We start from the raw sequence: 144,179 nt of genomic DNA, 5'->3' as shown, positions 1-144,179 counted from the left end.
CCCCGCCGGGGGGCCGTTGCGGCCGTTGGCGGCGGGGTGCGACGCGCGCGCCGCGAGGCCTCTGGCGCCACCCAGCGGCCCACCGCCGCGACCCAGGCGGCCCCCGGCGGGGGCTGGGGGGTTCCTCGGGGCTGGGGGGTTCCTCAGGGCCGGGCGGCGCCGAGGGAAACGCCGCGCCTCGGCGCAGGGTAGAGCCGCCATCTGCCCTCGGAGGCTGCAGGGGGGAGAAGGCAGCTTTCCTGTCCCCTTCCCCTAGACCAGGGTTTTGCTTGCTGAATAACACCTCACAGCTTAAAGGCAGCAGTAGCTCCCTGGGGAAGCAGATGAGACATGATTTCTTCAGGATTTATACAAGCAAACTGGGGCGTGCAGGGCCAGAGCTTGGCCGCAGCCTCACCCACCCCAGGTGGGCTGCAGAGGCTGCCTCTTCCTTACTGGGGCTTGTTTCCACAGGCCCCCTCAGAAGCCCCCATTGCTGGGAGGAGAAGTCCCCGTTTCTGAGAACACCGCTTTCCCACCGCATTTGGCAGACACCAGCAGCCCAGCTCTGGCAAGGCGAACACAGCACATGAGCAGACATACCTCACGAGGGGAGACCGTGACACTGAAGTGCCAAGGGTCGCTCACATCTGGCGCTCAGACACCAAGGAAGGGTCTCTGCTGCCTGCACCCTTCCTTAACTAAACCTTCCCCAGGGTCTCCTGTCCCATCAACAAGCAGAAGGAGAAAAAGCATTCAGGTGCTTTCCCAAGAGCTCAGCAAATGTAATTTGCTAATGAGAGGCAATGCAAAACAGCTTCTTCAGTCAGCTTTTTGTGACCTTTCTTACTACCAAGGCAGGAGTCATTTATTTTGCGGGGCAGGCACCATCTCCCCCTCTGCGCCTGGGCAGCAATTAGCACAGCTGCTTTCCAGTCCTCATCAAGCCATCTTCCACCACTACTGCAGCCAAAACACCCACAACAGGTTTAACTAATCCTCCCCTCCCTCAGTATAGAGCTCTTCTATACAACAGACAGCTGTGGTGGGCTGAAGATAGCTCCAACCTTAATGGACCCATATGGAGAAGGAGCAGATAATGATGTATGTGCATGGTGCACATTTTTAATAGAGTTTTTGTTTTTAGTATTTTTTTTGCATAAGAAAAAATTGCCCACTTTGATGCTGAATTATATTTATGCAGGAGGCAAGTTCCAAAGTCTGACCGTTGCTGACTATGACTATTGCCAATTTGCGTTTTCACAGATTTTTCCCTTCTGTCAAATCAATCCATAGAGTGAAAATTCACTTAGGGCAAACATTTTTAGTTCTAGCACCCAACCCAAATTTGACAAAAAAGGCAAAGGCAGCCCCTCCTCTGCCCCCAGCTGTGAGATCTAGGCCTGCAAATTTGCTATATAATTTAAAAAAAAAAAAGCAATTTTATTCCAAGAATTGCTGCCAAAGCTTAGTGGTAGGACCACACTGAAGTGGGCACAACAAAGATAAAGTAATCTCTTCAGATGTCCTTGGATGCATTGCCTCCTTCAACCATTTAACTGATATAATGAGCTAAATGAAAGCATATTTTAATATCACAGACCTACTGCTTATAATAGTTGAATTAACACAATTTTAATGTAAACAATAAGTCTTTCAACCCCTCACCTTGACTCTCAGCATCTGCAGGAACTAACCTATAAAAATCCAAAGATAGCCAATGTGCAGACTACAAATTTAGTCTGAATTGACTCCTATTTTCTACCTTTTCCACCCAAAAAGTACACTCCTTCCCCAGTTTGTTCCTGAAGTATCCAGGATCCTAGTGCTGCTTTTCCACCTGCACCACCAGGCATCCAAACTTTTTGTCCCTGTCCTTATTTCTTCCACGCCACTGTAGTCTTCTGTCGTCTTATGCTGCAGGCTGTCTTTGGGACAGCTTTACTTATGTCTTGCTCCGGTAGCAATGAGCTGATTATTATTCACAGAGGAGACAGCATCTCAGTGTTTCCCTGTTGTTTTGCTTCATACAGCCTGTCATTTTTATGCTGACAGGGTCTTTCTGATACCTGCAAAGTGATCTGATAAGCTACTTGTACTCTTGGTTTCCTCAGACCTTCTCAATGACTTTTGCTTTTTATAATCCTCTTTCCAAAGCCCAGAAATGGCATTTTTCTTAGCCTTGCTGTTTGACACTTACTTCTTGAACTTTGCAAGCATCTTCCCCCTAAAGAGAGGAATGCAAGTAAATATTACAGAGCAGCCTGCCCTTCTACATTTGAAATTCAGATCCAAACTTGATCTTTTCCAAGGCTCAGAGGTTCTAATTTAGGAGAGAATCCAGGCACAGTCCTCACTTTTGGTTTGTCTACCAATACCTGCCCCACCTGGGGTATCTAAAAAGCTGTTTTTCTATTAGCTTATTGTATCAATGATGCATCGGTAAGGACAGCTGTTGAAGGAGCTGTTTCTCAGGTCTGTCCTTTGCAAATTGCTCTCCATGGGCACATACACCTTATAACCACACAAAACCTTGCTTGGTTGGGCTCAGTGTGGGTGGACCCAGGCCTGCATTCCTGCAAATATTTGTGGCCACAACCTAATTAATCTTACCGTTAAATGTTTTCCTAAGAAACAGTTAAGATAAGTGTACTTTTAAGATTATTTTTGCCTCAGTTTTACACTCTCACTCTTGCCTTAGTTTTATACTCTCTTTGCCTCAGTTTTACACTCTGGTAAGGACCATCTTTCCATCTCTGCTTGTTCAGTGCTTTCCACTTCAGTGTCACAGTCTACTGGAAGGCCTGCCAGATACTCTGCCCTTACAAATAACTAACAATAAGTAATAAACATGTGCAAGTATGGAATCCTTCCTTACTTGTAAGACTTTTCTAAAAGTAGGACACAAAATATCGTATGTGCTGCGTAAATAAGAGAAGGGTTTGAAGGTTTTCCAATTATGATTACTCTGGAAAAACACAGGTAGGTTTGGGTTTTATACATGTCTGTTTTCAGAGTTGTTGAGCATGTGCAATCCCCTCAATAGCTAGAGGGAGCTGAGTCTCCTCTACACATCTGCAAGCCCATCCACAAGAGGAATAGTAGCACTGTATGCCAGTGCTGAACTCATTGCTCATAACACTGTTTTAGAGATGGAAATCAGGACCTTGATTTCTCCTAATACATGGCTGACAATGCCATTTTAGCAGCAAAATCCTTCATCCACACATTTTTAAGGAGTGAGGAGCCAGAGCCTGTCAGGTGGATTAGCCATATACCAACTCCCCAGTGCACTACAGCAGAGCCATAGTTAATCTGAAACCTTGATCACAAGCCAAAGGGAACAATTATATAACTTAGAAATCTGAAAGGCGAATAGAACAAAAACAAACAAGAAAGAACAATCACCCTTACTTACACACGTGCACATTTTACTACGACTCTTAGCCAATCAAGACTGTCATATAATTGGCTTTTTTAAAATTACAAAAATGATGGAAAGATTGCAGTAATTAAAAAGTGCAGGCAAGACGTTGAAAGATGATAAATTACATAAAGCCAAAGTGTAAATGAGGCAAAATCTTCACAAGTTTTTATTCACTTCCACAGAGTTTACAGAGTTTGTGGATTCACTGTTTGTCTCTTCCTGACTGCTAGGGACAAGCCAGTGTCATACTGGTCCAGAGGGCCAGACAGCCCTCAGATGGTATGGAGTCACCCAGCTCTTAGACAAGACCAGAAGATGACTTTTAAAATATGGTATCAAGCCTCAGAAAAGATATCAGCCATTGAAGTGCGGCTTTTTGGCTTTTCACCACAACAGATTGTACGGACAAGTTATGTGGCACGTGCCTGAATTGTCATGAATCTTTGAAGCAAACTTTGGAAAGCTGACAACAGAGGAAGGTCAACTAGCAATATTCCTCCCACGTGGTTAAAGGAGATGGTCATGCAAATGCATTAATTGACCATATTTATTAGGACAGTGCCTAGCACCCCTCAGGGTGGGGCCCTATTACATTAGGCATGTAAAAATAGAACAAGTCTCTGCCCCCCAAAATCTTACATTCTCTCTATACGAGGTAGGAGAAAGGAAGCAAAATATAAGCTGAATGATCTAGCCATGGAAGTGTTAAGATACTACTCTGTCAGTGTCAAATGCCACAGGAAGGCACTGTCTGTAGCAAACTCCTAGGACCTACCTGATCCTAACGGCTGATTTTCAGGAAGCTAATGGTTCCCCTGCACCAACAGGCCTGACAGTTTGTCTCCAAATGAGAGCTTCACTTCAGCCCAAACCTGGCATGCAGTTAATCCCAGATATCTGGACATACACTCTTATAACTATTGTCTCCTGAGATCCTGTTTGCAACACAAGGGGTGCAACCAACTTGTTTGTATTCACAGCTAACTTGGGTTTTCTTTTCTTTTTTCAAAGATGTCCCAGGTTGCATAACCCCTAGCCCTTTACGTACACATTTCTGAAGCCACTGTGACTGTGCGGCACTGCTCCTCACTGGCATGGGCAGCAAATTTTTTATATTTAATACTGCTAATAATGATAATACTTATTACTTTTATGGTTCTTTGTATCTTTACAGCACTGAAAAAACTAACTAACTAAGCTACTAGAAAAGCTATTCTGGCAGCATTTCATATTTAACAAACCTATACATTTGCTTCCTGCCCAAGCTCTCAAGACACTGCAATGAAGGTGCAAGAGTAAGCTATCACTGATGAAATGTCAAACCTGGTGTCACCTCCACTTCAGCACATATGTATGCATACAAAAGCCAACAAGCTAGACAGTAGACACTATACTTTTTTTTTTTTTTTACACACAACGTGTAAAGAATGGTTCAAGTGCGAATAACCTTAATTTGGATTAAGGGAGCAGGCAAGGAAGCAGCCAAAGCAAACCCACTTGTGAGAGGGTAGGTAACGTGTGCAGTTTTGTCTATATCGGCCTGCTCTGAATTGGAGACAAAATGGCTGGCAGGCCTTCTTGCCAACTGAGACGTTAGCAGGAGGCAGTGAAGCCAAAGGATCGCGTGCTGGCCTTGAATGCAGACTTAGTGCTCTGTCTGCGCTCTGCAAACAGCCGTGACATACAGCGTACTTCACTTCCCCGTGCCTCTCTTCCCTTTCCCACCCATTGCTAGTTTTGTAGATCACAAACTCATCTGGATAGAAGCTGGGGGCGGGGGGGGAGGGGGGGTTATTCCAGCTATGCACAACAGAGCCCTGATCTTAGTTGGGCCTCTAGGCACCAGGTTAATATATATAATAATAGTGTGGTACAAAAAAACAAAGGCTTAACAGTTTCATGACGGAATGCATCTCAGCTGAGTTCATGTGCGAAGCACTTTGAAGTTGAAAGGCATTGCAGCATGTGAAAAGCTAAGCCTTGCTTTCATATGGATTTGTTGATCTTCGGGACTCGAAAAGCTGCTCCAAACATGCCTCTGCTCAGCAAAGTGCAGCATGCGAATCCCTAGTACACACTCCAGTCCTCAGCTTGAATAGTATGTCCAAGAAATTCCTATCCAAGAATGTCATTAATAAAATCCATGTCATTATAAGCAAGTATCCTTACTCTTAGCACCTCTGTATATTAAGAATGAGCATCCCTGGGGAAAAATGCAAACAGACTTTTCACAGTGGTGATGATTTTGGCATTATCTTCTCTGTGGCTTTGAGTAACTCACTTTCTGGTTCTCCTGTGTAAGCTGCCATCTGAAATACAAAAATTCAAAGAAATGTGTTACAGCATGCAAACGGGTTGACATGATTCTTCTCCGTTCCGAGTCCTGGAGTTAAACTGACTTTCCAAGGTTCATTTAAGACAAACTGAGTCCCAGCCAGGAATACACTGCAACTTGTGACTCTGTATCCAGGCTTATTGGCTGGGTCCTTCCATGGGCCTGGACTGAAACGCAGCCTAAACACTCCCCAGGCAGATACTAGACCCAAGCTGCTGCTTGGGGCCATGCTTACTCTAACCGTTCTCACACTTGACCGCTTCTTGCTGCTGTTTTGACTATTATTTTCCATGTTTCAGAAGCACGGAGCACCCTGGCTCGGGATTCAGGACCTCCCTTGCGAAGCGTGGCCCACGCACACCCAGAGGCCCTGGAGCTCACCTTCTGGTTAAGACAAGATGCAGCAACTGGGCAAATCCTCCCCAGAAGGAAAGGACAAGCGCTACCGCAGAACAAGGGGTCACACGGAGCAGCTTTGTGCCTAATTCAGCGCTTCTGCATCGTTTCAACATTTCTATACGGTTTTGTGTACATACACTACATAGAGAGCAGCACTAGTGTACACACGTACACACGCATCTATCCCAAAGGAGAAAAGCTGTAATTAAATAACGCCGCAGGACACCCGCAGACCCTCCCACCGCCGCGGCAGTCTCCAAAGACGATGCCACTAGGTGGAGCTGAGTAACAAAATTACGTGCACAGCTGCAGCATCAGCGGCCTGACCTAAGAGGCAGGTTTAGACACGTTTCTTGCTTACCGGGCACTAATGTTGTTTCCCTGGCCAGTTGATACAGGGACAAGCCGCGGCGAATTGTCATTAGGAGATTGCAGAACCAGGCTCCCCAGCCGCGCTGATTCACCCTTAGCGGAGGATGATGTCAGGCTGGGTAGATTTGGCAGTCAGCAGCGAATTTGGGAAACAAAAGGAGAGGCTTCTGCATGCCTCGCAGCTTACAGCGGGGGAAAGTCTCATCCATCGTAGCTTCTCTTGGTTACCCGGGAACAGGGAGTCTGCCGTCTTTGGGCGCTTAAGTGAAACACTTTATTCATTGGCGGCCTCCCAGGAGCCTGGCAGACGCACGAGAAGCTCCCCCGTGGCTCCTTCTCCGGCCGCCTCGCCGTGGCTGCTCAAGCAGGACTCACGGGGCCTCGGGATCTGACACATTTCACGTGATCCAGCAACAGCAAACTGCATACCAAGTTGCCCGTCTTCTTGGCGAGGGGCCCAGCAGTGGAGAGAAGCGCAGCGAAAAGCCGCAGTAAAATAAAAACTCATGGCGCAGACAGGGATGAATGTCCAGGGAAACAGTCGAAGGGCAGGCACCTGTGGCAGCAAAAATACAGTCTGTGCGGCACCGTAATCTTACACGTGCAGTGGTGACAAAAGGCTGAAGACCGGCGCACCAAGCAAAGCGCTGCGGAAACATGCACTCCTGAGACTCCCCACCTTAAAGAAGTGACACTGCCAGGTCTTGTTTACACACACAGAGTTTGCACTGGTTTGTCTCCGTCTCTCTGGAGGCAGGCAGCGTAAAGCGTGCTCAGCTCCCCACAATGGATGGGATTATCCCACTGTGAAGGTGGTTAAAACCATCCGGTTTATTTTGTAAACTCGTTTGCCTATAGCCACTTCTGTATCTAAACAAGTAAGTTGGGGGAAAATCTGTTTTTAACTTCTTAAAAGTATTATAAGCCGAGTAGATAAACATATGTGGAGACGGAAGGGGGGAAGGTAAAAGAAAAAAAGATATTAGCAAATAAACAAATGACAACATCTAAAAACTGTTTAGGATGCAGATTGCCAGGCTCAATTTGAATTGTATCTATCAACAAATACAGTGGACTGCAGCAAGCAAGGAGCAGAATGCAAATGTAGCCACAGCTTGTAACATTTAAAGTTATTCTGACCATGCGTTGTGATGGGAATAGGGATTAGCTGAATTTGCACTACAGTGAGAGCTGTGCTATACAAACAGTACGGCCCCAATACGAACTTCAGAGAAACTTGTGTGAAAACAGGATCAGATCTTAAACTTTGCAATGCACTTATACAAACTACATGTTCAGGTAAAAAAAAACATTATAAATCATTAGGTGAATCTGCAGATAATCATTTTTGTCCAATCCTAAATGCATTATCCAAAATAAGCCTCTTTTTTATATCTGCTTTGTTAAGTACATGTATCTACAGAGATGCAGGATATCATTTCTCAGTGTCTTTATTCCACATGCGTATCATATTGTGGCAACCTTGGTTTTAGATTGCTATAAAATAAATGCTTCTGCATCCCAGCCCTTTGAGCAGCAAATGTGTACAGGCAAACACCATTAACATGTTTTTAACGGTACATTATTCCAAGTGGGTTGTACACTCACAGGTTTACATAACAGTAGCCAAGTGGCTAAACCCACAGCGGACCACTTTTGCCAGCCAACAGCGCGGAGATGCTTTTCAGCGGAGGTGTATTAAGGGCTGCACGAAAGGGTGTGGAGCGTGCACAGAAGTGTGTCTATGGCCAAGGTGTTCCCAGGAATGCGGCTGAGTCATTAATGTCACATTGCTTAGGTACCCGTGACAGGTGACGGCTGGTAGCCACGTTATTACTAAATAAAAGTATTAGTGAGCTGTGTGGCATGCGGGCAGTACAGTGTGGCATGACCATGCTGTGCTTTACAGGAGGTTTCAAGGAGCACAGCTGGATTAATCGACAGGGTTGAAACCGTAGGACTGCAGCCTGAGAGAGGCTGCACCAGCCGCATCATCCTTCCCAGGGACGGCAGTCTGGTTACCTTCAGGAGTCCGGCCATTCGTTACCACTGTAGTGAACAGAAGTAGCTTGTTACCGCTTTCTAATCTCATTTCTTGATTAAATGTAAAAATAAAAGGAAGCACATGGCTTTTATCTTCAGAAAGCAAGTTGGTATTTACCCTCGTTTTAATTTGACCTCAGAAACCTGGGGGGGGGGGGTGGAGGGAGCTCTTTTTTCTCCGCGTTGCTGAGCTTTAGGCAAACTTAGATAATGCTCTCGGGGGTGGCACGGCGGCAGGGGGCCAGCGAGGCGCGGGGGCCTCTCCACCAGGTTCCCCCGCAAGCTGCTGCCCTCGCCGGTGTCGCTCCAAAACGCGCGTTGGGCTGGGGCTGCTGCCGGCGCCGTCGGCCTGTGCGCAGCAGGGAAGCGCCGGCGCTTCGAGGCGCTGCATCCCACCTGCTTCCCAGCACCGGGGACCCCTCCTGCCTTTTCACATAAATCTGAGCTGAATATCGCCCCGGGCTTTGGCTCAGGTTAATGCTGCTACAAGTTCGCACAGCACGGGGTGGGCAAGGGGCTGGGGCAGGACAGGGGATTGGGGGAGAGGGACGGGGACTGGAACCAGGGGTCTGGGGCACGGGACAGGGCTGGGAGCAGCCAGAGGATTTCTGGCTGCTGGTTGCAGATCACCTTTGATTTAAAGGGGAAGCCTGCCTGTGAGCTGCAATGCTCAGCATAAATCATTTTTGCTGTTTAGGGGTTTTGCCTTGCCCCTCTGGTGTGGCCTCAGACAGGAGAGGCCTGGTGAGTCGCGGCATGCACCGAGACCCCGCGCTGGCTGAGCCATCGCAGCGCCGCCGCGCCTGGTTGTTCCCCGGTGAGGCCGGCCTGCAGGCACCCCGTGCCGGCAGGTCCCCAGCCGCCCGCCTTCGCCCTCGGGGCCACCTTCCTCGCGGCGGGAGGCTGTATTTGCCCGCTGGCTGATGAGGGGGGAGAAAAGAGCAATAAACTCCTGGTCCTCTGACACGTTTAACGTGGGTCCAGCCGGAGACTTGGACTTGGACTCTGTTGCTTGGACTCTGCTTGGCGGCAAGTGTCCTCTGTCCAAAATCATCCTGAAGTTTCAAAATGAGTGTGAGGAGAGTTAACTAACCTGGAGACAGAACAACACCTTGCTTTTGGGGTCTGCCAGAAGTAAAATTTTGTGTTTCAGGTTTTCTCTTTGGCCGCCAAACTCTTCGAATCAATCGTTCAGCCAGTGCTAATGCAGAATTTGACGGCTAGCCAACAAAAATATAAGGTGATGTTTACATAGCTTCTTCTCTGTGTGTATGTGCATACACGTCTGTTGACACTGTTCACTACAGTTTCAGCACTGAACATGGTGGTACCGTACTTTCCCGCTTCCTCCTCTCCCTCTCGGTTTTGTTACCATAAAGGCTGGTTCTGGTGCTGACAAAGACGTTTTGTTGCCTCTTGGGACATAAGAGAGCTTGTTCTTAAGTCCAGCATCTGTTATTTATTGTTTTCACTGAAAGCTTCAGCTCTGTCCTGAGATCAACGCAATTGCTCTAGGTGTTGGAGAAAGCGTGCAATTACCACAGATCTTTGCGATATGTCGCTTGTTCATATCCCTCTGCCATGCGCTTGGGCTCTGGGCCGCAAGCTCCAGCAGCCTGAGACGTGAAAGAGAGAGACACACACACACGCGCGCGCGCACACACACGCGCACACACACGCGCACACACACACACGAATTTCCTAAATTTCCTATGCCTCGAAATTGCCCTTCTTGCCTCCCCTGAGATGTCTGTCGTGGTCACATGCAAAGACCCCAGATCAAGATCGGAGTGGCACTGTGATAGATGCTTTGGAGAGGTACCTTGCTGCAGGCAGTCGCACATCCTGCCGGAAAGGATTTCCACCCCGGTTTGCAACAAGGCCGGGGAACAGAGCCGGGCCGGGCACACCGCCATGCTCCTCCGTCGCCCGCCGCAAAGCGCGGGCCGAGTCTGCTAGCACTGCCCGGGCGGGCCATGGCCCCTTCTACCCTCCCTAAGTCTGCCCCTGCCAAAAACTGGGCAGGGGGGCCAGCCGGATGCTCCCAGCAGAGGGGACAGCTGCAAGGCAGTTACGATGGGAACATGAATTAAAGCCACCCCTTTATGTAAACTACCTCAAAGTGCTGAATACAAAAGCAGATGTTTAGAAACAGAACTGCAATACCAGTTTCAGTCGGGATGCACTGGCGTACAAGATTAATTATACATATATAGAATTTCAAAGGGGATCATTAGGACAGGCTGAGTTCTGCCCACATCTTAATGACCTGAATAGATTATCCTCTGCCTCCTCGCTGCCTCATGCTATCTGGCAGGGAATTGCAAATGCAGAGATTTTTGCTTCGCTTCATGCCTTGAAGTGCAGCTTCAGCTTTAGGAAGAGGGCAGGGGGGCTGCTGGGGTGGGTGCTGCATTGCAAGGAGCACCAGTCGCCCTGCCAAGGCTGGCTGGTTTGCAGAGACAAGCTCTGGGGTCACCCTCAAAACAGAAAACAGGAGTGGGGGAAGAGGAGGGAGCCTTGCTGAGTGCGCTGGGAGCAAGCAAGGAACAATAAGAGGGGCTCGAGTGCTGGAATAAGAGCATTGCAAGCAGCACTAGAGAGAAGGTAATGCAAAAAAGAGAATAAATGGAGAAATAAGGATGCATGGAGAGTTTCAACTCCCCAAAAAGCAAGGGATGAATAAGGTGCAAAGAGGATGCTCCTGCAGCTTGCAAATCCTTCCACTATTTCCTTACAATAACTTGTCTCTGTTCTGTGAAATACATGCCATTGCCTCGTGGGGGAAAGGCTGAGCACTGCAGCCTGCACGGGATGGCTCTGCAAAGCACTCAGCACCCACCCCGGCATGGGTCGGGCACCCTGGGCACTCGCCTGCCCTTCTGGAGCACTGCTAAATAATCTCACGCTTGCACACGTTGAGGCAAGTACATTTTTCATGGGTGAATACAAATTTTCCAACTAATCAAGATAGGATAAGTGGGCGTAGGAGACCTGATTATAGGAGACCTGATTATACAGCAGGGCTCATGAATTTCCGTGGAGGCCCAGGAGTGCTGGCTCGCAGGCAGGCACGGCTGTCGCCCGTGTTATTCCCCCAGACCGATTTCCAAAGGCAGTTGTTGGCTAGCAATAAACAGCCTCGCCGCAGCTCTGCTCTGAAGTCATGCTCGGCCAAAAAGGTTGGAGTCAGACAGAAACCCATCTGCTTGGGAAGAAACTGCCTGTTTGCTGAATCTCAACAAGCAGAGGCAAATCTAGTTTGTATCTATTCACAGTCCGTAGATCACGTCTACTGACTGTCCCCTAATAAAGCGCCCAAGAGGGCTCACCCCGACAGCCACCCCATCAGACTTGCCCTGTCCCACGCGCAGTGCTGCTGTCCCGCACGGCCACGTAGCTTTTGGGCCACATGGCCCCAGAGTGAGACTTCTCACAAAGCGCCAGGAGACCCCTGGGCAGGGCGGTCCTAGGCCAACGTTACGGTCACTTCCACCCCAGGGAGGTGCAGAAAAGGCAACCTGACCCCATCAACGTCCTACCTCTCTCTGCCGGGCGAAAAATGCTGCTGCCTGAATTCCCATGCTGTTTATTTTATCCCCTTTTATCCTAAAGCTCTGGCTGTGTTCTTTAATATACTAAACACATCACAGGTCTTATTTTACATATCGCCTCACATGAAATCGCTTTCCAGCACTTGTCTAGAAAGTGCCCCAGCAAACTGCTGCATTAGACAGAAATGCAGTTGAACTTGGGGCTCCCTACCCAGAGCCCTGCGGTTTCACAGAGCCTTCTTTGTACAGCTTCTCTTTCTGTCTGATTAAGCTGTCTAATTCCCCAAGATTAAGCTATCAAAACTGACTGAGCGTTTAAAACGTAAATGCAAACGTTGGCACGCACCGCTGCGGGTCCCGGTGCCTCGGCTCTGCCAGTTTAGGCTCCTCGAGAAACACACCTTGAGGGGCGAGAGCTGCCGAGACCTGCTCCCCCTCTGCACTAGCTCACTGTGGTACTCAGAAGCCAGTCCTTTGCTTTTTTTTCACATTTGAGGGGGGAAAAAAAAAAAAAATCTTTGCAAAGGGAGCGTTTCAGCTGGGGCGTGGAGAGCCTCGGGAGGAGCCGTGGGCTACCGCCCGCGTTGGCCCGGCCACCCTGCAGCTCTGGCTGGTAGCGGGTCCCCAGGGAAAGCGGGGCCGGAGCAGCCCTGCAAGCCCCGGCGGCCTGCAGCTCCCCAGCTTGCCGAGCTGGAGGCGGCATCCGCATCGGCAGCTCTAGCAGGCTCCACGCGCTGCTCTCCCATTAATTTGTCTAATTGCTTCTTCAACCAATTCATAGTTTCAGCATCCAGCACATCCCGTGGTGATGAGCTGCTCCAATTAATTATGGTCGGGTGAGAAGCGGCTTCCTCCTCTATGCCTTAAAAATTTCTGCCTGATGACTTCATTTGCTGTCCCTTGGCTCTTGTCTAATGAACAGCCATTCCCGTTCCTCCTGCGCTTCGTGATTTTAGAGATGTCTGCTGGACCCCAAAGTCATCTCTTTTCTAAGCTGAAGCTGATTGATTTGGTCTCTCCTCACAGAGATGGCTGATCACTCCTGTCCTGCCTCGCTCTGCCTTTTCCCATCCAAGTACGGCCTGATTTTCAGGAGCGCAGCACCACCACCACAGCCCCCAGCTCTTTCAATAGGAACTGACGGCATGGGGCACCCTTTCCTTGGAAAAATTCACAATTTGCTGCGTTGGATTGAGCAGCAAAAATGGCTCCGGGCACCTGGGCAGATGTCCCTGAGAGACATGTCTTCCTGCTGCAAGGATCATCCCCCCAGTAAGAGCCGGGGTAGCGTTTGCTTATTGGTGCCTCAGCCGCTCAGCCGCAAAGCCGAGGTGACGGCCACAGCGCTGGGCTTTAGATCACGGGGACAAGAGAGGTAACGTGTTCATTGAGCAATCTGAACTGTTACATTAATTAAACAGCTATAGGCATTTGCAATGGGAATGTTACAGATAGGAAAAGAAATGACCTCGGACGGGATCGAATACGCGGCGCTCACTGCGGCTGCGGGCTTCTCCCACAAGACAAACAAGCGGCTCGGCCCCGGCGAGACCGCGGCCGCGGGGAACCCCTGCGCGCTACCGCCCTGCCGGCGCTGCGGGCCCGGGCTGTGGGCTCCGCTCCTCCCTGCCGCAGAAGGGACCCGGCAGAGGGGCGAGCGCTTCGCTGCCCCGGGGCCACCGCCGAGCCCCGCGCGCCGCTTTAAAGCAGTTGCTTTGAAACAAAGCAAAACAGAGAGGTAGGCGACAGCTTGTGCTTGTTGCCGAGGTGCAGGAGCAAGCCCAGCTTTCGCCCCGCCGGAGACGGCGACGCAGAGGAAAGGCGAAGTGCAGCGCAGGGGACAAGTCGTGCTTCAACGCGCTGCATCCGCCTGCCCCGTCTCTCGGCCGCGGGGCCCGAAATAACGTGCTGCGCGGCAGCCCCCGCTGCCCGGCCCCGTGCCGTCCCCCTGCATTTTCCTAGCTCGGCGTACAAGCCATCCTCCTCTAAGCACCGTGTTTTTCTTAAGCGGCGTTGCCATCCCCTCCAAACGTAGTTGTTAGTTACGAACAAGGCGGGTGAGCACAGGGTTGGCATCGCACCACGCCGGGCCGCCCCGCGCGGCTGCTGGGTGGCGCTTGACAGCGCCGCGCGCCAGGTGACAACTCCTTCTGCGAGCAGGTGAAGCTAGTAAGTGCCAGAAGGGCTATGCCCAAAACAAACCAGCACGGATCTGTTGGGGCAGAGGCTTTTCCTGCGGTCGCCAGCATGAATTTCAGCCTGGACCTTCCCTTTCTCTAGCAGGAAGCGCTCACAGAAAGTCCCACTCTTCCTCCTCTTCGGTTATTCTGCAAAAGCTGAGCAAAACAAGGCACTTGTTGGCTTCGCAGGAGTTAGACAGCTCTCCTGCCAAACAGGGGATTTGGATCTCGCCCTGTTATTTCATCTCTTTAGAATATTCACTAGACAAAGTAATTTTCCTGTCTCTAAGCGGTGCTAAGCTGTCAGACTGCTTTTCTCTGAGCAAAAGGTAGTGCAGTATCTTCCCCCCACACAAGTGCTTTTTTGGGAAAAGAAGGAAGAGGGGGAAAAAAAAAAAGGCCCCCCTCCCCCTCCAGGCCCCTTAGTGGCATATGGTTTTCCAGAGATAACGAGAAAATTGTGACCGTGCACTTAAAACCCAGCCGCCAGGAGCTGCTGCTAGCGGCACCGCTGCCCCAGAGAGCCAGCCCCCCGCAGCGCGGGCTCCGGAGGCTCCCGCAGCACTGAAGAAAATCCCACCCTGCGAGTTACCCTGCCGTTTGGACCGAGGCAGCGGTGGGGACGAAATTCAGTCCCCAGCGGGGCGGCGGGGGTCGAAGGAGGGGGCAGGGTAGGAAGCGCCTGCCCCGACCCCCCCGGCAGCCCCCCGGACACTGCGGGGGTTGTTGCCTTGCTCGCGGGAACAATGTGCCCTTTCACGGGCTGCAGGTGGCTGGGGGCATCGCAGAAAAGGGACATTATGGCTTTCCACGATAGCCCGGTTGAAAGGTTTGGAGCCGAGCGCACAAAAAAGCCTTTGCTGAGGGTATTGCTGCTGCATCGAGTATCAATGAAAGCTGCATATCTGCTGTTATGAATCCGATCGCCGCAGAAAATGAATGGAGAGCATTAAGAGCGGCAAACAGTATTTCGAGCTGCAATGAACAGCATCCAATTCATCAGCGAACAGCAGGCTCGGGTCACCGAAATAATAGCTCTGTTTGAAAGAAATATGGAAGAGCCTTGAGCAATCTGCAGGAGCAGATGTGCAAAAAAAGTCACCAAAAATGCAAGCTCTTCGGAAACCTAATGAAACGCCAGCTTCGAGCAGGGCAGCCCGGCTGGCCAGGAGCATGAAGGTCTGCATATGGTCTGCAGTGCCCTGCGCGAATGGTTTATGGGGCCTTTCGCACAACTCCACTCGCATATCTTTGGAAAGAAGTTTTACTGAGGAAGAAAAGCAACCTATATGTGCATGAGCACTACAGCTCGGCTTAGCCTGCCTCCAAGTATCGAGGACCAACGCTGCAGAAATCCAGCCGGCATGAGAAATATGAAAGCCTTGTCAGCATTGTTACGGACAGGGACAGTAAGCCTCTCCCCCTGCCCCCGGCCCGCGCTGCGTCTGGCTGCACACTGGGCTTTTGCTGGGAGATTTCTCTGCCTGAAGCCTCAGCGCCAGGTGCCGACCTCAAGGGCTGGGGACACAGGAATAGCAAGCCGGAGCGGATGAGGTTTGATGGCTCTTTACTTCGGGGAAATCCCCTTGGCTATTGCCCCGGGAGCAACAGCCAAACGAGGCTCAGAGGCCCGAATTCCCAGAGGAGGCACCGATGTGCCGGATCAAAGCCTGCTGCCCGGCCGCCGCGGCAGAGGCATCACCTCCAGCCAGCACAGAGGTTATAAAAACAAGCTGTCTCCCTGACACATCCCAGAAAGAAAGCTGGCTCCAGAGGAGGGAAGGAGAGTGGGAGCTGCCTGCAAGCGTGCCAGAGACAGGGTCCAAGTGATGGCACGTGCTCCCCAAAGCGCAGCAGCCCTGGCTCGGGGACGTGCCGGGCTGCGAGGACGTCTTACCACCGCTGGCACCTCTGCGGCAATGCATGGTGTAAGGAGCCTGGCTGCAGGCAGGCACAAGCTACCACCCCTGCTTTTAGTAGCTGCCACGGGGCTTATCTGAGGGGTGTTACGTGCCCTCCTGACCGGCTGCCACAGCTGCTTCACGCAGATGGGGCTGAGCTGGCGTCAGGGACGGCGATCGGGGCACAGAAAGCTTCCCCGGTGCAGAAGAGGCAAAGAGTTGAACAGCGTTAGTTTATGTTGCTTTGATAATTTATATCACATTTTATAGCTGTTGACGTTACAGCTTCTTCAAGGTACTTGGACATAAAAGACGGCAAGGTCCCTGCCTTGCACAGCTTACAGTCTAGTACAGACAGGTAAACACAACAAGTAGAAACATTAAACCTTAGGCAGGGAGTGGGGACAGGTTGAGGGAGTATGTAGAGAAATTATCTCTGGCACATCAAAGAGCTGGAAGAGGGCCATCAGAGGCACCTTTAGGCTATTTATGTATTTCAGGTAGAGAGATAAAATCATGACCAATGAGTTCCTGCAACCTCTTTGCAGAGCCAGCGCTGAAGCAATGCTTACAGAGGCACTCCTCTGCTAACATACGTCCCGCACGGGGGGACGCACAGTCCTCCCCACGTTTGCATCCCTGACTTCTAACCAGGCATGAGAAAACAAATGTCCTTCAGAAGAAAATCTACAGATGAGCAGCACACGCACAGCCAGCAGCCTTCCCGGTTTTGGGCCCTCTCCATGACTGCCTGATCACAGGGTGTTTCTGTCCAGCACCATCCTCAGCACCTTGCTCTTCTCTTTTCTTCTCTACTCATTTTCTCGGCTGCTTATTCTGGACTCCCAAACTACTCCCCAAAGTCTCCTGTTCTGAAGTAGAAGATCCAGAGCCTTAACCCCCTTCTCCCCTCTGGCCATACCCATCCAGGTTGCCTTCAATAAAACAGAGTGGAGCAGGGAAAGCCACGCGCTGAAGAGCTGAGCTGGGCCCGGCGCCGACGGTGCCGGGTGTGGGCTGGGCTCCCGCGGTCGGAGCTGCTGCGGGTGCCGGTGCCCCGGCACAGGCCAGCCTGGGGCAGCTGTTGCTGCACGGGTGGGAAACACGCGGCCCGCTAAAACACATAGCCGTCAGTTTAAAGGCTGGTCGAGCTCCATCCTTAATCTGGCCCTGGGCGACCGGCTTACAGCTCTTCTGTTGCGTGGCAGACTAAGCAAGTCATCGCAAGAGAAAAAAACAGGGAATCTACAGTTGCCTTTCTGTTCTTGCTATTTCAACCTGCGGTTGTTAGTCGCAGCCTCTCTGGTGGCTCCTGGCAGATGGAGGTGCTTGGTGGCCTCCCAGGGGTTTTGACCGCAGGAGGCTCTGCTCGAACAGCTCGCGCTGCTTCTGTGCACCCCTGCTTCAGCGTACACAGAGAAACACGGGAAAATGCACCACCCAGGGCAGATACAGCCCCGTGTGGGCTGGGTAATGAAGGGGCTGGCGGGCTCTTCCCCTTCGTGCGACTGGGGCACACTGGGCTGGCCAGGGGCCGCCTTTACGGCAGCTGCTCTGCGACAGCCCGCAGGTTTCTTTCTGCCTCCTTCCCGCCGTTGGCACCGCTCGCCCTCTGCCCGCGGGAAGGTGCCCTCCCCGACCAGCCGCTCGGGCAGAGCTCGCGCCTCCTCTCCCCGCCGCGGTGCCACCTCTCCTTTTGCAAGCAGGGCTGCACCTCCTTCCCCGTCCCGGCCCCTCACCTGCGGCAAAGGCCCTGTGTTTCCCTGCTGTTTTGACGACCCTATCGGATCGCTATGGAAAATGACAGCCACGCTGCCAGTGCTTCCTCCCCGGGCTGCTGGGTGAACAGGGACATGGAGGCGGAGAGGAAGCACAGTCTCGTTCAACCCCTGCGGTCAACCACTTGTATCTGTAGCACGTGTACGGGTTTCAAGACATAAAATACTCCAGGACTTCAGGGTATCACACGAGAAGGTACAAAAGGCTTGTTAAACCACCACACGTCCCTTTTCCCATTGATTCAGCAGTGGATGCTGTAAATCCAAGGTGGACTGCAAACGCTCCGGTAAAGGGGTCGTCTGCTTGCCCTGCTGGACACAGAGCCATCCCCATGCCTCCTGCACTCCCCCGAGACAAAATCAAAGTAACTAAGCCAGCACCAGTGGCAGCAGTGTGCAGAAAAAGCACCACCTGAGTGACCCATTGCTTAAAAGCAAAGTAAGCAACTGGAGGAAAAAAATGGTTTTAAGTGGACTAACTTAATCCATGCCAAAAGAAAAGGATGTTTGTTGTACAAATAAAGTGAGTGGGAGCAAGATTTTCCTGCCTGACTGGTGGAAAAGTCCATAGATCAAGACTGGAGCTCCTTGCCATGTATATGAACCAATTAAAGCACTCAATGAATCATTTATTTTCAACATAGGCAATCAGCAACCATGGTTTGATGTCCAATTGATTTCTCATTTGTCTTGCTTTCCTGAGTAACGCCGAACAGCTTACCACTTACGTGGTGCAAGTCTCAACCCGACTGCTCCCGGAGCAGCTTCTTCTGCAAGGAATCACACGGGGCACCTGCTCCTGCCTGCTGACATTTTACACCTCTTGGTCACTGCAGTTCGGTGCCTTCGGCCATGCTCGGCCACTGATCTCTCACCTCATTATGTTCTCCCTGGATTCATTTTTCTTTCTTTCTTAAAAAAAAAAAAAAAAAAAAAAAAAAAAGCTTCCTTTTCAGGACTTGGCAGCACACCCATCAGTGTCCTACTTCTGAAAAGGTCTGAGAAAAAAATATCAAAAAAAGCCAGAGAAACCAGCAGAGCTCTGTACGCAGCAGATGATATGAAATACTCTAACGAAAGGAGAAGTCTTTAGAGTATTTTGTATTACATACCATATAGTTCATTTTGTTCCACCAAATAGGTTGGTAAAGTGCTTTGTATAAACCTTGAATTCAGATTTTTGGATGCCTCATGATTCATTTCGCTAGTTAAAATCAGGACTGTACCAAAAACGACGGCCTCAGTTCAGATACTCGGCTACAGCGAAGCTGCCCGACAACCAGGAGGTTCCCTGCAGTGAAATGGTTAAACTCCAGGGTGGGCAACCCGCATCTCACCACATCTCTGTCCTGCAGTGCAAACACTTGGCTGTTGCTGTGGGCTGTTCCTAGCTGATACAAGGCGCTGGGATGGGGCCAAGATGAACATCAACATAATCCCATTGTGAAGAATAAATTACTAAAAAACACAGAAGAAGGGGAAGGCACATGCTGAGTTTTTCCATTCGTGCAGGCCAGGTGCCTGCGTGCAGCCTGCAGGGCAGGTGCTCCTCTGGGGCACTGGAGCCAGGTGCCCCTGAGGCGGCCGAGACCCCAAACCCGCTCGCCGGCATGCTCCTGCTTTCCAGGAAATAGAGTCGCAAGCGATGGGTGCCGTACACCTCCGGCAGGACCGCGGCCCCGAGGCTACCAGCCGCTGCTGACCCAAACCAACACTCAGCATCACAACAAACCACCCAGGCCCAGCAACGACAGGTGATGCTCAGGTGTCGGTGAAAGACTAAGGCAAAGCTCTTTTGGCTTAAATATGGTGAATATCATGATACACAAACTCAGCTTCACCTCCAGCCACCACGGTCCCTCTGGGAGCATCTGCTTCCCAGCACTAGGCCCCAGGGCTTCATTCCCCCCCTCCCTTTTTTTTTTTTGCATGGACAACTTATTCAACATCGCTGCCCAACAACGGCCCTCTGCCTTTGGCAGCCTAGTTTGCCCAGGATTGCCCCAGAGCCCCCACGTTTCTGTCTCCCAGATGCCCCCCTGTCCGGTGAGTTTGTGCTTCCTCTGGGGCTGCTCATCTCTAAAGCGTCCAGGCAGCGACGGCCTTCGTGGCACCACGGGCACGTGCTGCGCTCTGAGCCCCACCGGGAGCCTGACTGGGAGAGCAGCTACCGCCCCGCATCCCGCCTCTTATTCACGCGCATGCTCTGACCTTTCAAAACCTGATCTATAGAAAAATGCATGTTTCTAAGATTACCCAACGTGCTGTACTAACATCTGTTGAGCCACCTCTCGTGAAAAGCAAGGATGGCGTCACCTGCCTCATCTGGGCAGCCCTGTGCAGGCTGCGGTTATGACTCAAGCGAGTGTGCTGGGAAGCTGAGGAAAGTCCTGTCAGAAGAGGTTGGATTTGCCTCCGAGGAGCGAGCGCGCTCGCAGTTCGTCTCGCCTGACCCGAGCGCCAGCTGCCTGATGTCATCGCGATTGCGGTTCGCTTCCTTAGATACGTGCAAGCCAGAACAGAGCTGGTATTCACACACCGGCAAGGCAAATAATACGCTTAATGTTCCCTATATGGCTGTGATGTGCTCAGGTGCACGCTGACATTAGCGAAGTAACTATCCTGAAAAGGCAAAGAACGTTTTATTTGGTGTTTCCTATATTACCTGCAAAATCATCAGAGAGCTACTCGGCACGCGGTGCACCAGGCACGTTGAGAGCGGTGTCGCTCCCCGTTGTGCCAGCCAGAGACCAGAACGTCCGGCACTTATACGAGTTAAACAATCTGCCACTGAGACAGACAAATGTTACGGCCAGACTGGGAAGCTGAAAGAAAGGAGGAAAATACAACAGGCTGGTTTCCACAAGTACTTCTAATTAGGGGCTTGATCCCTTTGGTCCAGTGTTCAGTGCCGCTGAGAACTGCCGTTCCTCCTCGGGTTAGACTTTCACCGAGCGTTTCTGAGGCTCCTGCTAGCGGCAGCTCAGGCCTCGGGAAGGAAAATTGATGGGCTGAAGTGGGGCTGGCCTGGGCGATGCGGTCGGATGGTCTATGGTGAGGAAATCCCATCTGGGATTGGTTTCCTCAGTCCTGTCAGTGTTTAGCCTAGCAATTTCATTATCTAACCCACACTTTTAAATGCGGTGAGTCACCAACATACATGTAACAGAACCAAGGGACGGAGAGGTAACGTAGCATGCGTAATATTTTTTGGGGGATTGTCAGAGCACAAAATCAGCACCTGGGCTTGGGGATCAAGTGCCCCTTACGCCTAGCACTACGCAAACAATAAAAAGGGTCAGTATCTATTTTAAAGCCTTAGGCCACCAGCCCTCTGAGGACCCAGTGCTGCCAAGCTGCCCCGCGGCGCTCAGCCTCGCTGCCCTGCTCACACCGTGGCGCAGCTTCTTCGCTTCCCCGCAAGCAGCCAGACAAGGCACGGCTCGTCGCAGCCCGCGTGAACTCCCGCGGCCAGGCCCGTGCTGCAGAGCCGACACGAGCGGCGCTTCAGGACGCCCCAGCTCCCTGCGACGAGGTTCCCTCCTCGCTCTTCTGCGGCCTGAGCTCTCGCTGCTCGCCCCCGCGCGAGAGACGACGAGCAGCTTTGAACTGCTGCGCTGTCGCTGACACAAATGCCTGCTTCTGCAAAAGCCACCCCTGCCAGCCTTTCATGACAAAACATTAGTTGATTTTTCATTTCTGTAAAATTGCTCCGGCTTGTACAATTTCGAGACAATTTTAATTCTGCACTTCTTTTGAAATTAAAAGCCAACACATCTTAAAAAAAATAACTAGCACTTCTCAGGGGTTCCACACTTAGAGACTTGTCTTAGGGGTAGGAAAACCGGGTTCTTACTTATTATATTCGAAATCAGAAAAGACCACTTGATGCTTGTTCAGAAGTTGCCAAGCTCTTTTGAAGTAGTGATAAATCCAATGGAAAGGTGTAACTGCCACGACTTAATTTTTTAGAAGAAGCAAAAGCACTTGCTTTCGGCCAAGATGAAACTGGAGCAATTCTTCTGCTGGGTGCAGTGAGTCAATCCGAACCAGTGTCACCGTAATGCCGATCCAGTAACAGGATACGTGTACAAAGCTTACGTCATCAGACTTCAAATGGGCTGATCTGGCGTTGCTTGGAGAATCATAAAAGTAAATGAAAACAGGAAATATAAAAAGAAGTTCTAAAAATTAACTCCTTTATGACCCTGTGCCATATTATTCCTCCTTTCCTCACAGTTTTTGTTTCGAAAAGCCACCTAGAATTATTTGTCTGCATCTTGCAGTCTCCTACTTGCTTTTCCTGGAAGAAGGATCTTTGTGCTACTTGGTCCCGCAATGCTGAATCACGTGCCCAGTTAGCTCATTTGCAAGCTCTGTGCCGGGATACCGTTTCCCCTGGCTCCTGGAGCAACGCTCCATGTGACTTTACCCTTATTACTCTTGGCAGGCAATTATATCACCTGTGCAGTGGCCCAGGAAATACTGCAAGCCTTCCGAGGCAGCGGCGATTGCGGCCACATGACGTGGCGCTGGTGGAGCACGCTGCCCGTGACTCACCGCCGCACCACAGAAACGCCCGGCTCGCAGCGCCGCTGGCGGGGCACTGGGCCGGGGCCCGCTGCGGGTGCCAAAACAGCAATTTCAGAGTCCCTCCTCCTTCTGCCGACACCCAGCTCCTCCGAGGACTGCAACGGCTTGTTGCCATAGCACAGGGCTCTGCAATAACAACAATAAAGAAAATGACCCGGGATGAGGCCATCGGTTTAATAGTCCCCTTGAGGCACGGCAGCGGAGGTGTTGCACTAGACCAAGGTAGGTCGCGCTTCTGCGGCGCTGAGCACAGCGAACGGGAATGGTCACGAAGTAATACAGCTCACGTAGGCTTGAAAAAAGAAAAAGATGGGGAAAGCAGAAAAGAGCCCAATCCTTTTCCTAAAAGGTGGCCTTAAACTAGAGAAAACGGTCAACACATTGATGTAGAAGCAGCTGGCCTATCTCTGTTTTATCTGCCCATGCATCAGAGCAGCTCCAGGCTCCCTGTAAGCCCTAGCGTAAGGCAAGGAGGAAAGAAAAGGAAACCTGAGAGAGGGAACGGAGTCAGAACTCCCTTTTTAAAGGATGTCAGTAAATTAATCATTAGATGTTATCACTGTCTCCTTAATTACAGGACACTCGACAGGAATCCCAAGGGGGAGAGAAAGAGGTTTACAAAAAAAAAGCATATTCCTGACTGAAGGGACAGCAGGAAAATGAAAGCAAGTTGCAGGACAGCTGCAAAATACAGAAGAGGGTGAAGAGGCAAGTCAATAGGGTTTATCAGTGTAAACCTTGTCCCCATCAGAGAGAAAGGCACATAGCTGCCAGAACAGGTCTGACAAAAAGGTAGCTCTGGTGATTTCCGGTAGCATTCAAGCTCCGTAAGTGGTCATAGAGTGAATGCCTAGTTAAAAACTAATGTTTAAACACAACTATCATTAAATTTTGAAACAAGTCTCTTTTGTTAGTCACATTTTTAATGTGATAGAGACCAAACTGTGTTTACTGAGAGTGGCTTGGGAAACCAGCCCAGCAAATACAGGTTGGGCCTTTGAGAGCTTCCATCCCGTGTCAAAACAAACTACTTAAAAACCTGTTCAGCAGAGTTACTTCAGGTCTTTCCCGACTTTAGGACAAAGACAGAAGCCCCCTGTCCAGATCTGCCCTCCTAAGGCAACCTCAGGCCATGTGCAGCAATGGGGGGACCCACTAGAGGCTGGGAGCCAGCACGAGCAGTAAAACATCTGTCGATGCCAAAAGGCACCGTGTCCTGCTGAGAGCAAGGATGGTGTCAGACCCCCAGCGCACCGCGGGAGCGCCCTGGGACTCCCTCTATTCCAGCAGCTGGCACTACCCCGCTCAGCCCTGAACTCCTTGCCCCCTCCGTGCACGTGGAGCTGGACCCCAAACCCACGAAGGGTCTTCACTGCGGGAAATCGCAGCTTCTTGCTTACAAAGATTCATCTGAGAAACAGAAACCCAATAACAAGGGCTTGCCAGTTTGGCACACAGCATTGTAACAGATCCAGTTACCAGCAATTAGACACTCCACCCCCAATTAATTTGTGTTAGAAACGCTATGACAGTTTTAAACAGAGAGCTTGATTATCTGTTATAACTGTTTACCAAAGGTTGGGATGGCTTCTGTGTCACTGAAAATGTTGTATATTAAGGCTGGACATTTCATTCAGAGATATTTACTGTAGTTTAAATGGGAATGATTCAGAGAAGTGTTTTCATTAAACAAGAAATTACACTTGGTCAGTACAATGGACCTCTGTGATTACTCACGCACCCGCTTTGCCAATTTGTGCTAAATTTTGAAGTTACACGTTCTGGCAAACCTCTGTTTTTGAGTCTTGTATAATACTGTCGCTTGCTGTAACAATTACAAAATGCCTCCTGTGGTACTCCCAACATGCCTTTCTCCTATGGGCGACTTATGCTGCATTTCACACTCTTGCAAACACTGCTTGGTCCAGGCTGGTGATGCTGCAGCCCCTGGGACCCCAGCAATGTCTGGTTGCTTCATTTAGTGGGACCAAGCGGTCCTTAAGAATTGCTTAAGCTCCTGTTGCAAGGTACACATGGGCAGGGCAGGAGTTAAGATTTGGCTTCAGACAAATGTTTTCACTTTAGCCATCTTCTTGCTGTCTTACTCAGTATAAGGTTCATTCACAGTCTGAACTCTGCTCTTGGACCATCTCTACTGCTGTGTGAATTGGTCGCACAAATTGGAGAGGTCACTAAAAGCACCAGCAGGAGCTGCCACGTGATCCAGCCCACGCTCCATCCGGCTGAGTTACAAGTCTCTGGTAAGAGATTGTATCCAGTTCTCCTGAGGAACAAAGGCAGTATTTTCCTGCAGCGAAAAAATATTAGATAGATTTCTAGGCTTACCAATTAGCTGCTGCTTTACACCCTAAACATGATCATTTATAGTACTTGGGATGAACACAGTGATTACATTGTAAGCAGCAGTATGCTAATTTTATTAGACAAGCCACATTACAAGAAAGGACATGTTGCTATCTGAAGTGTCAAATTTATCAGGAGACTTACTGCTGAGCTCTATAGTCATAAACATATAACCCGTCCTGGAGGACACAAATTTGTCACTGGGAATCTTTATTGCAACTTACTATTCTTCTTGGCCCTTAGGTCCTTTAAGAACAGGTTCAGCAAACATCTGCCAGGAATGGTTTAGCTATAGCTACTATCGCCTTGGGGCAGAGGGACAGGCTCCCTGAGCTGCCTCGGTTCCTTCCACCTCCGTTTGCTCTGGATTGATTACAGCACTGTCACCAGCTGGCCACATTAACCCACACTGAGGTTAGCAGCGCTGGTGCCTCTCTTTTGGAGCCAGTTCTTAGCTTGGTTACTGGAGATCCCTCACTGCTCTCCCTCTCTATTCGCCCCAACCACAAATGTTCACCCTTTCCCACAAGCCTCTGCAACTTCCAGCGCTTTTTTTCCCCTCCCCTCTAATTTCTCCTTAGTCACAAACTTGTTTCATTCTTGCATCCAGTAGGTTCCCTTCTGCTTTCAGGTTTTTCCCAGATCTTTCTTCACTCCTGCCTCTACCTGCTGACTTCACATCACCATCAGCCACCTAAGGGAGACTAGTGTTAAAGTTGCAAAACATTCACTGGACTAGGTGGCAATCATATTTCAAGCCTTAGCCTACAGAAGACCAGCATTTCACTTTGTGTTTTGCCACCTTCAACATCCTTGTTTCAGTAACACTTTCGCCATGACTACCATATGCCTCCCTCTTATAATCATTTGGTACTAACAACAACACCCTGAGCCCTCAGCCAACTGACTGAAGTGAGCCCTACTTGGAGCAGGAGGTTGGGCTAGATGACCTCCAGAGGTGCCTTCTAAGCTAAATTATTCTATGGCTTAGACTGCAACCTCTTGGGAGGAAAGACTCTCTTAAACAGGATTCAGTTATTTTTAGAAAGAACACATGTGAGTACCAAGTACTCACAGCAGAAAGAAGTGCATACACTATATAAATATGCTATGCATACATTTGAAGTGCTCTCCACTTTATGCAGTGATTGGTCACTTCCTTGCGGGGGGGGGAGAAAGATATTCTCCAGGAGGTATCCTTGGGCTTCTGAGTGCTGGCTTTTGCTGTAGAAAGGTCTTAGTCCTTACCACATGGGAGAAAACCAAAATTAGCAGCCTCAAAAAATCCAACCCAAAAATCTATCAGAGCCTTAACCCACACCACGAAAAGCTACATGGTACTTCAAAAAGTAATAATATAATTATTTTGCTTAGGTGCACAGGTAAGCAGTACCAAACCATTTATAGGAATCTATTAGCTTGTGGCACCAAGATTATGGGTGGAGTTGAGTAATCACTTAGCAGAACTGCGATTTAAACTTAGTCGTTGACATTCTTTCATTAAAGCTTCTCGGACTTGAACCACGAAGCCAAATCACACTTTTGTTTGAAGAGACTTTCCTCATAAACCTCCAGAAGATCACCCCATGCACTCATCTCCTCAGCCTCTGCCCCCTTCCAAGCTGCTCACTGTAGGGGGTGAGCGATGTTAATATATAAAAGATTTAGAGACGCACTTCTGACTATTCCTCTGCTCTTACAACTTCCTCCGACTACTCACACACAGTGACGAGGCTACAAAATACAAGCAGGTAAACCTTCAAAATACAGTCCGTTTTTGTTGTTCTATTCCCACATCCTACGGGAAGCTGTCAGAGAAAAATCTCAGCTTGCAGATGATACAGGCAGGTGTTGGGGAAAGACCACTGGCAGAAAGAACAGGAAGAAGTGAAACAGCCATTGAAGAATTAAGAAAAAAAGAACAGAATGAAGTGAGCAAAAGAGTACAAAAATAGTGGAATGTGAAAGGAAGATAAACTAAAGACAGGGGATGAGTTGTTAGTGGAGGAAGGAAAATTTAATACAAGAGGATGGAAAATTATAGCAGAGGAAATAGGAGTGGGAGGAAACAGTTGTGAGATGTAAAGGGGCAAATACAGCTGTAAAAGGGTGGGGGAAAAAATCAAAAACACATTTGTGCCCATTTTTCATCCTAAAATGGGAGATCAGAGATTTACATAGGGAATATGTCGGAATCAGTTTTGAACACTGCATGAAAAATACCAGAAACAAAACCCGAGCTAGCAACATGTCGTATTTTCAGCATCAGAACTCAAGCGACTCAAATAGTACTCAATCAAATATTTTCTATGATGATTCAAAGGAGTCAGGCACAAGAGATTCTCAATTTCTACCGGAGACTGTGGTTTATACCTGGATTTGCTAGAAGCAACAAATCACGCAGAAAAATATGAGGATGCTAATGATACAGAGGAAAGTATCCACTGTGGTTTTGAAAACTTGTCTCCAGTTATGCCCATTCATTTGTCATTACCACATTTTCATTACATACAAATCCATTTCCATAGTTTACACGCCAATTACTTAACTGCAGTAATTTCTAATTACCAGTCACATGTGTCCAGTTTAGCAACAGAAATATTCTCAAGTCTCAGAACTTGTGGTAGTCCACTGAAAAGACATAAAATCTTACTTTTTTGAAGAAACTATCAGAAGTGCATCTAGACAGTCCATTCATTTCCCTAAACCTACAGAAAAGGAGCATCCAGTGTAAGCACCAAACAACTGTTCTGTTTAAAAAACAAACTGAAAAAACTATGCGGGTATGGATGACTGTTTTACACCCATCAGCCCTGCTATACTGCTCTCAGTTGCGCTTTAGGTAGCTTTTTTATTTGTAATGACAATGAAATGGAAGAGTAACGTGAAGTAAAATCCATTGTAAACCATTATTTAGAAGTGGAATCAAAGCATTGCTAGCCAGCTCCTTTTGGGTGCCCAAATGAAGGTTGTCTTTGTTCCATTGCTAGGATTTGTATTTCAGAATAAAGAGGAAACAGTCACTTGGATGTGCTCTGCGGCTAAACAGAGATTCTGCTTTTATGCCTATTTTGCTGCTCAATCACTACATCCATTGAAAATATCTGGTGCCCCTGTGCAGAAGTGAGCTGTTTGAAGCTGCCAGCTCTATTTAATGGTCAAAGTCTCATTGTTTAAAAGAAAAAAAAAGTAGGTAGAGTTCATATCTTTCCTCCACTTGGCCTAAGATGAGGCCTCAAAGTATTTTTTTTTTTTTTAAAGTAAGGACGGAATAGGAAAGAAAAGGAACTATTGTTCAGACATGATCAAAAGCAGGAGAGAGATACATCACTGTTCAAAGGGAGTCTTGTCATAGTCTCTGCTTCAGATGGGACAAATGCTCCCAGAAATGCTTGTGGCTCTCTCTCTTCTTTCCAGACAAGGTCACCCAATGCCAAGCATTTGCTCAGCAACTACGAACCTCACCCAAAACACCATCGCTAAAATCAATATGGTAATGTGGCCTCTGTGCTCCCCATCAGTCTAGTGCAAAAAGGAAGGACATCAGCAGTTGGAGATAATGAGCTTTTTTTTCCTTTTCAAGAGGAGCAAGCTGCTACCTGAGATAGTTCACTTTCCGCAATCTCAGCTTTCAGTCTGAACAGGCACAGAAACCAGCAATACGGCAAGGAACAACTGCAGGCTGGAAGCAACTTGTCTAAGTGCAAGTAGTTGATGCTGGTGGTGAGTGGGTCTCTTCCAGTACGCATTCTTGCAACAGGAGGGCTTCACACAGTCTTTGCTTCAGTGTCACTTTCCTTCCCAATTGCGAGGTTATTTGCTCAGACGCCAGCTTTAAGAGTATGCAAGATTTCCAGAATGCATCTTTCAGCCAAGAGCACAACACAGATTTTTATATTAGCTTACTGGTAATAAAAAAGTAATGTATTTCTGGCTATTTAGATAGTGACGTGGCTAAAACAGACTCCTTTGTTTCAGGCAGCTGTTAACAATACCTGTAGGGAACTGTTCCCAAGGCAGCTATCTCTGGCACTGGCGGCAGTAGGATGTAAACAGCATGTATCAAGTTAATGGAAAACATTGAGCAGCCAAATCTGAAAGGAAACATGTTTAGCTGGGCCTCTTTCACAGGGATTACATTCTCGCGTGTAGCGGCAGAAACGATTTTCAGCGGGCAGCTCTTCCTGGGCGCGGACAGCCACGTCGCTGCTGCAGCACTGCCGAAGCCCTGTCCGTGCGGCAGGGCCGGAGGCAGCGAGCAGGCAACAGCGGAGTCACGGTGCAGGAGCCCGGGGTCAGCGCTGAGCTCACGCGCCGTTCAGCTTCCAGCCCTGAGCTGGCTCGTGTCTGATTAGGTCAGAACAAACGTGTGACTGTCTGCATCCGTCCGCACAGACGTACCCTAAGATTAGAAAGATACCAATGGGTTATTTTGAATGACATAGTCTGGACTTGTACACTGTGGGAGGTGTGATGGGAACTCTTCTGTCTTTCCTGATAATTTAATGAGCTGTTGTAATGAGGGATGCACTGAGCCCCTGGATTTGTGTGCAGTTCCCACATGAAACGTGAATATTAAATTCCTCGAAGGGTGAATCAGCACCTTTTTCTCACTCCCACAGCTCTTTCCCCTATGTCTCAATCTTTACCTGTTCTGCAGCTCCAGATCCCCTCATGGCCCCCTGGTCTCCCCCACTTAACTGTCGTCTCATCCCACCCCCTCATGCCTCAAGAGCCATCAAAGGAGACAGATTCAGCTTTGATCACGATCAAGAGCATCAGCCATTTGGCAAAACAAAGCTGTGAAAAGGTCTCGTTTCTTCAAAACTGACTGCAATCCAGCTAGCCCCGTGGCCTGTGAGCATTTGGGAAAATTTCATGACATGGGAAATTAAACCTACAGAGCATCACTGTCTCTGACAGCTGGTAGTTTAAATAATGAATTGGTAATTATAAACCTTTTGAAATAAAAATGAAGTCTAAAAAAGCAAACTTTTTAGACACACCTTTTGATGGCAAAGGGCTTTCCCACGTAGATCACATCAACAGCCATCACTCAGCAGTGGCAGACAGCAGGTGCTTGCCACCCCGTCTGGGGAGAGAAACACTCACCAAACGAGAAAAGTCAGGGCCCAAACAAGTTTGCAAATAGCAGCAATTCCAGTCCAGAAATCATTTCCATAGCAGAGGGGAGGAAGTGCTCCCTGAGGACAAGGAGGCTGGCTGGGTTTTGGGTTTTCTGCTGTATAGATGTTTTTTCATAGAGTAAAAAAATAATGGGACAATGGGATAAAAATGTAAAAACTCAGAACTGCAGTACGAAAGTCACCACCTGCTCCTGCAAAACAGGCTATTCTTTATTTTCAAAGACCTGGGAGTTGTAAACCAGGATTTCTCAATAAAGTGTGCTAAGCTAAAAGGCACGAAGATAGTGACAGATCCAGACTTGTCAGTGCCATGAACGTTTGTCTTGGCCATAACATACGATGCATACAGAAAGGGCTGCATCCGCCATCTAATGCCTCTCACATTAGACCCAAACCTGTGCAGGAAGTCCTGCCTCAGGAACACTCAGAGGCTGAACTGCATGTCTTAGGATAAGAACAAACCCAGCATTTTAACTGCCAAAATTACTGCTGCAAAGACCTTCATTTGGGGGCTTTCCCATAGTCACCTAGACCCAGACTCCAGCTGCTCAAGACCTCCAGGACCAAAGCCAAAACTACAACAGGAAAGAGAAGAATAAACCTCATACCCAGTAAATGGGAAGTTTATTAAACTACCAAGTTACTCCGAAATGTATAAATGTTCCATTAAATACATTCAGTTTTCTTTTACACAGATTTATAGAAATTTATTTACATATTCCAAACACATTTAAATTATTTTTCAAGCTTGCTACCAATAAAAGTTTTTTTTTTAAAAAGGAAAAAAGTCAATCACCTGCTCTTGCAGGTGTGCATACACACAGATACAAATAGGGAGAAGGGAGATGCTTTTGTATTTAACCCACAAGGGAGGCAGTATCCAAAAGCTTGTAAGATTTAAAGCAAAAATTCACCCTTGCCTGGCAGTGGGCCATAAAAATTCTCCCTGTGAGACAGACTCAAACAAGAGGCCCTATGTAATACTTTATGGTGTTTGGGTATGATGTCTGCATCAAGATTTGCTGGTACGTAGGAAGAGCGAAGGGCCCATTGCCAAATTCAAGACACGAAGCTGGCTGTCCCTGATACTAGCCCATGAGAAGCATGTGAGCAATTAAGTGGCTCATTCTCATTGAATTACGCACTCCTAGCACTGAGGGATAGAGCAGACAAGCAGATCTGTTACTGGTAAGTCAATATCACTTGTCCAAATAGATTTTCCTTTTATTTTTTTATTTTATTCTTAAATGAGGCTTCATTCATAAGTGAATAAAAAGGCAACTCTTTAAATAAGATGTTTAGGAGAACAGTGATCAGTTTCCCCCACCTACATCCATTTCTCTTGGAAAGGTGCATAGCATGCTGAACAAGTTTTCCCTCATTCCCTGTGCCTTAGTCTGACAGGATGTTAAAATTTGTATCTGCAGGAAAAAGAAGTGTTTTTATTTTGTAAAAAGCTTATCAAATACTAGTTCAATTCATTCTTTAGAGTCTTTAAACATTAAAAACCACATCTGAAGCAACCAAGGAAGTCCACAAAAACATTGCCATGCGTAAGCTATGTGTTTCATGCTAAATATTCGTGTTGACGAGGAGAGGAGGAGGAGGAGGCAGGGAAACCGATGGCTTGCTCACAGACATTGCAACATTCAAGTAATCTGGTAGTAGATAAACCATTGGAAACATAGAATGGTAAGAAAGTGCTCTACACTACACTGCAGCCTTCAAGAGCTGAACTGCAAACATCCTTGATATGTATCATAAATATATGGCACTTCTGTATAACAAAAAGCTGATAAGCTTGCTTGTGACTGAAACAAGTCAGATTAGGAGTAGTCATCATCCCAATGGTTACCGACAGCCCTTCCAACAGGCACAGCCTCCAGCTGTGCTACTCGATGCAGCACCAGTTGTGACTACTTGTGCATGCAAGACAATGCTGCCACATTCTTGGAAAAGAAACTTCCTGCCCAGCAGAAAATTTTCTCCAGACACACATACATTCATTAAACATGCTATAAATTCTTCAGTAAGGTTAAAGACAGCCACAAACAGCAAATGTCCCATTTCACTATTTTTTGGCCAGCAGTTCCCATTCTGTCCAATTGCCAGCAATGGACTTTGCAACAGGCAAAAAGAGTTCCTGAATCTGAGGAATTAAGAGCAACAAAAAGCACAACCACCTAAGTTCATTTTTGATGTTGTTCCACAGGATTCACTTTGACATCAAGAAAGGAACCAACCAGCATAAACACTTGAGTCTTAGGAAGAATTTTATATACAAAAAAAACTGGCCTTAACCCACGTTTTCTGTCACAAAGCATTTCATCTTGCAGTTTAACTTCCTTAAAGTTTTTGGCTTTTGGTGACCTACCACATCACAAATGCGCAAAGATGTGTTGCTACACTTGTATTCCATCGCAGTAGCTGAAAATACATTCAAATTTATACAAAAGGATTTAGACCAGAACACAATTAGTTGCCCTTTTCCAGTGGTGTGTGGTACTTTGATGAACACATGATGATGCTTATCAGCAATATTACTGTTTTAAGTTATTTCATGATACAGACAGCCAGTGCTTAAACAAATGTTCACATTCCAAGACAAAAAACTCCTCTTCCAAACTCTTATTTCAGTAATGGCTTCAGTATTTTACCTATTGTGGTCCGGTTTGCATCTTTGAGTTTAAGAGAAGACTTCTCCACTGTACCCTGTTCCTGTGACGCAGGCTCCACTTTAGCGCTGACAGTATGCTGAAGGATGCCTCTTCCAACAACCCTGGCACTACTTGCTCTCTTTAATGTACTCCCACTGTTTTCCTTTGGATTCGGATCATCCGAAGTCACTGCTGGCTTTGTTTTTGGCAGCCTCTGGGACACAGACCGTGTGATGGGTGGAGGTTTGGATGAGCTGCATAGATCCACTTTTGCACGCTTTGAAGAAGAAGCCACTGTGTTCCTCGCAAAATTTGGGACAGAGGATGGTGCCTTGGGAGCACTGACTGTGGCAACCTTGGTGTCATCTGTAGGGGTCTGGGGTTTTACAGTGGAGCGACACATCTTTGTTTCATCTGTCTTTGATTTGACAGTACTTCTGACAGGTTTAGAGCTTGGCTTCTTGAGAGAGACTCTGTCCCTCTCAAAATGGGCACTGCTTGAGGTGAAAGTCCCCCTTTGCAACTTTGGCTCTTCTACTGATACGCTATGCCTGTAAGGGCTTCTTGGCAGTGTATCTGTTGTGCCTCGGACAGAGCTGCGCCGTGACAGTCGAGTTTCCACAGTACTAGTTTCACGGAGTGCCGGTTTGGCTTCCGGCTTTTTCATGCTGCTTGGTGCTTTGTTTGACCGGGAAATAGGCACCACTTTCCTCATACTTTCATTCTCAGAGGCATTCAAAGTTCTTACGGGTCTAGAAGGAGCTGTGTGGCTAGGGCGAGTGCCACTAGATTTTGAGGAACTTGGAGATCTATCTTTTAGAGAGTTTCTCTTTGGTCCTGCTGCATCTTTACTTTTTAAGGGCTTTTCTTTAGAGAGGGTGTGCTTGCTATTGGTATCATCCTTATCATTTGCAGAAGTGTGAAGAGACAGATCCTTCACAGAAGCAGAATTCAGGTTTGAGAAGACTGTTCTAGCACCACACTGAGCATCATTTGTAGAAGAACGTGCTTTGCCAGTCTTGTTCTTTATTTCATTGCCTGCTGATTTAAAATCATTTCCTTCTGAAGAGTCCAATGTCAAAGAACAGTCAGTGGTAGTATCTGACACATAGAACATTGGCCCATCTTCTCTACTTCCGGAAACACTTGTATCCATAGACATGGGACTGCTGCTGCTGGGCTCTGAAGCTTCACTCTTGCAACCCACTGCTTTGGCTTTATGGTTGTGGGCCTCTTTGGAACTTCTGCAAGCTGGAGGCAGGTCGTCATCCGCTGTGCTGAGGGAATGCAGGCTTAGATCATCGAGGGTCTCCAGGTCTGTTCCACCAGCATCCTCTAAATAAATTAAAGGTGCGTCTTCTGCAGGCTTAGTGCCTTGAATATCAAACTTACGTAATCCTTTAACAAGTTCGTGCTCCTCAATTGCAAGGGCCAAAGCATTTATATCTGGAGACTCCTCGCAAGACACATTGGAAGCACGTGTGCTATAGTCAGTGCTCCTCTGTGAATAACGGGCACCAGTACCAGTTGAGCCACCAAAGTGACTGGATTGAGCTGGAGGCAACTGCAGTAGGTCACCACTTTTCATTTTGGTTTCAGACTGTTGGAGTAAGTGCAAGGTATTTAAATTGAGATCTCTACTTTCTTTGGATTCAGTCCAGGCTACGCTGGGTCTTGCTTGTCGGGTGTTTGCACGGGGAAGGCTGTTAAATTTGTTTGAATCCTCATCCTTTGAGATCTCCAGGAAACTCTGCAGTTCCCTGTCTGCAGTAATTCCTAGAGAATGTCTAGACCGTCTGGAATTGGGGTTTCTGTAAGAAGGACTTTGAGGTCTCTGCTGCAAGAAGGGAAGAAATTCTTCAAGTCCTTTTTTGGCCAACATCTCTACATCATTTTCACTGCTGCTTCGCCCAAAGCTCCCAAGCTCTCCAGCTGCCCAGGATCGACGCTTCTCCTCCAGCTCCTTTCGTCTTTGCAGATGATGAAGCTCCTGGATCTCTCGTTCCCTATTTTCCTGATGAGGAAAAGCGTAAATACATGTTTCAGAGGACAGTGTCCTATGCATGAAAGTGATCTTACATAAATCTTTCTTTCCCATTTTTCCTACCAAGGTTAGTTCCCTCCACCATCCCTCCCCACAATATACATACATGCAGAATCACCATGGCAACTAGATATTCTGCAATCATTAACCATATGGAAAGCAGTTCCCCGCATAACTAATACAGCAGGCACATAAATCTGGTCAGCATAAAAAGCACTGAAAAATATGCACGAGTCCAAGAACATGACCTGTCAAACAGGACTAAATTTCAAGTTTACTCAAAGAACTCCTGCAATAAGATGGAGAGTTTCAAGTCTCCTCCCAAAAAGTTTAAAATGAGTTTTATCTGGTGAGTAAACTTCTACTGAGCATTACAATCATCCTTCAAGACAAAGCTGCTCAATGAGCATACAGCCAACGTGACCACTCCATCCTCCATTACTGCAAAAATTACAACTGTTCCTCAGCAATTTGAGCTTCTACAGGGAGCTACTTACCTCCAACTCAAGCATAATAGATGGGAAATTTTAGGAAAAAGACATTATTTAATTGGATATGAAAGCAAATAACAAAAGTTTGCACAATGCCTCATAAACAGTTTGACAGCAACTGACACCTCTCAAGGACCATTAATCGATACCTCATTCGAGTTTTGGATCTCTTATTCGTTGTTGGCTTCAAAAATTGGCAACTACTCCATAGAAGTTGCCCAGCGCAGGCTGAGATTTTGGCAGCTGGGCTGAGGGGTTTTGATTCAGGAAGCCATAGAAAGAGATAGTTTGTGTTTGAAAACAACACAGTAACACATTTCTACTAAAATTATTGGCAGCGAATTACTAAGAACATCAACATTTTAACTGTCACCTCTAGGCTTCAGATTTAATCTGGCTGAACCTTCAGTTGAACTTTCCAGGTTATTTTCTGAAATGCAGAAACTGGTTTTCTAGAATCAGTACAGCTGCAGCAAAAGAAAGAAGGGGAGGGGCTAGTCTTGACAGAGGATTCAGAAATGACATAATTTTCCTACAGGGTTGTTAAATCTGTTCTCAGCAAGCCTATATGACACACTGTTAAAAAAAAAAAAAGAAAAGAAAAGAAAAAACACCACACACCCACATTTGTCTGAAGCTTTGTGTAGTTTGATCTTTCCATTGTTGTGACAACAGAAGAGCTGCACAACTAGAAGTAGTCTCCTGAAAGCTTTCAGTAAACAAAACAGCCTAATGCCAATGCTCTTTTTGATGAGTGAGTTAATCTATACCTCTTAGAGTAGATTTCAGACTACATTGGGCTGTGAAAGATAAGACGCATTAGAGACCTCTGGAACTTGAACGGCTAGGAAAAAAGAACAAAAATCTCACATTTCAAGAAAATATTCTGTGGTATGGAGTTTTTTTCTTTTTTTCCCCACAAGAATGGAACTACAGAATGTATTCTTGCCAAATGCTGAAGCTCAACTTTAAATATTGCTCTGTAAAAGGAACTGGTTAAAAATAGTTGTAGATATTACTGATCACCATATTAGAGAGTGAACATAACCTCACCCAAAACATGTTTCTGGAGATTTTATTCAAAGGAAAAAATCTACTTTAAATACACATAGACATGCTCAAAAATTGCAAAAAATAATGTTTAAATATTTGAATTATATGCAAATCGCCATTGTGGTATAGTAGTCATCTTTTTAGACTGCTGGTTGTTGACATGTTACACTGATTTGTCACAATTGGAATCTTTATTTTGAATTGTTCTGTTAATTTTGTGGCGACAGAGGTTAACCCATAAGAAGCATGTAGTAAGAAAAAGCCTTTAATATTAGCAAATGAGAGACTAATCTGTGATTTTTAGAGTGTGACAACTTACTACAGACAGAGGAAGGAAGATGTCCACATACAAAGTCACCTCTCATTACAATATTTGCAATAGTTATCACCATTTGGTTTCATATGTTTACATAACATTCACATACATGCATACCAACATGCTGTCTTGGGTGGAAAAGGCTAGGTAAGCTAATGGCACAAAGAGTGTGCTAGCTGAATATCCTGTTAGCCTGCTACAAATCAATATTGTTCTTTCCTCTTTTCTGAGCTAAAGTTTTTATAGAAAAGTGCTGTCAAATGCAGAAGGCAGAAAACAAAGAAATTACTGGGTCCATCTAATTCATACTATTTATAAAGGCCTTAAAATTATTTGTAATGATAGGCGGTTTCCTGAACCTAAATTGTAGCTGATGCTGAAAGCATTCCTTGTCTACACTCATCTCCGACACCACACTTTTCGAAATATTTGGGGCCAATTCAGGATACGTGGTAAAAGAGTGGTCACACTAGTGATGAAGTAACTTTGTACTGTAGGTCTGTTATCTTTTGTGAGCTTTTAACCCACAAAAAGGATTTGAAAGAACAAAGTGGAAAACAAAGTCCTTACTTTACTTGACAAAAAGCATCCAGTCATGGAACAAAGGGGCATGACAGAGCCCTTGCTAGTCCTGATTCAGACTGTTACATCCATGCAGCGTGTTGCCTCACTTCTAGGCCTTTCCACTGACCTAATATTACCGGCCCAGGGCCTGAACAGTCATCTCTAGTTGGGAAGTCTCTGCAATCTGTGTCTCTGCTCAGCTTACCAATCACCAACTAGAAGACGCTCCCCTGAGAAGGAGGAGGAAGCAGCAGCCCACTTACAAGTGGGCCTAGAGGTTGCCCTGACATACTGTCTCATTGGTCTAGCTGGCCCACAGCAGAAGATATAGAGTAGAGAAAGAGTTGATGACTGGACAGTGGGATTGCATACCGGGCTGGGTGGAAAGACCATTTCACATCTGGCTTACGGCAAGAAATGCCTGTAGGAGGGCAGCTTGTTATAGCTCATTTTAGCAAATATCACAGCAGATAAAATGTCCCATAAGCACACATACAAAAAAACTTAATTCCAATGTGAGCCAATATTTATTTCAAATAAATATTTCAAATAAGCATTTCAAATAAACAGAAACTCATTCACTGCTCTTACCTTAACAGCCTTGTTGAACCTTATGCAGAAGTCCCTAAATATCTGGAAACATTCATCCAACTTCATAGTTTCTTTGTCTTCACAGAAAAAGTCAATGAGAGCATTCCCCTCCTTCTGTAATTCTCGTTTCTGGTGTTCAAGCTCCTTTAGGTGTCTTACAGCAAACTGCAGGAAAACATATATAGCGTGAGCCAGACAGATAACTTAAAGACATAGCAGATTTATATATTTTAGGAACCAATGAAATTCATATTCCAATGTAGGAGCTGTTACAGAACCCAGGACATTAAGACTTTGAAGGCAGAAAGAAGTTCTTGTCATTTCAGAAAGTGATTAAGGAAGATCAGGGGAAATGAATCAATCAAAATTTAAATTCTAGTGCCTGGGATACAAAGTGGGAAAAAATTCAAAACTTGAACAGACTTAGAATTTTAATTCTTAGATGAGTAAAATCAAAGACACTTGGGAGACCCTTGAAAGCTCCACGTGCCTTACTCTCCCATTTTTCTTTGCAACTTTCAACTAAGCTTAAATGAATTAATTCCTTTTCCCCAAAAACATGTGGATAAATTCATGGATATTCATAACACAATCAACTCCTTCCTCAGTCTACCCTTGACCATGACAGAAAGGCTTTCATGCCAGACAGGTAAGGACATGCAGAAAATATATATATTTTAAAACATCTAGAAAATGTCCCCATAAAGTAGTACTTTGAATCATAAGTACAGAGATACCCAGAGAGGGCTAGAGTAGATTGGTGAAAAAAGATTCAAGAGGAAGAGAGTAAGGCTGTGGTTAGACTTTAAGCAGCAGAACTGCTTAAAACAGTTTCAGCAATTGCCTCTCTGTCTCCCCCATCTGCATCCCCAGCCATTCACTCCCATCCTTGCACTGTCCCACACCTCAGAACACATCTGGCTGAAAATAACCTGGAGAGAAGAGTTACTTTCCAGACAAATCTGTTCTCTGACGCTGTCTAACCCACAGACACCCATACACTGTTGCCACCGCAGCACAAGGGTGGGAAAACACAGTTGGAGGCACTGATGATCATTTAAGCCAACCCTGCTGCCAGGAAGTTACTTGTCAAATTATGCCAGTAGGGTAGGAACAAATCTTTACCTGTTAGCCGTAAAAAAAAAAAAAAAAAAAAAAAAAAAAAAAAGCTGGATTCAGGATAAACTGAGATAAACTGGACAATTGACAAAACACATGGAAAATTAGTTCCTCCCACATATTTCAGTAATTTATTCATGAGGAAAAGCTAATGAAAGCTGACTTTTAATCAGCCTGGTTATCACTTGTAATTTAAAAACAAAAACATGAAGTGTTTGTGTAAGGTATGTATTTGTAAAATGATTTTTTTCCCAACATTTCTTTCGGAATGTGGCCTAAACAAGGTTGTAGAGTTACATAAAACCAACTATTAAATTAAAAAAAATCCCAAACATGTTAAAACACGACACTAAAGAGTCTGGATGCAATGGATAAAAGCCAATAATTCAGAGTGAATGAGGACACCTATTTCAAACTTAGCCCACCCCTTTCTTCATCAGCTTCACATCTTCTGAAAAACTGCAGGGACTATTAACTACATTTGCAAGTTGAAAATCAGGGCAGGTGAAGTTCCAGATCAACACCTGCTTTCTTACTTTTAATAATTATCTATAGCATGAAACAGAAGAATCATTTAATTGAAGTATTATACATATTTCTCCAGGCACCACCACATACTCAGAAAATACTAAGAACTCTGCTTCAAAGTTAAGTGCTCTGCTTCAAAGTTAAGTGCTGTATACATTCATATCTATAAAAGTTGCTGGAATACTAAAAAAGAAAAGGAGAACCCACCCAGAAGTAATAATACAAAATAACACACTCTCAAAATGATATACTCTGTGCTGAGGGTAAATTAGTACAGAAAACAGTCCCTTAATGTACAAGCTTCTAACAATACCTCTTCAGTCACCCAGCAATCAGGATTTATATGCATAGCATAGTCTTAGCTAAAACTGACATGCTCCAGAGTAATGTCACAGCTGCCCAAAATATAGTATCTGCATGTTAAGTACAAAACCAGAAAGCAATCCAAATAATCTTGTATTTTAACTACGGATCTTCATCAGTCATTTCACAGACATTAAGCATGCTTGCCTAACAACCCTCAGGCAATGTACACTCAATATCCCTCCCTGTAAAAACACAATCCTTCCAACACTCTTACTTGACAAACAGCATGTAGTTGAAACACCTTTGTACAACTGATAGGGTAGACATATTAACACAATGCTTCTGTTTATTAACATGTCCACACATATTACATCCAGCTGAGGAATGCTCCTGTATTCAAGTGACAGTAACACATTAGCACTGATACCCTACAAACCTGGAGAAAGCTTTCCATCTGGTGAAAGAGTTTGGCATCTCGACGAATACTATCTTTAACAGATTTTGCTTTGAAAGACAGTGAGTGGAGTTCTGCTTCTATATTATCAATGGATAACCTAAAAAATAGCAGATACAGAGAATGTTTATTGAGGGGAAGGAGTTGCCCACAGGTTAGCCACAATATGCTTCAGAAATGGCTGTTTAACATGAGGCTCAAGCTGGCTATCAAACAAGACCTGCCCGTTCAGGAAATCTTTCCAGAGTAGAAACTGGAAGTTAGCAGAGAGATAAGCATATTTCTCTTTATTTGCAACCTGAAAAGATTCCCACGGGGTGTGGCTTCACAATTAACTCAAGCCAGTCCTATTCAGCCTTACCACCAAAAAGGGCGATGCCGTCTTGTCTCTGACCGGGTGTTCCTTTTCTTTCCTCCGTGCCTGTGCTAGCATTCGTTTGCTAAACGTCAGCCATATCTGGGAACCGAAAACTAACCCAGCAAAAGGAAAAAACAATTTGCTTCCAGATGGATCATTTGCTTGGTCCCGCTCAAGTACAAGAGCTAGCACACAAGGGAGTCAGAAGAGGTAGTCAGCTAGGACTGCCCATTTCAGCAGTAGCATTCGGCACTGCAAAACTGCACGCTACATTCTTCTAAGCAGTCACAGCAACGCAGGCCACCCAGCCTCAACCCTGCAGTTACAACATTTCATCCTTCTACTACATATCAGCAGCAAAGCTCCTGGTTTTAGGCAGAGAAAACTCGGCAGACAAAAGACCACAGCAAATATCTCTGATTTGATGGAGTCCAAGCTTTATCCTGGGAGACCCATATTCCATATGACAGCGGCTCCAACTCTCACCTCTCAGTCACCTTGAGGGCAAATGCTTCAATACAGATGGCAGTTCCTTCACAGGAAGGACTGATCTTTGCCTAGGAATTGAAGTATTTCAGTCTCCAAAATGGTAAAAATTAACAACTGCGTACACTCTCCTACCTAAGATTGTTTCACCAGTAGCATGACTTTAAAACAGTAAAGCTGAAGAATTTGCAGCAGACCAATTAAAGTACCTATGGCCAAGGATGGTGGCAGCATGTATGTTTGTCAGCAAACACACAAATGTATGCTGTTCTTTGTCTGCTTACTTCGTCTCCAAAGTTAACTCCCTGTTCTGGGCAGATCATAGATGTTTTAGCAAATGAGGAAAGCAGCAGATGCTATAGGCTATATTTTTCTGCCCGCTAAGGAGGAGGATGAGGGACTACAAGAAAAGAAGGCAAGGTGATAAAAATAAAGAGCATAACAGTAGTTGTTCTAACATGCTCTAATTGGGAAAATTTATGAGCAACTTGTACATGACAGTCTTCTCTAATAAAGATCTTCCTCACGCCCATCAGTAAGACAAGAATTTTGTTTTGTTTCATTTTTCTCTTCAACCATGCTTAGAAGGTTATGTTGTAAACTCAATAGGTGTAGAAAACAGTCTCTTTCCTACAAAATTTCAAAGTATAGAGTACACTGCCCGTATAGATTTCAGCCTGAATTACAACAGATTTTCAGTGTTAACAAACGTGATCAAAGAACAAAGTGGCTAGAAAAAACATCACAAGACTAGAGATTCTGCCTGTTCCCCTGCTGTTTGCCAGGGGGCTTGGAGGCTGAGGGAAGCTGCGTAGGCAGACTGCCAAGGAGGTGTGTGGGTTGGATGGCAGAGAGCCACACAGGTGGTCCATCAAAAATGTTCTGATTAACTCCACAGCCACTCCTTCCCTCAGAAGATTTCGGAGTCCTTTGCAGACATTACTTAATACTGCATCAGATCTAAGAGATTGGATCCATTTTACAGCATGGAAAAGAATGTAAATAGATTGCTCAAAGATCAAGAGCAAGGAAGTAGCAGAATTGGGATTGGAACTGCAGGATCACTAGCTTCCGGTTCTGTGCTTCAGACTGCACTGTCTCACAAGAGCAAGTACAGTTATCAAAGTATGAACCAGGTTCTGTTTAAAATTATGCAGCTGGAGACCTCAACATGAAAACAACACAGAGCCCCAACCCCCCTCAGATTTTCCATTTGGCTGAATAAACATACCAGCACCATATTCATTCACAGGCTGCAGAAGTGTTCAGGTCTGTGACAAGTTCACCTGACACAGAATGTTGAAGTCCACAATTTTGAATGGCTCATAATTTAATATCCAGAATAGAGAAGAGCTACAAGTGAGGTGGCCTCCAAGACAGAAACAGAGAAGCAAACCAAATATCAAGAAACATCTAACAAAGCCCAGGTCAGCGCCTGTATCTGGTACCAGGTTTGGAAAAAGTCTTGTAGCCAGCTCAGGTATAGGTGAAAATTGTATTAAGGAAAACCAGTAAAATGCTTTTAGTTTGACCTCTTAAAAGTAACATATATGCTCATCTAGTTGGCAGAAGTAAACCCTACAAAAAACCTATGGAGATCATGTCATAAAAAACCTCATACCTGAAGGCACATTGCAGGCATACTTCTCCTAGCAAACGGAAATGAAGCCCTCAAAGCTACAGTAAACATTTGTAACAATCTCAGTTTTCGTGCCAAGACTTCTGTGAGTGAGCTACATAGCTTCACAAATAAGAAATATCCAAATCATAGTCCAACTGTAAGATCTCAGTTTTCCTGGCTTACCTGGCAGCATCATGAACATCCTTAATTTTTTCTGAAAAGTTGAGAAGAGCAGCATCTTTCTTCTGGGCTTCCTGAAACAAACAGGAAAACAAAACAAAACAACCACAACCCATTAACATTGCCTTACCATGGTAAAGTACTTAAGTCAAGCACTTCTAAAGCTTTTGAGAGGGCACTTAAAAGTTTCTCTCCTACACTGTTTTTCTTTCAGTTCAATCCTGACAACTGAGACGAGACACCCCTTAAAGAAAGGCAGGGATCAGAACTAGAAACTTTAAACAACAGCTTCCATTTTGCAGTGCACAACAATAGCCGCTTCTGTCAGTGAACAAAAGCCACATGTATTAATAGGGAAGGTTAGGGAAAGACCAATTTACTGATGGCCATTGTTTGAGCAGATACAGTGCTTCCCACCCAAACATCAATTAATACTCCACTGTTAGCTGACTGGAAATCTGTTAAGCCAGCTTGTACACAGATAACCAAAGTCACATATGGAAGCATTTAAATCCTCTCCCTTCTTAAATCAAGAAGATTGAAAGGAAGGAAAAATTAACTCCAAAAATCTGCATCAGCTTTAAAAATACGTGTCAATCACCAAGGTGGGGGGTAGGGGGAGGGAAGAAAAGCTGCCTGGGAGATCCAACAGGAAGATTAAAATAAATTTTATCAAAAGAAGCCACTTCTATGGTAGAAGCATTCACGACAGTAATGCGAAAGCTACAACGAAGAAGACGGATGAAGGGAATCTTCTACATCATACAGAAAAGCTAAGGTTTTTTGGGTTTCTGGATAGGATGACCAGACATCGGACAACTGGTGAATTTTGTGGCAGGAGAGGAAAAAAAAGCAGGATCAAAGCCTTAAAAAGCCTTTTTTTCTGAGGCACATGGCCCCTTCTATCATCAGTCATCTTCGGTTCTAGACTTATATCAGCTCCTTTTCAGCAAAATAGCTTTTGTATACCAGAGCAACAAAATGCAGCAGACTCATCCCAGGTTTGTTTGCTTTTGTGTCCGCCAGCTTGAGCAGTGATGACAGTTTAAATCCAACAGCATTACCAGCATAACCTCCCTAAAAAGGAACGAGCAAACAGCTAAGGTACATGACATCAGTGGACTGCAGTACTAATAAGGAAATTTGGTGAATCGGCCATCTCCATTTTGGATGTCACTTACCGCATTCATAATATTCCCAGCCTGGAGGACCAAGTGCAATATGGAATGTAGTTCCTCACAAGTCATTAACTCTGTAAGGAACAGAAAATTGCTGTCCAACACTTGTTTGCTTAGAAATAAACACACAGACAGTTACCAAACTCCATTTCACCTCAAGCTTTTAAAGGTGAAGATTTTTATTTTAACAGGAAATTACAATAAACGAAAAGGCCATGGGAAAAAAATGGTACTATATAATTCAAAGTTAGAAGCACAGTTGGCAAACCTCAAGTATATGTTCAGACTTTAGCTTAGCAAGTGTAGTATTTCCAAGGCAACCCCCAGCAGCTCACAAAACATTTGGAGCCTAATGCTGAAAGTGTCTCATGCAAGTAGTTAAGCATTCTCACTACCTACTAATTCCAATGTGAAGCAAGTGTTCTGCACCTGGCAGGAACCATTTGCCATCTTTCAGGATTGGGCTTTTTAACAATAACTTGTATAGGGAGACTTAACCATCAGGCCTGAAAAGATATCAGGTAATGTTTAAATTTTCCTTGCTTATCCTACTCCCTCTATGAATCACCATTTTATTTCTATATAGTCACCAACTCAGAGTGGCATGTATTTTATCTCAGTCACATCATAGATAATTTAGCACAAAATTATATTTGGTGTGATGCAAAGACTTAAATGGAATAAGGTTGCCTTTTAAAGCTTTTCCACCACAGAAGCCTGTTTCCTACATATTCTGTTTTTGCAAAATGCACAGCAATACCTTATCTGAATTCATACACCTTTCAATCAGCCATTCATGAATACAAAACAATGCACGTGCTTAAAAGTTACCAGGACGAGTACCTTAGAAATAAGATATAGAAAGCCAGAACCATAAAGAGTTAATAAGTTAGCATTAATACAAATGCTAAATTAGCACAAATGGCACCGCACACTAAATAACTGCAAATCTGCAAGCCCCCATATGGCAAGAAAAATAACACAAGTTGCTTTTAATGTAAGGTACTGTAGTCTACACTGATGAAAATAATTAAAGGTGGATTCCTTAAAATGTTATTTATTGCAGCACAAATACTTCTAAAATTATTTTGCTTCAAAGTCCACATTCTATAATTTACCCTGCATTTAACTGCTTAGCACAATACAGTAATCGATCATTTTGGAAGCAGATGGCCCTTGTGCCTTTGGATTTCAGTATTTCTGCCCTAAAAACTTTTAACTAATTAAATAGCCTTTCATCTAACAAGCCATAGATGAGGAAGCAAGGAGGAAGAGGAGAGAATACAAAAGAGAATATCAAATTTCACGAAGCCAAGAAGAGAAGACAACATCTAAAGATTTTGCACAGTAAGAGCCTGCTCAGCATCACTATGAGATATATCCATTTGCAGGCTAGATGAGGATCTATCATGGTATTCAGACCACCCTAAACCTTAGTGATTATCAGTGTTAGAATTTAAGTAAATATTCTTTTAGTTTAATTACCAGGAAAGAAACCTGGGAGAATGGAAAAGAAACAGTTTCCTAAACAACTTGAGGCGATCAAGAAACCCTGAAGTGAAAAGACCAGAGACCAGCACGTGACTCAAGTGGACTGAAAACAAGGAGGTTCAGTCAGTCTGATTTGCATGACTGGCCTGATGCAGGAGCTGGAGACAAAAGCATCTCCTCTGGAGGCAATGAACTCAGCAGTTCACAGATGTGCTGGGTGAAGGACATGAAGGATAACTGTGCATGGCTGCTTCTATACAGAACCCATTCACTCTCTACCTCTATTGCCCAAAACACAAAGAACGATTTGAAAGAGCTCCAGTAAAAGGCCAAACTCAAACCTTAGCTTAAGCAGACGGGCATTTTTCTGGGTCAGGGAGGACCCGTTCAACACCCATGGTTGGGAAGAATATACCGGGCTTTATTCCCCATTTCTTTCACTAAAAATGACTCTCCTAAGCATTGGTGCTCATAGTTGAATATTCTTACTACTGTGGCCCTTTTATCCCAGTGGAAGTAGTCTAAACAGTGCTCCAGTAGCTGGTCATAAAATTTACTAGTATGAAATGGGAGTTTTCATACTGAGAAACAGTACAAATAGTCACTGAAAGGATTTGAAAAGGTCAGCATTAATGTTTAAATGAAATTAGGAAATTAATTATTTTCCTGCAGAGCAAAAGACACCAGATTACTTTAGGAATAGCCAGCTGCAGCATTTCAAAGCTTGTGCGATGTAGAGAACAGGTATTCAAGAAAAACAGAAGGCAAAGAAATGGCAACAGAACTAGTCTCTACAATAAAGATTTTGGCCCACTAATACTGCCACCTCAAAAGGTAACCAGATAGAGAGAAATTTAGAAACTATACAGTGATTTTCTCCATGGATATTTGAAAGGGTGAGCAAAGCGGCATAACAAACTGATTGAATAAGAGTTGCAGTGATACATGAATGAGCAAACTGTACTCAAAAGACAAAGATTTGTCCTAATTTGGCCATGGCCACCTTTGCTTTTGTCAGTTTGGGCTACATGGTTTGTAGGCTTTGGTCACAAACCCATTGCCAGTGTGTCCAAAGCCTTTAGGTTTTTGACTGTGGAAGCAAAGCAAAGCTTCACCAGGCACACCCTGATGGCATTTGTCAGAGGGGAGTTAGCTTCCTTTTAATAGCTACTAGGTTCCTGAAATTCAAGCTCTAGCATTCATAATGCAGACTAATTAACATGCTAACAAAAACAGGAGTATTATGCATGTCCCAACATGTTTAATTACCTTTTGTTGCCCGTCTTATAATTTTCATGTCATCTTGTAGCGAAGCACAGGAGGGTGAGAACTCCCTCTCTAGCACCATGGCTTCAATCCTAAGAGCATAGCTGGAGCACACAAACAAACAGGCTTAGAACTCAGAGCCAAAACAGAATGTTTTTCATGAACAGAATAAACCTGTTATCTCCTTACTTTGGCACCTGGATGAGTAAATACATGAAGGAATCAGCCTGAGACAGTTTTGATACATCTCCATCAAAGGCTTTAAATTTCTTTACCTAGAAAAGAGAAAGAGACATTAGCAAACAACTTTACCAAAGATCAGGATTAACCTGTCTTTGGAAGGAAACACCTTCCAAAGGTGTTTAACAGGAGGAATTTAACAGGAGGGATTAGAGAGGCCACTCAGTGACTGACTGAATGGCTTCACTGCCCAAGCTTCTGTAATCTGCACACATCCCAATCAGAAGAAAATAAAACTAGTAACACCACCATTTCTCCCAAAAACCTAGCAAGGCACCCCAGCATAAAATATGGTGCCAACATCATCTTGCACCTCCTCTGCTTCCCCAGCTAGTCCCTCATGCTCACTCCTTCAGTGTGTTTAAAGACTGCCCTCATCACTATGTTTAGAACACTACTGTTCCCGTTTCCCTGAGAGAATTAGCTCTTTTCTCTCCGACTGCTTCATTTGGCATTCTCTAGCTGAATTTTTTGTCTGACACAAAATAGCTGCTTAGGTGATGATCAGAAAAATGATGCTTGACTCTTCAGCAAGTGTGGTATACTGAGGGTACAGCCTAAAATCAGCTGTGTTCAGCATTTCATAGGACTGTGTAGGCTTCTTTGGCACAATGTCACTAAGGTTTAAGTTACATTTTTTCAGAAACTTGCTTCAACTGTTTCCTCTAGAACTCTTGTAAGGGGTAAAACTTCACAATCTTGACTTTGCACTTTTTCGTTCATATGAAATACTTCAAAGAAAAATGCAAGGTTGCATTTTCAAGCTATTTGTGGTCAGTACTGTGAGAACACCATTTACATGCAAAGGAAATATCACTGCATTCGTTTTGTCTATCTCCCTTCCCAGCTCCACCAAAATCCATCTATTTGCATGGTCTGGAAGCCACTGATCTGCCAACATACTTACTATTCATTTATATGGAAAAACTGGAAAATACATGCACATATGTCTAAGCATAACTGGAATTTCTTCCACATTTTCCAATACAGAAATCACGTCCAAAAACAGAGCCCACTCCCAATTATACTATTTCTTCATTCCACCACCAATTTCACATACAGTATCACTTGTACATTTCCCCAAACATGGATTTACACACTAGCCCATCATCCTTCTCTTCTACAACATTACACTTAAAGCCCATTCATAACCCCATTTACACCGCTGGTCTTCAGTTTTAGAAAGTATGCTCAGCTATCCTGGAAAGAGACCTGCCATATCAGGGCGTTAGCAATTTTCAGGCTGCCACAATTTACCAAGACATCCACAAGCTTTTCAAAACATCAGGCTCCAAATTAATCACTTAAATTATTTTTCTATTTTCACAGTAAAAAAATGTAATATTGATTTATAATGGAAGACAATATAGGCTTGCTAAGGTAGGAACTGAAAATAAACTCTGGACCAGCAGGGAAAAAAAGCAGTCTTTTAACAGCTTTGTTCTGCTTTATTCCCATTCTTTCTCCATACCACAAAAAAAAAAAAAAAAAAAAAAAAAAAAAAAAGGAGTGTTGAGAGCACATTTTAAGAAAAGCGCAGACTAAACCCAGAATAACAAAACTTTCCAGTTTTAAAAAACAAAACATTTTAAGCTGAAGAAAATTCAAAATTAAAGATTTGTATTTTTTTCAAATTAAAAAAGGATTTATGACAAAGAAAGAGAATTCTAATTAATAGAGCAATTTTTATTCAGGCTATCTAGCTCCATTTCTTAATCCCCATTTAACTCAAGACATTTGGACAAAAGCTCCATCTAAAGACAAACTGCATGCCCACTTATTTGAGGCCTGAGAAAACTCCTAATTTACAGAGTCATCCAAGAAGTCCGCCAACAAAAAACAGGAAAGACCAGACATGACATTCCTGATATTTCTAAGGAGCTAAACAAGCAAGACACAAACCAAAATAAACACTTTTTCCCCACATCATGAAGTGGGGGGTGGGAGATATCTACTATCTCAGTTAGTCTTTGCAGGTGGTTCCTTTAACCTAGCTTCCAAAAAATGGTGGTCTACAACCTAAAAAACAAGTATTGCAAATTCTTCAGTCTTATTCTAGTATGTTGCAAATCTCAAAGTTTGCCTGAAAAGGATACAGGTATTCAGATTTTAAGAAAAACTAACAACAACAACAAAAAAAAACCTAAAAAAACTAAAAAAATGCCCACCAAAAAAGCCCCCAAATCAAGATCCCCAAACCACAGAAAATTACAGGAAGGTGCAATTTTAAGATTTAAATGCACAAAAAGTAAACAGCAAGAGCTGAGATGTTCACAGGAATATTAATTTATTCATACTGCGTGTGCTATATTTAAACATGCTTTTGACAGTAAGTAGTAATCATTGTTATCTATAAGGAATGTTAATGCTGCAAAGTGATCTTTGTTTCCAGACTGCTGAACTTCTCAAAGCATTTTACAGACACTAGATGAAATCCTCTTTCTTCTACCCTATTATAGCAGGACAAATGTCCAGAGTGGTACAAAAGAGTACTAAATCCCAGAATTCATCCAGGGGAGGAGTTTCCCTTCGCAGGCTCTACAGAAGACATTCACCAAGGTGCCTTCTGACAGATAAGATGGGGTGGGGATGTCACAGTGCAAATATTTTGAGCAGTAAAGTCTGCCCAAAAGACAGTCTGTGTAGTCAGCTATAAGATATAAAGCGGTGCTCACAACGGCCTGGTAACACCTTTTACAGCCCATGTCATCCATCTTAGCCCCCACCATCTTTGTCCCAGATGTCTGAAACTGCACCTTTATGAGAAGCAGCAAAGACTCTCACCTAACAAGTCCCAGCGTTCAAGAAAGGTGAACGATAGTGACCCATGACCACAAATACACAAAACAGAAACACAGAAGGGTTGTAAGGTCCTTTCATCCTTTAATTCAGCTCTGCATAGCCTGATTCTCCATACATGTCTAAGTCTTTCAGATCGGAGACTGACTCTCCTATTAACACAATCTTCAAACTGTACATAGTCCAGGGAATAGCTCAGGTCGAGTTAAGATAACAGTCTGCTGTATATTCCCTCCTCATTACAAATTTCATAATTGAAAAAGACCAGTCATCCCCTCATGAAGCAGAAAAATTATATGACTTAATTCACACTACCTGTAAACTGAAATAACGGCTTCTGAATCCCAAAGCTAAAAATTCCTCAACCACGTTCTGCAGAGCCACCCCTCGGCGTTGCAAGTGAGGCTCCTCAAACGCCCACGAGGCCGGCCTCTTCCCTCTGCAGCCACGTTGCCTAACGCTCCTCAAAGAGAACCGCGATTCCCCATAACTTCTAGTAGTGGGAATCTAACTAAACCATCAAACACAGCTACTAAGAACTGCTAAGAAACTGTGCGGACTGTCAACAAAGTTCGCTATTAATCATGTTAACAGATAGAGTTGATAGGTTTATAATTAGTTTGAGAATACAAAAGAGCTAAAAATGGGGTTTATTTTTAAATCACAATGAGTAACTGGCCTTGATCGCCCCTCTCCAAGCACAGCAGAATAATTTTCCACAACAGTATACAACTACGTAACAAGATACAGTTGTGTAACGTATACATGCAAGGAAGCCTAATTACATTGTAAGCTCAGTTCTGTATTACTCAAACTGGGCACTAATGTAATTTTTCATTGTATTTGTATATGAAATATATATTTGCAATGTCCATTCATGCCCACACACACAAAATCAGATTTTAGATACAAGAGGTTCTCACATACGTAATTTGGTTTCATTTTAAAAACAGTTATGAAACAGAGAGAGCCTGATCTTTTATTTGATTTGCGAACAATTGGAGTAGATATGCCTATTGTAAATATATCATTATTTATCACAGACAGGAAAGCTACTACATTCCTGCCACTCAATTTCTCAGATATTTTCAAGCTACCAGTAGCAGTTTTTTACTAGTAGTTAGTTTTTACTTTATGGCATAAGAGAGATATGCTGCACTCCTAAATGGAAATCCAGGATCTCTGAAGGAGAATGTAAATCAGTATACCTCTCATCTTCATATGTGGCTATAATAGAGTATTTCCCCACATTCAAATCAAATAAGTCAAATAATCCCTACATTACAAATAAATAAATATAGCCAAGTACAGTAGTCCAGAAAAGTAAACATTTTCTGTTTTTTGTATTTCCATACCATTGCAAACATTCGGGGTACTAAAGAAAAACCCAAGTGAAAAACATCAAGCCCCCCCAAATGCAGTGCAGTGGCATTCAAATCCAAAGGCCCATGGGAAAGCAGCTAATGTAATGTGTATGGAGACACCACAGGGCATGTGCATGGGGAATGGCAAACCTCTATCAGCAGACAATGAGAAGAAAAGGAGAAAAAAAAAGTAGCTAACACAAGGGTTGAAAAAGGAAGCAGGAGATGAAAGCTATGAAGGATGGTCAGCCATATACAGCACTGGAGGAAGAAAGGAGAGGAAAGTAATACATGAATGTGGTTTGAAAAGCATAGAGCTGACAGACAGGAAAACATCCACTAGAGCAGGGGAAAGATGACTGGGTTTTAAAACAGTACAAGAGCAAAGGACAGGCTTGAGACACTACAAAGGAGGCAAGACAACATGTTGATAACCTGGGCGTGCATGTGTGGGGATGAGTTGATTAGCAGTATGATATGCTTTCTTCTGTATATATTCAAAGTACAAACCCTGGCTATTCTAGATCGTTAAATACTGGACTCTCTCAACCTTTACCAGTCTGGGCCTGCTGAACAGTGCAATGATGTGCACATAAAAGCAGCTAAAAGATTCTCCTCTGCTTTGGTCAGGGTGCCAGGAATCACAGCTGTCAGACATTTTAACAGGTCATAGTTAAGAAACATAGCTAGGAATCTCTTCAGAAAGGGTATAGCAGAAAAGGCCATTGCTTCAGTCAAAACAAAGGTTCCCTGGACATGAAACGGGCTGTAACAGGAAAAAAGCTGAGATTCCCAATAGGCATTTCATCTGCTCACAAAACTGCTATTCTCAGTAAGGCACAAAGAGCAATACTTCTAAAGATGGCTTACGCAAAATTACTAATCTTACTTTTTGAACATATCAAGAAATTTTTATACTTTTCCTTGAACCTTTTTACCAATGTAGTCACCCTGGTACCACATGCACAATCCTGAACAAAACATTGCATGAAACCTTGCAGCAAGCTCCAGGTTTGCCGGCTTCCCAAACTTAGCAGTTTTCAAATTAAACATTTGAAAATACCCAAACATTTGCAGTTTGACAAAAAAACTTCACAACAGTGCCAATATTTCAATAATGCTCTTATTTACAGTTTGACAAACTCATCCAGCAAAGTGCCACTATTTGCCATTTATGCACAAGGATCCCTACAGCTTTCAGTTACCAGCTAGAAAATTCTTAGGTCTGACACATTTCTGCCTGTGAATAAAGCTGCCACAATATAATGCTGCAACAAGAAAGAACAGTTTTAAAGACAACAGACGCTCAATTTATTTGTCAGCCTGAGCATTTAGCCTCCTTTGTCAAAAAGCTGTTCCATCTCAAAGACACTGGAATATCCGTTTTGAGATAATATCCATTTGAGATAATATGGCCTGAAATGCTGTAAAATGTGTCACATACGTCAAACTGGTGACTAGGGGAACATTGAGGTAACGTGGCTATATATCACCACAATTCTAGAACATGATAAGATTAGAGTATAAAGCCAGTGTTTATTCGCACTAGATAAACTGTAAAGGTTGTTGGTTAAAATGAAGAAACGTGACAGTCCAGAGCCACCCTGTCTACAGCTATGACCAGCAATGGTGCTCCTCCCTCCCTCCTTTTGCTTTTCCAGACTCCTATCCAAAGGAAAAAGCAGAAGACATCTCCAAAGACACAGCTACTGGAGCACATACTTGATGGGAGGCCCTCACTCCAACTTGCAAGACAACTGGGAAATGTGACTGTAAATAGCTGAGCTGTTAAAATGAAGAGTTTACAAAGGGGAACTGCAGAAGCCCACCCACAGCTACACCAGGACAAACAGAGCTGGTAACTGAGTAACACTGATCTTTTTAGGATCTGGCTGCCTAAGTTTCTACCCAGAGTTTTTCTGAATGCCTACAGCAACCAAGCAGGTCTATACAAAGAATGGGAAGTATCTATGGAGGACAGCTCTCGATTAGAGATCCCTTGCTGAGAACGGGCAGGGACAGGCCAGCAGCAGGATGACAAAACACCTTCCCAAAGCTGTGTCACATGGTATGACCACCAGAACAAAAAGAAATTGGAAGCTAGTAAGCAGAACAGGGCACATCAGAACAAGTGACCCCACTTCATCTGGTATCTCCAGTGATTCTGGATTATTTCTCTGGGAAGAGGAACTGTACGGTTGAGATGTCCTTCCCTCAGCAAAACATGAATTGGTATTCTGGGAGATAGGTACTTAGACTAGGAAGCAGCTAACAGACTAACAAAAAAAGAAGAGGACATAAAAGGGGAACAATGAACTCACATTTAGGGAAAAATGCTGAGATGCACAAAAAAAGGCTCTGAGACGCCTACAGAGAAGAAATTCTTTAACTGACCACAGTAAAAATTTAGGAACAGCAGCAGTAAATGAGTTATTGGACCACTTATTCTTTAAGTATTTGAAGCATGAGGACATGAAGGCACTGAACATTTTTCCACACCAGCAGAAGCATTAGTCCATCACTCTCAACCCCCTGCCACCCCCTCCCAGCTCTAGCTGTGGTACTTCGCAGGGCTTCACTCTCAAGGAATAAAATAATTACAGAGAAAAAAATAGAGGGGAAAGGGAATCTTTCCTTCTCCTGAAGGTGAGTAATGACATGTCTGAAGCATGGAACTCATTAAATACAATACAAATATTTGCACGAAAGTAACAAGCCTCTTTCTAGCCCTCTCTTGGGAATAGCAACAAATCTAACAATTAAAGCACCACATCACAAGCTTTAAGTTCTAATACACCTCTCCACCATAAAATCTCTTGGACTGATTTCTCTACGGACTCCTCAAAAGCACTTAAGTGCTCTGTCCCACTGTCTTGAGGGCGAGGCCTGTTGTCAAATCACCTACTAGTCAGAAATAAATACACTTTTTCAATTGTAAGCAGCACAAACTGGGCATATAAAGTGTCCAGCTGAGTACTCCAGACAATCTCTTGTGGATTCAGAAACCATGCACTACCTACTAATAGCTAGCAGAAGGATACATTTTCACTACTGTCATGCTCCAAAAGATAAAATTCAGCGGCTTATGTTCAGAATTCTATCTGAATTACAACATTTATATTGCACAGGGGAGTATCACATTTTAAAGTTTTTCTACTTGTGTTAAGATAACAAAGGTCTAAAATAGAAAGAGAAAAAGAAGAAAAACAGATTTTTCAGTCTACTCTAAATGCTCAGCATACACAAAATTAACCAGGAATCAGTTTCTCTTAAGCTAATACTTCCACTGTTTTCCTCTAATTCTTTCAGAGGGAGAAGGTAAGTTCCATTTAAATGTAGGAATACAGATATCGAAAGTAAAAAAAAAAAAAAGGGGGGGGGAATAGTTTGAGCACCCAAAACTACTTTAAACATTTTTTTTTTAAGATTAATTACATTTCAAATTGCTGATATCCTCCAACTCTAAAAATCATATTAGCAGAACATAGTAACATAACAGTAACTCTTACAAGATTCCCTGCAAAAGCAGTCCACTTTAGGGTTGTATGTTTGACAGCAAAATAATAGGACACGCGTTTTGCTGTTGGCTGCACACAGTATCTAAGATTTGCAGCTGCACAGGGAAACAGACTGCTTGGACAGTATGACCTTGAAGTGGTAAAGCATGTGAGCTAAGGTTGATCTATATTCGTATGTTAACTAGCAATTTCCCAAGTTTCAGCCACTACTTTGATGTGAAGCACTCGACCAATTCTAATGCTAATTATGTCAAGTCTGTGGTATACATTTCTTTCAAGTACATACAAATGGGTCAGTGTAAATACACCAGCAGACATGGAACTGTGCACCATTAAGCAGGACTCCCAACTCAATCTTTGAAGTTTCACCCATTTAATCATGTGAATGGGCTTGGAAGGTGGGACTGCAGGTGTGTGTGTGGGGGGGGGGGGGCAGGGACAGTACTGGCATGCTGATCGCATAGTGGGCACGGGGGCATGGCAGAGCATAGTGGTGACTGTACCTCCTAACAGGTCTCACTTGGGGCACTGAGCCACATGAACAAATTCTGTGGGTGCTACATAGTGGCACAGCCTTTCTGTCCTGTTGGAACCCAATAACCTGGGCCCAGGTGCGGGCAGATCCTAGAGGAACTGAGCAGGTAGTAAACCAGAACAGGGAAGAGGCAGAAGCATAGGGCTGCCAATACTCAACTCACAGCCACTGCAACAGGGAAGTATAAGGCAGGTGCCAAAGAAGTGAAACTTCACCTGACTGCATTAGGATGTACTTCAGTTCTGAGTTTTCTGAGCCCCAGTGCAGAGTTATCTGCACAGGACCCAGAAAGGTTCCAGTGCTTGGTGAAGGGCTTATGGGACAAAAGCTCACAAGGGTCATCAAAGAAACAGAAACATCTCATCAGTGCTTTCATTAAGAAGCAGCTTAAAAATAAGCGAAATTACTTGGTGTGCAGGAATGATTACACTGCAACCTCAATACCATATGTAAAATGAAGGTTACACCTTGGCACCCAGTGGTTTTCTATCCCCTAACCTCAGGAAGGCCTTGGGATTCCTTGTTTACAGACCTTTACCTGGGAATCCCAGGCAGTAGAACTGCACAAAAATAAGCTCCATGTAAAGCCATTATTTACCTCCTCTGCTTCTGGTAATAATTTAAGAAATTCATGCAGCAATTCAGAACCATAGGGCTCACTTCTTCCATGATAAATATCTTCAATGATGGATTCAGCAGACCTTGAAAAAACAATTGAGCATACACATTTCTAACACTTGCAAGGTGAACAGATGCAGCTGCACAAATTAAAAAAAAAACATGCCTGTGCTGCTTAAAGGAATTATAATGAGGTTATCGGTATCAGTGTCCACAGCAGCATTATTCTAAAACCACTTTCAGTGATGCCTTTCTTAAAGGGTAAGGCTATCAGTGAATAAAGATGGCATTGAAACAATTCGCTCTCAAAAAAAAAAAAATCCTCACCTCACTCCCTTCTATTCATTCTTTATATAGAGAGGAAGCCAATGAAAAGCGAACTCTTATGCAGTATTACATGTGCTATAAGGGCTTCCTTTAACTGCACGTGAAAACTCACTTCAAATAGTTAAGAGTAGCAAACTTCGAACATTTAGTCCCAAGGCATAATGGCACTCAAAACTAAATGTATTAGAAAACAAATTATTACAAACTTGTACAGAATTGTAAAATACATAAGGAACAGTGCACAATATATAACATATTTGATAAGAAATAAAGAGAATTTCACACATCTGTAGCTTGCATTAGCTGTATGGAAAAAACAAACCTTACTTTTTGAATTGTTTGAGAAATATCCCAATATTCATACTTCTTTTCGCATCCAGAATGGAAATCTGAGAGAGAAAGCAAGATTAATCTATTAATACATAGAAGAAAAGCATATAAAGCAGATACCTTTCCTTCAATTACTACAGATAATTGTTTGCAAACAATTGCCAAGAAATCACAAGCCAAATGAATAAACAGAGTCACTTCTTATCAAGAAGATCGTACATTACAGAACTAATTTTTACCAGGAAACTGTATAGCCCACCCACAACACCTTTTTTCAAGCAAAGAGAAAAACCATAACAATGTCTGCAGAAACAATCACTGCAAGTTCTATTTCATTACAAAGTAAAAACATTTTTATTGCTTATTTCAGAATGCTGTACCTGTAAAATGTTGCTTTATCAAGTAATATCTTGTACTGCATTTAAGGCCTCATGGCTAGTGAGTACCACACTTCCAAATGCATGTATGTCAGTGGTTGTGTAAGAAATGTCAGGACTGGCTTTCTATAAACAGAGATTGACCTGCACTACTGATTTCGCTCCCATGCACTAACAGCCATGCTGATCAAACAAAAAGACAAGTAAATCAATCTCAAATCAAAACTTGAGACAGATAATGCTCAAATCTCTTTGCTTTATCTAGAAGCAAACAGAAACCCATAATAAAATAGTAATTTCCCTTCACTTTACATTTGAAGGAAGATTTGCTAGGGTACCTTGCAGGTGCATTTCTGAATATTAAGCAGAGAAAAGAATTTAACTTTTCTTCCCTGACTCGATTTTTTAAAATTTAAATAAAAGTGTTAATTCTTTTTATCCTAAATAGCTTTCCTTATTGTAACTGCATAAAACTACAAACCTGAGATATTAGCCATTGTTTTAGTGAATCATGTCTCTTAAATTCTTTAAGGTTAAAATTTCACCACAAGCTATTTTGGTGATAACAGCTACAAAAGTCATGAGATTTGCTAGCACAAGAGAATTGTTTCATGTTAGCAATGTCACTCCACTGCTGGACTCACATGATGTTTGAGGTTTTGACAACTGGACAATAAATATAATATTTATATTTTATATAAATAAAATGTTGGCATTGTCAAGAAATTGAACTAGCCTGGAGCAAGGTGGTGACAGTGAAAATAAAGATATGATTAATGTGCTATCCTCAACATACTTTTGCACATACCAGGAGACAGCCGCCTCCTCAGCTGAAAAAAGTGAATTAAATTAAAAAGTTTACCAAATTTTGGAATTGCCTCTCTCCTGAAACTACCAAAGATGAGAAAACACAGAACATATCAGAGTATTATTCTTAATTAGATGATTATTAGCTTGAAGCCCTTCAGTCTCAGCCTATGCAAAGATGAGATGAGCATAAGCACAATCAGTCCTCTAATCTCAGAAGTTGAGAGGCCCCCACAGATCATTAAGTGAAAGCCCCTTAACATAGGACAGGTTAACCTATCTCTCGCCCTGCATTATCTAATCTTTTTTCAAATGTGTCACTACAGGGACCTCTCACTGACCTCTCAAACTGCAGCTCCATTCTCTAATTGCTCTGCTCACTGCTTATCTAGATGTGCTACAAGAAAGGACGCTGCATCTTCTAACCCACTCTTGGCCAAGCCTTATAGCTTGTTCAAGTATTTGTTTGGACCAAAGATATCTCTGTACTAGTTCAAGCCTATAAATTTTGCCTCCATCATTTTGGGTTTTGGGTTGATTTTTTTTTTTTTTTTTGAAACATACTCACACTTAACCTTCTCCACATATCATTTTCAGTCATAATTCATAACTGTTACAGTAAGACCAACCATCTGCTGGGTAAACCTTTGGTTTTCACAGCACAACTCAGATTTACACCACTATTTCAAACAAAACTGGATTTTTTTTAATTTATTCTCTTGAAAAAACACAATAGATGATAATGTGTAGCGCTGCATTTGCCTTATCAGCACAGCATAAAACAAATGGCTTTTTATTCTTTCACGTACAAGTACCTTACATTCTCCTTGCTCTGTATATGATTCTACATTATGTTTTCCTACTTTCCTGTGCAAGGACATAATCACAATACATGGCTCAGGTTTTGGTCATTCTTTGCTTGGGAGTCCACTTTAAGATTACCAAAAGTGTTTGAAAAATCTGTCACTAAACTACCTTAACGAAGCTTCCAGAAGGGAGAGAGAGGAGAAAGGGGACCTAGCAGATACTCCAAAAATACAAGTTCCTACTCTCTGTGCAAAAACATGGTATCTTCTTTGTCACACCGAATACACACGTTCCATATGAGATTTAGAAACTCAGTCTTAACATCTATTCCTAATATCTACTCTTCTTCCCCATTGAGCTTTCATTTGATTTTGTTGTTACCCAAAGCTGTCTGGATATGATTTCCTACCAAGCTTTCTCTTTTTACCTTTTAAACACTACCACAGATTTTAATAAAGCCATTCCCTATCTTATATTCATACACACCTGCAATACTGGTGCCAGCACAGCAGGTACCAAATCTCTCTTTGCCACCTAAAAAGATTTTAAAGTGCTGTCCGTCGACAATGCCCTCTTGTCTTCCCGACTTGTCTCAAGAAGCTACCCCAGACTATAATTAAGAACTGAGAACAGAACGTCCTAGTCACTGGGATCCTCCAAACCAAAAAAAGTCTTATATGGTTCCTTATGATTTAATTTAGGTAAGTTCAGAAGAATTTTCTCCATCCTCATCTTCCTCAATTCTCCTGCCAGAGGAAACTATTAAACTTTTGTTTATGCTACTCTGGAAATATTACAACCCCCTCAAATACTTCACACCACCTCAGCACCTGCACTGCGCCACACACTTGCCAGCAAATGCAAGCATCACTGCCCCACAGGCTTGCCACCTCTCTTGCATAAACAGCACAATCCTTGAAGCAAGGACAGCTGATCCACTCACGAATCTGCTTCTTACCATCATAGTTTTCAACCCAGTGTATATCAGCCTATCTCAATACATTGTGCACTGAAATCTGGAGCACAAGCAGACAATGTGGGGTGATAACATATCAGCTGACCAATTTTAATCTACCAGTGCAATATGCACTATTTTAGATGCAGCTATGTGAAAGGAAAGGGAAGGGGAAAATTAGCTTGGGTACCATGGTGAAGTTGTGATGATGTTAAGAGGAAATCTGCTCCTGAACTCTGACATCAATTTGCAATCAGCAGGAAAGACTCAGAGGAGAATTCTGGGAGACCCAGGACGCCTCATTTCAATACTGAGTTTGTAGTGGTTGCCTGCAGAAATGCAACAGGAGTTTCTTGCCACGAGACTGTCAATAAGGAATAGGGACATAAGAACGTGGTTTTATGACAGATATGTGAAAGCAGAACATTAGATGTATTCTCTGCATAAGAACAATGGGGTTTCACATAGTGGGATACAGTTTACAAAATTTAGCAAGTATGGAACTATCTGGCAGCACAGGGTCAGCGCTGGAGATTAGGAAGGATACAGACAACCTCCTGCTTCAGTTTCCAGTTCACTTTATAATGCTAACTATCACTGCTGAGTTTAATATTTTGGGTTCTGTTCCCCGAGTCACACATGCTGCCTGGAGTGGATGAGGAACAGCACAGTTCCATAGTAAAGTTGAGTGAACCTAGCAGCGTGCTACCACCCAAATGGGCTGTCCTACTGTCTTGTTCTCCCTGCCACGTTCCTGGCCTGCTCTTTACTTCAGGCTGGCACTGGTGCTCATCTCATTAGCTTGTTCTCTGCTGGATTAACAGGTTGAGTCAGCTCTCAAGAAGCTGAAATGAACATCAGAGCCAGCATAGGGAAAACAGAAAGAAGGCATGTCCAGGAGGGGAGAAGACAGATCCTTTTCGCCCCTTCCATCTTCCTTCTCTCCCCTCCTCCTCTCCTATCCTTTTGCACAGGCTCTAGAATTCACAGGACCCTATGTGAGCCATCTAAACGCACTAAAATAACAGAAACTACCCCAGTAGAAAACAAATGAAAACTCACCAGAGTATTCTGCTGGGTTACTGATTTTAATCTGTTTACAGAGGGTCCAATGAGTGTCAGCAGCAGCACACAGATGAGTGAGAGTGGGAGGCAGGAGCAGGGAAGCTCACAGGAGAGAGCAAGATCAGCTCCCTTTGCTGGTGATGAGTTGGTTCTGCCTACTCCACTCACAGGTTAGCTATAGTCTAGTGAATGTATGCTGTGCCATACTGTGCCACCGCCCAAGGATGCTGAATGTAAACTGGAGCGGGCATAAACTACACTCTTCATCCCCTATTTTTCAGAGACTCAAACTACGTGAAACCACAGAGCAAATTAAGCTCTTAGTTAAGGAAACACATTAATTAATCTCCTAAGGGTTTGGTGAGGGATTGTTTTTGAAAAAGAAAGCATTTGCTCAAATGTCCAAAGGGACTTCTGTTATGATGATGAAGTTTAGCACTGAGACTCCAGAATTGGGTTTCAATAACCTAAGCTAGGTACCTACCTTCTCTATACAGAGCACTAGCAAGTGAGGAATTAAAAGGACATGTGATTCTGTAAGTTCCTACAAGTTTTTCCAGAACTGCTCATGCATTTTATCCAGTACTAAATGGATAATCAAGAGGGATCTCTGCAGAAGAAATGAACTCAAGAAACTCCTCCACTCTCCCTGGGGACCGCCCTCAACACCAGCTAACTCTTCACCACTCCCACTGAAGCTACACCACGGCATACAGAGGCATGCAGACTGAGCAGAAGAGCACTTGTCTCTGGCCATGAACAAGTACAGCACTTTGGACACATCTTGATTTTTTTCAGGTTTGGACCTAAGTGATACTTGAATTTTAGACACTTGAAGTTATCATGAAAATTTGCTGTTGACATCCTAAAGCAATCAGGTTAATTGCATCATTTAAACTCAAAAGAGCATTTTTCACTGCTAGATCGTAAAGCACTTTCTAACATCAATTGTGTTTTACACATAAAGGAACAGAGGTACTGAAATGCAAAATGTCTTGTCCACCTTCCCCTATCAGGCCAGATGCATAGCCAGGTCAGCTTCCTCAGCTGTAGGCTAATGCTCCCTCCACAAGGTCTCACAGATGCTGGGTATTCCTCAGCCTGTCCTTGGTTCCTTTCAACTTCTATACATTTTATTACAGTGAACTGAGGATAACCATCATATTTTAAAACATTAAAGCGAGTGAGTGGTGGCTTACAGCACCAGCAACAGAAATCACAAACACTGCCTATGCCTCAAATCTCGACATGTTTGCTGAATGACAGCTGCAATAACTTTAAACATGCAAGCTATAGCATGTCTGTCCTTCTACATATCCATTAACATACAGCATTTCAGGACTATCTCCGTCCTTCCCCACTAAGCAACTAGCACTGCAAAATCCATTAACACACAAGAAATTGCTCATTGCTGTCTTGACACACTGTTGCAGCATGCTTGGCATGGCTTAGCAGCCAACTAGAGTTTTTTGGCACTTAAGCAGCATAAGTCACTCACCAAGGCAAGCCATATACCCTTACTCCCTGCCGTCTGCAGAGGCTGTGTGGGAACCCTGAACCAGGGTGGATGGGCATCAAGCAGCAGACATGCACTGGACCACCCTATCAGCTCCAGTGGGTGCGCAGATACGTTAACTTGTAGCAAGGCAGATTTTTGTTTCCAAGAGACTGTATCTTGGAGACCACTTGTTTTGCAGACCTCTAATTCGAATCTCTAACATCACCCTGCACCTCCCCAGGATGCACCAGGTTTCAGGCAATGCATGGAAACGCATGAACTTTAGAGCACGCTGGGGTTTTCTCTACCCCAACCACTGTACACTAGGGGCTACGCTCTGTTGCCCTGAGGAATTTATCATTTTTGCTACATCTAGATTTTTAATACATGACAATCCGGGAACAGGACTTCTTTGAAAACATACTCGAAGGGCTTCCATACATCTTCATGCAAGACAGGAAGGTCGCTCGCTGCAATGAGATATCCTGATCCAAAGATGAACACAGACTGAAGCTGGCCTCAACTGCTCCTTCCCCATGTAGGGTTTCAGTGTGCAGTACTCATGCCTCTTTTAACCCCTTGTTTTGGTCTACACACAATGCACTTAGTGGACACTATCAGTACATGAGTTTCTCAGCTTGTCTTTGTTTTTTTATTTTATTTTGACATCTTTTGAATTCTGCAAGATACCTCAACTTCAATTCCCCATTTTCTCACTAAAAACTGATGCATAGTTACATCTCTTAATCCTATGCCCTCTGTATTTTGTTTACAAGCCCGCATATATATAGAGAGACAAGGGTGCTCAAATCTGCATTTCTACACAGAAAGATCACTTGAGACAATGCAGTTTAGGCCTCACAAAGAGGCTGCCAGTAAATCATGATTTAAGAACCAGAAGCATTACTTATCAGTTCCCTGGAGAATGTCTGAACTGAAAAGTGCTTGAAATATACCTTCTCCCGACTAGAAACGAAATCAATAACAATCTTCAGATCATGCCAGAAAGTCAAGCAGGCTATTTTAATGTCCAGAAAAGGCAAGGTAGACACAACAAAGCATTCACTGGCGTGAAAGCAACATTCAGTAAAATCAAAAATTTTTAATTATCTTATTAAGTAACAGATTTCCCTAACCATCATATTATGCTTTGTTGTTTTACTTCCTCACTGTCATATTGGTACTTCCCTTCTTAGATGTTTCTGGATATAGTAATCCTTGCAAAAAGATTTTCTCGCCTGATACACGTTTGCATACAGAATGTATTGATTATACAACTGACACAAGGGAAGAGGTGAAGAGAAAAATTACAGTTAAGTGCACTTCTGTTTCACACTGAAAACTCAAGGACTAACCAGTGAGAGTAAGTACAGATGCCTTCAGCTCCCTCACTTATTTATGCATTAATTTTAGCAGGTGATCAAGTGACAGCACTTATCAAGTTAAATTAATAAAATACTGCTAGCTCTTTGAAAAACAAATTTGTACTGATAAGAACAAAGAGTTTATCCTCTCTGTTGTTCCCCTCCCCCCCAAATCAAGACAAATTTGCAGTAACAATGAACCATGGGAGAGAAAGGGATAAATTAAGGCCAGTCAGAATTCACACCAATTCCTACCACGTTATGTAAGAGAGAGATTTTTGCTTCAGATTCTTACCTCTTCCTTAGTCTCTTTAAATGAAGACTTTAAAGATCGACTTCTGGGGTCCTGGGGCTTGGTTTCTTCCTGCTGCCCAAAGAGTTCCTCGATCGTCTTTGTATCAATCTGATACTGTGGTCTTGCAGCAATTGTCCAGATATTGGTTTTACCGCGGACTTGCTCTTCGGGGATAGTTTTCCAGAAGAAGCTCCGCATTCGTTTCTTTTTGCTGTGGTTGTCATGCCCATTTACCAGTTGCGGTGGCAGGGGCAGGTTGGGCCCGGGCAGCGGAGGAGGAGGCGGTGGAGGGGTTGGCATGCCCGGGGGGAGCGGAGGGGGTGGGGGGGCCGCTGTCAGGGGACATGGCAGAGGGGGTGGTGGTGCCGACGGCTGGGGAAGCGGCGATGCTGTGGTTGCGTCCTCGTTCATCAATCCCGTTGCAATTGAAATAGCCCCATTCTCTTTATCGTTGACCAAGGAGAGACAATTCATAACATGCATTTTATGGCCTCCCGGAGAGGAGAGTGTTACTTCCTTGGATCAGCTTGAAACATTGAATAGTGCAGCAGCAATTTATATCACACTCTTTCAAACTCTAGTCTGCCAGCAGCAGCAACACAAGGCGGGACTGTACCATGTCTGCAACCTGCAACAAAGGACAATAAGGAAACTCAGACTGCAAAGACTGAATATTGTCCCTTGTGCTGAAAATATGCTACAGTTAAGGTATAACAGCTATCAATTTTTTAATCTAGAAGGAAAAATTTGTGAATCCTTCCCAGGGCTAGATTTCAAATATTTGTGGGGACCTAGATTTCAATAATATATATACAAATATGAACCCCTCTTAAATGGCCAACAGTAGCTACTGAACCCATCTATTAATCTCTGTTCAGTGTAATTTCATAAGAGAATGTACTTATCCCGAGCTATTAAAACAAATATTCTTCAAACGTTAATCTGGGATTTTTAAAAGGTGATTACATGCACAGTTAGAAAATACAACTATTAATTACAGTACTGGATTAACTGCATCACATAGATTCTGCCTGAATCCTTTTAATTCACGGTTTAAAGCCAAGCTGCATTAAAATAATGAACCATATGTGGGACAATTTAACAATCTAGCCTAATGTACTGCTTTTTTACTTTAACGTTTTTCATGTGATTCTCAGTAAGGGAAAAACAGTATGCAGTCCCTAAACTCTGTGTTCACTGAGCATAAATTTTCAGCATTTACATTTTACCATCACTAGTCAGGTTACACTACTGACTGAACGCACTAATAGAAGAAAGACTGCAGTTTGATTAAGCTGTCTCTTATAATTTACTTCAGTATCTAGGTTACCACAGCTAGTTCAATAAGCAGAGAGAGAGGATAGAGGAACAAATAGGAACATTAACCTACACATCCTAAGCAGTGTACATATGCAGAGCATTAAATACTTAGGAAAGCTTTTATACCTAGATTACCTCATGAAGTAGCTTAATAGGATTCACAATAGTTTTGATCAACGTTTCTTATAATGTCACCTGCTAAAAGAAGATACTGTTATTGACAACAAACCTTTAAGAAGTAGTATAATTTCCATTAAAAGCACCATTTTGACAAAGCACAACTATTAAAGAAGTCTTTCTTTATGACATATTTCTCAGAGAAAACACATCGAGATATTTCAAATAAAGCCAAATGAAGAAGTCCATGTTTTAATGAAAATATTTAAGTTACCTCAAAAGGATTTTGGGAATTTACTAAAAATCAGTGATATGGCACAGTAGAAATTTAGATGGAATTGAGGAAAGACAGTCACTGAGCAAAAGTCACAGAAAAAGCTGAAGTAATGCCCTGGCACCAGAATAATACCAAATCAAAAATCTGGCAGCAGTACAGCTGTATGCCTGTTCAGCAGGGTTTACATGGAACTGATACCAATCCAGCTTTATCGTGTAATAGTGATGAAAACCTTTGTTATTTTTGCCAGAGATCCATCATTACAGTGTTCATGAAAAAGCAGACCCAAGTCACAGAAACAAGCCTTAGGGCAAATCCCCTCCCAGTCCTTAAGGGCTCTGACACTCAGAGGTTCACTGCAGCCAACAGAAATTGACACAAATGAGCCACTTCACCTCCCTTCCTCAAAAACATGCACAAATAGTAATGAGCTTGGTTTTGCTTCAGATCTGCTTCAGATTTTCTAATCTTATACCTTACATTATCAACGTACTTATGAGAATGGAAAACGTACAAAAACTGTGGGAGATCTAAGGTATAGGAATGATGGAAAATATCTTAATGGCAGGATAAAAAGGGGAAGAGCTACAAAGAAAGTGGTTCAGAACAGATAGTTTCAAAATTAAATTAGCATTAATACCCACTTGCTGTTACAGAGTGCTGTATGTTCAATCCACTCCTCCAAGCTCATGATCATAGACACATAAAGGCATTAAAAAAGTAGGTGCAAGGTGGTGGGAAGAGATTAACCATTCAAAGCAATTAAACACTGTATTAATATTAAAAGATACTGAACTTGGAAGAAGTCTTTTCTTCCCTCTCATTAATTAAAAATGAAAAATGTATTAGCTACTCTTTCACCATCACAAAGCAGTGGTTCAACATATAGGATTTTCTAACACTTGTTCCCACAAATTAAAAAAAAAAAAAGAAGAGAGAGTCCCCATACCCCTGGGCATCACTTAAGAACCTGATTCAGAAACTTCCAATAAATCTAGGTGCTTTAAGAGGATAAGATCAAGTCCTAATGAAACAAAGTTGCAGGCGATGAATCATCAGAGTCCCAGCGCTAATGCGCAAGAATGGAAAACGATTGATCTCAGATCTCAGGTGCTTCTGAGTTAGACAGGAGACGCTCCTAGTGAAAGGAGTGGAGAATGCAAGAGGAATTCCACCCCCCCAACCTAGATGTAAAGACAGATAGAGCAGGAAAAACTATTTTCAAGCCATCACAGGAACCCTATACTGCTTCAGATGAGGTAAGGCCAGGAAAGACGATGACACAACCTGTGGAACGAAGGCATGGAAGGAAGTGTGCTGCGTAAATGCCAGCACTCAGCTTAGTCCTCTGGCAGATGAGCATGACAGGTGACAGAGGTCACCTGCTTTTAACAGAAACACCGCATTCTTAAGTTACCAGATACCTGGAGACTAGTCAAAATTGCCTTCTCTCGCCGTCTGTCAGAGGAGCAGCTGCAAGATGTACCAGCGTCCCCGCCACGACCGTGGGTGGGAGACGGGAGAAGCTGGCAGCCGGGGGCCGGCTCTGGGCAGCTCGCTGCTATCAGCAGGTGTCTCCCAGCAGGAAGCGCAGCGCAAGGAGATGGGGAACAACACAGCCACCCCGACTGCTAACTACAGAGCACCAAGGGATGTGTAATGAAACCCAGGCACAGTTTTAACTCCCAAGGTTCCTCTCTGCAGTTTTCAAAGCATTAAATGGAAGAAAGAGTCCTAAGAACAAACATTTAAGATGGCTCAATCACATTTCGTTATTGCATGTTTGTTATCCAAAGCAGTTTGAGAAGCAAAAGAGTTCTAAAGTAATGTCTTTAGTGCACGTTTTAATTGCATCTCTATTTGGCAAAAAAGAAGTATTTTATTTCTTTGTCTCACACGTTGTTTTAGCCAACTTAATCTAATTTGTAAATGTATTTCGAAGTTAGAGGGTGGGACAACTTTCTCCCCAGGTCAGAAAACAAACACTCTAAAGTAATTTGTTTCTTGCAAAAAAGGCAGTTGCCACTGAGATGCACATAAATTATATTTGCATACACAAATTAACAGGTGAAATGTACGGTGTGCTGAAGGTCACCCTATAATTCATTCTGCGAGATACTATTCCCTTTAACTCAGGCCTTACGTTCTCTGCTGCCCGTGTGCTTCCATCGGGCATCCTCCAAATCCTCACGAGAACAACGCTGATTTTGACACCGAAGCCCAACCACAGTACGTGGACGCCTGTGTCCCAGCAAGAGCTGCACCAGAAAGTGAACGGAGCAGCGAGCTGCTAACCACGGGTAAAGCAAACTGCAAGCACCGCCTCACACAACCGGCTGCTGATCTTGCCTAAGTGCGTGGGTCACCCGGAGCGAAGGGCTCACACCACCGCGGCAGCTTAACGCTTAGCCGCTCCGTGCACCCGGCCGCGACGCTCGCGGGCGCAGGCTTCCTCCCGGCCGGCCGAGGAAACCCCACGCGGGGGAAAGCGGCGCCGGGCAGCGGCTGCCGCGCCAGACCCGGAGGCGGCAGCTCCATCGGGGCACTCGCCGCCGCCGCGACCACCCACGGGCCCGCGGGAGCCGCCCGCTCCCTCACCGACTCGCCTCCGCCGCAGGTGCCGGTGCCCGAGAGACGCCCCGCGGCGACGAGCGCCCCCCGCCCCCGCTACCCCAGCCCGGTAGCGGCGGCCGCGCGAAGCCCGCCGCGAGGAGCGGCGCCGCCCCCCCGCCCCCGACTCCCGCGCGCCCGGCACCAACGGCCGCCGCCGCCAACGGCGCGAGCCCGACGGCCGCCCGCCAACGGCCATCCCCGCCCGCAGGGGGAGCCCCGGCCCCGCACGGCGAGGGGGGAGCGGACCGGAGCGGCCCCCCGCACCGCACCGGCGGGGTCGGGCCCTTCCCTGCCGCCGTGCGCGGTGCCGGCCCCGCGGGTAGCGACGCTGGGGGCGGCGGCCGCTGCTCTTCTCCCCCGGGGGGGGGGGGTCGGCCCGATGTGACCCCGCAGCAGAGCTGCGCCGGGCGCAGAGGCTCCCGCCGCCGCAGCGGGACGGGGGCAGCGGTGACCCGGCTCGCCCGCCGCGCGGCAGCCCCCAGCGCTTTGTCCCCCACCCCTCCGGGGAGAACCGCGCCGACCCGACCCCGCCGCCGCCCGCCGCTCACCTCCGCGCCGGGGGCGCCGCGAGGAAGACCAGCAGGAGGAGGAGGAGGGCCCGCTGCCGCTGCCGTCGCCGCCACGCGCTGCCGCCCGCCTCTCCCCGCGGTGCCGCGGCCGCGCCGCCCGCAGCGGGCGGGGGAAGGGCGCAGGCGCGGGCGGGGTGCGCCAGGTGACAGTGGCCCCGCCCTCGGAGGCCCCGCCCCTTCGGCCCGCCTGCCGGCACGGAGTCAGGCCTCACCGCCCGCAGCACGAGGGGAGCGGAGCAGGGAGCCCCCGGGTGCGCTTCGTGTCCTCGGCACCCGCCCCCCGCAAGCGGGGCGGCCGCGGAGACGCGTTTGGGGGAACGGACTTACTCCGGAGCAAAACTCCACCTAGGGAATTAAAATCACTCTATGGCGCATCTTCCTGCAGCCAAAATACCGTCCGCGCAGTATGTAGCTATGCAAATATGTTGGTCTGGAATATTATGCCGAGAGAGTAAAAGCCATTGCATTTCAAAAATAAAACCTTTTTTTTTTCCTCCTCCAAAAAGAAAGCACAGATCAAGAACTTTAGTCATCTCAAATAAACAAGTTGTCACAGCCAAGGCCTTGCAATGATGCAGAAGGGCAGAGGCTGCCCACGGCCATTTTTAAATCAAACATGATAACGCTGCTACTGCAATGACTGAGCTTTGAAAGCGTGGAGGAGCAAAGGAGGAAGGAAAGCGGTTACTAATGAAAGAGACCTACCTCGTCCCATCTGCTCGCTTTCACCGGCCTCGGGGATGCGGGGCAGCCACAGGTGCCAAGCGCATCGCAGCCCATGCCCGCAGCGCTGGGATCGCACACAACGCGCAGAGCCTGGCTGGGCCACGCAGAGCCGGCTGACCCGTTTTCCTCCCGTTTCAAAGCACAGCTGCCAGGTGGGTTTCCCTGCCACACCACAGCCCACCTGAGCCGGCACCAGAAGCTCGATTGATTTTGAAAAGTATTAAAACCAATTGAAAATTTAAGGAACACAATTGCAGGAACGCGGTCACTTAACCTCTAAATTAATTGAGTGAAAACAGCTCAGCTACAGCAAATGGCAGTTCACATCACCGCACACATCCCGTAACTTGGCAGGGCTTGCGGCAGCCGGGGAGGCCGTGCTCGGCCGCAGCTGGCAACGCCGTCCCTCGCGAGCCCAAGCGCAGCCCTGCTCGGGCTGAGCTCGCTCGTGCAGGGACCAAGGCGACTTGCTTCCATTGCTGCCAGCCACGAGCACAAATATTCACCCTAAAAGATCAAAAGCACAAGCCAAGAGACTCACATAATGCTATTGTATCCCGCCCCCCAAAAAAGCGCACACCAACGCACAAAAACAGGGCAACAGAGGACCAGTGAGCTGCTCTGGATGTGAAGCTAAGCTCTCAACTTTTTCCTCACTCCATGGGTTTTTTTTCCCAGAACCTTTCCAAAACAATTTTAGCAGATTAGGTTGTTTTCCCCTTAAAAAGTACTGCTTGTGACATTTAGTGCAGTTGTTACCTACTTCTTCAAAGCCTTGTCTGTGGAGAAAGCACAAAAGTAAAGTAGGTTCCAAAACACAAAATGGTGTGTGGGGATGCAAAAGATGCATTAAGACAAGACTTTTGCAATTCATGAATCAATAGTGGATATTTGCTCAAAGCAGCTTTTGTTCAAGGTTAAATCTGGATTAGGTTCTGGATGCATTTCACTCCAATTTAAAAAAATCAGTGTAGTGTACCAGGCACTTAATTTACCTCCCACATAACAATAGTTAGCATATATATTAATTATATATAAAGTTATTGTAGGCTATTCCATTATTTGCAATTCTGAAAGCAAGTGGAATTTGATTCAAATTTTGTCAGAGCATCATAAAGTAAGATTAAACGTTCCAAGCTTCCCCACACAAGCTTTTGTACATCAGCATTGCAAAACCCTGGTGAAACAGATTCTCACACCCTACTGCAACACTTTCCAACAGTTTCTGGTTTGCGAATGCTGCATGTTTTCCAGTGGACTCATTTACGATGAATTGAAGCTTAGAGGTTTGCTTGTCTCCTTAGTGAAGTTTTGCAGACTGCTTAGAAACAGCCCAGAGACCCCCAGTGGGCTGCAGATCATAAGCTGAATGCCCCAACCTATAGGTTTCTGCTAAGAGATACCTGGATTCAAATCACCTCCAGCAAAAAAGGGCCTCAATGCTGAGGCTCCAGCATCCTTGCTGGGTGCTTTAGCCATCAGGTTATGAGGTATAATGATCTAAGCTCTGTTTTATGCCTTAAATTGTCAGAGATCGTTAGACTGAACACAGATAGAGCGCTGTGCCATTGTTGGAGCTCAGCAGCTGCGGCATGAGGTGCTCACAAGACTGCTGTTTGGGAAAGTTGCCACGGCAGAAGCATATGGTAAATGCAAATTCCTGGATACCACCAAGATGCTTACGATTCTGTGCCCACAATGTATGCTGGGATTTTAGACAACTATATGGTTAGACGGCAATTAGGAAATTTTGTGAATGTCACTGGAATATCAATTCTGGATTTAGCTACCCAGAGAGGCTTAGTTGAATGTGAAACCTTAGCTGGTCAGATCTATTGACCGTGGAAAAGCTGCAGGCTGTCCATCTCCCCCAGTTGGTCAGATTTGAGCCCATTCCCCCCAGGAAATGCACTTCTGACACAGATACAACCCCGTCATGAAGGTACTAGACCTTTTCCAAGGGGAAAAAAAACAAAAAACAAAACTCTCTTGCGTTAGAAATGTAAATAACAACATACACGTATTACTGTATTTTTCAGCCTACATCCTCTTTCAGAAGTGAGAACAATTTTGGCTGATTTTTACCTACAAATCTAAACACCCAGCAAGCAAAGATTTTGCCCACATGGTTAAAATTCGTCAGAGTTGCAAGCAACAAAAACAGGTCTTTACAGTAGGAAGTATTAAGCAACTTTAATAATAGGTAGATCTAGCAGCCCCACCTATAGTAGGCAACAAATGCACCTCCCTAGAACAGATAGCATTCAGATGGGCTGGTAGACTAGGAAAACAGTATCTGTCAATATTTTAAGATTTCTAGTTAATGGAACACTCAAGACAGTTTTCAGAAGGACTACTTACTTTAATACATTATCTTTTTTCCATATTAGAGAAAAAAAGTCTTCTGTAAACTTTGCTTTTTTGAGAACATAAAGGGCTCTTAATGCTTTAGGTTGAACACCAATTCCATTACCAAACTGATCAGAGAAACTGAGCTGAATTTCTCTATTTGGAACAAAGCGATTTATACTATCTGAACAAAAGGTGTAGTCATCTTTATTATTAGCCCTTACTTCTACACTGTTTGGACAAAGGCAGGAAAAGAAGTTAATTGTGACACTTCAGAAACATTAAAAACAAGTGCCATTTGATTTCAAAATTAAATACTATAGTAAACCTCTTGAAACAAAACCCTGCAGTCAATTACCGCTGTCACATAAAACTATGATGCATACACAGGTAAGAAAAGCAAATCAAGAGTGAACAGGCAACACTAGTCTTTAGCATTATTTAACTCTGAAGTGCTTGAATTCACAGCCTTCAGTATGCTTTAAAAAGGCAGCAAGGTATATAATTTTTTTAAAATTATCACAGTGGGAGATACCACTAAGTACCATTTACAAGGAACACATATTGCTGATACTTAAACTGTTCCTGATTGAACCAATGGATTTATGCTGGCATAAATAGTAGTAACAGGGCAAAACTCAACTGAAAATTTGTTTCAGGTTAATTCTGTTCTATACTTGATCTCTACATTCAATTAAGGAGCATTATACGGCCACGCTGCCACCCAGAGAAGTTCTACCAAGCAATGATGCAGAGGAACTCTGGAAAGACACTTCTGACCTCTGTTTCTGCTTCCAGAAGATCAAGTATTTCCGTTCCTCTAATAACTTTTACAATAGGTTCTCATAACAAGATCAGACAGCATGCATTTGATCAGAAAGCGAAGTCTTTCTCACACAGTGATTAAAAAAATGTTCACCATGCATTTTGCTGAGTGGCTATACAGCATAAGTATTTAATAGAAATATACTACCAATAGGAGACAGTACAGAAGTACTGCTGTTCCTGCCCCTTTCTTGAAAAGAAAAGAACATTTTTGAAAGGCACCTCAAGTGTGTAAAATAATGCTTTTGTGCCACCACTGTGAGTCATCGGAAACAAAAGATTTGCAAGCCATAGACTGTGCTTTTATGTTCAAGGTTATTGCTGTGCTCTGCAAGGCATGTCCATACGCTTCTCTGGATTTCAGTATACGGACACTACTGAAATAGCAATGCATCAGTCTTCCTTTCCATTGCTTCTCTCGATTTATGTCATGCTTCTCCAAGGCAGGCACGAGTTTCTACTATTCTACTACCATCTAGTTTCTACTCTTAAGTTACAGGGTACACTACTTCCTTAATCCACTTCAAACTATTACCATGATCACCAAAATAAATAATTAAATCAATAAATAATAATAATAAAAAGAACAAATGCACCCCATGTACCAGACCACTTGGTTCCCGTATCAGACTGACACAAGTACTTTGCTGAAAATAGGTGCGGTGAACAAGACTGCTGTGAAAGGCACAGAAGTGTGCTTTATATGCATCACTAGCTTTAACCCCCCAATTACCCAGAAGAAACGAAAGATTTCAAAGAACTAGAAACAATGACAAGTAACAAGAACAGAACACAGAAGTATAAACAAAGCAACAGTCCTCCCCTTCATGGATCTTTTCTCATAAAAAAGATATAACTTAACTGCCAAGAGTTGGATAAATTGGCGGGGGGGGGGAGAAACACAAGACATGAAAATATTAACAGCTAATAAAAAAAAACAAAACAGTGACTAGCACATCAAGCATGAAACATGGCAAACATACTAGAGAACAAAAAACGAACACAGTTGTGGATGAGGGCTTGATAAAGTACAAAATATGCCAAATAGCATTTTACTCCTACGTTTGAATAGAAGAGCCTTCTGTAGAATTCACATGAACAAAACAACAGGAGCTACAAGTTTCAAACAAACCAGGAGTGCAGATAACTTACAATATGGTCACCAAAGATGAACAGCTCCCTGGGCCTCTGCTTGATAGAGCAGCTACAACAGCATATCTGAAATGGCATTAATGCTTTTAACTCCTCTTCCTGAGGAACCTCACATTAGAGGCACTAATGCTATAACTTGGAGATGAAATCTTTCAGACAAGACTCTAGGAGGTGGGTATGGAGCCTCTCAAAAAAAAAAAAAAAAAAAAAAAAAGAAGCAACTGTCTATCTAGATAAATGTCAGCATTACAACCCTGAGATAGATGTGCAGTTTTTTTCTTAGTGTCAGAAAACCTGACAACCACAGTTACTTCCAATTGGCAGCTGTGGAAACATTCTTATCTCCAGAAGCAGAAGTTTCTAAAATTTGTTAAGGAGTTAGCTTTGATTATTAAACAGGAGTTTAAATAATTTCATAAGCACACAGACTTGAACAGGGGACTAAACAAGGAAGTTAAAATATTGCAAAGGCACTCACTATAATACCCTGCTGATAACTGAGCGCAGAATCCTCACTGAAACGGTCAGTTAGAACAATTGGTTCACTGACCAAAACAGAAGTAATTCTTCCTTCTCACTGATATTAAACACTACATACCAGTCACAGAGAGAGATTTGAGCAAGTTACCTCTTTTGTCCAACCTCCTCTTCCAGGTGAGAACACATTAGCTGTTTTAAGCCATTGCAAAAGTTTGAGGGTTACACGACACCACACAGGTCATTCCTGCATAAGGGAATTTCAGACTCAAGTTCACTCGTCCCACTTCTAACAGATCATTTTCTTCTGTGCTGGAATATCCTCGGCAGAGCAAGGACCATGAACTCGGACAGAAACCAAGAGTGCGTATGTCCCACGCATCTTTTTCCTGTAGTGTTCTGGAAGTTGAGATTTCAGTTGTAGTCAACAGGTTTGCATTTCCTTATCCCTGCTGTGATGCTGCTCATCTCTGCTTTGCCCAGGTCAACTCTACAGCCATACAGCTAAGTTCTTACTTGTACCATCCTACATACACACGACAACATTCAGAGACTCCGTAAAGTTGTAAATATAATGAAATTAGCTTTAGAAGTCTAAGTGAAGAATGTACCTATACTGAAAGACCTGTTTCATTATGCATTTACATTTGGCTTCAACTGGCACACTATTAAGTCACCCTGGGATAGAAGAATAGCATCAGTTTTATAACCCAGTGTTGCTTTGCCAGCAGTTCTGGGGCAGGGGTGGGAACGCGGAGAAACAGGACTGAGCTTTCACTGCAGAGGCTGGCTTCTGCTCTTAACCATCAAAAGTCAAGGAAGCTTGACTGCAGCAAACACCTTTAATATGAATACAAAACGCACAAAGGATATACATTCTGGGGAACGTAAATGAACTATTACAAGATATTCTGACAGAACAAGAAAAAATAAAGAAGGCTCTGTCAGACCATGAATTTAATAAGGAATGATTAAAAATGTTTGATTTACAGTTACATTACAGTTGTGTTAAGCACTGGAAACTTTAAGAGTGTCAGCTGAATGGCATTTGAACATACAGTACATAAATCATACAATCCACACAGTTGTAAATAACATATTTGAAGTATTTCATTTTACTTAACAAAACACAAAGCAATTTAACATGTGCAAATGAGGACTCCAATATACTGAATTTAAAATGTCTATGATAAAATTGACATACAGAACTTTACATTTAATAAAGACTACACTATTGATGGAGAGCTTAAAAAAATATATATATATCCTCCATGTTACCCCTGTCATTGAAGTATGCTTTTCAATTAAGAAGAAAAATCATACTGGCCCTGTTTCCTCTCTCAAAATTGTATATGTCCATGAAGGTTAACTAAAGCTTTAACTCGTTCTAAGTGTACAAAGAAACATAGCATATACAGTCTCCTTTCCCCTGCTGGGAACTGACAAACCATTATGTGGAAAGGGTTCTTGGATTATGTACACTGGTTGAAAACATTATCTTATGAAAAGGCACATACTTGAGATTTAAGGCTAGTACGGTATTTGTTTCATACAGAAAGTAAAGTTTAAAATGAAATTAGTAAATCATATGGTTGGCCTCACTCAGCAAACCGCTTGGTGCAAAGCTAAAATGTGTGCTTAGAAGCCTCAGACTGACAGTGATTCTTGCTTTAGTGTTTTCTGTTTTTCTTTTTAAACCTACGATGGAAAGGTAAACCTTTTTAAAAGGTATTTGCTGCAATTCCACTAGTCAATGAGCCATCTGCTACAGCTGTTGCCTTTATGCAGGTACTGCACACAGGCCTTATATTATTAATCTGCAAAATATTCTTTTAACTCTTTCCTTTTAAAAAGTCACATGAAAATTATTAAAGATGTCTTCTATATTCATATATAAAATATCAGATGTTGGTACAAATCATGTAAACCTCCATTTGGAAATATTTTGACTAGCCACCATAATGACCAGAAATCACAAACGTCATTTGTCAGTGCAAATCTATAATAGTTTTCTTTCCCCTCCCTCCCTCCCCCATCCCAACTACAGAAATAACCACCAACCTTCACATACAAAAGGACTGCTCTACACTTGAAATGACAGAAATCATGTTTGGTTAAAGTCACCTACTTTTTCACCAAATTCAGTTTTACAGTATTATAAAAGGGGGGAAAAAAAATTAAAGCTGTCTGTGCAAGAATCACTACAACAGTCCTTCAACCCCAAACCTTAATTCTTATTAGATTTACAGATTTTCTGTTAACATTGGGTCCTCTTCTCTGATCTGATTACTGTTCTTCAAGCCAGGATGGAGCATCTACTCCAGGAGTTTTCAATTTGATGTGGAACTGTTTAAGTGTCTGTTCAAGCTGCTTTTGATTCCCAGCAAAGTATGCTGCGATAGCATTGTGGAACAGAACCAGCTGATTGTGCAACACCTTAACCTGTGGGCAAGCACAGAGACAGCGTAAGACGAAGAGGCAGATGTTAATAGCTTTATACATCAATAAAAACAAAACTATGCGCTGTATTTGTTTGAGATGCTCAGACTTCATATACGGTTATTTTATAACTGATTAGAAACTTCAGGCAAATACACAATTCTGTAACATTAAAATGATTCATAATTTAATACTTAGTGCCAACTCAGTAAGCACTGACCAGAAAGAAATTCACTAAACAGCACAATATTATCAAATACTCTATTACAGAAATACAGTTCCTTGAAATTAGATGCCTAACCTATGTTTAATATACATACTGGCAGGTCAAATCAACTTATCTGAGACACTATACACGACAAATGCATTATCTAAGTATATAGTTCATTTATTTGCCCCCTGCAGAGAGCTGCTATTTTCCAGCTCTTACATACTCGAGTCAAATGAAACGGGCTAGAAACACTGTTGTGAAAAGAGCCGATCTCCCATAATGCAGGATAATTTACAGAACCTGGCCAGTATCTTGGTTATAACATTTGTGCACAGAAGTGTGAAACACACCATTCACAGCAGTAACTAAACCTTGAGGAAGAGCAGCACAACAGCAGCTGAGGATGTCCTTTGCGTTGCTCTTCCCGTCTAGTCTGCGCTGATGAGCCATAGCACTGATGAAGTCTAAGCAAAGTTACGAGTTAAGTTTTCACGGTAGTGCACCACTATATCTGGAGTTGTGGATGATCAGCATCAACCCTTTTTGTTCTCAAGCACACTGTCAGCCCAGCACAACCCTGCCCAGGTGGCAGGCAATGGCTTTATACTCCAGGCTTCCTCTGCTCGAGGCTCAAGTCACAGCGCCATGGTCAGTGCAGCAGGCAGCCGGCAGTCTATTCCTGCCATGCTGTGGAGCAAAACTGTCCTCCAGTCTGGTTTGGCCTATGCTTGCCAGTTGACCATCCTTGTTTTAATAGGTTATTTAGGTAACATGCTTTCTGAAATGCATGCAACTCAATACAGAGGTACTTTACCTTCATTTAAGATCTCAAATGAAAAAAAAACCAAACAAACCAAACCAGTCTTTAAAAGTGTATTTACAGCCTGCCTAGTTAAGTTTTATCCCCTTTTGCTGGATGATAAGCACTACACAGCTGAGAAAGAACCCATATTAGACTTGCTTTTGACAGCATGACACAAGAAAGCGTAATACTATGCTTTTTAAACTAAAGAATACTTCTGAGGAAAAAAAATTCAAGTTCCCTAGTTGCAGAAAACTATTAGATAAACTCCAAATAGAAATGCAATCTATAAATCATACTACAATGTGCCCTTTTTATATCACATTGACAAAGAATACTAAATAGCGTTCTCTCCCCAAATTTAAAACTGGTATGCTATAGACAGATTGCCCGTCCACATGGATTTGCTCTGAAGTCAATGGTACAATGTGGGCCCCACAACCAGCCTCCAAAAAGCTTTATGAAAATTCAATTCTAGCACAGAACAGAAATAAAATTATGAAAGGACAGGACATTTTTGAAAACGTGTCACACGATCAATTTCAGAAACATTTGTCTTAGATTATGAGACTTTCTAATGAGATCAGAATCCCATATTATAACCAATTGGGAACTCCAAACACATACACAGGGGTTCATGTGTAGCACAGGGGGGTGCATGTGTGTGTACACATGTGCGTACAGTTGCATATAAAGAAGCTTCAGCACTAAGGGCTCCAACTTGTTTTTATGAGTCCACAATAATTTGTCTACTGAATACTCATTTCATGAATTAAATTTTCCCTATAAAATGACAACTTTACAGACCTTGGTAACTTGCTGAAGTGATGAGCTCTCTTCGGTGAATCACTGTTAGCTTAAGCTGCTTTGACAATTTGAAAACTGGTACTATTGTGTTTTCTCCTCTAATAATTCAGGCTAATTTAACACCTATCAAAGAATAGCCCTCCCCCCACACACACACCAATTAAAACCGAAAAAATGATAGGTTCTTCCATTAGAAGACTCTCCAAGACAAAATCATCATGAGAAAGAAGGTGAATATGCTAGAAAGGAGTCTAGAGCACACATTGTATCTGGGGAAAATGTAGCTAAATATGCTTATTCAACATAGTTCAGCTTTCCTCAGTCATGAAAGATGCCTTATTCTCACTTTGTGTGTGAATACATATGTATATGTATGTATATATACAAAATTATATATAATATAAATATGTATTCTCATCCCAAAGGTTGTACTAAGTAAAGGTTGTACAAGTAAAAAACGTCACCACAACATGAAGGGTTTGCTTTTCAAGTAGATTCTTTCATCATCGATCAGCAATATTTCAGACAGTTCAAGATAGGAATTTTATACAGATGTACACTCACTATTCTAGTATATTTTAAAAATACAATTCATATTGCTTATAGAAAATAAGATATAGCAAGGGAATTAAACCACCCTCCCAACTTCAGTTCATCGATTTGCAACCAAATTTGGTATTTCATTAGGGCAGTTTTTAAACTCAAAGTTCTGTGAGCTTCTCAGAAGTCTTCTGAGAATTTTATAAATTCACTCAGTCATAATACATGCACACACTTTCAAGAAAAGAAAACATACAGTCAGATGATTTGATCTGAAAACTACTGTTTTTCTTTCTGTTTTGAACTACTTCATTTTATGAAGATCTATCCCCAAGCAAACTTGTTGCAGAGGTTCAAGATATTTCTGCTTCTGTCCTCCTCCTTCAGAAGCCAATTACTCAGTGAATCCCAGCAGTGACTGTGGGATCTTCTTATTCCTAGCTTCAGGCAATTGTAAGCTTAAATTTCTGATAAAGACCACTTAACCTGTTTGACACTGTTCTAAGAGAAATGAGAAATCCTACTTCGCTCCTTCCGGGAGCTCTACTGTGAAGCAGCAGCCAGCTAAGAGATAAGGGAGAAGCAGTAACATCTCAAATCACCTGATATCCACTGCAAAAAAAGCAGTGATCACAGCTAAAGACAGGACTACAAATATTCACTAAAAGCTAACTTCAAAGCTAGCCAGTTATCCCCTCAAAAAGTCTTAGCCTTGCCCACTTCCACATCCAGCCATCGATTCCTACTTCCACACTACATTTCACCTTAGACTTGTGTTGGCAAAACACAGTTAGTTATGCAGTCAGTTGGATCAGGGAACAGATCGAGATTAAAACTAACCCGACAACAATGTATTTGCTTTAACCTGGATCAGTTCCCTGATCTGACTTTCTGCACAGCTGCAAAAACACTTTTGTAAGCACAACACAGAAGGCAATGTGGGGGAAGGCAGGCAAGGGAGGAAGGGACCCCCCTTTTTTTTCTTCAGCAAAGCAAACGTGGGCCTCAAAACCTAGGCCTTAAAATCACTGTCAGACTACAGCACTAGAAGCCAGATCTTTAGCACTGAATTATAGCACCTATCCCAATAAATGAGCATTTGAAGATTTGCCTTACACTAGAAGAATGTTAACGCTATGTTGTTAAAACACATGTTCCAAAGTATGACTAACATGCCTGTCAAAAAAGCCCCCACATTTCTTGTAGCTGAACAAGATTTCAAAAATACCGGACCTTGTTAATGGACTGTATGTACTTATTCGTTCCTGCTAAAGAATTGAGGAAGCACTCCATAATAGTCTTGGCAAACTTAGTCGAATAAAGCAAAACTGAGCTCTGTAAATAAACATAAAAAATTCACACACCCTAAAGACTTAAATTTCGTACACAGAAGATACTGTAGGTTGGCTCTAAGTTTTCATGTTTCCCCTGGATATTCTAACATTTTGTCTCTATTCAAATATTGTCCTCCCCCATCCCCACACACCATATTTTCTGTGGTACAACAGGTACAGAAATTAACTGCATGTTTCCTTACATTCTTCCCATTCAACCTACACTGTTTTAGTGTTCTCAGTCACCAAAAAGACTGCTCCCATTTTCATCTTTCTGTCAGTCCGTGCCTATTCACAACTACCACAAATCCTTCCCCTGGCAATTCTTATTTGAAGTTACCTGATGCGATTGCATTATGCGGGTTTCCATCAGACTGTGGATTACCCACATTTGCAAAACTTTTCAATGGCATAAATTTTCAGCTAAGAACAGGCCACCGTCTTTATAGGGGAAAAAAGGAAAAACAGCCAGCTCCTAACTATTTATAAACTACGGCTTTTGACTGCAGCAATTCTCAGACTTGCTGTCTGATGCCACAGCCTTCCCCAGAAGTCTGCCAGCTGGGGGTGGCACCAAGATGGCCTTGCAGCAGCAAACACCACGGTGCACCAGAGCCAACGCAAACCAAGCTAAAAGCTTCGATTTAGCTAGTTTCTAAGGATAGCCTTTCTATTTCCCTCCATCTTCACTCTTATTAGAGCTAAGGCAACGCTATGGCTTTGGATGTTGTATTTGGACTTCTTCTATAATAAACATAGGAAATTCAGTGTTAACTTCAAGATCAAATGTTATAAAGAAAACAAATGGGGATCCTGTGTACTTTGGTTTTACAGACACAAACTTTCAGCCCCAGCTTCACTGTAACAGTTCTCTGAACTTCTTTGGGCTTTTAATGAAACGTTAACATATGAACCCAGCACAACAGGCACAGAGACTGTAACCATCTGATTTCCCCCCCCCCCAATCCTAGGGCTGGATAGCTTATGGCCATTTTGTGACATTTAAAGCAACGCAGACAAAGCACACAAGCCAGTTAAACTGGATTTATAGTTCCTTTGCAGTGACAGCCAGAACGCACCTCCCAGTTTTCCCGCTCTCCTCACCTGCCATGGTTAACCACACACGCAGCAAAACTTTTGAGTGGGAACACACTTGAGCAGATCTAGTGGAGGTAGATTTACTAAAACCACGTAGGATTGCTGATCTTGTTTTGACATTGATTTGTCAGATTAGAAAAAAAATGAATTTTTTTCTATTTTTCTCAAATATTGGTCAGACCAAAATTAGGTATTTACTGGGAGACACTCGAACCGATTTACCTAATCTAAAATTAAATCCTAAAATGTTTTCTATTGCATTGCTATGGCAAGGTTTCATTACATGATTGTGTTTTTAACACTGAAACGTCTAAGAACAACTAAGCTTGAGGCTATACGGTACTATACCCTGTATCAGTATACAAGTCTCTAAGCCTAAAGGGCTTACAATCTACAATTTAAAAGTTATGACTACCAGTAACATTTTCTTGCCTAAAAAGGTTTTAAAAAAGTATCAAAACCAAAAGGCTTTGCTAATGAGATTCAGAACAAATATTAATCCACATGTCTGGATTTAGCACCATGACAACATGTATTAATAAAGCTGGTGATCAGAGATTTGTGTGTTCTAGTATAGCTTAATTCAAGCACGCTAAGGCCCAGCTTTGTTTGATACAGCTACCCACATACTGTCATTTGCTTTGCATGCAGTAAGCCTGCAACAACACAGACTCTTCAAGACAGCAGGCTACAAAGAAGGTCCTTGGTGAGTCACTCAGTAAAACAGTATTTTGTCAATGTGATCTTCCTTTATTTTGATCTCCCCTTCCATCAAATGGGCACCAACACACATTTGTTCCTGGAGACGTACACACACACACACACACAGGCTAGTTCCTGCTACCAGGGAGCTTATCAAAGTGTAACACCCTCCTTGGTTTTACTGTAATAACTTACGAACAATATCAAAATCACCCTTCCACTTGGGAGTGCAACATCATATGCTGTCTTCAGTTTAAGCACCACCTAAACAGCGCACTGCTCCAACAGAGGAAGCGGCTGGGTTACAGACACACTCATGCAGCCTACCCATTGTGCTATTCCTCCTTTTTCTCCTCCCTCATGTTAGGCACATGCTGTATTTCTACAAGTTTAAATTATGGTGGGTCACAGCAATTGCTATGATATACCTTTGGTAAAAAGTAGAACATCCAAGATTATTAAATCTAACTAAAGTGAAAATCTAACTCCTATACTTATTGATGACATAGGTAATCATTTTTTAAATATAAAAAAATCCAGCTGCCTTAAGGCCATCACATACTTTTTGTATGCAGCTAAAATTAATGTTTATGATAATATAGTTTTCCTGCAAGTTCCCTGGGCATTCCAATTCTTAGTACTAGTTGCAGGACAAATATGAGGTCTAACAGGAGCTCCCTTTTGTTGATATTGATAAAAGATGGCTGACACCAGAAAAAGGAAGCAAGATTTCAGATTAGTAAGAAGAATATCTCTCTGATCATCACCCTAGGAAGCATTCTGGGAAATCAAAGAATAGAAGCTATCACAGACAGATGCAGTCTGGGAAAATATGCTGATGCACAAAAAATAACTTTAGGATTAAGATTTATACTGTATATTTTGAAAGAACCTACGTAATAAATAGAAAGCACCAAAGTGAGACTTGCTTGACTGAAGCTCTCACTGGAGAATTATATTTAAGCCAATATTTGACTATATAGGAAGGAGGACCTTCTATGCTTTACTTGAATGAAATTACATAAACCCTTCAGTAAATATTTTGACATCCCAAATGTCAAAAGTGAGAAATGTCAAGCAGTAATGAAAAGGCTTAAGGATGGGAAAGCCCCCTCTATTAATCTTTTTTTTTAAAAAAAAAGCAGGAAGGAAAAAACAATTCCTTTTGGAAACAGAATTTGTAGGCTGTGACTACTAGCAGTATTCCTGTTCTAATCCAAGATTATCAATAGGAAGACAACTTCATTAGTTTTCCCTAAACTATCTAATTTAATAAAAAAAATTTTAAAGGGTTTTGTGAAGCAAGATGGAAGTAAAATGCTTTCACTTCCAAGTTTTTTATTTGTATAGACAAAAATTGATCAGTTTGCAATATAGTTAATGCAAATCGAGAGCAAGTAGAGCAAGTGCTCTCTCTCACTGGTTTAAACTTAAGGGTCAGGGTTCCAGCACAGATATGAGCCAAAGACCAAGCAATTTCTTTCAACATAAGAAATTGTATTTTGTATAATGTACTAGAGGAAAATGAAGGAAAAAAGGCCAAAAGCAAAGACCTTCAGTATACCTGTTTTCAACCTAACAGTCTTTAAACTCAGTTCTTACAATTTACCAGCTTAAAAATAGGCAGCAGCATTTAGATGCGATTTCGGCTTGTTCAAGGAAATGACTTTCACTATGGATTTTTCCATTTGCAAGTTAATGGGCTAAAAGTTCAGCAATAACAACAAATGAAATTCAGGGAATACCAGTTTTTAAATCAGCTGATGATCTGATCATCAACGCTTAATGTGCTAAATGCTATGTGGTCTCAGAGCCCTGGTCCTAATGCAAATGCCTATATAAAGTAACAGTGTTCAGGAACTATGTTTTCAGTATTTATTACTTTGGAAACCAAAGGGCATTGAAAGCTTTTTTCTTTTTTTCCCCCCTCCACTTTCCCCCCACCCCCTTCTCACTGCTTGACGGTTCATGTTTCTTCCCTGTCCTCCACCTTTATTGTAGCTGGTTGACGCAGCTGACTATGCTGTTATATTAAAACTGAGTATTCTGAATTCATAATTGGTTTAGCTCATCCCTATGGTTTTCCCTTAAAGTTTGAAAGGCTTTCAAGGAAGCATGGTTTGCTACCGCTGTTGTTCTGGGGCCAAGCCCCTGCTCTCTAACAGGCAGCGTTACCTACTCACAAGATCTTACAATATATGAATTAACCCATGATGAAAATGTTAATCCACTGCTAGACATGCACAACCTGACAAACTACTCTCTGTATAAGTTTTGATAATATTTTCCTCCCTCTGAACACATAGTACATGAAATGATTATAATCCTTCTCTATAACCGTATTTGCTATCAGTATGAGCCACATTCATATCTTGAAAGACCATAATTTTTGTACTTAATGAGAAACAATTTAGACTTATTTATCAACAAAAGTTGAGCTTAAAAAAAGCATTCTGTAGGATAATCATTTTTTTTTCTAGCAAATAGAATAAGAGGGGGGATTCAGTGATAAAGGGGGTACAGAGAAAAGATGTAGTTGGGAAGGATGTGTTTAGAACAACTCCCCCCATTCCCAAACCAAATTTAAAAGCCCAGCTTATGCAGCTATAAGGGTGTTAACTACAGAAGGCTGTATCTCTCAGTGAAAGTTATGTTATTATTTTGGGGAAGGCTTCATTTTGAAAAAGCGTCTTCACTGTTCTTCTCACTTTCTTTGTGCATATTTTCCACAGGAGTGTTGCCAAACATGTAAATGTTACTTAGTCTTGAATCAGCAGTTATGACTCAATTAATTGATGATTAAGTGCGATAAACTGCTGTAGTGAAGCTTTTCCATACTTGAACCCTCCCATATTATCAAGAAACTTACCTCCATAACATGTTTGCCCTTTGCAGTGCAGCAGCTTGATGGGCGACTTTTGAAATTTCCTGCTCTATAAGTCTACCAGAGGTATATCAAGAACTCAGAAAAATTACTTTATTTTCTTTGCTTGCTCTACTTTTAAATTAAAATATATTCTAAGATCCGATACATAAGCTACTTCTAGCAAACCAAAAACAATACAAAATTCCTTAGCCCAACATCAGAAGTTAAGTTGTAGCTTACCTTATTTTCTTCCAAAAATTTCAATTTGATAGATACATCATTACGCATTTTGTCATATTTCTCTTTATGCACTTGAAACAGTTGTTGTGATTGCTCAATCTTTGGCAGAGTGTTTGCATCACGAGGGCCAAGATTCAGCTCTTCTAGGTCTGTTCGATAGGCATCATATTCAATCCTGACAAGAAAGAAGGCGAGGAAAAAAAATCTAAAGGCAAAGTGTCTCAAAATGCACCTCACATACAGGGCCAATTACGATTAAAGATGAACAAAATAGTCAAAAGTGTGGAAAAAATATAAAACCTGGGCAATTTTTTTTCTTCTCATTCATCAAGAAAAAAACCCATACGTAAATTGTATAGAACTGCCTCAACAGTTACCCTCTCCTTCTACTCTCATTTGAGCCGTGAGCTCCCCATCCTGTTTTATCCAGGTTTCAGAGGTCAGACCCTTTCCTTCAACATCTCCATTTATTAAGTTAGATAAAGCTCCTCCTTTTTTTTTTTTTTTTTTTTTTCTTTTCCCTTTTTCCCCCTCCCTGCTGTTGTTCAGTAAAGAGCTGACAGTGAGAGCAAGGCAAGCACCAAGCAAAGAGTGTCCCCCTCACAGCAATAGGGAGCAATTGCTCAGTTGCATCAGTTTCTGTCCCGAGGCTCTCGCAGCATGTCCTAGGCTTCTTTGCATACATTTGCGGCTACTATTCTACAACTCCTCCACAAATAGCTGTGGGAGAACTCGTTTACCCTACAGGCAGCAGTGCTTCTACTCAATTGCGAGCCTAGTTTACATACCACCGAAGGCGATAAGGGAAAAGAAAGACAGGGGGCTAAGTGTCCCAGCTTGGTAAGAATAAGACAAACATCCTACTTTTAGATAAGACCAATTAAAAAGCATTTGTTAGTTTACTCTTGTTCTCTCCACCACCAAAATCAGCAGTAAATTACAAGCCAAAGAGAAACAAACACTGAAAAAGATGAAATAAGTAATTCTGTCCTTAGACACTAATAGCAAAAATGAAACTGAAATTATATTAAAGCCTCTTGCCTGCAGATACCTGACATCATTCTAATTGACCTGTATAGCCTTCACATCCCACTATTAAGAAAAGGCAATAGGTCTCCTTGATATCTTCCATATTAGACTATTATTTTATTTCATGATGAACCCAGTCAAATCTGCTCTCCATTTCAACGGGAAAAAAAATTCCCATATTTGTATTTTCTAAGATACTTAAGTCATTTCTAGTCTTACGTCTTCTTAAAAATGATTTTGAAGGTATTTAAAGTTATGCTTTCTATCCATCAAAAAACATATATAGCATCTGTAAGTGGGAGAAGTGCCTATGCAATGTCAGTAACGTAAAGATGATATTGCTGAATTCAATACACTTGGATGTTCTACTTCCCAGTGTTACATACAAGTGCTGAATTCTGGATCCTTGCTAGATATTAAGATATTTTTATACAAAAAAAAGACATGCAAGTGGATGAGACAGTGAGACAGAAACCTAGTAACAGCTTTGGACTGCATTTCTACACAACTTGTGCTCCTTTGTTCTAGCACTTGACCAGGTAAAGCAACTGGCAATAGCCAGAAGTCACTCCAGAGTCGTGGAAAGCCCTACCAAAAACCCCACTCTTCCTTCCATACATCTCTGCAGTTTTAAAACAGCGGAATCCAGCATACCAGCATGTGCTAGAAGCCAATTAAAAAAAAAAAAAAAAACAAAACACCACCACCACCACCGCTTTCCACTTGGTGGCAGAACCACTAAAAAACCCCCACAAATTAAAATAAAGTTTAACTTTTTTTAGAGGGGAAAAGTAATTATTTGGAATATAAATTGGAAAAGGCAAACTGGCTAGATAAGTGAAGACCCTTCATATTTTGCCATATCAAAATGACAAGATACTTCACTCTTTTACAGAAAAGAAATAGAAACTAATGAAGGTATTTCAAGGGAAGAACCATGCACTCAGAAGGACTGGCAAGAACTCTTAGCAGAGGTACTTTGCATACATTTTCAAGGGAATATCTTGAAAACGTGTACACTGATTTTGCATTTTTTGAAAAATATGCTGACATTAAAAATAAAACAATACTTTATTTCCAAGTTAATTTTGCCTTTCTACAATATATCCAAATATCAAAGCAATAGCTTAAAAGTAATTTGCTTATAAATGAAGCACTAGAATAAAAACAGAACAATGAAAAAAGAGCGGAGGAAGAACTTCAAAATGCAAGTCATTTGCATTTTTTGATCTAAAAATTAAAAAGTTAACATGTAGAAACTATCCTTTTGGAAAATTACAGAGAAATTTGTATCCAATCCAGTGGAACTGAATGTCAGAATGGAACCAGCACCAGAAAGGCCCACAAGTCTAAACACTAGCAGAAGGGAACCTGGTTTTGGAATACTTTACAATATCCTGACTAAAGTAATCTTCTCCAGGGCACACAACCCATACCAGATACTATTCAGCCACTAGGAAGTTTCTTTTTGGTTCTCCCTGGCACAAACCGGACCTGCAACTTCTGCATAAAAACTGAAGTGCAAGGATTAATGTTTTTCAGTCAGACAGACTCCTTCACTTATTACAATACAGCTAGATAAAAGGCTTAACTTTGCACTGTTTTTCTGTTTAGAAAACCACCTTACTCTAGCAGGCAGGAAAAAAGAATATAATTAGAGACCTACAAAGACAACAAATAAAATCAAGTCTACAACAGAAAATTTACAAAACATTTTAAAATATGTGCAATGAGACAGTTAACTGTAAATCCTGATTATATGAGAGTTGTGTTTTCTTTACATTTTTTTTTCAATCTATTAGCTATTCAAACACAAGGACAAAACTGATAAAAAGTTGTTTCCTAAAGATGAAGTGGTAATGAAAATAGCTAGATATAGAATAGCTACCTGGCACTTTCATATTGTTTCACAGTCGATAACGTGTCCTCGATTGTTTTATTCACCAATGTATTCACACTGGCAATAAAAAAGTTAATAGCCCCAAGAAGAGTTTCTCCATTTTTAGCTAGAAGTTTCTGAGTATCTGCATTGTAGCCAAACTCCTCCTATAAACAAAGAAAGCAGAGAAGAAAAACAAAACAAAACAAAAACCTGTAGATCATTTCAAATCATAACATTCATCAGTAACTATATAAAAAAACCCATGACACCACAGATGTGGAAGTTTTGTCACATCTGTTTAAGTATGCTTATGATTAAACAGATATGACTTCAATGCAATATTCGGTTCACAGTTTTCGTGAAATCCCTCCAGCATCAGTAAAACATGGTTTCCAATTTTGATGCAATGTTAAATCCTATTTTATAATGCGTTTTAGTCTGAACTGAAAAACTTTTAATGTCATTGTAAAGTAAGCACTAATCAAATCTTTACACGGTGATTCAACATGGTTTTAATCCAGCATCTCCTATGTGGTTGTCTAGGTAACGTTTTAATACCAAAAGAGACACTACCATATTAAATACAGTAGTACAACTAAATTCACAAGGGCACACAGGATTAATTAGTTAGCAAGTTTTATCCTTTCTTTTTGGAAAACAGCATTTCAAAAAAACCAGGATCTACCACATTTTAATAGGCCATAAGTAACTGAAAAGTAGAGCACTATAATGGATAGCAAATAAAACCGGCAAGGTAGATCAGCTATAAATCTGCAAAGGCAAAATTATTTCCACTACTGCCAAGGCATTTCGGTCACATTTAGATATACGTTTGTTCATGCTTTTCTCTTTAAAAAAAAGTGTAAGCATTGACCAAGGCTGCAAAGATTTTCTTAATGTATAGATGCCAAACAAGCATGATTATTTTATCTCATCAATATGGCATCTTCACATTCCACAGATGGAGTTCTCATTAAAAAAAAGTACAATTTCTGGTTGTAAAGCACATGAATCATATCTGGAACTTGGTCTTTTAGGCTTGCACACTGCCAACAACTGACTCAGAAGTGCTGTAATCTCCCAGTTTCCTTTAATCTATCTGGACTATAAACACCAAAGCCAAATGATGTTTCTTGTTAACATTAATCACTTCATGAGGTTAAGGTCAGTAGGCAGTGGTAAGGGGTGAAACCTCTAGAAAAAGAGGTGAGGGAGAAACAGAAGCAGTTTGAGGGAGAGGAAAAAAAGAACCTGCAGCAAGTTTTCATGAGCAAGCCACTGCTGAAAGATATTCCCACAATCTCCTTTGTGCTAAACAGCTGCTTGCATTAAAAAAAAAAAAAAGTCAGCCAGATCACTACACATATCCAAAAACTAGCTCATACTTCAGCTGCTTTAGCTCTCCGGGATGGCCTACTATACAGTAACGCTAGTACAAGCACAAGGAAGAGGCAGGAGCACACAGGCAAAGGCAACAGCAAAAGCAGGACTGCCCCTTTCAGCAGCATTTAGCTGCACATTTCCCAGATCCTTTCCCTCATGCAGGAAAGACTGCAATTAATTTTCCAGCTGGTTCACTGACCCAGATCACTGCAGAACCAGGTAAGCAATGGTACTATTTCAAAGGAGACAGGTAAGAAGAACAGGACTACAGCAGCCTTCATTTGATTTAAAGGGTCATGAAACCCGCTCTCTGTCAATGAACAGTGCTAAGAGACATGTTAGCCACCAAAACTGTCTTTCTACTGGTTTATGCAATGACATATAGAACCTTGGACCTCTAATTCTGGCCATGACCTCTGTGTATAGCTCTTTTGAAACAGAGAGGAAATCCTTTCTGAATCAAGAGTTTACACTCAGTTCGTACTCTATGCACAGATCAAATAAAATGTGAATTCATTTGCCTGTATACTTAGACGCACATGAGCCTGGAACCAGGAGATAGCTTTGTATGCAAAAGGGAAACAGCAAAACATTCACATTAAGTAATACCTCTGTAGATATCACATTAAAATCTCATTTTGTTAACATGCATAAAATAAGGAATATTATCTTTAAACAGGGAGTTTTGTAGGGTTTTTTTTTTTTTTTTTGCTCATATACATTATCAACTTACACACAAAGACAAACTTTTCAGATATTTTCCTTTTAGTCTTGCACAAGTTTTGTTTTTTGCAACAACGCTATCCAAACAGTCAAGAACAGGCCAAGCTATAGCCAGCAACAATACAGATTAAACAAAGGGAAAACACAAAGAGGAAGAGAGACAAACATCAGGCAAGTATCCAAGAGGCAAAGGTCAGATAAAGGTTTCTGCTGCTGTAATAAAAGTTATTTGATTTTCATGAACAGCCCCATTCAATAATCTACACAAGAGATGAATGACTGAAACAGATTCCAAGGGGCTGATAGAACCTGGAGGAACAGTATTCCCACTAGCAGTTACAAGCTATTCATGGAAAAACATTCCTTAAACAAGAGAATGATGCCAGATTTAATCCAAGTTTCAGAGAAAACATCCAGCTTCAGCACATACTTCACAACAATAAGTTTTACCACAAACTATATGCCCCATATTTGTGTCAAGAGTACACTGATTGCTAAAAAAACTTCCGCCCCTTTTAGCAGATTATTTAATTTCTCAGCTGCTGGAAGTGCTACATTTTCAACAAATTTTCATCTGTCAGGCTGTAATATTAAAGATTTCCAAATTCCAGTGCAGGAGCCGGAAATCATTCCAACTAGCTAACAGTTAAGATCTCTCTGTGCAAGCATTAGCCCCAGCCCCTCCCCAAAACTCACTGGAAAAAGGCAATCATGAGAAGAGAGGAATAAAGAGACAGAGATTTTAAATTTAATAACCACAAAGGTAATTTGTCCCGTTTCAGCTGGCATGATTCAGCAAATCATTCCGTCTCTTCACACCGTTTCTCCTAGGAACCAGTAGCAGCAAACTGCTTTCTCTCTCAAAGTACAGTATGATCAACACAGAAGTAAACCAACTACTATTTTTTGTATGCAATATCTAACTTTCCCCTTTTTACAGCAGGTTTCTTTTTTAATTAGTAACAGCAAAAAGTGCAAGTGTTAAAAACTTCTAAAGCAGATATCTAAAGATTGCCTCTCTTGCTCAGAAACTCCAAGCAACATAAAAACACAGATTAGTTCTACTAGGAGCAAAAGTTTGATTAAAAAAAGGACTTTGATATGAGAGCTTAACATTTAAATCTACTATAGAGAAATCTTTTACTCACACTCAGTATGCAGAAGTGAAGTGATGTGCCCTACTCTACTTACTCCCAGGCATATTCCCCAAAGACATCCTGTAACTGACATGAAGTAATACTCTGGCACCCTTTCGATGGCATTTCATTAGAAGCAAAAGGAATAGTAAAAACGCGTTCACTATAAAAAGGAAAGCTGTATGTCACTTCTTGAGTCCAATCTTCAATTAAAGACAGACATTTAGAAACAGTTAACAGTTATTTCAATAATTTCCTATAGTCTGAAGTGAATTACATAAACTTAACACAAAGAGCATGTAATATTCTTAACTACAATGTTTAGAAAAATTAGTGGCTAACTAATACACTCTGAACAAGTCAATTAGACTTATCTCCATCTCTGCCATTTTATTTATTTTTTTAACACTATAAAAGTCTTACATGAAGTTCCAATGATTTCAAACTCAGGTCAGCAAATGCATCTCCAAGTTGCCTTTGGGTATGTACCATCTGGAAGAGTTGTGTGGACAACGTCTGTGCTAGTTTCAAGATATTTTCATATTTTTTTTTGTTATCTCTCAATATATCTATTTGAGCTTCTAGTTCCAGATCTACTGTTCTTGAGCCACGACCCAGTTTTTCAGAGATGATCTGACGTGTACACTGAAAAAAATAAAATTAAACTCTAAAGAATCAAAGATATCCAAGACAGCACAGCATACACCCATTTTCGGCTTCAAGGGACATATAATTACACACAATTCTTTCACAATCACCCCTCCCAATATAAGTTTGCACAACAAACTGAAAAAACATCACACTCTTTAGAAGTTTATCGACTCAGCAAGAACAGCTGGACAAGTCTCAACTCCTACTAATATGAATATTCAAGTTAGCAAATCAAGAGCATAACTAATTGTTTCTCAAGTAAAAGAACGCTTACCTGTTTTAAAAGCTGGTGAATCTCACTAAGTTTAAAGAAGCAATTATTTAGCCCACTACTTTAAAGTTAGTTACTGGGAGTATTACGAGTTGTGCATAAAAACACCTACTCCGATCTTCTGGGCTTTGTCTACTAACCATCCAATTCCACAGCTATAACCCATGTTATTTTATGGAGTTTCCAAAAAGATCCTGAACCTGTCTAAAAAAGTTATTTTTGTTCGGAGGAAGGGGAGGGCAGCACACGGAGGGCATTTATCATGTTTAAAGCTGATTGGGAAGTCTTACTGAGAAATATCTAAAGCTGTCTTAAACTGCATTTCTCATTGTTTATTCACCCATGTATAAAATGGAGCTGACTGTTGCAGAAAGACTATTTTTTCTGTCACAAATAGAATTCTTAACAGATTCACAGTTCATTAACATGGTGAGCAGCAAAACTTGCTCTTTGGTGTAGGCTGTAGGCACTTTCATCTGGCCTTGGCTGTGACGACTTAAGATGCTACCACGTTCCAGTTATCCGTGACACCCTCTCTGCCAGAGATTTGAGCCCAACTTGACAGCGAGGCTCCCCAGAGGCACACGTGGGTTTCCCTCCACTATGACACAGCAGAAACCCTTTGCAAAGCAAATGCGTGGCAAAGCCCTACAATTTCTCTCTGTAAAGCAGGAATCCTCTACTGTTGTACTAAGTTACTTGAAGTTTATCTGTGGTCCCAAGAGGTGAAAGACAACTGAGTTACATATGAAGAACCACTGCTAAAAACAGAATTACAAGGAAATTAATTTAACAGTCAAGGTTGCAACCACTCTGAAGAGACTCAACCTAGGTGCAAAATTTCAGTTTTATTAGGTGAAGTGAAACCAAACCCTATTTTAAATCACATTCTCAAAACCCATTACAGCATTAGATTTTCCAGGGTTGCACTGAATAATTCAAGGAATTTGGCTTAATTCATTCTTGTCTTATGTCCAAAGGAGATGTACTTCTCTTATCCTGTCAGAATTTTGTGTCCTTTCTAAATTTAATTGACAAACACAAAAATCAAGAATGGTCAAGCAGAAAGATGATCATAACTGATAGTCTTTACCTTCCAATCTAAAGCTTATTTGGGCTATTTTGTTAGATTCAACCAACTGACAGGAAAGAGCACAGCAAGTTTAAGAAATATTTTTCTGTCAAGATTCAGAAATTTGGGAGAGCATAACAAATCATATTGTCACAAAACACGCCTTTATTACCAAAGCCTGTAACACAAATTGCAAACTGCAACTGAGCAAACAGCATGGTCAGCGCATAAGCATTTCTCTATAAGCTATGGAATTAAAGGAGAAATTCTAGCTGTTTTCCAAAAAAGGAGACGCACAAACACACGCTTACAGAAACACAAGAGAATCTGAGTCATGGAAAGTAAAATTTTTGGAAGCAAGAATAAATTACCAAGGAAGAAGTTATTTTCAACCAAGGCACATTTTGATGCTTTTAGCTTCAGAAGTCACAGCAAAAAAAATAAAATAAAATAAAAATAAAATAAAAAAATAAAAATAAAAAGCAACACTGACAATTGAGAAAAACGGGCGATTGGAGAGACTACTTAGACTTTGTATAATTTTTTAAACTGAGATGTACCTAAATACAAAGTTGAACATTGAGGTTAAACAAAAACAACGGAGAAAGAAGATGTACCTATCTATTTTCATTCTTTTTGGTTCTAAGTTTACTAGCACAGACACACAAGTTGCTGTGTTTTGTCATCAGCAAATGAAGAGGAGAACTCCAACCGTGAATTATGTTTTGCTTTGCTTCAAGAGAGTATGAAGAATATTGTCTTGAATAAGAACTTGATCCCCAAAAAGTGAAAAGTCACACAAGGCAAATTTTAAGAAAAACAATTCTCTCAAGAAAAAAAACCCAACAAAAATAGATTTAAGGGAAATATTTTTTAAATTACTTATTTTAAAAGATGGAGGGAGACATTAATAAACAAGCCTTAAAAATAAAAATCCATTAATAACCTGGTATTACAGAGAGACTTGTAAGCCAGATATATTGTTTTTCCTCAAAATTTAGAAAGTTACATGAAAAAATAAAAGAGAAACTTATTATTTTTTGAAAGCCCAGAAGAGTTAAAACCTATTCATGCCTATGTCTTACTGCTAAAGTGAAAATGCCTTCCTCACTCAAAGGGTGTGGGAAAAGGGAAAAGCAAAGAAAAGGCTCTTGCCATGGGATTATGGGACACTGAAAGAAGGGTAATTCCTTTTGGGGGAAGCTCATGGTTACTAGGGAGCATGAGAAAGTAAAGAGGCACAACAGTTGCAAAAGCAACAGAATAATCTTATCAAGTTATGACTTAGGGGAGAAGTTAAATACAGTCCACCAAAATTCATGGTTTGGCTAGAGAGAAGACTAGCTTTAACCTCCTGTAATTTTCAGTTGGAAACAGCGGCTTAAAAGAGCAATATGAGATGAAAGAGGGAGAGAACAAAAGCAATTGTCTCATGCACAGAAAAGGATACAGGACAAAGAGACATACACAAAACACCTAAAGGCTTACTTGACCATCCATTCACAGATGGGTATGATTTCTGAATGCAAAAGTCAAAATATTAAGGAGTGATGCCTCCAGAAGGTGGAAGACCTGGCTGACACCAATGAGAGCACCTGAAACAAGAAAGCTAAAAAAAATAGCTGACAGGGATACTGAAATCCCTAGAACTTAATTTGAATAAATCAAGATTAGACATAGATCATCTAACCTTCAGAGAATTTCAGTCTGCATGCCAGTGAGAAAAAGGTTCATGGACAAGAATCAACTGATTTTGAGAAGTCTGATTTAAGAATTTGAGTTCCTAATACGTATATTGTCATCTCACATGGCAAGCAGTGATTCTAAATGGTTTCCAGTGGGTAGCCTGGAGAAAAAGAAATACCCAAAGACAGATCTGTTACGTCTCACTGTTTGAGGATATATATTCTACGGCACTACAGTCATGTAAGAATGTGACTCTTGTTCTTCACTTGTATCTACTCTGTAGCACCAGTGCGCAAGAACAAAATGGCGCACTTCCTTGCACTGTCAGTTGAAGAAGATACACACCCCTCAAGCTCTTATTAGCCATAAGATGAGGCTGCAGATGAATCACATAATAACAAACAATACCTCCATCATTACCAAAACTCACAAAAGTAACAGGAATTTGAAGGAGCAAAAAGTTCCTTGAATAAGAGTTTCATTCATTCATCGACTTCTTCTTCGCATAAATGCCCCCATGGAGTCACCATATGCATTTTAGAACTTAAGGCCTTACTGATGTACACTGTAGTTCAGTATCCCACCTTTGACAATGGCCAAAAGAGAGGCCTTAAAAAGTCTCCTAAGGCAAACATACAAAACATTATTTCCTCCCAAATTCTGTCCCTAGCATCCAAAAATTTGCATTTCACAACTTCTGATATAGAGGCAGTGATAGAGGAACTACACATGTCAGTTCCTTAAGGCACTTTGTAACAACAAGCTTTTCCACTTCTTGATTAAATTTCTACTATATTGAATAGCATGGTTCTCACCTAGGGGGAAAGATGCACAGGGCATTCAACTGCTGACTTACCTATACTGACCATTTACTCCTGCCCCTTACCTCCCATCTTTTAACCTACAATCGGTTAGCTATTATGAGATGAGATTTCATTCCATGACCTTTCTAAAGAGGAGAACCAAGGCAAGCCAGTATGCCCACAAACTGAAATACTGCCTTAATTGAATGAAACATCTGTTCTTGATATGCAATTGGCACGTGTTTGTGAACGTACAGCATCTCCAGGGATACCTGTATAATGCCCCCTCAGCTCAGTTGTATTCATAAGCTCTCTCTGAACAATCTTATTCCTCCTAAGAAAGCCCTAAAAAAAGTCAGTATGGGATTTTAGAAAGGTCAAAACTGACCTATATTCATAGGTCAGCTCCTGAGGCAGACATGGGAAACAACTTCAAACTTCTGGATTTCAAGAGACCCATTTGACTTTCTGAAGTGCTAATCTCTGCTATCTCATAACTGATGAGATTCTGGGTTTCAGGGTGGGGATGGGAAGGTTTAAGCCAAGAAATAAACCTAAAAATCCAGACTTTGCAAAGGAGACTTCCAAAGAAATAATATTCTAAATAAACATCTGCGACTCACTAGTCCTCTGGCTACTACTCCATGTGAGCAGGTTTGCAATCACTCTGCAAGTGGGACTTTAAGTCAAGATACTAGAAAGAAAGAATAAGATCAAGTCCTCTCCTATTTATCTGGACAAATAATAACAGACAGAATTTTTAAAAAAACTGCTTCAGCAGAGTATCATGAATCTGCACGCTGACTGGACCATAGTCCAGAAGGTCACAGAAGAGCAGCTGACAGACTTTTGCAGCTGCTACAAAATTTAATTACCTGAAAAGTAGAAATTCTAAAAGCAATTCAAATACACAAAGATGCAAGCTTCTTCTGATCCTATCACAAAGAGCAGCATAAACATTTACTAGCATGCAAAACATCTCTGTCCCCATTTCCCATCCCTACTGGGCAGAAAGTCCATATTTGGATTTAAGAACACTGGAGCTCTAGGGATTCAGATTTCTGTTTTGCAAGAGAAGATTTTTCCAGATTCTTCATTTCTTTATGGGTTGATGTAGATCCCACTGATACACACCTACCTGTCCACACCTCTTTAAGTTTCAGGCACAACAAAAAGCTACTTTTCAAAACTGGTCTTTCTTTAGAACTCCTGATAGCGATCTATTCCCTGACAACTGCTCCTCAGCGTCCTTATGACTTTGAGAGTCACTTCTGGTAAACTGGTGTGGTTTAAATATCTTATTTATCATCACTTCCATTTCACCAAATTCAAATGGATTGACCTCAATGACCAAGAAGTGCCACAAAAAAGCAAACTGTGTAGAAAGCAACAATTCCAACATTAAGAAACAAAAAATGAGCCAGGATAATAGAAAAAAATATAACAGTGATTAACAAGTTTTAGAACTTGCAGGTCTTTTTTCTTTAGCTTACACAACAGAATTTTAGCAATCAATTAAAAGATAGTAAAGAGATTTAATGAGAAGCACTACTGCCGAAATCTGTACTTCTTGTATGTTGAAGGGGACATAAGAAACAAAACATTCCTTACCTTGTTAAATCAATAATACTTATTAAAGATTTTGCACCACAGATTTAAAGAGACTTTATTACACTTTATTACACTTGGTCAGAAAACTAAGCTTTTTGCATACATACTTGCTTATGCTTGCTGCAACAACAGCTTATTTTCTTTCACACAACTGTACAATACTTTGAAAGCTTTAGTCTGAATTTGTAGCAAACTTTTCTAGAATACACACATTTTTTATATATATATGCAAACCTTGTAAGTATTGAGGCTCCACTTTCTCACCAACTCCAACTTCTCCATTGCTGGATTCTTTACTTCATCTGCTAATATAACAGGTCCACTCTTCTGCTGAGTTCTGCCTCCTAGGTCAGACACAAAGCAAATCTTCAAGGTCCTGTTTTTTTTGTTTTGTTTTTGAGCGATAAACAGCATATGTGGAAGATTTGTGCAATCGTACATGCAAAAGCAGAAAGGAGACCTAGCAGCAATTTATACGAATATGCAAATTTTCACCAATCAACTTAGGAAATAAGCTATTTTAAAACTGATAGGAAGTGCACTGATACCTCAGTACTTTCATGTAGTAACAGGCTGAATAACAAAGCTTACCTGAACGTACGGAGTTTTACTAACTGACCTTAAAATAGCTTTCGAGACATGTTTATTACTTAATCTATGTTTTACAATGATAGTCAAACATCCTCTTGGATTTAGCCAATCTAAAAGTCTGTTCACATCCTGCAGACCATTAAATGAAAATTATCAGCATATACAAACTGTTATCACAGAGTAGAGCTAATACAAAACTTTTAAGAAATTTTCTCATCCTTTCTAGAGAGCATAGCATTCATTGGAAAACACATTCAGCCATCATTACCAAAAATTCAGCTCATTTATGCATTTCAACTTTATTAGCTCATTATATTAGGGATAATTAATCCTATAAGCCACCAGTGTAAAAAGTGCAATAAAGAAACTATTGCAAGTAACAACTTAAAATATCCAGGGTCACTCAGCACACATTCATTGCCAGTACTGAGCACTGTCAGGCTTGTATGGTATACTACAAAGATTTTAAGTTTTGATTTTGAAAAAATAACTCCTAGTGTTCTGAACAGTAAGACTGGCAAAGCATTACCACTTTTTTTTAAAGCAATGTTTTAATGGGTACAATTTTGACTACTCCTGCTTCCCACATTTTGAATAATCCAGACTGTTAAAGTCACCTTAGCCTTTCTGGGCTATTTATGGAAACAAGGGTTTGGGGAAAAAAAAAGTCTATTCAGATGCCTCAAGATACTCCTTTATCATGGAGCACTACTAAGTGCTTTACTTCTTCAAAATGCTGTACAAACATTAAATTATTAATCCTCTCAACACCTTTATGAGGTAACCGAATAACTTTTCTCCTTTTACATAGGAGGAAACAGACAAAGATGTTAAGTCATTTGCCATAGGCGCAGAATGAGTCAGTGGCAAAGCCTAGTTTGGGTGTTGTGAATTCCCGATTCCTAACCTCATACTCTATTCTGCTGGAATATGTGACCGCTTTGGCAAAAAGAATGCCAAAAGTTTTGGCTTTAACCTAAGTAAGCCATTTCTGTTACTCCCTTAATTTAGGTACCGTTTATTAGTATTAAGATTTGGTATATTAGTTTTAATGCTGTAGAGCAAGAAGCAGCATACGGAAAGGAAAGCAGATGTTACTTTGTGAACTCTTAAAACCCAGAAATGAGAACCACCATAAAAACCCAGAAGTTATATTTCCAAATAAGAGCAAATCAAATTAGTAGAAATGTGGAGGAAAGAGTTAGTACATTGCCAGCAGAGACAAGGGCGTTATCCATTCAGTGCTGCGATACCTGTGGGAATAATTAAATCACAACCTTGTCCAGCCAGTCTGCTAGCTGCTGCATTGCTAGGAGATATAACAGATGATTTGGGTGATGCTGAGGAACCTGAAAAGCGGACACATTTAACCATGAAAATCCATTATCTTCCATTAAAAGGCAACGTGCATTTTTACATAGAAAGTTTTTCAAAAATTTTCTTCAACAACAAACTAAATAGAAGCATTTATGGAAAAGTTACTAGAATTTCTGATGGAAATGCTTTTTAAAAGGTGCAGCTGTTCATGTGAACCACTCCAAGTTTTCTTGACTTAATCTTTTTCTTTAAGTCATAATGCCAAACTTAAAAAAAAGTCATGAAAATATAACTGACAGCTTCATCAGAAAAACATACACTAATTATGGAAAACTCCATATCACCATTCCATACAGCTGCTTCAACTGGAACCTGATTTTTCAGTTCTAGGTAAATTTCATTCTGCACTGTCACTGAATGGCACCTATAACATTAAGGGGTGACAAGCTCTGAAATCTGTTCCAATTTCAGATATACTTGATTAACATCTGCTCCTAAACGTGTACACAAAATACACAGCAATAGCCTGTCTTGAAGAGCTTGAGACCCTTTAAGTGTTAACATGTGTAATTTTCTTCCCAAAAGAAACTTTTAACAGCATTTGTTTGTTCTCTTAAAAAACTTAAGTGACCTGCATTGCTATTGTTCCCTAAGCTGTTTTAGGATTATGCTTTTCATAGCTTTGTAGTCTTTCCTACTACAAAAAAACCCCAAAACAAAAAAAACCCCACACATTAAACACAAAGCGGCAATCTTGGGGAATTTTACTTGAATTCAGGTTAAAAAACAACAAGTTAGCTTTTTCTGTCGTGATGAGTAGTCATCTTATTCAAAGGGCTTTTATTTTTTTCTGCGACGCATCAAGGCTGACAGTGTGCCATTTAAAAAAAAAGAATCAGCCATTTCCACAAAAATTTTTATCATCAGTAACACCAAGAATGTTCCTTGAAGTAACTAAAGCAACCACCTTCTTTTGCCATTAAAAACATCTTGTAGAGTACTAGCAACATGGAGTACATGAATCTAATGATCAATGGAAAAGCATTTCAACATTACACAGAAAGAAAAGATACAGTTGAAATAATTAATGTGCGCTGTCCTATCATAATTATATGTTACATAAGAGCTGCAACTGGATTCATTCAGGCACTAAAGTTTAGCAAGATCCTGCTAAAGGCCTAAGAGACTGAATAACTTCAGCAAATGAGCTAAGATAAGCAGTTAAGAAAAAAGTCCTTATCACTTGATGTGCTATTAATGTAGCCTTGTGCACACTTCACCATTCAACTCTCCCCAGCTCCTAGAAAGCATTTCCTTCCAGTTTTGTGTACTCTGCATTCAAAAAATGAAGTCATAATAAGGAAACTCAAATAGAAATTAGAGTTTTTTAAAATAGGGCTCTCATTCTAGTTTTGTCTGCAGTTTTATAAAAAGCCTAAGTTTCTCCATTTTGGCTAGAAGATTAGGAATAATTAAAAAAAACACACACAAAAAAACCAAAGTATCCTTGCAGGAAAACCATAACAGCTGAAGTGTTAAAAGTTATATGTTCAAAGCTCATAATCTGTGTACATGAATTATTACAGAACATTTCTATTTCAAATATACTAGCATTGTTTGAAACACACCCTAGACACTTTTTTTCTCATAGACTAATGCGCCTAACTGAGCTACATTGCAAACAGAACACACAAAGGCAGGCATGGTGAGCAGATTGCCATCTGCCCAGTTTTCTAGCTAGCTGTATCACTGATTTCAAAGGCTTATAGAAAAGACGGCATTAACTTGGTAATGTATGTAAAGTACAGCATGTAAACCATTGTTTTCGTAAGCACAACATTTTACAAAACAGGAAATGAAGCAAAATGTAAATTAAATCTATGACTACAGAGAGACTCATTTTCACAGCTGCTCATTTGAGATCATTGAGAACCTTTCAAATTCATAATTTTGCCTAGAATAAATAAGCTACATAATGGCTTATTAAAATATCACTTTCACATCCTGTATTGTGACACTCCATTGTTTTTAAGACAGATGGGACACACTGGTATTACTGACTTGCTTATCACTTTGTATTTCTCAATGTTTAAATCAGTTTATATTCTTTAACAGATACATTCTGAAGACTTGCATTATGTATAAATATTAACTAAAACCCTCCTGCTACAAGCAACTGCAACTCTGTGCCAAGAAAAACATGAGAACAGACCTGTTTTCATTATGTAGTACTTTGAAAAAGAGACTCAAAGCATTATCATTCCCAACAAAAATAACACATACATTACAATAAAAAAGAAGAGACAAGTTTCAGGGGCAACGAAGGAGAATTTCACTAATTCATCTGCTTCAGGTAAGTCAACTGTGTAGCAAGAAATCAGTTTCTCTCCAGTTATGCTTTTCAGAATAACAGTTGCAATTTATGCATCCACATTTAAACAAATTTTTAGTATAAGTAACCATGAAATCCTTCATTCTGACATGATTTCAAGATGCTCAAAGGAAAGAGTTCCCTTCCTGTAACTGACAGTCAATTTAACATTAAGTACTCTTCACTAATCTCTTGATAGCTACTACAAATGCAGCATCTATTTCTCACATTAACAGCCCAGTTATCAGACAGAATGAACACATTTGTAAACACACATCTCTATTTGCATTATCATCAAAATGCTCAAAGCAGCTACAGAACTTTATATTCCTGACTATGCAAGAATATGCCTACGGACTTTAAATTAAAAAACAAAGATAAACAAGCAGTTACCTTTACCTGGAAATGGTCCTGCCTCATCAACTCCCTCTTTGGTGCCACCAAAGCCATGAGATGTTATTTTGGTTTCTGAGAGTCCAAGTCCAACTGGTAATGAACGTTTCAAGTCCTTAGAAATATTTGAAAAAAATGGAAGATTCATGTTAAAAAAGAAACAAACAAAAAAACCCCACAAGATAAAAGCAACTCTCAGGTATTATAGTGTAATTTCAGCAGCTCTCGTACAGGTAATTCAGCCGTGAGCCTGGAATGTTTTTATGGTGTCACAGCATTCCATCATGATGCACGAATAACAAATATTTATGAGTGAGGAACACTGTAAGCTGGCTTGGATATTTATTTTAGGAATATACTGCTGCATTAATTAAATACATGGGGTTTTTTTTCCAATTTACTCACAAGCAAAACAGTTAGAAAATGCAATGTGTTAAGAGGTTAAGAGGTACTAAAGAGGGTTTTTTTCATTTTTGTTTGTTTGTCTGAAAGATGGATGAGCAAGCAGAACGTCATCTCTTCGAGCACTTGTTCCCAGAAACGTGGTCCACAACATCATGTTAAGTGGTCTGAAGCTGGTTCAAGCAACCATATCAGTTTATGTTTCCAATTAAAAACCCATAGGGGTACAAAATGACTTATGTTAAGAATAAAAGCAACCAATATTTTCCAATCCCAAAATATTAAGGATAAAAAGTTCTTTCACTCTTTAAACAAGGAATAGCTTTACAATTTGTAGCATCCTTAATTTCTACAAACAGCACAAGAGTAATGTTTGATATGGGAGAAGCATCCAGACAGGCAATACTTCAATAGTTTCCCTCTGAGCACCTCCTCTACATCACAAGTGCTCTTTGAAATCATCTTGTGTAACTTTTTAGAGTTAGATTAAGTAGTATGTCTAACTTTCAGACAATCAAAGCCTTCACAGAAAACCAATGTAGATCATTACTGACTATGAATTCATACACCACTGTATGGCACATTTTTGCTGTCATACCCACCTCTATAAATAGCTCTCAAAGATTTGCAGGAATAAGCTTTCAATCTTTTTATTCAAGCTTACACCTCTAGTATTGTGCAAAATACTTAGTGCTTTTAAAAAAAGTTCAAGTACTCAAAGCAGTTTAAAAACACTAATTCTTAAACTAAGAAGTAAGTGAAAAGCTCCTAGGGAAATGAAAGCAAAAAGGTAAAATACATTTACAAAAATTAAGCATCGAGGGTTAGAAGTTGGAAAACCGACAGGGTATCTAGTCAGGTACTCTTTCACATCCCCTCTGCTTCTATCCAGACAAGAAAAATAGATACAAGTTAGATAAGCAATAGTGACATATATACAGAGAAAAATCTATACATGGCTTTAAAATGTCAGTGCCTGGACATATGCAGTAGCTATTTATAATAGATGTAAGAATGCTTCTGTTTTAAAAAGAAAATGCGATCTTTAATATCCAATGCATGCCTGACATATTAGTGTAGACACTCAATCCAGAAGCAAGCCAGCACACAAGAATGATAGTGCCTAGAGGCTCAGACTATCAAAAAGTGGCTTTGGATCACGTCCCCATGAATTACATCTTTAGTTTAAGACAAACTTTTGGGAGGAGGAAAAAGAAAAAGCTACAAACCTATGAATCCGAGTATAATAGAAAGCTTGCTGTAAATAAAAACTCAAAAAGTCATTCTGATCAGAGTAACCAATTCCTATAGCCGCACTTTCACATCACATGAATTGGCTGCTTAAAAACAGATGATATTATATTTGTGTATCTGAAGCATTATACAAAAGAGAAAAATAAACAGCATAAACAACAAATAGTCACATACAGAACCTGATCTCCCAAATTAAGTATATCACAACATTACATAGATACCATTTTCAGTCTTCACAACAGAGTGAATGCCAGCGTTTTCATTTAAGTACCTGTAGTTCACAGAGTGCAGAAAACCTTTGTTTTAAATTTAGTTTAGATAGAGCCCATTTAATTCAAAATTTATTAGTAACCAGGAGCTGAAAAAGCAGAAAGGCTTAGAAAAGGATAAACAGACGGCAGAGGATGCACTGATTTTACAAGAAGGACATGGCATCAATTTTCTCCCCTCGAAGGCACCTTGGCACAATTTTCAGAAATATCTGAATCAAAAGCCAAAGAAATGCAGACAACTAACCTGCTAAAGCATGTTTGAACTAGGAATCTAAGCAGTCATCTGTATTTAAGCTTAAAATGCAGAACATCTGTTTTGCAAAGAAAAAAGTTTTGATACAAACTTTTACTACTAGTAACTGTACTACTTCTGTACATTCAACTTAACTGTACTTTGTAGCCAAACACAGACTGAACACAATACAGAGTTAAAGAAATCATTCAGAACATTCCAACACATCCCTCTATTTTAAATAAAAACTGAGAGTCAAATGACTAAAGTGTATTATTATAAATACACACATACATTCAAAGACATCCGTAGTTTCTTCAATGTCAAAAAGGCTCAACTGTAGTGCAAAGAACTGCAATCAAGCATGTTTTTAACACCTATATTAATGAATTGAAACACACCTTACTAAAGAAAGATAGACTTGTATATAAATTTTTAAAGAGATTTTGTTTACTCATTTATACCATGACTACAATTGTGATTGAAAAGCCAGTGAACATCAGTCCACTACTTCTTATTGTCTATAAACATGAAAGATATCATTGAGTGGAGACATATTTCTGGATGTAAACTTTAGTTGCTGAAATGTCATTCTTAAAGCTGACTGTTCTTTATTACAAGCACAGCCAAACAAAAAGGCTACCCAAAAATCTGTAGTAATTCTGACAAAGAAATTTATTACTTTTTACAAGGAAGGACAACCTGGAAACAGCCTTAAGGTGGGGAGAGAACAAACGCACATGTAACTTCCCATTTAAGAGACGGTATGACATTACTGAGGGAGATTTTGGAGTAGTAAGACAGCAACATAAATAGCTTTCATTTTTGCTCCCATCAAAACATAAGCTTGCTGTTACAACATAAGGAAGTGAGGTCAAAATCACCTACTGCAATAGGGTGATTATACTTCGACTAGTTACTGCTATTCTAGCTAACAGGAAGATTTTGACCATCAAAAGATCTGCTTTCAAATTTAAGAAAGTGATTTCCCCCCCCCCCCCCTTTGAAATAGGGATATCACATTGTTAGAATTCCTAAAAATGTGTTCATACATCTCAAAACTACCATTCTATTAAGGAATCATCCTTGCTTCAAATAAGGATGCTTCATTCACCATCTTCAATTGTATGAGGCTACAAAGCACAACTGTTTATGCAATTATCATCTCTAATAGGCAGGCAATCTAGCCCAAGTACAGGAGCAGAGGTACTTTAATACTATACCTTCACTGAGACACACAGAACGGCTGCAGTATAATTTAGTCTAGGTCAAGGCAGCACAAACCTGCATGGCATATGGCATTCAAACCACTTTAATCTTTTGTTATAATTCAATTTTAAGTTAGTTTAAATGACCATATTAAGCTAAATATTTTAATAACTTTGATCTGCTTTAAGTGCTTCTAACAGGGCTATTCATCAGTTTATTACAAAAATCATCTAGCTGAACAAGTATAATTTTTGACATATCACTGTTGTTGAGATGGTAGCCAGAGCAAAGGAGAAAGGTCACTCAAAAATGCATGTTCCTGAAGGAATTGGTTGAATTACAAGACTTTTTACAAAGATACTCCCCATCCATGCTCTCAATACTATTCTAAATTGAAGAAGGGAAGTTTTCAAAACCGTATCATTTTTCTACCAGGTGGAAATTACAGAACAATAGCAGCAAACAATAAGAAGTTTTATTGATTTTTTTTTTTAGTTACGTCAATCCATTATTAATGCATGACAAAGTATTGTCTTTTGCTTCCTACTAACAGCTTTTTTAAAAAATAGGGCCTTTTACTTATCTTTACTACTTTGAATAAAGGTATAAAAAAAATTCACAAAAACACCACACTTGGCTAGCTAGTTCATGAAGTCTATTAAAAGTTAAGCAACCGAACTGCGAACAACTGTATACTCATTTATTTTTTAATGACAGATGACACATTTTTAATAAAACTATTCAGGTTACCTTTGGGAAAAATTTGCAACATACATTTTAACATTCACCCAGACTACAAGTCCCATGAAACGAAATGTGATGAGCAGACAAAACATCTTCTCTGAACTGTCACTTCTTACCCTAAATTAACAGCATCTTACCCTAAATTAACAGCATCTTACCCTAAATTAACAGCATCTTACCCTAAATTAACAGCATCTTACCCTAAATTAACAGCATCTTACCCTAAATTAACAGCATCTTACCCTAAATTAACAGCATCTTACCCTAAATTAACAGCATCTTACCCTAAATTAACATGTAAATGGAGCTCCCTCTCTTCATGCTTCATTTTCCTTGCCCCTTGCCTCGCAGCCCCACCACCTCACTGAAGTCTTACCTCCCATGAATTAATCCACTACAATTAATCTCTGCATTAATACAAATTCAAGCCCTTATCCCATTTATTTTTACGCTTCTGCTTTACTCTATGTGGAAGTGATAAACAACATGGATTGATGCATTTCTCCTTGCTTCTTCCAGCATACTGCTCTTCACTCAGACCACCCCTTCTTCTACTACACCACTTTTGACTTACCTAATGTCACACTACAGTCTACTTTTTCATTAGTTTCTCTTCACCTCTCATCACTAACATCCATAATTTTTGCTCTTTAAGATCACATGAAGCAGGCCACTTGGCAACAAGCAGGCAGGTTGAACTGGTAATTTTTTTTCATATCCTAAAAACAAATGGTTTTCCATAACTGACACACAGGTAACTGTTTGAAATCAGGCTGCATGAAATAAAATATAATTGACCAAATTAAAATCTAGCTATGCCAGTTAACATAGCAAAACCTAAGAGAGATGAACTCAGAAGTTTCAGATAGAATGTGAGAAACAAGACTAGATTCTTTTTTGGAAGGCAAAAGACAAAAAACCTACTGATCTTACCTATTTGTGGAGTCTGCTAACCCTGACAAAACTACAACACAAGACACTGAACACTCAGATTCAACAGATCCCAAAGCTTATTTCTTAATTCTAATGTAACACAATGAAAGTTCATAATGAATCTCATCTTTTTTTGCAGCCTAAAATTTTATTACTGAAATTACATAAAGAAGTTTATACAAATGGTTCTGTCCCCATAAGACTGCAAGAAGAACCACAAGAGTCTACATCGTAAGTGAAAGGAAATAATTGTAATTGAGAATTTCAGAGATGCAGCTGTAAGAACTCCATATAGGTTTTGTACAAAAGTTGAACAGGTAACAAGTAGCTTTACAGTTGCCTGAATACCTTTACAGGCAGATGAGGTAGATGTCCTTTTTTTTTTTTTTGATTAACTTAATTTATTCCTGTGCAGCTTTCACAATATACATGATACATTACTGAATTAGGAATACTATACCTCCTCTCTCCTTCTCCCACTCCTCAGCTCCCTACACCCTTAGCAATTAAAAAAAAAATCCAATCACAGAACTAATAGTACAGGAGGAAAACTGCATTCTAGAAGTCAGGAAAAGTGAATTAAGTCAGTGAAGAATATAACCAGCGAAGTTATTGTTTGTTGAGTTTTCTTATACAAAGTAATAAGAGAAACATGTTTGATTAATAAGTGCTAGCGCTCTCCATTATCAGTATAGACTAACAAACACCCAGACATTGGCAAACTTTTGTTGAACAACAAGTTTTTAAAGCTTAACTGAGTTCCATCAGTGCTTGCAGAGCGGAAAGGCACTGGGTCAAACTTTTTCATAAAACAAGGGCATTAAACATTTCATCCAATGACAACTGAAGCTACAGCCCTTATTAGTTAAAAAAAATTCTATCTATCATGGGGCAGGACAAAACTTGTCAAAATTCCTTAGGCATCTCTTAACATTACAAATGAGACAGAAGGAGAATGGAGCTACACATTTCTCAATAAGATTTTACAGTTAAGCAAATGCTTATTTAAGTAACCTTATAAATATTCTTTGAATTTCTTTCTTTCTTAACATATGGAACCAACAATTAACTGAAGATGCTTCAAGCAGTGCTATATCATATTCCCACGAGACTGGAGTTAATCTTCTTTCTGAAATGGCATTATGGCAATCTTTTTGTCTGATTTTGCACACAGTTAATCATGTTTTTCTACAAAGAATACGCAACCATACTTGCTCTTTACAGGTAAATACATTTGCACTATATTGTCTTTCAAAATTAAATACCTCTCATGCATGAGTACATACAAATAAAAAAAATAAATGAACATTTGAAAATAAATGTACATTTCCATGCCCGAGCTGCTTGTGGGTATAGTTAGGGTCTGAGGCTAACACTACAAACCCTGCAAGTCTAGAGTAAAGTTTAGTTTTGTAATTAAACAACCCTGAAGAAAAGGATGTACAACTACATTTTTACTCAGTCCATCAAAAACACACAAAGATGCTCAAATACTTTTGGAAAAATAGCTGCAGATGACCAAATAAAAACACAGGACAAATCATATTTTTTGTTTACATCTTAGTTACACAAAATCTAGATGAACAGATCCCTGATCATAACACTATTAAATTAAGAAACTAAAATTATCTTATGCCCCAGCCCCCCCAAAAGTGTAACTGAAATCAGTATATTGGAAATGGAGCAGACTAAAAACTGTGGTCACAAATTCTAACTGAGCACTGTGGTAGCAGCGCAATTTAAAGTGGTAATGGCTTGTTGCCTCTTTCTTAGTGGCCTCTGAAAAATCAGTACAATGTTTGTCATTCCCATAAACTGATAGGAAGCTTCCACTCCCACCCCGAGACATTGGCATAGAAATTTTGTGGTACAACGAATGTTGCTTTAGGTTAAAAAAAAGTTACCAAAAATATTGGCAAAGAACAAAAGAGAAGGTGTAGCATTAAGTACTAGAGGTAGCAAACATTAAGCAAAATGAATAGGTTAATATTAGAATTTGAGATTAACAGATCAGTAAACAGATCTAGATGTTACTCCCAAAACAGTTTTTATAAACAAAACAAAAAGCCCTGATTAACACATATTCTGAGTTTAGGTCACACATGCAGGTGTAAACTTGCACAAGACTATTCGAAATATTTAAAGGGCATTTAATCTTTACTGATTCTAGAATAAATATCATCAAAAAAATTACAATAGCAAGTGCAAGCAATGTACGCATAGTATCCATTTTCTGCAACATGACCAAATATTTTTGTAATTAGTAGAAGTTTCAAAATATAGTTAATTTGAGGTCAGCAAAATAATTAGTGAGCTAGCAACAACTTACCTCAAATTTTATACATGGTCAGAGACAAATACTACTTAAGGTTAACATTTCAACTCTCCATAGACTAAACAACGGCTCTGACCAAATCAAAAAGAGTGCAAAGTCCATTTACTATAACTACTAAACATGTACTGAACACACATACACTGTACAAGCAAACATGATGTAAAGGAAAGAATTTTCACAGACAGTAGTCAAGTCATTGCAGCATCAAGGTCATCAGATTTAGAAATGGTAAACCTGCTTCTATATTTCCAGGTAAACCCAAATTCATTCACTTTGAGATGCACTGAAATTATTCCACCTAAACATAATTACATCTTTATCAAAGTTTAGTTTCAGCTTTATTTTATTACACAGCAGTTTAGCTCTTACTCTTATGTTACTGGAAGGCCTGTTCAACAACAAATCTTAATAAACATAAGCCTTCCCCAAGTGCAGTGTGCTTTCAAAACACATATACACACGACTCAGCCATTCAGCAGAAGTGCCCAGTAATAAGAACAGTATTTCTTTAGTACGAGCTCTAACGTGGATGTATTTCAGTATAATGAAGTCTTATACTGTTTTGCTGCCACACTCACTATACAGCTTGCCCACAATCTTAGAGTCAAATGGTGTCAGACAATGTTTTCAGGATAACTATAGATAATTGCTTTTTCAACTTAAGGAATATTTTTTTCTCCAATCAATATTTTAGTCAGAAAGCACAAAATATTCATTTGAAGATCTGCTCAGTATTTCTTTTACAAATAGTGCTGCACTGCAAGCCACTTCAATGCTGTCAGCACAGAAGCATTAAAGCTTATAGATTTCCTTAAAATCTAAATCTCACCAGATACCAAATATGGACAACTAATAAGCTTTCATGTTTCCAGCCACAAAAAAAAACCCAACACCCAAATTCCATAAGCTATACTATAGCACCCTCCGCTGGACAGTCAAACACAAGACAAACTGATAGTCAAATGCATCAAGGGAAAAAGAACTGCACACAAATCATTATGTAAGTATAACATTTTTTCAAACACATTACAAAATACAATGCATTTTGATACAGGTTATCTATATAGCATACAGTAGAACAGCAGTAATTCCTCAATTTCTACACGAGAAAAGTTACTGTATTTCTCTGTTTTACAACAAATTCAAACACACTGCCTTCAAAGCTAACATCCCTCAGAAGTGGCTTGCCTTGTACAGTTTAATACTTCCTCATAAAAAAATTATTTTTAGGACTTGGACCTCTGAGTTTATAGGACCTGCAAAGTCCTATGTTTAAAAAAAGTGCTTGTTTTTCTGCTAAATGAATAAAATTGTGGGATTGAAAATAGCATATCCTCAGGGCTTAAAGTCAATACTGTAGAAATGTATACACTTAACTGAGCATTACAGAGTACACAACAGTTTTTATTATTTCACATTCAGAAAAGTTTGCCAGTACTAACATACCCGTGATATGAAAGGTTACTGCAGTGTGCAACATTCAATTCTTTTTTTTTTTTTTTTTGAAAAACAACATGAACACTAATTTATCAGCTGCAAAGGAGTTTTCCCCCTTAAGGCTTTACTCAGAAGACAGCCAAAATTAAGCATAGGTAGATTTTACACAATATTTTATTTTTCTTCTGGCAGACTATCAGACACTGTCTGCAAACCATTCTTGTACTTTCTTTTTAAAATTGGTACAAATCTGAATGAAAAAAATGCAAGTAATTGAAGTAACCCCTAAAAGACATTTTCCTCTTAAAATAACAGAAAATAAAGCAATTATAATCAAAGAGGAGATCAAAACTACATAAGCTCTGTCTACCTGTTTCCTAATTTATTTTCACTACACATACATAAGTTACATTACTATCTATGTTTAATGTAACTTAATTATATTAGAAGGATCAATAAATTCAGTATAGCAAACTAGTCAGCTTGAGCAAGAGCCAGCTGTAATCAGCTAAAGAATGCATGAAACTTGTTGCAAAATCTGAAGTTGGTCAACAAATAGGCTGGCACACTCTAAGAAACGATTTGCATGCTGTATCCTCAAGTAGAGTTTGTTCATTTTCCCTGCAAACAAGCTTAACATGAACTTCCAAAAAGCTCTAGAAAACTGGCAAGTGAAGTCTGCTATATACTGCATTGTAACTTTAGCATTTCTGATAACAGTGCCTTCTTAGACACGACGGAAAATTCTTACCCTATTAAAGTTGTGCTCGTGAGAATCTTCCAGCTGTCCATTGCTAGTCACAGGAATTTCTGCTGCTGAATTCTTGGGAGACTCTTGAGCCATTGCACCTTGCTACAGTATAGGAAGAAACAGGTTAGCATTTGCCTTACATTTACAATGAATGATCTATATTAAAGTATTTATCTACAGGTTTTATTTCAAAGTCCCATTCTGTAATATTCTGAAATACTAGGTCTGCAAACATTCATTTAATCACATACCCAAAAGTCACACTAACATTCTAGCACAGCTTAGAGAGAAGTAATTAAAAGCTTCAAGAGCAAGAGAAAAGAAACATTAAAACTTAACCCATCATCATAATATTTTCATAATTTAAAGTATCAATGAATGAGAAGCTCAAGGGGGAAAAAGTCTTTACAACTTTAAAACACATGGGGTCAGAGACAAGCATTTTCCATACATACCCTTGACCCCTTAGAGTAGTTTACATATCTCAAACCATAAAAAAAGCTGAGCTTGGCTAAACATTGTACTGGCTAATGATAAGCAAGAAGCATTAGAGAAGTGTAATGAGTTTAATCATTTATTACAAAAATAAAAGTCATGATTCCAATCTTGAAATTAGCTTAATATGCTTCTTATTTTAACATAATATATTGCCACCTTCTGATTAAACAGTTGGTATGCAACTCTGATTCAGTCAAGAGCAGGTAAGTTAAATATAGAAACAAGAACTTAAAGCATGACTGCAATCCAAGAGCCAAAGTTAGTTTCAATATGCAGCAGTTTTATGAACAACAGAAACAGTTGTGTTCAGCTGTGTGACAGCTGTCAAAGGAGGACCTTAGCTAAAACCTAGAAAAGACATTTTCATAAAAAATGGACAGCTTTTATGAGCATCTGAAAAGGAAATGGTACCCTAGCACTCTCCAAAATTAACACAGAGAAACAGAGAATTTTTCACCAAAAAATAAAAAATAAAAAAGGAAAAGAAAAAGAAAACCCCAAACCCTACTTTTTCCTGAAAGAAATCAGCCCTCTCAAAAAGGTACCTCTTATTCTGCACAGTAGCTTACTTAGTAACTAAAGTGTAGTTAACAGACGAACAAATGAACACAACAAAAGCAGTGTTAATTCAATTACTAATATAAATGCTGTTTGAAATCTTCAACCAGCCCATGGATCTCTGCATGGACCTGGCACAGCAAGGTGCACCACTGAGGTGTATTTTACAAGAGAAGTTTTCTTCACTTCTACAGAATATCCATATAATACAAAGATTTTATTTTTTGGCACTTGCTCAGGGTCACCTGCATCACTCGGACAGCACCCTCTATCATACTCAGCTGCTGGGACCTCCCTGTCCCGACGACCATACAAGTATCATCATGTGATTTACATACAGGTTTTTGGAGTAACTGATGGGACACTTTCTTTTTAAGCCCTGAGGCCTCCTAAGCTTTTTTCCAGCTACTCACTGTCTGTGGACTCCAATAAACACGCTTCTCTAACTCCGACTGCTTTCAAAGCTAAGTCAACATAGTAAGTATTTCTCACAAAGACTCTAATTTACTGAGACTTTCACCTCACTTGGTCTTCTGAAGCAGAACTCACTGTTCAAACTTTAATTTTGTTTGGTATCCATTCTATCTGATAAAAACGTAAGAAAAATGTAGACCATGGAGTAAAAACATTTACACTTCCTGAAGTGGAACAAGGTGCTTCAAATCAGCAGCATAAGCAGAAGCAGCGCAGAGAGTGAGAGTGAATTCCATCAGATCCCGAGTAAATGGCTGCCTTTTACCCATACGGAGAGGGAAAGAAAAAGGTCAAGCACAAGCTAGTCTGTAAGAACTGTACATATGAACGACGATTTCTAGATGCACCCACAAAATAGTCTAAGGCAATTAATCTTTGAGTCTGCCCAAGCCCATTCTCAGTTAAGAATCATGATTTTCTCTATACTTAAGTTAGCAAAACTAAATCAAAAGCTACACTTAAAATAGTGCCTTATGAAACATTTTGCTAAAATAAGAACATAAACATTCAGCTACAACTTTTCAAATATTTTTTAAAGTTTTTAAAAATTCTAAATACAAACATTTCAAATACTCTTTTAAAAAAAGTCAGTGTGCTATAAATTCAACAAAGAGTGACTTGGTAATACACTAAATTACCCTGCCAGTCCCTCCCATTTACTGTCCCATAAGTGCTCCATTTGCTACTAGGGAGGAATACTATACACACCATGTATTCATGTTGGCCTACTGTACCGAATTCTCCATCTAGGTTAGTCTTCAATGAGAAAGTAGAACAGGTTCTTTGTGTTGCTCTTCATACAACAGAAGAATCTCAAATCTCGTAGCTTTTAAGTAAACGAAAATACTCAAGCACACCAAAAGGACTATGTTTATTATATGAATTACTTTTAAAACAGTAATTTGTTCCATTCCCTACATGTAACAGTAGATCAAATGTTCAAGCTACCTGTCACAGTAGCTTTTAGTTAAAGAAACCTCTCCAACAGCTTCGTTATTTAAAAATTTTGTTTTCAAATCTCACATCTGCTTAGCCTGCAAGACTGCTATGCATCATGCTTCCATTTGATATGGTAAATTCGGGTAATTTTCCAAATGCTTGGCCTATGGTGCTTGGCCTATTGCGCTAGTTGCACATGAAGTGTTAGTACACACTAAAATAACTATTTTTGTTTCTCTTTCTGCAAACTATTAGAAAGCACAAAGTCAAGAGGAAGTCCTGTCCTGCCAGCAGATACTTTTAGTTTGGCAGGGATCACAAACAGAATGTGCATCTCCAAATTCAATTAAAACAAAGCAAATACTATGGTTGGGTGCCTTTCATCAAGGCAAGCTGAAAAACTGAAATCATTTTGCTGGTATTATACATTGGCAGACAAATTGTCTGTGTGTGCGCATGCATGCTCACATGTGTGTATACAGAAATACATATAAAGATATTTGTCAGCTTCTCTAGACAACTCATTAAATCTAAAAGGACTTGGAAGCAATTTACATGCCCTTTAGATACTTCCACTTGATGCAAATTGAGGTATCAAGATCAGAGAAAGCAAAAAATGAACTGCTGAATGCTGTTTCATGGCCAAACTAAAATATCAGTTTTCATCAGTGAAAGGAGGAAGTTTCACTAGTCCCCTTTTCCAGTCCCCACTTAGAGTCACACAGCGTCCTCTCTCTCAATCACAACATGCACCTGCCACTCACCTGGCTGCAGTCAGAGACAACTCACTAGCCTGGCAAGAAACCTTCTCACAGGGTTATTTTTTTGCAGTTTCCGTGAGTTGAATCAGTCTACCACACGGTCAGACAAGCACCAAAGACATCATGAAGCAAGCAGCAGGAAAGAGGAAGCGGGATATCCTTTTTTCAGCAGCAGTAAACTGTTAATTTGGCTCAGCCATAACATGAGATTACAGCCTGTGTTTCAGGAACAACCTAAACCATCACTGCTGCCAAGAACAACAGATTCTTGCCCTTTTTCTATGCCCTTTGCCTGTAACTCTCCTCCCCTCAGCTTTCCTCCTTCCCCCACCTCCTCCCTGGTTCACAACATGAGTTTGCACAGCACACAAGACTGCGGAAATGCTGGAGGTAAAAAGAAGGTCACCTATACCCAGAAAGGGGACACAATAATCTTTACTCAAACCAGCTCTCCAAAACAGTCCATCATGCTGCTGCACAAACACCTGCGCCTACAAAACAGAGGTGGTAATAATGAAATAAGAAGGTATTGGGAACGAAGGACTGCCTTCGGCCACACCACCAGCGTACTCCAGTAGTGTACTTCCATTTCTCCTTACCTGATCTCTAGATGCATGTTCCTGCTACTTCACACAATCATGATAAGCTTACTGATCTGAGAGAAAACCAAACCACCAAAACACAAAATTGTATTTCTGTTATATCAGTGAGTATGAGTGCTGAATAAAGCATGTTGCCCCTTTGGCAACAGCAGCTCACAGTTGGATTGAACTAAGTGCATAATCAATCTGCATTCACAGAATAAAATCCATCAGATGTAGCGTAAAGTAAATCTAAACAAGTTCTTAAATTTGTATTGAAGTATCAGACATGAACGAAATAAGCACTATAGAAAATAATGAAATTAGAGCTGGAAATTTTATTTAGGAAAAAAATCTTTAAGCAACTTAATCACCATTTTCTTAGTGCACCTCCACTTGTACATATTATCAGATTTGAAGATGTACTATATGTCTATGGAACCAGCTACTCTGTTTTTATAAAAAAAACAAAAAATAATTTACTGCACTATCACTGGCACTGAATCTCTAATAGCGATAAAATTGGCATAGTTTTTTTTATAGTTCTCACTCTAGAGCAGTCACCACAACATCTACTCTTTACCTTTCTGAAACTGCCTCCCAAACACATTTGACTGGCTAAATATTACTGGAACCCTTAAGTGTTTGCTCACACTTAGAAAAAGCCACAGATTTCTCCATAAGGAAGCTGCAAGCTGCATCTGCTCCCAAAAAAAGATCCACCACTCCAGCAGCAGAATGTCTTGTTATAGCAAGGTTGCAAAGATTGCTACCTATTAAGTACCAATCCTGTCTTTCTGCAGCACTTACATGTTTCTTTTCGTTCATCACCCTGCCTAAATCCATTCAGCTTATAAAATCTAAATACCTCAGCACAGCAATAGACTACTGATTGAAGTAATCTTTTGTTATGAATTACCTGGATTGTTCTTAATCACATCCCAAAACCACCCTCCCCCTGTTTAAGATAACAACTCCATATAATAACTTCAGCGTGCTATGTATATCAGGATTTTTGGCAGTCTGAAACTGTTGCTGGGATTGGTTGATTTTACACTAACATGACTATCACCCAATCACCTCAGAGTCAGACTGGACCTCTTCTGCAGCTGGATGAGATTCATCAAGTGTTGTGGATTCACTGCTGAGTTCTGACATACCTGAAAATGAAATAGGTTTGGCATGCATTAATTCACGTGCAAGGAGCTGGATGTTGCACCTTACAGACACTGAAGTAGACTTTCAGAAAAAATTCTTTCACAGGTTCTGCAAAGGCAAAGAGAAGCCTCCCTCCTTTGATAATGACCAGGTCTTTAGCTCTGTGAAATCAGACTACGGATTAAAGCATGCTCTAACAGCAACTCCCACAGCCAAAGCAACCTTCACTGCACAGAAGGCTAAACTTGCAATATAAAAGCCAGGAAGTCAGACGAGGTTCTTCAGGTGATATTTATTGTCACCTGCAACAGTATGTTGCCATCCTCCCATTGGAAAGGCTGCAATTTTGTTAAGACATGAGATTTACCCAAATGTTAAATGAGTTTACATACATGCTAAGGCACAGGAACCTAGTCAACTGTTCAATCTGTTATGCCTAATGGGAAACAAAATCCCCTTCACTTTATACTCCCAATAGAAAAAGAGGAAAAGAAAAAATCTCACCCACGGAGGCAAAGCAAGTCAATGCACTGAATATACACACAAGAAAAAGTGTTGGTGAGTGGAGTGGTCACATACAGATAGCTATTTTTCCTATTTAAGCTACATTAGGTACTTAACCTAAATTTGATTTTAAATAGCTGGAAACAACAGGTGATACTGCAGTTCACTCATCCATTTGTGAAGAGGAGACAACCAATCATTAAAAATTAAACAAGGACTGTCAGTGTTGAGTATAATCACACATGACTTGACTTCATTAAGCCTTGCACAATTCTATACATATTCAGCCACATACCAGCTTAAGAAAAAAAAAAATAAGAGCAGCACTATTTATATTGCATTTTGACTTCCCAAGCAATAAAACATTTTAATTACAACAAATAATAAGGCAAGCAGCTCATATGACTGGGGAAATAAGATGAGGACACAAAGGCTGAGAAACTGAACCATCTAGATCATATTACACTAGATAACCTGTTACTTCAGTTTGGAAAAGCAAACATGTAAAACACAAGAATTTTCTCCAGACTGAGTACAACTAATTCACAGCTGTAAATTAAAAAGTTGGATTTTTCTCCTACCTACTAATACAAAATTCCTTTCAAACTAATTAAGAAAGTAGCATAACTTGTGAATAAGAAAGACTGTACAGCAGAGGTGGCTGCTTTTCCACACTGCCCATCAAAACTCTGCTTCTGGTTGAAAACAACCTGCATGCTTAACAAGATACTTCTGAGGATATGTATTAAAAACAAACCAAAAAAAAGCCATTATAGACTAGGAGAATAAATGTTTAGCCACAGAGCAAAGAAACAACAAGAGGCTAACTTCATTTTTTAGTGCAGTCATGGTTGAGACAATCCAAAACTCACTTGTACCACATTACTGATCCCCGACTTCCATTATCATCTCAGATACATACTATGGTAACACTATTTAAAATTATTAAATGCTATAAACAGAAAAAAAAATACTATTTATATATTCTTGATAATCTCAAGAACTTTTAACAATCTACAGGTATGAACCATCTCACAAACCCACACAGAAGCTGCTATGTAAAGACAAAAAATGCATTTTTAAAAATCAAAATTAATTCACTATTCATATTACAATCCCTACACACAGTTTTTTTATATAGAATTCTTTTTCTATAACCTGTATGAACACTTTCAAGACAGCTGTGCAGGACCATACTGACCAATTCTAAAACACAACAATTGGAAGCCTGGAGATCAAAGGTGGCTTTTGTAGAAAAGAGTAAAACCGTACATTTGAGTTTAAAACAAAATCCCTGATGACTGCTTCTCTACCCACAATTGGAATGTACGCAAATCATGAGGTCCTAGATCTAAGGATGAAAATCTTCCACATGCATACAAACATTCAAAAGTTAAGATGCTCAGATGAAAGTTACAAAAAACATAGCATTTACATAACAAATTATTTATATTTAAGGTTCAATTACAGAAATACATATAGACTTCTGTATCCCAACAGCTCTGGATTTTTCTATTGCAGGTATCAGAGAAAGGGCTGTTCTTTATATCAGCTTGCTAATCTTCAGTACAGTATGAATGCTGTATTATTGATTATTTTTTCACAAAAGCAGCCACAGTTTTAGAATATGCTAAATGACTGCTCAGTATACCAGCACATCCTTTGCCAGCAACTGCAATTACTCATTTCCATTGTCCAAAAGCATTTTTTCCAGACACCCATTTCAAATCCAAACTTTCGTACTTTGACCTTCAGATTACAAGCCATCATAACAAATTCAATTTCATAGGAGGAAAAAGAAAGAAGTGTTTTACTGCCATAGGCAAAGTAGCTTAGAAGAAGTCTACATCACTGCTAAAGCAGAAACAAGAATTCAGAAGACTTAACCCATAAAGTGTGCCAGATTTTGTCTCAGCAGCCACGTGGAAGACATGAAGCACAGTCATCTGATGTATCCACCAGCTTCCTTTTCTCTAACTCACAATTAATACATATACAAATCTTTCTTTCCTTCTCCCAATATGATCAAGTAGTCACTGAAGCAGCACTAAAGCATTTGATCATGTAAAGAACCACTCTGAGTGCCTCTGATAAACTGCTACTGCATCCTACAAGATCTTGGTCACATAGCTCCACCTTCCATCCAAATGTTGCTGCAAATGTAACCGAGCTGCTGGTCTCAACCACCCTGTAGAAGGAGCTAGATGCCGAAAGCCATTCTGCAAATACTCAGGGGGAGTAGAACACTAGGAGAAAAAAAAAATTAAAACCACAACTTTACTTTTTATCCATTAGGTTCCAAGCCTGTCCTGAGACTGTATGGACGAAACGCAGGTTTAAAGTTTAAACATTTACTTTAAAAGCTACAAGAAACAAGAAGTTACTTCTCTCTGGGGAAGAACTACAAGAATCTACTTCAAAATAAATGATTGATGAGCTCGTCCAAAACAAAGAAAATTACATCTTCTCATCTGCTCTGATGGAAGTTTCTCTAGTAACAGCCAAGAACGTATGTTACAAGTCAGTCCTCTTTAAAGAGACCAGCCAGCAGTACCAAGCCCAAGACACAGGCACCAAGAAGAGCACTGAACAAGTACTCTGGAATTCTAAGAACTGAATACAGCATCCATGACTGACACAGGACCAGAAAGTTTGGGGGCGGGGGGGGGGGGAAGAGTTGTTTTTAAAAAGGCTTTTGAAGGAATTTTGCCCATTTCCCTAAAGAGAATTTAGTCTTTCTTTTGCTATCTTTCTTGACAGAGCTTTTCAAGACTTGAAAGGAGCTGACCCAAACAGATGCTGTTTGCAGACTGTCTCAGCAATTCTGCTCTTTCACATTACTCTTCTGAGCCAATATTCAATTCAGCCCTCACTGACAAGATTGTAAAGAAGGTAGATTTCTTAATACACCCACAGAAAACTACTCAGAGATGTTCTACTTGGAAGAAAGTGCTTGATCTATATTCTGACAGGAATTCAAGCCAATAACCAAACAAGTTTTGTGACATTGCAGCCAGTGCAAGTACTGATAGAAAAATAATGATTTAATACATACTTTCTTAATCTTAATTTATAACTTACTAAGAAGAATATTAAATCTTGTCAAGATCAAGTGCTTTTTTTTTTTTTTTTAAAGAATTTAAAGAACTGCATTATACACTTTCTGCTGAAAATCACAGCATGGTTTCCTCTTCATGCTCTTGCAATTCCCTTGCTGCTCCTATACACAAGCAACAGAAGTGGCTTTTTGGGTTGCTGTTAGGTACAGGAAGGATGAAAAGCAAAAAAAAGAAAAACAAAAAAAACCAAACTCTACTTTATAAAAAGATTTTCTCATGTTTCTGAAATAACTATTTGTAAGTCAGTTTATTCCATTGCTTCAGTTACACTTACAAAAGCTAATTATGCTGCTAGGAAAGTTACAAGGCACCAGAGATGAAGACTGGGGTCAGGCCTGTAACTAATATCCACAGTCCCCACACCAGAACAGCCTGCCCCTCACCACTTTAACACTCTGCTTGCTCTTCTCCAGATGAACTAAGGCTCCCGTTATGACTTCTGGGAAAACAGGAAGAACCATGTGATCGAGATATTGCCTTAACTTCCAATTTAACGTTTCTCTGTATTATTTATTTTTTCTGTTTTAATTGTATGTACGCATACATATATACACAAATACATCTATAAGTTAATGACTCAGTTGTAAGCCTTCGAGCCACACAGATCACATTGCATCCTTCTCCAGCCCTACCAAAGACCCTTAAGTTACCCTTTCTAGCGAACCAATATATAGATAACAAAGCCAGTGCCAGCAAACGACGAACCCTGTTACCAGCTCCACCAAACCTAGAAAGGACACGTTAGGCACTGAAACTACATCCAGGTCAAGGAAAGTGAGACGAGAGGCTGGGAAGTGCTTTGAGCTAAAACCGACAGATCAAACGCCAGCGGGAACTGCCTACAGCCTGTACGCAGTAACGGGTACAGCACCTGCTCGCGGCACAACACCGCAGCGCTTCCACACGTTGCTGGTGAACCCAGCACAGCGAGCTGCAAACGACAAACCCGAACACCCAGCACAGTAAGCGTAAGGGCGCGGAACACCCTCAGGAGCACGAAATTCACGCAGCACGGGGAGTCTTCCCTCTGCGCTGAGTTTTCTCTCCCCTTCCCCCCCTCCCCCAAAGCCTCCTTCCACCCAGCTCCAGCTCCAGCTCCGCTGCCCTTCCCGCCCGGCGGCGGCGGCGGCGGCGACCCCCGCGCGCTCCGCGGGGCCGCGCAGGCGCCAGGCCCAACCGCCGCCCCCGGCCCGGCCCGGCGGCTCCTCGCTCCGGCGCTGCGCAGCGTCCGCCCTCACCTGCCGGCGGCGCTGCTGCCGCTCCGGGCGCCTCGTGCTGGGGCGGGGGAAAGGGGAGAGAGGGAGGGAGGGGGGAGGGGAGGAAGGAAAACCGGGCCGGGCCAGGCCGGGCGGGCGGGGCGGGGCGGGGCAGGACGCGGCGGCGGGGCCCGTCTCCAGGTTTATTTCCTTCCTCCTCCGGTACCAGCTGGAGCCGGAAGTACTTGGCCGGAAGTACGGCTGACGGTGGCCCCGCTGAGGACATGCCGTAAGGCTCGCCTCTCTAGCCCACGGCACACCTGTCTATGGTCGCTCCCCCGCCAAGCGGTAACCCTAGCAACAACATCCGGGGCCACCGCGCCTCACTCCCCCCCCCCGCCCCGCCACGTGTGCCCCCCCGCCCATCTCCCCCCCGTCAACACCGCCCTCTCTGCCGGGTTCCGCCCGCGGCTCGGTCCTGCCTGTATTTTTATTTTTCGCCCCAGCGGCGGCCGGGGCGGCAGCTCGGCGCTGTAAGGGGCGCTGCGCACCGCCGGCAAGATGCTCTTAGCGCCTGTTGGTGTCGGGCAGGGAAGGGGGATGACCACCTGGGGCGTGTAAATCCCCCCAAAACCCAGAAATCAGCTACACTTTCAGTGTGCCTGCAGGCAGACTCGTCACTGCAGCTGCAGCCTCCCTTTTTCACTCGTTCTTCCACTTGCGTACGAGGAGACTTCCCCACAGTCATCTCCGAGGCACCCTGCTAGGCCTCGCCGAGCGCTGGATGCGCGTCTCGGCTTCGAAGCCCTTTTCCCCTGCCCGGGCGTTCGCGGAGTTAAGATTGACCGTGCTGGTAGTGACGCGCCGGCGGCTGTGCCAAGGGCGATGCCTGCGACAGCGGGATGCTTCGGTCTAATTAAAGCCGCTGGCATCCCGGAGCGGCACTCGCAAGGCAACGCGGGGCACCATGGCGGCGGCTGCGGGGAGCTCTGCGCCGCTGCCCACAGGAAGGAAAAAAAAAAGCATTTCTATCGAGGAGAAGATTGACATAATAAGCGCGGTGGAGAGCGGCAAGAAAAAGGCAGACGTGGCAGCGAAGTATGGCATAAAGAAGAATTCGCTGTCTTCGATTTTGAAGAACAAAGACAAAGTTTTGGAAGCCTTCGAATCTCTGGGGTTTGATCCTAAAAGGAAAAGGCTGCGGACTGCTTTCCACACCGATCTGGAGGAGGCGTTAATGAAGTGGTACAGGATCGCTCAGTGCCTGAACGTGCCCGTAAATGGTCCTATGCTGCGCCTCAAAGCTAACGACTTTGCCCAGAAACTCGGCCACGGTGATTTTAAGTGCAGTAACGGCTGGCTTGATCGTTTCAAGTCAAGGTATGGGTTAGTGCTCAGAGCGCGGCCGGCAGGAGCAGCTGCGACTGCCGCAGTGGATGCTTTGACTCTTTGGTACCAAAATGTTCTTCCTTACTATTTGAATGACTACCAGCCAAAAAACGTGTTTAATGTAAAGGAGACTGGACTGTTGTATCAGATGTTACCTAATAACACATTTTCATTTAAAGGGGAAACCTGTTCTGTTGGTAAGCTGAGCCGAGAGCAAATAACCGTTGTGGTTGGCACGAATATGGATGGCTCCGAGAAGCTTCCTTTGCTCGTTATAGGGAAAAACAGAAGTCCACGCTGTTTCAAAGATGTGAAGTCGCTGCCTGTGGACTATGAAGCAAACGATATGGCCTGGATGACTCCAGAAGTGTTTGAACAGTGGGTGCGTAAACTTGATGGAAGATTTCAAGCACAGCAGCGACGAGTAGTTATTTTTGTTGATCCCCTCCCGGCTCACTCAGAGGTAAAGAACCTGAAGGCTGTTGAATTAGTGTTCTTTCCTCCAGACGCTTCCTCATGTATAGCTATGAAACAAGGGGTTATCAGAAGCTTGAAAGTTAAATACAGGCACTGTCTTATCAAGAGATTTGTTGACTGCGTAGTAGATAATAAAGAGTTTATGTTAACTCTTCTTGATGCAGTGGAGATGTTGCACCTGTGTTGGAGGAAAGTAGCACCAGAGACTATTGTTAAAAGTTACAAGGAAGCAGGATTCAAGTTAGAAACTGAGGAAAATGATAATAATGACGCAGAGTTTGAAAGTGATTTTGACTTGATTGCACATGCACTGGCAGCCGGAGTAGAGTTTCCGGAAGGTTTATCTTTGGAGGAATGTGAAGCTCTGGATGAAGGTTTGGCAACTTGTGACGTGCCCACAAGTAATGAAAGGATGTTTCAAAGTGCCGAAGAAAGCACTTCAGATAAAGCTGGGACATTTGTTGATGATGAAGGTGATGATGAAGGTGATGGATCTCTGGCAGCCAAACAGCCTTTGCCATCAAAAAATGAGGCTCTGAGTGCTTTAGATACCCTTCGAAGGTTTCTCAGGAGTCAAGATGTGAATGATTCCCTTCATAATTCCCTAGCTGACCTGGAGGATTTTATTCAACACATAGCATGTGAATAAATATTGTTAACAAAACATGTAATTGAAAAAAGGAGTTATTTAAGCAAACACAAATATGGCAGCTTATAATAAGTGTTGCTGCAAAGTTTTCTAGTATGTCTTGCTCAGGTGCCAAGCTGTACATAATAAATGAAATTTGAAATTATGAAAAAGGGCTGTGAACTGAAGTCTTCCAAAAATTAGGAGGAAAGAAAATAAACTTTCAGGTGGAGAGAGGAAATAACTTGAACTTTAATATGGTGACTGTAGTAGGTACAACAGACACAAAAATAATTCTTACAAGTTCTTCTGTGCACTCTGGGTGGACTGGTGCCCACTTGGAAATCTGTGTCCATGGAGAGGTTAGCACTTCTTCAACATGGATATTCACTAATATCTTTGGTATTATTTAACAGTAGAACAGTAAATATTTATGAGCTTGGTGCTACACAAAAAATTGAATAACACAGAAAATTGACACTTGAGTCCTGAGAACCAAGGGCCTTTTTTAAAGTAGAATTTTCTTGTACTTGTTCAACAATCTTGGCCATAGGTTTTTCTTAAGTGATGAACAGCAGAAAGTTAGCAGCTTTGAATGTGTTTTGTTTTCTTAAAGCTGCTCCTGTGTGGATATACATGAGTGGCATAATTATTTATCAGTCAAAAGACAAGCAAAACTTTACTTGTTCTTTGAAGGATTATTTTCCCAAAATGGGTCAAGAAGGAAGGTCATGCTTCTCCCTTCCAGCGTTTTTGACATTTGGATTTCTTTAGGCCTTTCTGTTCAACTGTATGTATTTCTGCAGTAAAATCTGCCCTTGAAAACTTACTAAGATCTTGCTGTATTTACTGTAGTTAGTAATAAAACAAAGTACTTAAACCTGTCTTCATACCTGTGCAGTGCTGTATAGCATGGAGACTTTGCTGTAGGATTCTATGCACCAGTGCAGTTTACTATTACAGACACCATTAGCAGGGGGGTTGCCGGTATTATTGCAGTTTGAATGAAGTAAATCATAGTACATTCACAAGCCTTCAAGCATGTGTTTCAATCAGTGTAATCATACCATAGCCAAAAATCTGAATACATATGAGGCCTACTGTTGGTGACTTTTTTTTCAAAACCTTATACATTTTAGCCTCTTTTAAATATTTTCCATATCTACCAATTTTAGCTTTTCAAAAGTTAGAGATGTTCATTTTTCTAATTTAGAGGGAGAATAAAATGTTTTATGGAAGCCCTTTAGGAAATCTGTATAATAAAAGTATCCATTATGGGGCTGAGCTGTGAGAAACAAGCTCTTGCTTATTTGAATGTTTAATTTTCAAAAAATGGCTTGGCTAAAGCTTTGTTTACTTTCCTGGTGGAGGACAGTTTATCAGTTTGCTTTTCAGAAAACATTGTATCAAAATATTGTAAGAAAGTGAAAATACACATTTTTTATGTGAGAAAATTCCTATGGCTAAAGTGTATGAATGTTTTACTAGACTCTCTAAAAAAATTATCTTGTGGTTTCCTATTATAAAATATCTAATGTGAATTCCATCCAGAACATATTCTGATGAGATGCCTCTGTTGAAATTCAAATAAATAAAGCCCTACCCAGAGATTTATAGATTCTGTGAAAGAGGTATTCCCCTCCATTATCTAACTATTTTGTTAAAATACAGGTACAAACTTTTTTAAATTCAGAAGTTGTGTCAGGAAACAATCACTAAATGTCACTTGCTTGAATACTTTAAATTGAGCTTTTTTTTTTTCCTTCGCTAAGCTTATTTTAAGTTTGTATAAATCCCATAGAACCCTGTGGATAATTTTACTCCACAAATCTTACGATTCAAAGCCCATATTTTTCTACTCAGCAGTTTCTCTTGCTAAAGGTAAATTTAGGGAAAAGTAAAGTAGTGTGTCCCTGTTTCTATTATCCATATGGTAGATTCCTATGTTCTTTAAGATTGGACTCTACGTGGACCTGCTCAGCCTGGGATCCTGAGGAGACGCTGTGTTTCCTTCTAAGGGAATTCAGAGTGTGAAGTGCTGATCTCATGAGAAAGGCTTGCCTAAGTGAGCAGCAAACCTTAGTTAAGCAAGGGTTTAATCTCCAAGATCTGTTGTCTTTGCGTGGTGCAGCTTCCAAGACCAGGAGATCTGACATAACCTAGTTAGCTGATGACTAAGGAATTTAATTCTTGGATATTTACTGAGTGCTGTAATACTCACTCATGGAAATAAAAGGGAGAATATTCTAACTGGGGCAGGACTTTGAAGGTGAATTGTGGAACTTGCTTTATAAAACAAACAAATGAGTTGGCAAGATTCCTTTTCAGAATATATGACTTTCTTTCTAGCCTCTTTCTTTCTGAGAAGGCAAGCTAAAATGCACTCACTAAAATAATTTTTTAGGCCATCCACTTTGTATTCTAACACGATAGCTTTCAAAATTATTTAGGAGTCCAAATATTTCTTGTCACTTGGATTTTGTTCATATTTATTGTTGAATACAGAATTTGAGAACCATCTTCGAAGCTTGATGCTGCTTCAGGTGTCCGTCCATAGGTGAAATGGAGACTCCTTAGATCCTAAGTGCTAACAGTGAAGGAGAATGTGGTAGTGTTAGTAATTTTAGTCTGCGTACACCATCTGAGCTGGAGATTGCTTGATACTGTTCAGGTAAACCTTCAAGACATTGGTTCTTGTAGTCTGTGGTGGCATCTGTTAGAGACAGAAGAGGAGGGACATTGCTTTAGACTGCACATATTTAAAATAAGAATCTTTTCTACAAAAGGCAGGTTAGTACGGTGGTCATTTCCTTTAATACTTCAGATGTTATTTTGAACAACTGTGTGGTTTTTTTCCTGTACCCTTCCCTACTTCCTCCTATAGTTAGATAAGAATTATGTACTTTAGCTTCAAGTCAGTGAGGTCACTTTCTGTATCCCAAAGTTACTTCTGGAAGTATGAACTGAAAATATGAAGCCTTAAGAATAAAAGTAACTTCCAAACAAGGCCAAAAAGGAAAAAAGAAAAGTGCACTTGATTTAATCAAAAACAACCTCAGAGAGTTATTCTTGAAACCAGTAATATGTAAAATTAAGTATTCTTTTCAAAATAATATCTGCATTGGAAAATGTTAATAAAAATTACATTATTTGCAATTTTATTTTTGTGTTACAATTGTGTATGGCTCTGGATACCTTTCAGATCTATAAAACTACATCTCCTTTTAAAACCATTGCTCAAAGGAAGGTTATTCACCTCAAAGAGTAATAGGAAATTACTTTATCAAGTTTTTGCGCATTTAAGCAAAAACAGAAGAAAGGGGGCAGTAAATGATTTATAAGACAGCAATCCACATGTTCCTGCACCCAAAATCTGTGACACTTTGATAGCTAAGAAATTTGGAGGAAGTAAATAAGTAGGCATTTTTTCATTATTTATTGGGTAAATCTTGAGAATCATATTCTCAAATGTCTGTAGTCTGTAGTTATTTTAAATTTAAAAAACACTATACGACTTTGTTAGCTATTATACTTACAGTAAAAAATATCAGTTGTATGTAAGTATTAATTTTATTTAATTTCACATCATTTTCGTTTATTCTCTCTACAGCCCTGGAAAGTATGTTGGTTCAGGTAGCCAACCAATTTTTTAATGAACATTAAGTACAAATTTAGTCAAATTTAACTATAAGGTTTTTATAAATGTAATTTAAACAGTAATATTAAAATATTACTAAATTGCCTTCAAGTTTTTTTTTATGGTTGCATTCATTGAAATGGTAGAAGTAAATATTGGCCTACTCAACAATTAAATAAAAGGTGTGTGATGATGGGGCAACCATGACATACAATTATGGTTTGACATTATTTTCTTCTATTAATATATAAAAAAAAAAAATCTGTTACCTGTTATTTGTAGGAGGCAATTGTTAAAGGAGCACTTTGCAAATTTTTCATTAGGAGTTGAATAACGGTATCACAGGAGAAGAGTTTTTATATTTAAAGAAGTAAGTCAGTATTTTTATCTAGATATTTTAAGATGCCTATCTGGGGGTTTTCTCTCTTAAAATCTGAATCAAAATCAGTCAATTCTTTATCAGTTCGTAGGCAAACTGTTCTAACTGGAAGTCTTGCAATGCGATGAGTGACACTCTACTTTTTGCTCATATGTTCACTAACAATAGAAAAATCCTTGCAACAAATGAAAAGATAACAATTTAATATTTGACAGCCTGTTTTTACACCCAGCTTTTGTATTGCTAAAGCTGTGTTGTACAGAGATATGATTACTCTTTACTGATATAATTACACTGTGATATAACCACATAATTTCTATATGAGATTACTAGTTCTAATACAGCTCATTGCCCTTCTTGCTGGTACAGTTACTCCATTTGAGATGTATTTTCTCTCTTAAAACAGTAGCTGTTTAACTGTGTCATTCTAGTTAAAAATCATAAAACTTTGGGGTTAAGGCAGAGTTTTAAAGCAAGTAGTGTGTGGCTAGCTTTTTCATAACTTTGTCACCACTGCTCTCTGGGTGTAATGGAGAAGTATAGATTACAAATTACTGTGATCAGTAGAGTGAACAAATACCACATTGAATTCTCAGATCTGTTGAGTGAGAAGATGCCATATTTACCACAATTTAAAACCACAATAATGTCTTTTACAATATTTTGGCTGGAGGCCATGTCTTCCTAAGCTTTCATGCCATCCTTCTTCCTGCTCAACTTTTCAGCCCATTTGAATAATCTTGAGGGGAAAAAACCAAGTGGCTATGCATATCGCTATATATCTATGCAAATTGCCAGCCTGTGCACAAGTCATCAGCCGCATGGTCAGGGAGGTAAACTTCAAGATTGCTTTGCATCCTCCACTTTTTCTGGAGTTTGCCTTGCTTTGTACGCCTATTTGAGCATTTGGTTATAACCATCAGGGTAGTTGACCTACCCCGCTCTCATCTTTCCGAGCAAATGTGGATGGGACAGTACCTCATGGGAGATGCCAAAATGAGACACCTTTCACAAGGTTATGGTTGCCTGATTGAAAACTCTGCAGGACCTGGCCACGTCGATAGAGGTGTCCCAGGAGGATGAGCCTTGGCTGTCCACCCTATGGCAAAGCTGAAGAGCTCTGCACCCTGAATGTGTTCTTGCCAAACGCTCGCTATTCAAGGAAGGTTATTTCAACTTCTGGTAACTAGTGCTTGGACTTCTCGCTTGAATTCATCCTCATCCCCGAGGGATGTGCTGTGGGGCTGCCACTGGGCTGTGCACATGGAGACAACTTACTGAAGCCACTGCTTTTCTTGGAGCCGGATTGGTGATTCATACTTCTAAGCTGTGTAAATGATTGAGTGCGGTCCCCCAAACGATATTTTTGATATTCGTGATTAAAGCAAAAATTTTGTGCCGTTCCTCTTCCACCTTTTTTCATCCATTGTCTTCTATTATTTTATGTTCACTGGTATCCTGCTAATTCCAGTGTTAATGTTAGGATCTTCAGAACAATCTTCTGACAAGCACCTTTTCTCCCTACTCTCCCTATTTCTAATATTATCTTTTGCAGATGATATTTTTGAAACATCTCATGTGTCAGCTAGTCTTGGTACACATGCACATGATCTCAGGCCCTCACTTCTGCATTGCTGTAGTTAGTAGCCTTCCCAAATCCTTGCTTCATTTAAGCCAGAACATTTAGGATGTCCATATTTCTTTTTGTCTCTTCATTCATTGTGTTTTTCCTATCTGGTATTTCCATCCAACTCTGCTAAATGCTTTAGAAATAGGTCTAAACTAATCCTGTCAGCAACTCTGTGATTTAGATTAGTTTTACCTTCATTTTATAGATGAAGAAACGAAGGCCTGGAGAGCTGTGATTTTTCCAGCAGTCGCCCAGGATGTCTGAGAGAATTGCTAATAAAACACATAATCTTCTTTCTCTCCTCTCAGCTGTCTCATTTTTTTCCTTCTGTCAGTGGTTCCTTCTAATCTGTATTTTTGTGATTCTCAATTTGACATTTAATATCTTCATCTAAACTATTCCTTTTTCTGTTTCATCTCTTACCCTTATATGCCCATATAGCATTCTCGCCACAATTCCCCGCTACATTTCTATTTCTAAATATCACACATGTAACCTTGGTTCTTTGGATCTTTCCTCCCTTCTCTTTTACTGGCCCCATCTATTGCTTGAACTACATTTCAAAGCCTTTTTTTCCCCTTCTTTAAGTGATTTGATGTTGATTTCTCCTCTTCAAAAGCAAGTATTTAATTCTTTCTGGAGACAACCAGTTGCTGACTTTCTCTTTTTACTTGGTGTGTCTCCATGATACCCTCAGATCAAAGATTAAGTATTAATAAAAAGCATGTTATTTTCCCTAAACTTACCTTTTGCATTGTTTTCTCCCATTCTTTTGGCTAGCAGACTTTCCTTTGTTCAAGCCTTTCTTTTGTGCTCCTGATCACCATCATGAATACAATTCATTTTTTACATTTGTAAAAACATAAAGCCACAAACAAAACCTGCACAAGGAGAGAGCTTTGGGATATTTGTTTACATAGTTAACAATGTTACGATTTTTGCATAAATAAATCAGACTGAAAGCCAGCTCAGACATTAGCTGGTTTTTATCAAGGCTTTTTATCTGAGTTTAAAGTTGTTGTTATTTTTCACTCTGTGATTTATTTTATTTCAACAGCTGCTTGTAAGGCTTCAGCAATTTGTCCCTGTTTGCCTTTGTAGCCAGTCCATGCTGCCTAAGAGTCTTGGAGAAAAGCAGGTAGATCATAAAAAGAAGGAGTCAAAAGGCTTAGGCTTGGTCCTCTGAAATTCCCTGCAGGAGACTGAGGGAAACCTATAACTCAGGTTGAAGAGAACTTTTTATTCAAAATCAATATTCAGAGTCCTCTGAAAGTCCATATCCAGACGCAAATTAGCCGCAAAAATTGATGCGACAGATAATGCCAGAGGATATGCAAATCCAGGATGGCAAAAGGGGCTTCCAAGAAACGGCCACCCACAACTCGGCTCCATTTCGGAATTACTTGGCACAAGGTTTCTTGCGCAGAGCTAAGGAGACAAGCTCTAGGTAACCGTCATGTCACTGCACTGCCCAGGGCTCTTTACGTTCAGTAAGCAAACAGAAATTTGCCTAGAGACAAAGCAAGGCTGAAACCAGATTTCTTTGTAAGAGTAATATTTCTGTATATTCTAGAGCTTGCAGGAAGAGTTGGATGTTCTTGAAAACTGGCGTGACATTTCAGACATCACTGAAAGATGCTTTGTAGTATAGATTTAGGATCTCTTAGTCAAGGAGACACTTATTAAGTGCAATTCCCAACAACAAACTGTTCTTGAAAGGCTGGCTTGACCGATGTCAGATTTACAACTCTGAAAAGGTGGCAAAAAGCATGACATGTACATTTAGTGCATGGCACAGACAAAAATTACAGAGCTAGATAGCGTGGGGTGTATGAGTGAGTACCAATTCTAGCAGAGACGCAGGCCACCCTTGTGAGAGCTAAGCATGATCAGGCTCGGTGCATGTATGGCAAAAGCAGGAGCAGACACAGCACACGCTGTAGCCTTGCAACAGCAAGATAGAGAAGATCAGAACTGGCAGACGGAGAAAGCTAAGGGCGCTCAACTTCATCTGAGCATTGAATGACTGTTAAGGGCTGCCCTATACCCTGTTGGAAGTACTTTTCATGCATGCCCCATTACCACCCCAGTTTTCAAAAAGCAAAGGAAATTCTTTCATGAACTGAAAGGGATTCAAGATTTGGTAATTTCTTGCCAGTTTGGCAATTTCACACTTCATAGTCTTGCAGCACGTGGAAGTTGGCAGCAGAAACCAGATACAGCGTAACTACAAAAGGTAAAGCTAAAGTAAATGCATAACAAAGGCTGTACGTCACATTCTCACCTGGCCTCAAATCAGCCCATGTGGAATTAGGAGCATTACTACAAGGAGCCTCCTGCTGTCTCATCCTACAGCCCCTTCAAAGACTTCTCAAAATCCAACTTAATGCTATCAACTTGCCCACTACTGCTAACAGAAGAGTGTTCAGCAAACTTAATGCTTGGATAGTTAGGAACCATCTTGCAATTGCATCTTAAATATTCATAGCTAGATAGCAACCAAGAGGCATTAGGAAAATAGTAGAACTTGATCATCCCCTAACAAAACCTACCACTGCCTATATGCGTCCGTAATTCACATGTGAGATTCCAAACCTGTATTCCTACTTAAATGCCTGCATTCACAGTGGTCTCTTGAGTACTAGTAGTGGGCTGGCAGGTATCATCTTGGACAATGATATTATATGAAATTTACACTCATATAAGCTTCCTAAGGGATTATTTAGAATGAGATTAGGAAGCTTTATACAGTTACAGTTTCCTTAGTATTTCTTCATCCTCTCACCTCATCTCAAACAGGGAAGAACATAGTGGCTTGCACCGGTGCGGTCATCGCAGTGGCTAGCATGATTGTTTTGAACTGCCTTCTTTGGGGGGAACTCCACAAGTATTTGCAAGTATATTAGTCTGCAAGTATTAGGAGGAAATGCTGCAATGTATGGAAAACAGCCCTTATACTCCAACCAATGGGAGGTATAGCTGCTGCTCTGCCTCCGAAGTGGGTTGAGCCAGGCTCTTACAAGGATGCTGACTCCTGAGGCAAGGCACATATTTGTGAGATTATATCTTCAAAAAGCAGAAATGCAGGTACTAGTTTGTTTTTAATCACTCATCCTGCCCTCTGCTTCCTGTCTGCCATTCCAGCTCCTGGGAGATTAAACCTCCCAGCAGCTGCCTGCCCGATCCGATCAGTCTGCTGGTTCAGAAACCTGAGACTGTCCCAGGCCGTCCACCCAACCGATGTACAGGCTTTAAATATCTCCTATACTTGGCAGGCATCTTTTTGCTTTTTTGAGTACCAGATATTTGCATTCTCTGAAGACATTTACAGCTCTAATGGAAAAAGAATGAGTTGTGGACCTCAAATGAACTCTATGTTCCTCCCTTTGGGTGGGTATAGAATTGTAAGAATTTATACCAAGCAGAGATCTGCCCTTACTGACTTCCAAGGCATCTCAGCTCCTCTGAGACTCAGACTACGTGTGGACTGACCTAGGTATGTACGGTAGGAGACTCATAAAACACCACAAGCACTCAGAATCAAAATGGATTAACTGCGAAATTATACGTTCACTTCCAGTAAGCCTTTATTTCCTTATATAATCCTATCTACAATTCTTTCCATCATGGCTTTCATTACCAGACATTAACACTGACCTCTTTTACTCTTGATGCATTTGCCTGTAACTGGATGAATGCCAGTTCTAGCAGACTTTTTGTATTGCTTACCTCGTACACAAGACGCACACAAGCATAAAAACAGTACATGCTGACAGTAGATCAGCCTGCAGTGAACAGCACATAGGCAATTTAGCAGAATTTCACGCCGAGGAAGTTCTTACTTCACGGCAGGTTCAGCGTATCCACACTTTGCCACAGGTGTGATATGGCATGGATACGTACATGCTTCCAGCTCAGGGTGCAAAAGGAATGAAGGGTTACACACCCCACCTCGGTCTGTATCATGCTTTGGGGATATATACTTGGGCTGCTAGCACATCCTGAAGTATCTTACACTATTACAGCTCTCTACACCAACCAAAAAAAGTACTAAAAAGGTATGCCTGCTTGCACTGCTGACACAGAGACCAGCCAAAACCTAGATCTATCTGAAAATGAACTGCATCTCACCTAACTCAATTGTTTTGAAAGGATTTCTCTCCATACCACACTCGAGCAGGAGGAAGAGGACATAGGCAGGTACTTATATTTTGGCAAACTCAACACCTACACAGTTTATACAAGTTATTCAGCTTTCACTAAAAGACATTTTGGTAAGGGCAGCACTTGCACAGCTTACACAGTCAAAGTCTTAAGGTTTTACAAAGAGACAGCAACACAGCAAGTTAACTATGAAACCATTCTGTATATTCAGACAAAATGAATGGACACATAAACTTACTTTAACAATGTAATAAACAGGCATTTTTTCTCAAAAGGCATGAAGAAAGGTACGTCTCAGAAATAAACAAAAATGAAGTAGCAAAAAGACACAACGGAAAATTTCTGATTTTTTCAGGTAGTCTCGCAGCACTACAGTCACTTATATTCAACCACAAGCTGGATTTAAATGCAGGGTGCTGAAAAGTGGTACTTTGTGCCATAACTCCACCCCAACATAGCCCTTCCTGGATTGTGACCAACGACATTCTGGATGTGTAAAATATCATTAAAAATACTGTTGCCTACATGAAGACCCTGGTCAGTGATTAAATATATCACGTGCTGGGACAGGACAATGTTTTCAGAGAAGTAAGAGTTGTAAGCAAGATACTATTTGCATGGTCCAATGAAAAGGAGGGCCAAGAACATGACTGTAAAGGTTTCAGAGTGGCACCTGAACGATTTCAGATACCACTGAAGTTCACAAGTTGCTGAAATAGTGTCATTGACGTTGTGAAGACTGTAGACCACTTGTAGAGTTACTAATCCGTATGCTTATACCACCACACTGACAGACAGGTGTCATATGTAGCACCTGTGATGGCCAAACCAGTATTTACAGTATAGCACCATAAAAAATTTTTAAAAATCCCGTTTCAAAAATGTATTTAGGTCCCTTTCAGAATAACCATACATGCTTAGTGTGCTTCAGTCCTGTTGTTTCCACTGGCCTAAAACACAGGACAGAAGTGCTGTGTTTCAGGAATACAGACACTTTTTTACACAAGTGCGTAAAGTTAAAAAAACCCACATGCTTGTAATGCAGACTGAAAGATGTCCAAACAGCCTTAATTTAGCCTCCTTTTTGTATATACATTAGAATATAGAATACTGCACTTTTTTTTCCTTTAATGTGTCTCTGTTTTTCTGCTGGACACTGTCTCTTTGATTCCATCGGGACTATTTATATCCTTGCATATATGCACAAATTTTGCAGAGCTGGACTAAGACCAGACTGGAAGCTTCCTCCTTGATTTCAAAAGACTGCTCATAATACTAGAACAGAATGGGGCTCTTGGAGTTAGATCCCTTAAAGATATTTAAATGACTAAGCAAGAAAATACACTTTTTCAAAAGTATCTAGGAGCCCAATTTATCCCAGATCAGATACCCATACTCTTGAAAGAAGTAAATGCTTATTTGCACCTCTAGGTATCTAAGTACCTTTAAAAAATATGATCTTTAATGTTTCTTTATAGCCTGGACTCTATATTAGCTGTATTTATGAAATAAATACAGTAATTACAATGAAAATATGCAAAGGAAAGAGTAAAGAGCATTTCAATTCAAGGATACAGAAAGGAACTTGGGAGGATCAAATGAGAGCTGCCGCAGCCTAAAAAAGGATCAAGCAACATTTAAGCAATATTATTTTAGGACATCAAAGTTTATCTTCAGATCCTTAAGGTGTGGCTGGAAAAATCTTACTACTCACATTACAGTTTGTATGTGCTGCTGCATTTTGTATGGTTGAGCATTACTGTAAGAATGTGATTTTAACAGATTTTATTCTTTTCTCATTAATCATTCACAGCTGAGAAATTAAATCTTTGCAACAGTCAGTTGAAGCACACTGGAAGTAAAAATAAGAAGGGTTTTAAAAAAAATCTAGTTTACTTTTCCTCAAGTACCTTGTTTCTCTACTCTGTTTTCCTAAAATCACCACGGAATATACCTGAGGCAGATTTACATTTGCTTTTCAATCACTACTTTAATCAATTTCACTTGCTGTGATCTCCTTAAGGGAAATATTTCTATTTCTATTTCTATAGAGCACTATTTTTTTCAAGACAAACCTAAGGCTAACATTGACTCAAAAGGGACAACTAATTAGTAGGCATCTCCTTGTGAGACACACAATACCGAAGCTTCATGTAAAGAAAATGCACAGTCATCCTGCTTTTTGAGCTGTTTAAGTTGCTGAATGCACATTTATTAACTGAGTTGCTAAATTAAATGCCTGTGACCAGGCAAGCCTATGATACTTGTGCTGGACACCTAGACAATATTATACCGAATGTGCACTTACCATACAAGTTTGGGATGCACTGCAACTCTAAAATTTTTATATTTAAATCTTTCAGTCTCTAATTCCCACTTAGACCCTAAGCATTGTAATATGTTATTTATGTAATTATTTTCAAAGAATGAGACAAACCTTTAACTAATAATCCTTTGCTACTCTGCAAATACCTACATAAAAGATCAGGAGACTGACCCAAGTCCTTTTTAAAATGGATTCATTTTATTTCAGTTTCATTCTATCATTGGCCTCTAAGGATGCAGATGTAAAAGTTTAAAAAACTGTGATTTTCTGTCATAGTGGTGGTTTTGCTGGAATTAATAAAGGTGCCAGAAAATCAGTTCTCAAAGCTGCATTATACAGACCTTGGTTGCTTGTCTGAGATGCTAATGAATTAATGTCTCACTCAGGTGCTTTGCATAGTTTTACAATAAAATCCAGGTAGAAAAGCACTTCCCTTTGGCTGGCATCTATCTCAGCACAGCCTGTGCTCCTGGTTGCCCGGATGGCCAGACTGGGGATGGGGCCAGAGTGTGGCACAGCCTCCTGGCCCAAGCAATTAGGTTCTTCGTGTTCGAACAGGCAGTTTTGGGGCAGGAGAAGGGTGCAGACGTGCTAGATCTTACACGAAGCAAGGCAACGGCCAGGGTGCTCACCGGCTGCGGGAGCTCAGGAGCGCTCCAGCACCGCCGAGGTCCAGCATCGCCGAGGTCAGGCACAGCCCTCGTTATTTAGCAGCCAAACAGAAAATGAAGCTTTTAGTGCTGGTATAAGCGCCAACCTTCCCCAAAAACATGGCCCAAAGCTCCACTTTCAGGCTGTTCATACTACATTTTTCCAACCCGTATTGAGACAAAGCTAGATCTTATCAAGTCTTGTGTAGATTTCCATACCAGAAGTGCTGGAAGATCACCGGTGAAAGACTTTATGGGCTAACCCCAGACTAGGTTAGAAGGAGGCATTTTTTGTAACTACCTACATCCCATAATAGAGATATGTTTCTTAAGCGGGCAGGTAACAAGATGACTTTGATGAAAAGCCTTCATTATTTCAGGAATTCAGTCTTCAGCTGTGGTTTTGCCAGAAGCAAAACTCAGCCCCCCAGAGGAAGCACATTCCAAAACACTATGACTACCACAGTGCAATAGAGGAATTGCCTATTTTAGGATTTTACACAAGTATCAAATAATTTAGGAAGCTTTCGGCATGTGCAACTGCTTCCCAAAAAAGACTAGAAATGAAGAGTCCAGCTACACTTTGATGCAAGTCTGCCACGGCCCTGACTGCACTTCCTGATTGAGAAATGTAATATAGGACTTAAACCCCAATTTGGCAACAGGGTGAAAGCCCTGTTAGTATAAGGCCAGTGACAGGTACACCATTGGGTTAATTTATAAACGTTAATGCTATTGAAACAGCAGAGTCAGGTAACAGCTGTATAACAAGGGGATATTACCATATTCATAAAACTAACAAATCCTTAGAGTCCAACAGAAAAATACTGTTTGCAGCCCAGTTGTTGCTAGCAGAGCTGTGGCATATTTTCCTTTTTTCCAAATATTGTTTTAACTCAGCTATAAACATTCGTGAGGGTGATCTCTGTGAATACTAGTCTTATTAAAATGGTATTCTGCTGTTAAAGGATACAAAAGTGATTTCAGTCACGCTGCTGTGTGGGCTGGCCCTCTCTCCGTCTCTTCCAAATGCCTGATCCAGATATAGTCATGGAGATCCATGTCTATCGTTTCTTAGTGCGGTAGTGCAATTGTGCGTCTTTGAAATAAATGTGAGCTTTGCTTTTCAATCTGCCTCAAAACTTTGCCTTTTAATTTGCCCCAGCACTTACATGTGGCAATAAGGCCAAAGCAAATGAGGGACTGATTCTCTGAGCTCCCACCTCAATGCTGCCTATCACAAGTTATTAAAATAGTCTGGGAAAATCATCTCAGAATTGTCCTTACTAAACTGTTTTAATGTTAAGCTCAACCCTTTTTTCCCTTGTAATTATCAGGAAGTCCTCTATTCATCTTTTTATCGGACATGATCTGCTATTAAAAGGAACGGAAATGGGGAAAGGCTTCAGCTGAGAAAAAAGAAAATAGAGTAGAAAATAAGGCTGCTATTAAAGGAAATTGAGAGCTATATACTGCCTGTCCAATTTTCTCCTTTTTTACCTTTCTAAGCTCTATTTTCTCTAATTTTAAGCATTTGGATTCTGATGCAATAGTCTGAGTTTATCCACTGATCTGTTAATATGAGCTACACGGGAAATGTTGGTTTAATGTACAGCATTGTGTTTCTCAAAATGAAACCAAACAGCTAAGCTTGCCTATCTTTGCTTTTTATGGTATCATCTATTTAGCTAATTTTTCTCTTTGTGTGACAACAGGATATTTACATGTCTCCACCAATCAGCTCTACTGTTTGTCTTTTTTTTTTCCATTTCAGATGAGTTTTTAGATGTGAAAAGTCTTTCTTTGAATCTATTTTTCGTTTTGTTGAAAGGGGACTTAAATACAAACATCTGGATATTTTCAAGTATAATTTTGTATTTTCTTCCTGTTGCTATCTGAAGTCTCCAAAATATTTTAGCCATGATTTTATGGTTTGTGTTGCATGTAATGAAGAAAAGAAGATGAAAGAAGAAGTCATAAATTTACAAGCCCAGTTGAGCAGACACATCTTAAAGATATTTTTAGACTTGTATTATCCCTCTCATTTTAATTGTGCTATTTTATGGCACCCAGTTAGGGCCAGGGTCTCATTGTTCTAAGTGTTGTTCCAGTTCGTGCTTGTGCCACAAGTTTGGCAAAGGTATAGATCTTGCTCTTGAGCATCTGTGTCTCTGAAATAAAATGTAATTCATCTTTTCATACAATCCTGAATTGAATGAGGTTACTGGATAGAGAGCTTTATTCTCAGTAATTCACCCAGGCAAAGCTTGCACTGAAGGAAGTGTGACAGTGGACCCAGTTACAGATGCAGGTGAGGTTTCTATACAAGAACTCTGCATATTTTAGTCTCGATTCTGCGACTCCTGTTTATCTCAGTAGCCCGCGCAGGCATCGTGGCAGCCAGCGCTTGGGTTGGCTCCAGCTGCCAGGAGATTTGTGTGGGCACACTGTGCTTTGCTTTGGGGATTTTTTTTTTTTAATTCTGCAGTGAATTGCAATACAGCACATATTCTTTCCTGGAATAATTTTATCTGTCCTTTCCCAACATACGTCGGGAGCAGAAATCAGTCATGAAAGGAGTTAGCAGAACTTGACTGGCATCAGCCACACTAATGTCCACGTTTCGGAGCAGTCACATTAGCAGCCGACATTGGCAGCAGACAAGCTGCATGAACACGACTTCCAATGTAAGCCCTATAACTAACCAGCAACTTGCTCCATCACCCTGAAAAGCGTACCGGCTGTTTTGTTGTTGTTGTTGCCTGCGTTTTCAGAGCAAAAAGGAACAAGAAGGGCCTGAGTCAATTGGCCGCGGTGTTACAAAACATTTCTGTTTTTCTCAAAATGTTACCCTGACAGCATCCTGCAGTTTCAGTGATGCAAACATTTCACTGATTAAGGAAGAACATTTGCAAACAGTCTAGTTAGGTAGCCAGAAATGTTTATGACATAGAAGTCTTTGAAACTGTACCTAAAACATGCACAGATGTTTCCACCTGGGTAACATACACTGGAAACACACAGGAAACGTATTCTCTCATCTGTTAAAAAAAAAAAAAAAGGTACTAACTAGACAAAGGCCTATGAAATTATCACATATAATCTACCCCTCTCATGTCACCCCTGACTGAAGCCATTCAGGTTTCCAAATACACGAGTTTGTTTCAGGGCGACATTATCACTATATTTTTTGTTTTTCATATTTCTACTGTGAGGAGATAAGAATGGAGCTGAAGAAGAAAGCCGAAGCAATTGAAGTAAACTTCTTTTCCAGACAGCTGAAAGGGAACTTGCTGAAAGTGTTTCAGAGGGAAAGTTTAGTGTGGACGGGCTGAAGTAATTGCCATTCTGTGACAATCTAGATTCTTCATCATCCAAAATACCTGATTCCTATTTCTATAGGATTTGTAAAAGTTAACGTGAATTAAACTATTATTTAACTATTATGCCTCAATTGTGAATTATTAGAACATGCAGAAGCACAACCTGGATTATGACAGCAGTTCCTTGAGTAGCTGCAGTTAGTGAGACCCACATTTTCAATGCACGCGAAATTTGTACTCTCTCCTTTCCCATAGAGGTAGTTCAGGAGGCTGAGATCGTGTTATCCTTGGTGCTACTACCATATTTTAAGCTAACCTGGAGGTCCTTCAGTCTCTGAATAAACCATGTTTCCTGATCCCTCAGTCATTTTTGGTTCCCTCCTTTAGCCCTTTCAATATTCTTCCTTGATCTCAGACTCCAACAGCAGACACAGGATACCAAAACAGTCACGAAAGCAACATTAACACACAACCACCCTCAGCTGTTCTCCAGTGCCTAAATCCAAGGATCATTTTAGCCTTTCTGTCACACTGGAAGTTCACATTTGATTAATTATCTCTGCTGATCCCAAGTCACTGCTCTGAAAGATGGAGATCTTTGTCAGTAATGTCCACTTTCTTTGTCCTTACATATATGTCCTTGCTGAGTCTGCACTGAATCAGAGGTTGTCTGCCTGTGCACAGCGTATCCAGATCTCTGGATTCAATATATATTAGTTAGCTGTCATCCTCTTTGCTTCTGCCTCCTTTAATCACTGCGTCACCTACAAACGTTTGTCTTAATTCATACTACTGCTAAAACATACTCAAAAGGTAAAATGACAAAAAGAAGCCCAAATTTTGCAAGCGCCTGCGAGGAACCCATCTACTCGAGGCTGACTCCTCACGAACAACAACTGCATTTTGAGATGTCAGCCCGCATTAAAATAGTCAAATGTGTGCCGCATTGCCTTTGTATCGCTCTAAATTCTTAATTAAAATGTTATGTGGCACTAAGTCACATTTCCTGAACTTTAATTTGCCTTAGAAATCATTAATTGGATACACACCAGTGGGTGGTTATCTTGCTCTCAAGGGGAAGCAATGAGTTGCTAGCTGAACATCTGTCAAAAATAGGTGATGAGAATTCAGGCGGGAAATGATACAACTTATACAGAAAGACTGGAAGGGAAAGGAGGAAAGGACATAGTATTGTACATTAGAAATATGCGAGGAAAATGCAGCAAAGATGCAAAACAAATACAGTAAAATATGTCCTTTCCTCTTTTCCCTTCCAATCTTTCTATACAAACTTACGTTTTAGTAAGCGATGAGTGAGTCGAGCTGAGTCTACAAAATGGGGCAAAATAGCCAAATATGCAAGGCATGATAAACTGAGAGAACATGGTTGCAGCCCATATGGTACTGGAAAGACATAGACTGGAAGAACTTAGGAAAGAGATGGGAAGCAATGAAAGGGAGGATAATGCATCCTTTATAATTTATATCAATGACATACATAAAAATGCTGTTAAAAAGTGTAACTTTGGCTAAACTACTGACTAAAGCAAAAGAAAAGCTTAGGCTGGACAATAGTAATAGTCTTAGGAGAGTAAATGCTCATTAAAACACAAAGTTAGTAGTCAGAGTGCTTTTCCTGGCGCTGTAAAAGCAGATACAGCGAGAATGTGCATGCTGCAGCATTGTTCGGCTAAGCACACCGCGCCAGACCAGATGTTAGCACTCTTTTCTGGGCTTTGTGGTATCCCCACCACATCTAAACCCCCAAATTGCATGCCCTCAGGATGGGTCTGTCTGCAGTGGGAAGCATCGGGGTCAGTGGCTCCCTGGAAGCTGCAGTTCGGACAGGGCTCGTGCTGCCCGGCCCCTTCGACTGCCATCCGTGCCTGACGGCTGAGGGGCTGGGACCCGTTTTCATATTGCCGAACTAGGCAAAGCCACAGGCCCTCTGAGTGCCTCAGAAATACCTGCATAGTCCCACTTTCGGGACTCCTTTCTGAAAGGGAGATGCTGAATCTTTATAATAACCATTGCTCTGCAACAATTTAGGGACTGCTTTCTCCCCCAAACACCTCCCATCCACCCATACAACCCAGGGCATCAATTATTATATATCCACACTATTTGCCTTCATTTTCAAGGCTTTTCACTGTGCCGTCTTCCCCATCTGGCAGGCTGTCACCCGCCACCAGTGGCCACACGGGGCCAGCCCCATGGCTCCCCAGTCGACGTTCAGCCCCCAGTGCCTTCCTGCACTGGTCCCCAGCCCGGGGAGACTGGTAGAGAGCTGGTACTCGTCTCCTTCAAATGCCTCCCCTCAACCTCTTTCCTGGGGTACTAACAAAAAAATAAACATTTTCTAAGACCACTGCATGCAGTGCTGCCTCCTTCTCTCTTTCTATTTCCCCGTGTTTGCATCTGTTTTTCTTGCCCTCCAAGCTCTTTGGGAACAGAAACAGCTTTTGTACACAGGTATAAGCGGTTAGCACGGAGATGGCCTGGCCCACAGTTAGAAATTCTAAGCACTACTGTAATGTGGATAATTAATAATTGCAAGTATCTATATCAATTACAGACTATAGCTAATGTTTGGAACTTCTGCAGTTTTTGAATGGGAAATCTTAAAAGCACTTGCAAACCTGACCCCTAACACTTCTCTGTGGTAAGTATTATCATGTATGGCTCTGACATCAGCTGAAATAATACCGCCTGAAAAAACTTAATTAGTCTGTCAGTGCTTTCATAACTCAGAGCGCCTCTTTATCTTCTTGTAGCTGCAACGTTTAACTTTGCTTTGCTTTTTTTTCGCTCTTTTATAAAGTGCATAAATGTACGTTGCCAATAATAAACAACCAGTTCAATTGTTAGTTAACTGAATCATTCAAGCGTTGTAAATCTATTAACAAGCTGGTCATTAAATGAATCACTGACCTATTTCTCAGCAACCCTAGCTAAGAAACTATAACTGATGACCTATAAAAGCAGCAATGTGTTAAGAAAAATTATTAGCTGCAAAAGCATAGCAAGTTAGTCACTTCAGCAGCTTTTACCATCGGAACACAAGATTCGCCACTGCCAGCTTCAGATAATTCACTGGAAATCAAACTCTGACACCCACTAATGTCTAAGGGAAATACCATGAAGCTGCTATACAGACAGTAAAATGTATACATCTCTTCTAACTCAGTTTATTACTGAAAACTTTTATGCAAGTGTTTACAATAGCTCAAATCTGGAACGGTCCAGAGTCAAATCTGTGATGTAGACTCTCGCTGGCTCAGAGGGATAAATTTTAGATCTAGTACTTATTTTTGCAACCAAACCTATGGGCCAAATATTCCCTAACTTGGGGGCAGGTATGGTTTAAATCCAGTTCCAAATTCGGAGCCCTGGCTAGGCCCACCCCTGTACAAAAAGCGGATTGAAAATACTTTTTCAAACCTTCCATCTCCCTCTGTAATGCACATCTGGGGCCATGCAATGCGAGAAAACCTGCGGACCCGGTGTGTTATCGAGCAAAGTGAAGCAGTAGTGGGTGCAGAGGAAGTGGTAGCACAGGAAGTGGTGCAGCCCATGTCTCGCAGTCTCCAGCCCAGCTGGGGACCGCCCAGGGAAGGAAGCAAAATCAGGAGGAGGGAATAGGGGAGGCAGGAGTTACCGAGCCCCTCACACCCCCACTGCCCTGAGGGTGCCCACCTCTCGTCTCCTGCTGAGGCTCGACCACGGCGCCGCGGTCCCCCGGCACCAGCCACCACATCCTCGTCCCGGTGGTGCCAGCCTGTCTGTCGCCCTGCTATCTACAGCCATCACCACACTGGTGGCTAAGCACCTTCCAACTCAACCAAGTGCTTTGAGCAAAAAATGATGAGTTTTTTTCCTCTTCCCTAGCTGAAAACAGCCCCAAATACTCAGGTAGAGGCTGCCAAGTGAACCAGTCATTCTCTCATTTGCTGCAGACAGCCCAGCTTTGGGGGCTGCCTTTCGGGATCAGAAATGCGTGCTATGTCCCACTGTGCTGGTGGGAGAGTCAGAGCTTGAAAACCAGGGGACACTGTTGAAATCTGCCCATTCAACCCCCCCGAAAGCAACCTGAAGTCCTCCACATTAACACACATCAATGATCTTTTCTAACAGATCCCTGCCTAGATATTTATATGATGAT

At 41.4% G+C, this 144,179-nt stretch overlaps 3 protein-coding genes and 1 long non-coding RNA gene across 13 annotated transcripts; 1 reads left to right on the top strand and 3 right to left on the bottom strand.

Annotated features, from left to right (window-relative positions):
* Window positions 1–3,383: 3,383 nt before the first annotated feature.
* LOC112985957 (uncharacterized) lies at window positions 3,384–7,135 on the bottom strand. The gene is made up of 2 exons (XR_003259869.2): window positions 6,502–7,135; window positions 3,384–5,715 (listed from the first exon to the last, which is right to left on the bottom strand). It is a non-coding gene; the product is annotated as an uncharacterized LOC112985957 (long non-coding RNA).
* Window positions 7,136–30,679: 23,544 nt separating this feature from the next.
* On the bottom strand, window positions 30,680–68,680 carry FHDC1 (FH2 domain containing 1). Of its 6 annotated transcripts, none has more exons than XM_064510835.1 (13): window positions 68,550–68,680; window positions 65,121–65,189; window positions 63,675–64,302; window positions 56,504–56,565; window positions 55,830–55,932; window positions 46,965–47,050; window positions 46,779–46,879; window positions 44,022–44,092; window positions 43,810–43,917; window positions 42,844–42,914; window positions 40,178–40,295; window positions 37,789–37,953; window positions 30,680–34,743 (listed from the first exon to the last, which is right to left on the bottom strand). In XM_064510835.1, the coding sequence occupies exons 3-13, from the start codon at window positions 64,155–64,157 to the stop codon at window positions 32,701–32,703; spliced, it is 3,411 nt and encodes a 1,136-aa protein (XP_064366905.1). In that variant the 5' UTR covers window positions 64,158–64,302; window positions 65,121–65,189; window positions 68,550–68,680; the 3' UTR covers window positions 30,680–32,700. The 6 variants fall into 6 exon arrangements, with proteins under 6 accessions (XP_064366905.1, XP_064366903.1, XP_064366904.1 ...); XM_064510833.1 differs by having other exon boundaries at window positions 65,130–65,189; XM_064510834.1 differs by having other exon boundaries at window positions 65,130–65,192; window positions 68,550–68,662.
* Window positions 68,681–74,927: 6,247 nt separating this feature from the next.
* On the bottom strand, window positions 74,928–121,715 carry ARFIP1 (ADP ribosylation factor interacting protein 1). Of its 5 annotated transcripts, none has more exons than XM_026104945.2 (10): window positions 121,457–121,715; window positions 116,518–116,597; window positions 111,627–111,728; window positions 102,058–102,172; window positions 99,230–99,325; window positions 97,620–97,729; window positions 91,715–91,936; window positions 88,056–88,213; window positions 85,139–85,313; window positions 74,928–76,541 (listed from the first exon to the last, which is right to left on the bottom strand). In XM_026104945.2, exons 1-10 carry the CDS (start codon window positions 121,698–121,700, stop codon window positions 76,386–76,388), a joined length of 1,458 nt encoding a protein of 485 aa, XP_025960730.2. In that variant the 5' UTR covers window positions 121,701–121,715; the 3' UTR covers window positions 74,928–76,385. The 5 variants fall into 5 exon arrangements, with proteins under 5 accessions (XP_025960730.2, XP_025960732.2, XP_025960731.2 ...); XM_026104947.2 differs by having other exon boundaries at window positions 99,254–99,325; XM_026104946.2 differs by having other exon boundaries at window positions 102,064–102,172.
* Window positions 121,716–121,769: 54 nt separating this feature from the next.
* On the top strand, window positions 121,770–127,069 carry TIGD4 (tigger transposable element derived 4). Its single transcript, XM_026104969.2, has one exon. The coding sequence runs from the start codon at window positions 122,382–122,384 to the stop codon at window positions 123,927–123,929; it is 1,548 nt and encodes a 515-aa protein (XP_025960754.2). The 5' UTR covers window positions 121,770–122,381; the 3' UTR covers window positions 123,930–127,069.
* Window positions 127,070–144,179: the final 17,110 nt, after the last annotated feature.

This window comes from Dromaius novaehollandiae, chromosome 4 (assembly GCF_036370855.1).
Source record: "Dromaius novaehollandiae isolate bDroNov1 chromosome 4, bDroNov1.hap1, whole genome shotgun sequence".
NCBI lineage: Eukaryota > Metazoa > Chordata > Aves > Casuariiformes > Dromaiidae > Dromaius > Dromaius novaehollandiae.
This window is presented reverse-complemented; position numbering and strand designations above follow the sequence as displayed.

Excerpts from the sequence above, each read along its gene's own strand:
- FHDC1 (XM_064510835.1), bottom strand. The coding sequence starts at position 64,157 with ATGCATGTTATGAATTGTCTCTCCTTGGTCAACGATAAAGAGAATGGG. Across the intron at positions 55,933-56,503 it reads TTTCTCAAACAATTCAAAAA|GTCTGCTGAATCCATCATTG; the intron begins GTAAGGTTTGTT and ends TGTTTTTTCAAG. Across the intron at positions 34,744-37,788 it reads GGTTCAACAAGGCTGTTAAG|GAAAATAGGGAACGAGAGAT; the intron begins GTAAGAGCAGTG and ends TTTCCTCATCAG.
- ARFIP1 (XM_026104945.2), bottom strand. The coding sequence starts at position 121,700 with ATGTCCTCAGCGGGGCCACCGTCAGCCGTACTTCCGGCCAAGTACTTC. Across the intron at positions 102,173-111,626 it reads ACGAGCACAACTTTAATAGG|GACTTGAAACGTTCATTACC; the intron begins GTAAGAATTTTC and ends AATATTTCTAAG. Across the intron at positions 91,937-97,619 it reads GGAGCCTCAATACTTACAAG|TGTACACGTCAGATCATCTC; the intron begins GTTTGCATATAT and ends TATTTTTTTCAG.
- TIGD4 (XM_026104969.2), top strand. The coding sequence starts at position 122,382 with ATGGCGGCGGCTGCGGGGAGCTCTGCGCCGCTGCCCACAGGAAGGAAA.